Raw genomic sequence first — 117,685 nt, 5'->3', positions numbered from 1 at the left:
TAGATGAGATACTAGATTATAAATGTCAGCTCGTTATTGTCACTGAAACAAATGTGTCTTAATGGGAGTTCTATGGTACAACCTCAATGAGAATCCACCAACGAAGAGCAGCACCATGAAAGCGATCCTTCCATATAAATCTGGAGTTATACGCAAATCCACCTAAAATTGTGACAAAATGAATGATGTTAAATAGATTGGCATCTGAAGAACAATCAAATATTGAAAAGGCCTTCCATAAGCTACCTTCAACACAGTGCGGGTGATTGGACTAACAGTAGCTTCCAGTTGAATTGAAGGAAAATATGCTAGATGTTGCTTGACCAACTAGCAAGATAGCGCAGAAATGTTAGTGTTTTTCTCCAAAAATATATAATGCATTAGCTTATTGAATTATGATATGTATAGATATACCCTTCCCCCAGGATTGTAACGAATCAGCGCTCCAATGTCTTTTTCCTCCATCTCATACAAGCGGTCTAAGTCGGCCCCTCGCTCTTCAAGTTTTCTCAATGTCTGTTTGATTGAGATGAATTAGACAAAAATATTCCATATTGCAAGTCAAATGTAATTATCAGAAGCTTACATCAAAAGGTATATCCTATCGAATTGCCGAAGAGGATGTTGATGAGGCCACAGTTGACGATCAACTGCCTTGCAGTATTCCAACATAAATAAAGTCATCTCACACCACCCTTTTCGCAAACATGTCTCAAACAGGGCACGCATTATACGTGCTAAACTAGCACTAATATATGAAGCATCAGAGACCAGAGAAAATGCATCAATTGACCCACGAGATATGAACAACTGCAGATCATAAAGTCAGTATATCAGAACTCTACACATCAACCATCTTTTATATATCCTAGGTATAAATAATATTGCAGTGATTGTGAAAGTCAATGACCTGAATGAGAATCGAAATTTTTCCATGTTTGTTAGAAGGTCCTCCCTTTACTTCTAAGGGACAGCAAGAACGTGCAAGAGTCTCAAGTTCATGCTGCTCTTCCTCTCTTACCACAATATTTTCAAATTCAGAAGAATGGGCAACCATATCAATTATCTACAGCAGATAATTTGACATCAGTAAGTAATGGATAAATCTTTAGCAAGGTACCGAACAAAGAACAAGGTGGAACCATTTAAACTTAGAATCAATCATTAAAGGGAAATTTAATAACAACAGAATGATTATAGCAAACCTCGCTTTCATTCATGTGCCGCTTCAACATCTCGTTGTACGTTTCAACACTAGAGTATTGAATATAGAAGTGACTTGCAACCCGTCCAAGCTCAGTACAGTAGAAGTTTCCACTTTTTTCATCGAACCTCATCATTTTAGCTTTGTCCAGTGAACGTGCAGCCTCAGACACAAGGGCCCGTTGCTTCAATGTTAAAGAAGGATCGGCAATTATCTGTGACGAGTAGCACGATCAGAATGGTTTAAGCACATATTTAATTGTAGCACAAACACAAGGAATATTTTAAGTACAAAATGGTACGAAAACACACTATGAACACAAACAATCTCCAGGATAAAGATCTCCATGTAAACTTTTAGAGCTTACAAATTCAGCACAAAATTTTAGAAAACATGTGAAGAACCAATATCTCTCTGAAAAAGTGGAGAAAAGAACAAAGATCTTCATCAGCCGGAATGCAGATAGCTATGGAGACTACCCATGCAAAGAATAACGTACCTCGTCCCATCCAATGCCATAGGCCAAAGGATTTAACTTCATCCGAATTGACAAATATGTATATCCAAGCCAAGCACAAGCTTCCTTAACATTAGTCACAGTTCCCAAAACCACTTCTGCGTTTAAATTGTCTTTCAAGGAGCTTATGAACTGCAAATAAGAATAACATTGGAACTCGTTGTATGGCCAAAAGAATTGACAGATCAAACTACAAATGGAACTTTCGGGAAGTTTATGTATTAGGATGACAGACCAAAGTTCTTTAGGTTTGTGCCCAATACCTGACTTTCTATGGGAAGCTGACTCGTCAGCAGCCGAAGATAGTAAGCCAGCTTGTCATGGGATGTGATAATAATTCCCTCACCACTCTTGTCAAACTGCGGTCTCCCAGCTCTTCCAAAGATCTAATACATATAATAGTATGACACATTAATAAATATTGCATTGTCATGCCCTTTTCCAAAGAAGAATTTTTCCTTTACCTGCATGACATCAAGCATTCCCAAGTCTTTCCACCCACCAGCCTTGGCATCATACAATTGTGTTCCCTGGAAATTAACCAAACATATTGAGCTATAAGGACAGATTATAGCTATAATGAAAGATTATATAAATTTGTAGAACCACTTGTTGATCTCCAACAATAAGAGAAACTTCTCTTGGCATAGATTAAGAGTAAGTTTGACTATACAAAAACCAGCCATACAACTAAAATATACATAATCAATTTGTCTACACATAAGCATACCTTAATTACGACTGTGTGTGCAGGCAAATTTACACCCCAAGCAAGAGTTGCAGTGCAAACAAGCACCTGAATGCCCAAAACATGTTGGAAGAAAATAAGTATCTATGCAATAAAGAGCAAGCAGACAAAAATATCTCGTACCTTCAAGAGTCCATCGGAAAACAGCCTCTCCGTAAGTGTTCTATCAGATCGTAACATCCCAGCATGATGAATACCGAAACCAGCTTCAAAAAATTGACAAGATCCTTATTTCTGGACTTGATGACATCTTTCTGAGATTCAGTAAGAACAAACCTAAAAAATTAGTAGCAACAATGAATTTCAAAAAGATGATGCATAATGCACTTATTTACCTTTCTTATGTGAAATTGAGGATGAGTCTCATTCGTGAACAAATCGAGCGTTTCATTTTCCCGAGCAAGATCAATCTACGTCAAAAATACTGAAGTTATGTACGTCTAGATCTGGATTTTGAAATCCATTGAGAAATCATACTTTGCAGCGAAATCATCCTCACGTGTTTTCAGGTGTACATAACATTTAAGATTTCAGGAAAAAAGATATGCATGAATTTTGGAAGAGAACGGGTAAAGAGAAGCAGTATATAAATATGTAAAATATCATATACCAATTTCTCAGCTGTTTTTGAAGTGTCTTTTCGGGAATGAACAAAAATCATTGCTTGATGACCTTGTCTAATTGAATCAGCAACCTAACATGAAAGCATTACCATGTAGATAAGTGACTGTCCATATTAACATAAAAATGGACAAGGCTTTATTCAAGATGTATAGACCTTTTTGTAGCATATCTCATTTAACAATGCATTTTTAGCAGCAAAGTTATGCTCGGTGATGCCTATATACTGCTGAGCTAAGGGAACTGGGCGATAGCTCGAATCAAAATAGAAAAGGCCAATGTCTGGGTTCACTCGTAAAAACTGAGCAACCTGAAATCCACCCAACAAAAAAGGTTCAAAAATAAAATATAAAAATTGAGCGACTATAATTTCCCGAGACTAACGAGGAAATATGAAGTAACACAGTGTAGTGCATAAAAACATCGTGACAGATATATATATATATTGTTGGAACAGACCTGTAGGTAGCTAGGTAAAGTGGCTGACAGGCCTACAATTCTTATCATTGTCTGCGTCGACTCTACCTGGTACAGAACAAAAGTCAACCAGATTTTACAGTGATGCCCAAATAGAGGAGAGTATAACTTCAAGAATTGCTTTAACAAAACCAATATTCACGGAAAGATTATTTCTAGCATTTAACTCAACAACGAACAAAATATGATCAAAACAAGACGTTACCTGACGGAGGGTCCGAGCAACTAATGCCTCTATCACTGCACCTCTATCATCATTCAGAAGGTGCACTTCATCGATGATCAAGAGTTTTACTAGCATTGACAATGACATGTCGCTGCTTTTGCGAGTAATGACATCCCATTTTTCTGGTGTTGTCACTATCATCTAATTCACAATCAATAAATCAGGTATATATCAGTTCATGCATGCCTCCGCAAGAAACTTAAGTATATCTTGTAAGCTTATATAAAACCTGAGTTTCTTCAAGTTCGCTCTTGGTGAGTTGCATATCCCCTGTAAGCTCCTTCACAACCATATTTAATGGACCAAGACGACGGCTAAAAGCTGATGTGACCTCTGCCGCTAACGCCTATAAAGAACAAAAAGTAAATAAAAATTCTGACGATAAAACTTATCCACAAGATTATATTAACATGATTCTACCTTCATAGGAGCTACATAAACAATCTTAAACTCGTTTTTGTGCAAGTAGCCATCCCTGAAGTGTTGTTTAATCTGCGAGACAATTAGATAATATATGAGTAAAATATGAAACATTTTAGCATGATTACAATATATCAACTTCTTTTACAGCACAACATACATACATTTAAAAAAAAAATCTATTCACGCTCTTCGTAAATAAAATCTCAAAATGTTTTCAACATGTCTGTGATAAAATCAGGTTGGGAAACAAAAATATTAAACCAAGTAAAAAAGTACTTACCTCATGTAAAACAGAGATCATAGCAATATTTGTTTTTCCAGCTCCTGTTGGAGCACACACCTGCAAGGACATAATATACTTATGCTTGAGAAGGTAACTCGCATTGTCGCTCGGTGCGGACACAAAATTTACATATGACTCACCAATATATTCTCATTGGTGTTGTAAACTGTCTGAAATATTCGAGACTGAATACGGTTCAAAGTTTTGTACCCATGAAAAGCAGCTTGAGCGACGTCATCCAACTCCTTTATCTCAATCTGGCAACATGCAAGAATTTAAAGTTAGAATGCACGCAATCTCACAGAAAAGGCTACAATAGGATCTAAACTAGAAAATTTATTAATATGTTTGAAGAACACTTGGATTTAACTTTCTACATGCAAGAACTGTCATCTATCTTCTAGATATGGATGAGACGTACCAGTTTCTCGCCTGGTTTCAATTGTGCGGTAGGGGTAGGCGGGATAAAGACTTCCTCATATCCTTTTAAGTGCTTCCTTACAGTACCTTGGGGAAGAGCAAATGCAAGAGAATTGGCTTCTCCAGACCCGATCAGATCATCAAACCCACTATTCTTTTCACTTGCCTCTAGTAAATAAGAAAAATTGGCCTCCGATATTTCACTCTCTAAACCAAGCTCGGCACTGCGTTTGTTTTTCTTTTCCTCCTTACGCCGAAGTTTCTCAATTTGCTTTGCGGACTCTGTTTGAACAGTAACCTGAAAGGTGGCTGCGGGTTACTGTGGCTATAAAAAAAATTGGCACAGCATTATATGGAAGGCCTCGCTCAAATGGCACTACCTGTGTGCCATATGTAGGCATCCGGGTTTGGGTGTTTGAAGCTGTTTTGTCAGACTTGAGAACCATCTGACCATGATGGATAGCATCAACAATCTCCTTCCGATGCTGAAAAGGGAATCAACAAGTCAGACACCATTCAGATTTCTTAGAAACTAGAAAGCAGAGAATAACTTCACTATATATCGGAGTAACAACCCTCTTAGTCTTTTACTATACCTACGCACAAACCCACACATATCCACGAAATGACTTTATATCAAGCGAGAACATTCAGTAATAATATTAGAACGTGATTCAGTTAAACACCATTAAAGCCGGCTTGCAGTAACATAGACTAAGCTAGTACGTAGCTTTAACTAAGAGCTACAAGATAAAGATTACCACTCAAACGTAACAGCAACTCTCGAGACATGCATTTTATACAGTAGAATCTAAAGCTAATAAGGCAAAAAATGTCCAATCACAAGTTCAGATAAAAGAGAAATATACACGCCAGGCTTACCATAATAAGGTCTTGAACAGTCTCAAATGCGCCATCCCCAACAAGATCCAACAAATCTCCAGCTATCTGCAGAGAAAAAAAGGTTAAAACCCCTTTTACTTCCACTTTGAGTATATGCTGCAGGATGAGGCATAGTAACTCCAAAATATTTCACCACAACACACATACCTCCTCACCAGGCTTATCCGAATCCAGAAACCTACATATAGCCATTGCCAGCTCATCACGGGAAAGTTGTGAATTGCTTTCTCTAACCATCTGTCCGCATGCGTCTCTAAGCCAACTTAAATCAAATTTTCCTGCATTCTGATTCTTTGTCATGTCACTGACATCACTCCAACCTTCAGAAAATGATGCATGAGCGCTATTGCTCTCTTCATTCTCAAACCCTCTTTCGCCAAGTGATTCTTCCACCAGAAAACGACTTGGTAGATTGAAAACAAGGTCCGCACCAAATTCAGCACCATCATCAACCACATCCGCATATACCTCAGACTGATGAGCAGGCTGTATCGAGTAGAGTGCCAGAGCAAAGGAGGCCACGTTCTTTACATTAGCATCCGAGACAGCATGACCAACAACATTTTGCAACTCTAACCTGTTAAATAAAAACAAAAACAAACCAACGTTAAACACCCAAGAAAAAGTACAAAGCTTTGGCCTTTTTCATAAATCAATCTTCCAGGAGTACTTACTTCTTTTCAGCAACGCTCTTATCACTAAAACCACTGTCCTCCTCCTCCTCCACTGGCTTCCCAAACAGACGATACGCTGTAAAAGCAACCTCACGAAACTCCTCTGATTGAACTTCCCGATCTATCAACTCCACTACAGCTCCAATAAACTGCTTGTACGCTTGCCGCACTTCTGGAGAAGCTGTTTACACCAATTCAAATCAACATACACACAAAGCACCACCTCATAGTCTAATCCACTTAGAGCATAATCAATGGGGTTCTTATCGGAATATAAGAAACCATCTAAAAAAACTAAGAACCTGCTCTTAAACCTAAGAACCCTCGTTAATCATGCTCTTATAAAGATAATTAAATATATATATATATATATATATATATATATATATATATATGTATATATATATAAATTAAATCAGAAAATCACCTCCTTCCCATTGATGAACTATCCTCCTAGCAAGGTCAGATTCATCGAGGCGACTCCCAGAGCTGAATTAGCAAACACAACACGATCCAATTCAATTAAAGTATTTACAATAAGACAATTCAAATACTCGTCATCACAATGATCCTAGAGAATCCAGTGAAACCCTAATAAACGAGTGAATTTCAAATCAAGGCGAAATCTCAGGAACTCGGGGAGGAGAAGCTGACCTGCGAGGCTTGTTGAGAGTTTGGAGTATGGTTTTGCGGCGAAGGTAGGCTTGATCGATGTCGAAGGGGTCTCTTAGAGAGCTTGTCAAGCGAGGAAGCTGGACCAACATGATTAAACGCTGTCGTCTGCGTCGTTTAGGCTTCTTCTTCTTCTTCTTCTTATTCGCCTTCTGGTTTAACTCTCCGGGGAAGAAGGCGATCGATCGCTTTCGCTTAAACGACGTCACTTCAATACTTAATGAACAGTTGTACTAGGACCCGTAACACCGACCCGCTAAAATACGGGTTCATTAAAACGATGGCGTCACTTCAATAGGACCCCGTTCATTGACCCGCTAGAATACGGTTTCATTAAAACGACGGCGTCACTTCATAGGACTCGTACACCGACCCGCAAAAATACGGGTTCAGTTAAACGACGGCGTTTGGATTGGTAAAGTTTTTTTTTGTATAGATATTTTACAATTAACATGTGATGGACCAATAATAAATTATTCCTTTTTAATTGGTAGCCATTTAGGTTGGTGAGAATAGTGCTTTTGAGTTTGAATTTTGAACATTTATTGCAAATAGTTAACTAATATTGTCAATATATTAAAATATAGATGGACTGTGTAATAGTGTTTTTGAGTTTGAATTTTTACATTAAATTTTGTAATACAGCATTTTTTATTTTGACATTTGTGTGGAACACCACACAAAATTTGGCTTTTTCATTAAATAATAAACATGGACTGTTTTTTTATTTATTTTTTTACCAGTAAATAATAATAGAATGTCTCTTTAATTTAAATCTCAAAACATACGTACCAAAAAAAAAAATTCTACACGAGCTAAGTTCTTTAATGATGCAAAAAAGCACTCAAAAACTCAAAAGGGTTTTGAGAAGAGACAAAGAGGGTAACACACCACATCACTCTCTACACAAGAAGTAGCCAACACTCTCTCTCTTGTGTTTTCTCCACTTTCTCTTCTCCTTTGCTCTAGAGATCTCTCTATCTCTATCTTCACACTGTGACATTTTCTCTGAACGCATCCATGGCTGCTCTGGTTCTCTCACTTCTCCTACTAGCCATGGCTGGCCATTCTAGTAAGATCTTTCCACTCTTCCTTCAGATTCTTAGCATTAGTCTTGTCTTTATCTCACTGTCCTAGTCTCAACCCTTTTGGCTCTGGTCTGAAAAAGGGTTCTTGTAACAGTCAAGGGTTTTACTGTTCATGAGTTTTCTACTAGATTAAAAGTTACCATTTTTATATTTATTGTTATAAGTATTTCACATTTATTTCTCTTAGCATCTGGCTGTCTCAAAATGGGTTCTTTTTTTTTTGGTGTGAATAATTTAAAGGTAAAAATCAAGATTTGTTTTCTTTTGTTCTTATCTGGTAGAACACTCAGGAACAGAAGCTACTTGAATATGGAGTCTCATGGCATTTTGAATCAGTCACTAAGTGTTACCTCTCTCTTTTTTTTTGGGTCTATGTAGGTGCCGCATGGTGTGTGTGCAAGACAGGTCTGAGTGATGATGTGTTACAGAAGACCATAGACTATGCTTGTGGAAATGGAGCAGACTGTAACCCCACTCACCCAAAAGCACCTTGCTTTAACCCTGACAATGTTAGGTCTCACTGCAACTATGCGGTCAACAGCTTCTTCCAAAAGAAGCGTCAAGCTTCAGGCACTTGTGATTTCAGTGGCACTGCCACTCCAACTAACTCTGATCCAAGTTAGTCTCAAGCACCATCATCATTTTTTTTTTACTGCTCTTTGGTTTCATTCATCTTCTTGTTATACAATGCACATTTGATTGGTTTATGGTTACAGAAAGTTTAAGGCTTTATGTTTTTGTTACAATGTGAATATATGCCAAATGTGTGATAAAGACTAGTTCCTAGTTACAGTTTTGTGGATAATTATCAGTTTATTAACGTATTATGTGTTTATTGATCCTTTTCTTTTACAGGTTATTCAGGATGTACCTTCCCTACTAGTGCAAGGTATGTTTCTGATTCAAATGGCTATATCTAGAATTTGAAAGAAACATTTTATGGGACCAAAACCAAGAATTTAAGCAACTTTTTTTTCTATTATATTAGTGGTAAAGAGAAAAGGTGGATTAAAGCTTGATTTGGGTCCCAAGTTTGCAACTTTTTGATTTTTTTTTCTTTCTTTTGATGTGAAAGGGATAGCATCATTCAAAATCTATTAAGAATAGGAATCATCATAATTAATATTTACTTAAACAGAATAAAATAAATAATAGCATTTTGACTCTAATGTGAACGGTCCATTACAACTTCTTTTTATATGACTCTTTTTACATGAGCCTAAAAGTACTCAATTTCTTTAGTTCTTTAATGAAACTTTTCAAATGCTTTATTGGATTACAGTTTGAACGCATGATCAGTGTTCTTGACTGTTATGAACCCCTCAGTTATTAGAGACGGATACATATTTACCTTAAAGTCATTGAACCAGCTTCCTTCATTAATGCCTCAAAGTGGTTGTTTCTTGTGTGATATTCACTTCAATGTAACTTGTTGCCTTTTTCACCAGCGGCTCTGGAGGCAGCACTACGGGTACAACCAATCCAAAAGGCAACTCAACCAGCACCACACTTCCTGGTGGCAACAGTCCTTACTCAGGAACCTCAACCAATGGAGTTTTTGGAAACAACAGCACAGGAGCAACTGGGACAGGAGTTAACCCGGACTACACTACAGAAAGCAGTGCCTTTGCTCTCAAGAACTCAAGCAAACTGTTCACCTTCCTTGTCTTGATCGCTTCGAGTGGGTTCTGCTCTTTCTTGATGCTCTAAGGATGTTAATGTTCCCTGGTTTTTGTTGGTGCACTTATTGTCGTAAGGACATTGGTCTAGCTTAGGGGTAATCTCTGTCCTGTGTGTTCTGAGTCTTTATGTGCTTGTTGTAAGAAGATTTCAGCTCTTGCTTGTGCTCTTGCCACGTGATGGTTTCTGGTAGACTTAATCGTAGTTTAAAAACTTATATATAAATGATATTTTATCTACTGGTTCTTCTTTTGTTTTACTAGATTGGGACCAGTGATGCAAGGTTTGTTATCACCAAACATACTTCTACGAATCTTCTGTTTCTATTTCAAGAGAACGCATGGCAAGCTAATCTGAACTCTCAAGTCTCTGATACCCCCATATGTGGTACACGACAGACAAAGAGGACAAGCAAAAGATTGTGAAATCCCCTTGTTGCCCTTGAGCTTCTTACCGACAGACGGATGAGCTGGAACCCTCTGTCTCTCTTAGAGTCTTATTGACACTTAAACTCCTTCCTCGGTCCATGAACCTCTTCTCAGACGCTTTGATACCTTGAACTTCCCTTGAGGCATTCAGGAGCTTTCTCACAGCTTGATGTCTTCATAACTTTCACTTTGTTCTTTGACTGATGATCATGTTCAATTGTTAACGATGAAGTGACCATAGCAACGTGCTTAGTAACATAATAACAAAATGCAGAAACGTATACGCACATGTTATAATAATTTAAATAAATTAATATGTCTTTGGTCTTTTAGACTAGGCTGTTAACTTTAATGTTTAGTAAAAAACTTTACTCAACAGATATTTTAACACAGTTGATGAAACGTATTTTTCAATACAACAACTAGACTGTGCCAACGTATTTGAACTTCGCTTCCCTATATAAACACATCAAAGATTCAAGTTTAGGTTCCGAGAGAAGTCACAAGAGGTTCGTCTTCGCTCTTCAGAGAGAAAGAAGAAAACAAAAGTTGTTTCTTGCGCACCAAGAAAACGATCGATACTAATGGAGGACAACGGAAGCGGGTCCGAGACTGGATCAGAAACAACGCTACCTCCTTCTTCGTCTTCTTCTACCGATAAAAGCGTTACCAACTATAAGGTAAAGAAGCTACGCATCTTCACACTACTTACATACGTTTCGATCATCATGATTCTTGAGACCGTTTCTTGATTACTCTTGTTCTTATTTTTGCTAACCTGTAGAAGAATAATACGAAGCCTTGTAAGATATGCGGAAGTAACGAGGATGACGATGATGTAAGGAAGTGTTATAAGCCGCACATGTGGTGGCTATGTGAAGTGTGCCGTACCTTACCTGGCGTAGTCGAAGTTAAGCCGGAAGATTCTAATGAGACAGTACTTCCTAATGATTCTGTTTCATCAAGCAGTAGTCGTGTGGATGCTCGGAACAGTGGTAATGAAACCTCAGCGACTAATCAACCTTCACAATCAGAGGCACATACTACAAGTCCTGAAGGTAACGAGACCAATCTCATTAGCTTATTAAGTGTATATGGTTTAGTTTCTCTGAGTATGAAATCAAGAAACTGATGTGTCTTTTGATTTGTCACAGCTTCTTCTACAGCGTCCATCAACACATCTCCTGAGAAGAAACAAGCAGACTCCAACGCTCCCTCTGATTCGGAATCTTCAAAGTAGATGATTTTCTCAGAGCTTAGTGGTTGTTAGAGACATCTGGATTTTAGGGTTTCTTTTTTAAAAAGGATTGTTTCTTGGGCCGCAAGTTATCTTACATAAGACTTCTTTGATGGTCATTTCAGTTGCGTCAGTATTCTTGAACATTCTCCGTTTCTTCTTCTGTCATCAGAGAGATGTGCTAGATATATAGATTCAGGGTTTGTTTCTTAAAACGTGAGTTTCTTGGGTCGCAAGTTAGAATTTAGTAGATAAGTGAGAATAAAGATTAGACTTCTTTGGTGGTCATTTGCTTCAGTACTCTTGTACATTCTCCTTTACTAGCAACTTTGTTACAAAAATAGTATATGCTTCAACGACAGTTTTATAGATACAATTTCATGAGTTAATGCCTTAATGACAATACCTCCCAGACGTTTAAGACTGATTCTGAAAAATGTGAAACTTTAGATAACTTATATTAATTTAACACAGATTATGAAATGTGAAATTTTAGATAATTTGTATTAACTTGTGAATCACTCTGAAAAAGTTTGATAAATTTATAACTAAACAAGATTAAAATACTCAATTCCATCTTGTCAATTGTGTCCAAGATTGATGTCTTGTTAAATCTTCAAAAATTGATATTTCAAGAACTAACTGATACGGTCTTGTTAAATCTTCAAATTTTGATTTTTGAAGAAATGCAGAAGAAACGATTAGAACAGAGGTCTTGTGTATATCCATTAGATTGTGATGCAATTCTTTTTTCCTTGGATAACAAATTACTCTCAAAAAGTGAGATTGCATATCTTGGATCATAATTTTGAGCCACACTCAGCTTATATTCTGTCTTTTTTTATTACCTATGTGTCTCCTTGCTACTATAATATGTGAACCAATGATCTTGAAGAGAAAGACTACTAATTTAAAGTTGTTTTATTTAAAAGAAAGATGATAGAGTTTCTTTGACGACAAAATACTCACTTCGTTTTTCAATATCATAAGGCCATTATATTATCCAAACTTAGATGATTTAAATCCAAATAGAACAACCAATATCAGATATAGTAATGTAAACTGGTAGATCCAATATTGAAAGAACTCCTTTTTCAAATTTCAAATATTTTTAACACATTATTTTATTGATAATGATTTGAAACATATTACATGCCCACATATTAGATATGACATATGAAATATAATTGAGAAACTATTCGGTTTTTATACTTGAAATTTTACATATACAAACAATTTATATAAAAATTACATAATGTAAATTACAATATTTCTAGAAGTTAAAATGCCAAAATTACAAACAAATAGGGGAAAATAAGATATTTATTATTTATTAAATATTGATTATTAAAATTTATAACTATTTAAAATGATATATATTACAAAAATTCTAAAAGAGAATCTAAATTAATTCAATACTTTTGCATACTTTTACATAAAAAAACATAAGCAAAATATGGGCCTTTTTGAGCAAAATATAAGAATAAAATATGGGATAACAACTTAAGAAAGCAGATGTGAAGACTTGAAATAATGACTAGTTGACAAGGTGAAATTAAAATTAAAGATAAGAACTCAATTATACTATTTTGGTTACAACATTTTAGTATCTATGTCCATGTTAAAAATATATCGACATCTTTTATTTACTTCAAAAAAATATTATATTATCCAAATTTGAGGTGATTTGGAAAACAAAACCGTAACAAAAGAACCAGTATCAGATATATAAACATATATATTGGTGGACCAATAATAAAAGAATTCCATTTTAAATTTTATATATTCTTAGCATTTTATTTTATTGATAGTGATTTTAAACATATTACATCATAGAAGAGATACAACATATGAAAATATAATTGAGAAACTAATAGTTTTTCGAAACTTGAAAAAAAAATTAAAAAAAAAACTAATCGACTTTTGATACGAAAATATTACATATTTATGTAGCCAAAATTTTCTATACAAATTACATAATGTAAATTACAATATTGCTAGATTTGAAAATATTCACCTTTTTGAGGATTAAAAGTTAAAATGCCAAGAATACAAGGAGACAAAATGGGATAATTGTGAATTAATTATAGGCCATACCATATGATGAACTAAGAGAATAGTATCATACTAGGTTAAGACCCGCGCCTTGCGCGGGATGAACATTATATATATAAATTATTTATATATTATATGTTTATAACATATTATGAAATAATAAATATATATATTGAATAATTAAAAAGTCATTATCTACTACTTATATAATTAAATTGGTGCGAACATATAAATAAAATTTATAAATCGAAAAAATATTTTTTCTATTTGATATGATATATAATTAAATTTAAATGATAATAACATATATATGGTATATTTTAATATTAATATTTATTAAATGATGCTTTTTGCTCATATTTTTTTTATCATTTGTATCTGTTATAGCAAAAAATCTAAATTGGTGATATCAAAATTTTCACTGTGGGATTAATTGTTTAAGTAATTTATAATATTTTAAAAAATTAAGTTGTCAATATTTTTTCAAATTTTTTTATCAAAAAACTGTTCAAAGTAAATTTCAAAATTAAGATATTTATGTATTTTTATATGGCATATAGTTTAATTTAAAATGATACATATGTTTATATATCTTTTATTTTTGATACTTATTAAATGAGACTTTCAACTTATATTATTTTTTAATTATTTGCAGCATGTCATAACAAAAGTTTTAAATCGTAGATCACAAAATTTGAATGTGAAACTTTTAACAGTTTTAGTAATTTATACTCGTTTTTAAGAATTCAAAATATAATATATAAATGATTTTTTAAGTTTTTATTATATGGTTAATATGATTGTTTAATTTATTTTAATAGTTTAAAATTAAACAAATATAATTATAATACACACTTATTTTTATCAAATCTTTATTATTCAAAATCATTAATTGTCATATATACTTTAGGCACATTAGGCAATTTTGTAATCTTATTTAAGGAAATAATGAATCACATTAATAATGTATTTATTGTGGTTTAATAAAAAACTTATTATATATTTAGATGGACCAACATATTTCTCTAAGGATTCTAAGAATCATTCTAGTGATGACACGTGGCTACAAAAAAATGTTACAATGCTTCTCAAATAATATATAGGGGATTTAATACATTTCTCTTATACAACTTCTTGTATAAGAATAAAGTTCAATCGATGCACATAAATTTGTTTCTGTAATTTCAGTTTGACTGTGTTTTTTGATTGATAATAATAGTTTAACCCGAATCGGAAAATTTTGTGAATGGTCATAATTAATTGTGTGAATAGAGTCAAAATATTGACTAGATTGTGCTGAAGTGTTTGAACTTTGCTTCCCTATATAAATACAACAAAGGCTCTTCAAAGAGAAATAAGAAAACAAAAGCTGGTTCTTGTTATCTAAAAAACGATCATTTTCTTACCTCTTTCCTCTTAAACCGAAACCTATTCTTTCTTTGATCGATACTAATGGAGTACAACAGAAGTGGTTCGTCTTCTTCTTCTACTACAGAGGAAAGCGTTACCAACTATAAGGTAAAGAAGCTATTAAACCGAGTTATTAGTACACATTGATGAATTAGAAAATGCGTTTCTTGTTTAGTCTTGTTATTGTTTTGTAGGACAAGAAGCCTTGTCAAATATGTGGAAGTAATGCATTTGACGATTTTATTATGACTTGCTTCAAATGCAGAGTCACACGAGAGCATATGTACGTATTAGGATTCATCCTCCTCCTCCACTTAACCAATAACATGGATCTTGATTTATTTGTTGTAATGTTTCAGTTATTGCGCAAAGGTGCTTTTTAAAGCTGTACCTGACGTGTGGCTATGTGAAGAGTGCCGAACCTCACGTGGCGTAATCTTCATTAACCATGACGAAGCCTCAGAGAGTAATCAACAATCTGATTCTTAATCTGAAAAGTAGCTGAGCTGAGTGGTTGTCAGAGACATTTGGATTTAGGGGTCTCTTTTTTTTTTTGTAAGTTTGTTTATTGGTTCGCAAGTGGTCTTACTTGATAAGTGAGATTAGTTGTCTATCTGAGCTTAGCAGGTTGTGAGAGAGGTCTTGATTTAGTGTTTCTTTTTGTTTTTAAATATGCTTGTTGTTTGGGTCGCAAGTGATCTTACTAGAGAAGTGTGAGATTAAACTTCTTTGATGGTCATTTGCTTCGGTACTCTTGACAATTTAGAGATACAATTTCAAGATTTAATGACTATTGACAATATATCTCCCAGACGATTAATACTGATTCTGAAAATATGAAATTTTCGTGTTAGTATTTAAAGGAGAATCGACTCCAGTTCGAAGAGATATAAAGGGAAATCAAAGCGAAGAATAACAAAAGAAACATAGTTTGGAGAATAAAAAAGGTTGGAATATATTAGGGTGCCAAACTCGAATTGAAACTAACTTGAATTAGGGCTCAATAAATTTGAGAGGTTTTGGCTGTGGGTGAGTGAGTTTTTCACAGTTTAATTACATGTTTAATTAAAACTAACGTCATTTTCTGTTAAACATAGTCGACACCGTCTAAATCGATGTGTAAAATATAGAAATTTCAACGGTTTGTATATTTAATGGAAAACAAAAATTAGTTTGTGTATTAAACGGAGATCTAAAATTGTTTGTGTTTAGCAAATAATAATTAGTTCATGTATTTTAAAGGAATTTTCTTTTTATAATTTAAACATAAACACGAGCTAACGTCAATACTTTCGTTAAATATAGTTAGCCGTCTAAAACGATGTGTAAAATCTGCGAATTTCAAAAGTTTATGTATTTAATAGGCAATAAAAATTAGTTCGTGTATTAAACGGGGATCCAAAATAGTTCGTGTATTTTATCAGTAAATGAAAATTAGCCTGTGTATTTTTAAAGAATTTTCCCTAATTTATATTAACTTATGGATAACTCTGAAAAAAGTTAGATAAATTTATAACTAAATAAGATTAAAATACACAATTCCGCCTTGTCAATTGTTTCCAAAATTAATCTTTCAAGAACTAACTGACATGGTCTTGTTAAATCTTCAAAATTTGATTTTTAAAGAAATGCAGAAGAAACGACTAGAACAAAGGTGTCGTGTATATACCATTTGATTGTAATACAAAATTTTCTTTTCCGTGGATCAAAAGTTATTATCAAAAAGTGAGATTTAACTTTTTTGATCATCTTTTTGAGCCACACTCAATGTATATCTCGTTTTCTTTAATTACCTATGTCTCCTTGCTACTACACTCTGTGAAGCAATGATTCTGATGAGAAAGACTACTAATCCAAACTTGTGGTGACTTGAAAAATTAAATCGAAATAGAACAACTAATACCAAATATAGTAACATATATATTGGTACACCCAATATTAAAAGAACTTCATTTCAGATTTTACATATTTTTAACATTTTATTTTATTGATAGTGATTTGCAACATATTACATCATAAAAGAGATATGACATATGAAATATAATTGAGAAACTATTCATCTGTTATACTGAATTTTTTACATATTTATGTAACCAAAATTTTATATACAAATTACATGATGTAAATTATTATATTACTAGATTTGAAAATTTTCACCTTATTTAGGATTAGAAGTTAATTGCCAAAAAAACAAAAAAAAATACAAAATGGGATACTATGTGAATTAAGTATAAGCCATAAAATATGTTCAACTAAGAGAATAGTATCATATTTAATACATTTCTCTTATACAGCTTTTGTATAAAAAGAAAGTTTAATCAATGCGATTAAATTTGTTTATGTAATTTATGTTTGACTTTGTGTGTTCACGATTGATAATAATAGTTTAATTTGAATCCCAAAAATGTGTGAATAATCAAAATTATTGACTAGAAATACAATTAAAGTTGTATAAGAAGAAATTTTAATCGATGCGCTTAAATGTGTTTATGTAATTTCTGTTTGACTGTGTTTTCCGATTGATAATAATTTTTTAATCCGAATCGGGAAAAATATGTGAATAGTCAAAATTATTGACTAGAAGTACAATTAAAGTTAGAAGAAATTTTAATCGATGCTCTTAAATTTGTTTCTGTGATTTCTGTTTGAACTTGTATTTTCCGATTGATAATAATTGTTTAATCCGAATCGAAAAAAAGGTGTGAATAGTCAAAATTATTGACTAGAAGTACAATTAAATTAATATGAATATAGTCAAAACTATTGATTAGATTTGGCCAACGTATATTTGAACTTCTCTTCCCTATATAAATACATCAAAGGCTCTTGAGAGAGAGACAAGAAAACAAAAGCTGTTTCTTGCATCCTAAGAAAACGATCATCTTCTTCTTAAACCGAAACCTATTCTTTCTTTGATCGATACTGATGGTGTACAAAAGAAAAGTAAAGGAGTACAAAAGAAGCGGTTCGTCTTCTTCTTCTTCTAGAGAGGAAAGCGTTACCAACTATGAGGTAAAGAAGCGTTATTGGTACACATTGATATAAAGAAAATGAGTTTATTGATTAGTCTTGTTATTGTTTGTAGGAGAAGGAGCCCTGTGACAGGTGCGGAAGTAATGCAAATGAAGATTGGATGCTGACTTGCTTCAACTGCAAAGTCGCAGGAATGCATATGTACGTATTAGGATTCATGATTCCTCCTCCTCTAACTTGAATCATTAACAAAAGTCTTGATTTTATTTGTTGTAATGTTTCAGTTATTGCGGAAAGGAGCATTTTAAAACTGTACCTGACAAGTGGATATGTGAAAAGTGCCGTACCTCAATTCGTGTACTCTTCATTAAGCGTGGGTTTGCTAAAGGTCCTAATGACACTGGTAACTCGATTCGTCTTAATCGTGCGTATAACACTGGAAGAGCACTGGAAGCGAGCATTCTGGTAATGAAGACTCCGCGATTAAACCAAAAAGAAAAAGACTCAAAGAGTAATCAACAGCCAGACTCAAACACGCCCTCTGATTCAGAGAGAGATGTGTAGCTGAGCTGAGTGGTTGTTGTCAGAGACTTCTGGATTTTATGGTTTCTTTTTTTTTTTTGGATAAAAGTTGTTTCTTGGGTCGCAAGTAATCTAACTAGAGAAGTGAGACACTCTTAAAAATATATTTTACTTGCTACTTTGTTACAAAAAAATATCTGAATTTAATGGTTTCTTTTAAAAAATAAATAAATAAAAGTTTGTTTCTTGGCTCGCAAGTAATCTTACTAGAGAAGTGAGATACTCTTAAAAATGTCTTTTACTTGCTACTTTGTTACAAAAATATTATGCGTAAAGGCAACTTATAAGATGCAACTTAATGAGTCAATGTGTGATGACAATATCTACCAGACGCTTGACACTGGTTCTGAAAATGTGACCATTTAAATAATTTATTTTAACTTTATATAATTCTGAAAAAACGTAATTTAGATAAGTTAATAATTAAAACAAGTTTAAAAATACGCAATTGACGATTCAGGAGGTAACGAATTTAAAGATTCAGAAGAATCATTTAAAAAAAAAAATTATTTAACATGGTTGTTATATGATGAAATCAAGATTTTAAGTTTTAGGGCTCTGTTTCTGTCTTCTGCGTATTATGTTTCTCTATAGAAACCACATCTGCCACTATCGGCACAACGTTTCAGGCGACGCCGGTGAAGACCTTTGGATCAAGAGCAACAAATGAAAAGAAGAAACGTAAACGAAGATCAACCTGAGAGTTCGCTTCTTTCCTCAATGAAAGGGATGCAAGAATCGAGAGTAAGTCACAAGTTTCTTATGATAAACTACAATCTTGTCCTTGCTTGCAGTTGTTAATGTTGGTTTGGTGATTCTTGGATCTGTTTGGTTTACGTTTAAAGTGATTCGAGTATATATGCGTGTGTGTGTGTGTGTTCAAGGCTTGTGATCTTGTGACTGTTGTCTGTTGTCATCTTGATTCTCTTCCTCTTCTTTGTATTGTTTCACGACTCGTAAGGGTTGTTGATTATGAGAGCTCTGCGTTCTATGTATAGGAGACGTGTGAGATATGTGGAAGTGTGGGCATTGCGGGTTTGATGATGGTATGCTTCAAGTGCAGAGATACTCGCGAGCATACGTAAGTAATGTAATCTTTGGTTTAGATTTGTCATCTTTACTTTTTACTCTTGCAAGTCAAGGATCTTCTGATTGCTTCATGGCTGTTCTGTTTTTGTTTTTGTTTTTGTTTTTTTGTGTGTTTCAGTTATTGCGCAAAGGTGTTGTTTGTACCATATGTCCCTCACATTTGGATATGTGAAGCGTGCCGTTCATCATCTCGCATATTGCTCATACCTGGTGTTGCTGAGGATCAAATGGATTCAGAAACCGGTGTTCTTGATCATACCTCAGATCCAAAGATCACTCACAGTTCCAGAGTAGATGATCATGACACTGCCATGTTAAGAACTAATGGTATGGAAGAAGTTGTAGATTGCGGAAAGGCTTTGCAGCCACATACAAGTCCACTAGGTGATGAAACTCATCTCACTCTCTTTCTCTTGCATACTTTTAGTGGCTTACTATTGCTAACTACTTGCCTTTGATTAGCTTATTAATAATCAAAGTGCTTAAAGGAGTGTTAATGAGGTTCCAATTTTGTTTATGCAGCTAAAGTAACTTCCTCGGTACTCAATGACTCATCTCAAGACAACGAGCAGCATCAACCAAAAAAACGCAAGACGTTTCAGTTGATGGGCATACAGATCACTCTCTGATCTCTCTTCTCTTGATCAAATCTTTCACAGGAGTGCCTCACCTAAGTGTAAATCAAGAAACGGTTCAGTTGATAGGTATATAATAAACGCTCAGTACATAGGTCTTGAGTCTCTTGACGTCTTGTGTGTACGTATATTTCATCCATTTGACTGTGATACAACGAAGTTATTTTTTCCTTGGATCACAAGTTACTATCAAAAAGTGAGATTCCACTTCTTTGTTATGATTTTGAGCTACACTCTACTCAACGTATATATTATTATATTCTTGTCTTCTTAAATTACCTCTCTGTGTGTCCTATACTCTGTGAAGCAAAATGACTGATGAGAAAGACTATTTGATTTTAAAGTTGTTTTGTTACAAAGAAAGATGATAGAGGCAGGCTTTCGTGACTACAGATTTTACTCATCAATCGTTGTTACCAAATATAGTAACCTACGTCTGCCTTTGTCAAGGATTGAGGGGACCAGTCGGTGAACCCACTCTTAAATGAACTCCATTTGCAATTTTGATACTCCTTCAGCTTTTTATTTATTTGGCTTAACTAACAAAACTAAAAACTACATTTGAGTTTTAGAGTTGTGCACATCGATTGAAAATTTTTTTTTTTTAAAAAAAATATTTTTTCTAAACAAAAACATCATTAACTATTTAAGTAATCCCATTTCAATTACAAAAAAATAAACTAAATAATTTAAAGAGCCATTAGCACTACAAGTTTATTAATTTTACTAAAAACTAAAAATGTCATCTTATTTAAAAAAATACTTTAAAACGTCAATGGATGAAGTATTTATCTAATAGAATATTTATACACGTTACATAAATGTTCATATGTAAATTACAATATTGATATTTTTGTTTTTTTCATCCATTTTGAGTAAAAGTTAAAATGCCACAATTACAAACAAATGAGATAAAATAGGATGATTCGCGAATCAAGTATAAGCCATAAAATATGTTGAACTAATATAGTACTACCATATTTAATAGTTTTCTCTTATATAATAGTCGAGCCAGAAACATAGAAAGACAATTAAATTGTACTGAATAGTCAAAATTTACAAGCCATAGAATATGTTGAACTAAAATAGTAATACCATATTTGATAGTTTTCTCTTATATAACTACGAAAAATTAATTGACGCGCTTATGTAAAAATTTATTTCAGTAATTTGGTTTGAATAATGTATTTTCTGACTGATAATAATAGTCGAACCCAAAAACATATAAAGACAATTAAATTGTACTGAATGGTCAAAATTTACAAGCCATAGAATATGTTGAACTAAAATAGTAATACCATATTTGATAGTTTTCTCTTATATAACTCCGAAAAACTTAATTGATGCGCTTGTGTAAATATTTATTTCAGTAATTTGGTTTGAATAATGTATTTTCCGACTGATAATAATAGTCGAACCCAAAAACATATAAAGACAATTAAATTGTACTGAATGGTCAAAATCTACAAGCCATAGAATATGTTGAACTAAAAAAGTAATACCATATTTGATAGTTTTCTCATTATATAACTCCAAAAAGCTTAATTGAGGCGTTCATGTAAAAATTTATTTCAGTAATTTGGTTTGAATAATGTATTTTCCGACTGATAATAATAGTCGAACCGAAAAACATAGAAAGACAATTAAATTATACTAGATGGTCAAAATTTACAAGCCATAGAATATGCTGAACCAAGATAGTAATACCATATTTGATAGCTTTCTCTTATATAACTCTGAAAAAATTAATTGACGCGTTCATGTAAAAATTTATTTCAGTAATTTGGTTTGAATATTATATTTTCCGAACGATAATAATAGTCGAGCCCAAAAACATAGAATGACAATTAAATTGTACTGAATGGTCAAAATTTACAAGCCATATAATACGTTGAACTAAAATAGTAATACCATATTTGATAGTTTTCTTTTATATAACTACGAAAAATTAATTGACGCGCTCATGTAAAAATTTATTTCAGTAATTTGGTTTGAATAATGTATTTTCCGACTGATAATAATAGTTGAGCTCAAAAACATATAAAGACAATTAAATTGTACTGAATGGTCAAAATTTACAAGCCATAGAATATGTTGAACTAAAATAGTAATACCATATTTGATAGTTTTCTCTTATATAACTACGAAAAATTAATTGGCGCACTCATGTAAAATTTTATTTCAGTAATTTAGTTTGAATTATATATTTTCCGACTCATATTTATAGTCAAACCCAAAAATATAGAAAGACAATTAAACTGTACTAAATGGTCAAAATTTACAAACAAATGAGATAAAATATGATAATTTGTGAATTAAATATAAATCATAAAATATGTTGAACTAAAAGAGTAATACCATATATAATATTTTTCTCATATATATAACTCCGAAGAAAGTTTAATTGATGGGCTCATGTAAAAATTTACTTCCGTAGTTTTGGTTTGAATTATGTATTTTTGACTGATAATAATAATCGAACCAGAAAACATAGAAAGAAAATTAAATCGTACGTCAAAATTTAAAAACAAATGAGATAAATAGGATAATTTGTGAATTAAGTATAATCCATAAAATATGTTGATCTAAAATAGTAATACCATATTTAATAGTTTTGTCTTATATAACTTCGAAAAAATTAAGTTGACGCGCTCATATAAAAATTTATTTCCATAATTTTGGTTTGAATTATGTATTTTCTGACTGATAATAATAGTTGAACCCAAAACATAGAAAGACAATTAAACTGTGATGAATGGTCAAAATTTAAAAATAAATGGGACAAAATATAAAAATTTGTAAATTAAGTATAAACCATAAAATATGTTGAACTAAAAGAGTAATACACTATTTAATAGTTTTCTCTTATATAACTCAGAAAAAGCTTATTCGATGCGTTATGTAAGAATTTGTTTCCATAATTTTTGTTTGTTTCTGTGTTTTCCGATCGATAATAATAGCATAACCCGAAAAACATAGAAAGACAGTTAAAATTGTAGGAATAGTCAAAATTTATTGACATAGAAAAAAAAAACTTGATTCTCATTCTTCATAAGATACAATTCCTTAAATATCACCTCATGTATAGATTTGCAATTATCAAAAGTTTATGGGCATTTTTCTTCAGTTAAAGACAAAAAGTAACAAAATTGCCCGAAAGTAAAAACTACTGAACAACTTGGTGACGAGTAAAAGATGAACTTTTAATAATACTTGATACAATACGAGGGGTAGTTGTGTATTTAAATGAAAGCTAAGGACTATTAATGAAATTTATTCTTTCTTTAAAATAATAATATTGTCGTCTTCTTTGTTTCCCACTTTCCCCCTCTCTCTCACTAACATTACCTCCCCACACCACACCAGTCCACTTTCTCTCTCTCTCTCTCTACAATCTCTCTTTTCTCATTTCAACGTTAAACACTCTCTCCCTTCGCTTCTGAGTTTCACGGTACGAATCTGAACCGTTTTTGTATATAAAGTCTCAGTCTTTGCCATCGTTTTACTCTGCTTTTCGTAGTGGTTTTCCTCTGAGCTTTGTTTAGTTTTGTTTAATCACTTTCTTCTTTCTCTTCATGTTCCGTACAACGCAAGCAACCACAAGTTAAAGTTTTTTTTTTTTTTCTGAAACAAAGAGAAATTGGCTGATTCTGTTACTCCTCTGTATCTGCACTTCTCGTCACTCGTAAACTGACAATGTGGGTTTCGTTTAGGGTTTTGTAGGGTTTGTTCTGAATCCAAATCAGGTCGAGAAGTGAAGATAAGGAAGAAAGGCGTCGACTTGGTGAGACCCTCTTTGTTGTTATTACATTGCCTTGTTCGTTATGTGGAAGAAAGAACCAAAACTCAAGCCTTTCAAAACTAGGGTTTTTGGTTTCTTGTCTTCTCTGATTCGTTCTGTGGATAGATTCTATAACTTGGGTTTTGGTGGAAAGGTTAGATTTTGTGAACATGGGTTCAATAAAATAGTCTTGGCCTAACTTTTGTCTGGAAAGGTTAGACCCTCTTTAGAGCTTAGTTTGGTACGTAGCAGCTCTCTCTTATTGAATTAGATTCTAGGGTTTTGGTTGAAAGTTTTGATTTTGTGACATGGGTTTCATAGATAGTGTTGGTTTATAGAAGGTTTCTGAATCAGATGATGCTTTATCTCCCTTGAGAGTTGAGTTTCAATACGATTATAACTCTCTAGATTCTTTTGGTTTTGACTAGTGTTTGGTTGGGGTTTCGTTTTTCTCTTTGTGGCAGGTTGCTAGTTTAACTTTGGTTGTTCTTGTGTTGGGGTTTGGTTTTAACTAGTTTTTTGGTGCTTTTGATGGTTTCTTGTCTTCTCTGATTCGCCCTGTGCATAGATTCTATACTTGTTTTTGGTGGAAAGGTTTAGTGTTGGCCTAACTTTTGTCTCTGCCGTTTTAAACCCCTTTAGAGCTGAGTTCCGTAGTAGCAGGACGATTATAACTCTCTCTTATTGAATTAGATTCTAGGGTTTTGGTTTCTTTGTTTTGGTACATTGGTTTTGGTGGAAAAGGTTAGATTTTGTTACATGGGTTTCATAGATAGTATTGGCTTATAGAAGGTTTCTGAATCAGATGATGTTTTAGCTCCTTTAGAGTTGAGTTTCAATACGATTATAACTCTCTAGATTCTTTTGGTTTTGACTAGTTTTTGGTTTTTTTTTTTTGTGGCAGGTTGCTAGTTTTGTAAGCAATGAGTCCTGGTCAAGGCAAGCTGCCTTCAGATTCGATCAAAGTGGTCCCTGGAAGGAGTAAATTGCGGGTTGAATCTTCAAACCCGGTTGCTAGAGGGAATCCAGTACCTAGACCTTCAAAGGTGAAGTGTATCGCTCCAGAGGAAGTTATAAAACTACATTCTGGTGTCAGTAAAGTGCCTCTTCCTCCAGCTTCTGTGTCATCAAGACCTTATAAGCCTGCTCGTCGAGCTTTTGAATCACAAAGACCTAAGCCTACTCGTGCAGCTTTTGAATCACAAAGACGTGAGCCTGTTCGTCCATCTTTTGAATCATCAAGACCACCTAAGCCTTTTCCTGCAATTTTTGAATCACAAAGACCTAAGCCTGCTCTTGCTACTTTTGAAGCACCGAGACATGTCCCGGATCGTCCAATTTTTAAACCACCAAGACCTGTCCCACCTCGTCCCACTTATGAACCACCAAGACCTGTCCCTGCCCGTCCTGCACCAGGTTTGAGAAAAGAAATTGTGTGTGGTCTTCGAGCTGCTTCGAGTATGAATCCAACAACAGTGAGACAGAGAACCAATCCAACAAGTCTCTCTCAACCTAGGACGGTTGAGCTTCCTCCTAGTCCACGTGCTTTGCAGACTCGTTCAAGAGTGAAGCTTCCTCCTAGTCCACGTGCTTTTCAGATTCCTTCAAGAGTTCGACAACAAGATACTACTGATGCAACAATACATACAATACAAGGTGATACTTTTGTGCTTCTTCTCTTTTTTGAAAGCCAAACTTGTTTTCACTGGATGACAAAAAAAAATTGTGGGTTTTCTTGTTTTTTTTTTCTAGAGACAGTTGTGGAAGCTGGTGATAAAGCTAAAGATCATGGTCCCAAGGAGACAAGTCGATCAACATCTAAAGAAAGGATCTCAGAGCTACTTCTATACCGACCAGCTTTGCTCCCTACTTGGAAGTGAGTTACAAACTGTCTTTTGAACTACACATGTGTTTTGTTAGAATTGTCAGTGCAAGCCTTACCATTAACCATATGCTACATTGTTGAAAGTGAAGATATATAGGTGTAGAAGCTTGAACAAGATCTTAATAGGATCTATTATACCTTCACAAGTCACTAGCTTTGCTGTTATATTGATCAACTTGTTTCTTTCAACCAGGGGACGCATGGTGGATTCCACCACGCTTTTTCCTGAGTTTGACTGCCAGTTTTGGGCTAATCCACCATCCAACATCAGCAGGAAAGCACTGAGACTCTCAATGGCGATGCCTATATTTCTCGAGGTGGAGCTGGTTCCTACAGGCCGTATTCTGAATAATGTGTTGTTTGGTAGAATCCCAAAGCTATCAGATGTGGAATTATACTTTTTCTTAGATGAGAAGGAAACAGTAAGGTACTACTAAAAAAAAACATTTTCTACAATGGATAAGCTTCTTCTTCTTCTTGTTTTATACAACTCATTCTTACTTAGGTCTAAAGGGGAACGTGCTCATCTATTTGAGACCATGGCGTCTCGCAAGGCTATGATCAAAGCTAGTGTAAACGGCACAGAGTTGTTGATATTCTCCTCAACACTACTGGACAAGACCTCCCAGTGTATGTATTGTCTATTTTTGTACATAATCTTTCATTGGCCTCAAGAATAATAAACATATGTTTTTGTGTGTTTGCAGTTTTCATCAAGAAGCAGCATAAAACAGAAAACTATCTTTGGGGTTTCTTCCTCCATAACAAAAACTCACAAGCACATGTTCCAGGAACTTCTCATCACCTTGATGATGGCAATGTTGTTGACATGGACATAGACCCTGAAGACCAGAAGACTCTAGGGCTAACTCTCCAGCCAATTGCAGTATCACAAAGCACTTCCTCAAGTTTACCTCCTGGTTTTAGGATGATATGGACACCAACCTCCTCAAGGCCTTGTTGATCTTCAGGAGAAAGACCGTATTGGAGAGCTAGATAAACAAACATCTTCAGGTTTGAAGTATAGTCACGGTGAAGCAGCTAGCTAGCTTAGATAGAGAGGTACATATCTCGGTTTAGCAATTTGACCATTTAAGAGAAATTTTGACAGATCTTTTTGAGTGTTTGTTGGAACCACAGACTCTTCTTTTGTGAAGACAATATTAAAATGTTTGTAACCAAACTTTAAACAGAGATCTTAAAGAACATCATTGACTTTGCAGTTTGATATCACCAATTTTTTTAAAATTAATTTCTTAGGGTTCAATTGATCCGGTTCAACCGGCTAATTGGTTTTGGTAAAAGGTGACGTGTCAGACTGTTATTGGTTAACAAGCTAGGTTTCTCACTTTCCCTCCAAACAAAAAAAGAAAAACAAATTGAAAAATAAGTTTTAAGACATAAAGAAGCTTCAGACATGAGTAGACCCTTCAGCTTCTTCTCCCTCCGGTCTTGTCTTCTTTAAGACTCTGCAAAATACGACCATGGCCGGCGAATCAAGAAAGAGAAAGGTTGGTCTTTTATACGACGAGAGGATGTGCAAACACGACACACCTGACGGTGATGACCATCCCGAGTGTCCTAATCGCATCAAAGCTATCTGGGAGATGCTTCAGCGCACTGGTCTCGCTCAAAGGTTCCTACTTTTCTCTTCCTTCTCGTGCTGCTTTGCTGTTAGTTGTTTTGCTTATAAGAAAGTTTTTGCCTTTCTTCCTTGTAGATGTGTGGTTCTTGGTGGTAGCAAAGCGGAAGATAAGCATCTTCAACTGGTTCACACAAAGGAACATGTTAATTTAGTTAAGAGTTTAAGCACAAAGAAGAAAGATTCTCGGAGAAACAAGATTGCTTCGAAGTTGGATTCAATATATCTTAATGGAGGCTCATCAGAAGCGGCGTATCTTGCAGCTGGATCTGTTGTGGAGGTAATAGTAATACTAGATGCATATAAATGACTTGGAGGATAGTTAACACTTAACAGTATCTCCTTGCAACTTAACAGGTGGCAGAGAAAGTTGCAGAAGGAGAATTAGATTGTGGCTTTGCTATTGTTAGACCACCAGGGCACCATGCTGAGGCAGATGAAGCCATGGGGTTCTGTCTATTCAACAATGTTGCAGTTGCGGCTAGTTATTTACTAAACCAAAGAGTAAGCACTTGTATTGACTCTTGTAATGTTATTATTTCCTTTTAACATAGTTTTAAAGTTCTTTTGTATGGTGAGTGTGTTGCCAAGCTCTTTTTGCTTTTCTTGAATGCAGCCAGATCTAGGTGTCAAGAAAATTCTGATTGTTGATTGGGATGTTCATCACGGAAACGGTACACAGAAGATGTTCTGGAAAGATCCTCGTGTACTAGTGTTCTCTGTTCATAGGTATGTGTGTTTGTGGCCGTGTGTTTCAGCGCTGCTTGTAGCCAAATTTATACCTATTTTTCATGTGATGTTTATGCTTGGAACCTGACTGGAAATGCATTTGGGACTAGGCATGATGGTGGAAGCTTCTATCCAACGGGAGATGATGGAGATTATGACAAGGTTGGGGAAGGAGCAGGGGAAGGGTTTAACATAAACGTTCCATGGGAGCAAGGAAGAAGATGTGGAGATGAAGATTATATTGCTGTATGGGACCATATCTTGATTCCTGTGACCAAAGAGTTTAATCCTGATCTTATTTTTCTTTCAGCTGGATTTGATGCAGGTTATTTTTGAAGTATTGCATGAATATGTCATCTTAAGAGTTGTTTGTCTGTTTAACCTTTTAAACCTCCTCCTCTTAAAACAGCTATTGGTGATCCGCGTGGGGGTTGTTTTGTTACACCATATGGATATTCAGTTATGTTGAAGAAGGTTTGCGTTGTGTTTAGTGTACTGATTGGTTTGGCTTGGTTCTTTAGCCCTGAGCTTCTTCAATATGTTATCTCTCAGCTGATGGAGTTTGCACAAGGAAAGATTGTGATGGCATTAGAGGGAGGGTACAATCTTGGGTCAGTTGCAAAGTCTTCACTGGCGTGTGTCCAAGTTTTGCTTGAAGAGAAACAAATTCAAGATTCCTTTGAAGAATACCCATATGAGTCTACATGTCGTGTCATAGAAGCGGTATATCATCTTATTACTAGTTGGCACTAGTTTGACAAAGACTCATATGCTTCTTTGTGCGTTTTAGGTACGCAAGAGGCTATGCGCATACTGGCCTTCACTTGCAGATGAGTTACCGTGGGAGGCAAAAACTCCTAGTAGTCCAGTTAAGCACCTTTCTCTTTTTGTCCATTTTCTTCATTGTCTCCTTAACTTTGCTTCTGCACAAACTTCTTTATTCAAGACAAGCAGTAGTACTGTAGTAGTAGCGACGACGGAGAAGAAGTTCTAGAGAGCACTTTTATTCAGGAGGTAAGCTGCTTCCCTCTCTCAACTTCTTATCCTCAGAGTCTGATGTGAGTTTGTTTGTCCGCTGAGGCTAAGCTCACAATTCTCTCCATCCGTTATAAAAAGCAAGCCGAGAGCTTGCGTGCTTCCTTGGAGGTGGCCTTGGAAGAAAAGGCGGCGCTACAGACCAAGGTGGTTGAACTGCAAGGCGAGAAGTTGCGCCTTCAAGACAAATATGCAGCGGAGGCAAAGGAGGCCGCTGAGCAACTGACGCAAGTTTCCAGCGAACTGAGAGAGGCCAAGATCGACCTTGACTTTCAGCGTGAGCTTTTCAAGAAGGCTGGCGAGGAGAAGAAGTTGCTGGAGGGACGGGTCCTTAAGCTTGAAGCTGAACTGCAGCAGGAGGCTAGCGATAAGTTGCGTCTTCGAATCTCACGAGACAGATATGCAGCGGAGGTGAAGGAGGCCGCTGAGCATCTGGCCAAAGTTCGCAGCGAGCTGAGAGATGTCCAAATTGATCTTAACTTGCACCGCAAGCTTCCCAAGAAGGCCAAGAAAGTCATGTAGTCAAAGTTAGCGTGGAGTTTCATTGCCCTTTTTGTAAATCCAAACTATGGTTACTTCTTTTTGGAGGTTTAGTGTCTCAACTACAAGTCCACACTAAACCATTGTGGTTGTAGTAAAATATGTTTATCTCAGACTGTCATTGACTGAGACTTAAGATTGTTAGGTTTCTCTCACTTTTCCCTCCAGAGAAGATAAAAAAAATCAGATTTAGAAGATGAGCTTGAGATGTAAACAGATTGGAGAGAGAACAAAAAAGGATCTCCTGTTGTGTTGAAAGCTCAGAAGATGCTATTATTACTCATGGAAGAAGTAGAACTAAATCTATAAGATTAGGCCTCATTAGAGTCTGTTGTATACCTTAGGAAACAATCTCAATCTACAAAATTATTTTCAAGATTAGCAAAACAGATTGTTTCTAGATAAAGTGTTTCATTTATGAAAAAAAGCTATAGAATCCCTAAGACTGCCATCAAATAAATATGAATAAGACAAGTCTTGACAAACATTATTTGGTAGTTGCTTCAAGCTCTTTTGGCAACATCAGTGTCATCTGCAAACATGAAAGAAGCCGCTTGACCGACCAATCAGAGGTTTTGAAATAGATAGGAGGTAATTTACCTTTGGTAGAATTTTTAGAATCTTATTCATGTCCTCCTCAAAATTGTCTTCCAGAATCCTATCAGCTTCATCAATCACAAGGCACTGCAATTTAAAGGAGCATATGTAAAGATACATATCCATTAGAACCATATACTGCACAAAGTCAAGTGATCACATTTCAACTAATAGTACGACTACAAGCCAGGCTAAACATCAAATTATAAGCCACACATAATGTAGTATTCATTCTCTAGCTCTCTGACAAAGGCGGCAAGATGAATACAGCATAATCTGATGTATACAGTTCATCTATGGCTCTTTTACTTGTATTATACAGTTCATCTCTGACCTTTCAGTATCAGGACCAATCAGTGCTGGGATTTTTAACTTACCAAATCAGTGCTGGGATTTTTAACTTACCAAACCGAACCGAAAAGTTCAGTTTTCGGTTAGTTCAAAAGTTTGAATCTGTTTGGTAAAAAAAAAATCAGTTTTTCGGTTCGGTAATCGGTTACTTCGGTTTTCTATAAAAAAAAATCAAACAGTACAATTTTAACCAAAATTCTTAGTCGAAATAACTAAAATTTCAAACCGAAATAACCAAAATTAACCAAAATTTTCCGAATTCAATTCAATTTAAACCGAAAATTTAACCGAACTAATCACAAAACAATTTTTTTTAAGCTGAACCATTTTTTTTTTCAGTTTACTTCGGTGATTTTGACCGATCAGAACTAACCGAATTTCGAACTAACCAACCAGAACTAACCAAAGAAACCGAACCCGCAGGACCAATCAATCATATGGCCTTTTAAAAATAGTTATGGAGCCCAAAGTGTAAGATAGTAGGCCCATTATAGGCCCAATAAGGCTATCATAACACAAAACCCTTCGTCAGAAACAAACTCTCCTCTCTCGTTACAGTCACCGTCTCTCGGCCAACATTCGCGCGATATTTGAAGGTACAGAGAGAGAGAGAGGTAAAGGAAGCGACTTTCTTGGTGGGTAATTGCAAAAACAAAAAATGGAGGAAGAGAGCGAAGTGGTGAAGACGTTCGCAGAGCTCGGCGTTCGCGAGGAGCTCGTGAAAGCTTGCGAGAGGTTAGGATGGAACAACCCTTCAAAGATTCAAGCCGAAGCTCTTCCTTATGCTCTCGAAGGTAATAAAGTCTTTTTTTTTAATTTACATTTCAAAAAAAAAAAGCTTAAAACTTTATGTGTGTTGATGCAGGGAAGGATGTGATTGGACTTGCGCAAACCGGTTCAGGCAAAACCGGAGCCTTTGCTTTGCCTATATTGCAAGCGCTTCTTGAGTATGTTAATAACGCTGAGCCTAAGAAAGGGCGTAGACCTGATCCTGCTTTCTTCGCTTGTGTTTTGTCTCCAACTCGGTATGTTTTTTTTTTAATTTATTTCTTAAGTCATGGTCAGACAAGACCTGTTTCATGTATGTGTGCGTGTTGTCTCGAATCTTTGCAAATTAACTGACTTTGGTAGTTATTGAGTGTTGTTAGTATGTTATGTCTTCATTAATTGTGTTTCGTCTATTAGTATTATCGTTTTATTGTAGTCTCTTAACTGGGATTCTTAGCTTCTGGGGTTAGCTTCTTAGCTTTTCTTTATTTCTCTTAAAAATGAGATATAAGAGTCGTCTTTTAGCCTAAAAGTGTAAAAAAAAAAAAAATCAAATCATGAGTTAAGAACTCCGGCTAAAAGACTGGGGTTTAATGATGCCCGGCTAAGTATCACTTGATGTTTCTTTTTGTCATTCTTATTGGATTTGGTTGTTTCTGTTCCAGAGAGCTAGCAATCCAGATTGCTGAGCAGTTTGAAGCTCTAGGATCTGATATAAGTCTTAGGTGTGCTGTGGTAAGCTCATGGTTTTAACCATGTTTTACTTGTCTTGATGCTACAATTGGATTTTAAAATCTATTTTTTTTTGGCCAGCTTGTTGGAGGTATAGACAGGATGCAACAAACTATAGCTCTTGGGAAACGGCCTCATGTTATTGTATGTTTTAGTTTGTGAATTTATTTTAATGTTTCTTCTCCACTTTGAGTCTCTTATGTTTTGAGTGTCTGCACTTGATAGGTTGCAACACCTGGTCGTCTTTGGGATCATATGTCTGACACTAAAGGCTTTTCTCTGAAGACGTTGAAGTATCTGGTATTATACTTTGTTGTTCCTTTTAGTTTTGGTTCAATTTTATATTTACTTGACGTTATATTATTCTATCCAGGTTCTTGATGAAGCAGATAGACTGTTGAATGAAGATTTTGAGAAGTCTCTGAACCAGATTTTGGAAGAGATCCCTCGTGACCGTAAAACATATCTATTTTCAGCAACTATGACTAAAAAGGTAGGAACCTTGCTTCACAATGTTGTGGTTCTGATCTATCTAAGTGCATCTATTAACGTCTTGTTTTTGGCCGTGTAGGTTCGGAAACTTCAAAGAGCATGCTTAAGGAATCCTGTCAAGGTACAGAATCACTAAATCAACATCAAGTATTGTTCAAAGTACTTATGACAGTTTGTTATGTTTATTGCTTACCTTCAGATAGAAGCTGCCTCCAAATACTCCACAGTTGATACTCTTAAACAGCAGTATCGGTTTGTTGCTGCTAAATACAAGGTTGGTAGATAGATGGATATATATAGTACAACACACACACATAACATAAGAGAGTTTGATCTTCTTTGAATATTAATAAGCTTTCTGATGATTATTAACAGGATTGCTACCTTGTGTACATTCTCACTGAAATGCCTGACTCAACATCAATGATATTCACCAGAACTTGTGATGGTACTCGTTTCATGGCCTTGATGCTTCGGAGCCTTGGTTTCAGAGCCATTCCCATCAGTGGTCAAATGACTCAGGTTAATGGCTAAATCTTCTAAAGACATCTTGACACAGGTTTAACTTAATTCTCATTATTTTTTTAAAATATTATTCACAGTCAAAGAGACTAGGAGCATTGAATAAGTTCAAAGCAGGGGAATGCAACATCTTGGTTTGCACTGATGTGGCTAGTAGAGGGCTTGATATCCCATCTGTTGATATGGTTATCAACTATGACATCCCCACAAATTCAAAGGTTCTTGTTTCTCATGGCTGAATCAATGAATATTAAGAACACACATTCATCTTCCAATCTTTGTGTCATAGGATTACATTCATAGAGTGGGAAGAACCGCTCGTGCTGGACGTTCTGGTGTTGGGATATCACTTGTAAACCAGTATGAGCTGGAATGGTACTTACAAATTGAAAAACTCATAGGTAAGTTAAGAATCTGAGAGATACATTTTATATTTGTTTTCTCATGGGATAAAGATATTTGACTATGTTTCTGTATTCAGGCAAGAAACTACCAGAGTATCCAGCTGAGGAAGATGAAGTGTTGTCATTGTTGGAGAGAGTTTCAGAAGCTAAAAAACTATCTGCAATGGTATTTTTTTTACTTTTGCATAGTTCTACAATGTAAAAGTTTATGTATTGTTTTGCTTATTTGTGGCAATCTTTGTTGTAGAATATGAAAGAGTCAGGAGGTAGGAACAAGAGAAGAGGAGAAGATGATGAAGAGAGTGAGAGGTTCTTGGGAGGTGGTAACAAAGGAGGCAACAAGGGAGATAAGAAGTCTTCAAAGAAGTTCAAACGATAAACATGCCATCTTTGTATTGTTTTGTGATAAACTCACCAAAGTTTTGATACTAGTAATTTGTATTTTTTGTTTTGCTCTTCTTTTAAAGACTCAACTTATATGCTATTAAAAGTTTAGAAGCTCTGGTCTCTGTACTTAGTGGTGCATCTGCTGCATTTTGTTTTCTTCTATTTACAGAAACCCGGTTAACTGTTACTCTGAAATCACTTTAAACTAAACAAAACATTGCATCAAGAACACAACTATGTAGTGGATTTCTTATGAAAATGAATGTTTATGAAGAAAATTCTCACTTCTTAAGAGAAGAATCAAAAATATAGAAAAGCCAAAACGGTGCTAATATCAACTAAACTCAAGTAGTAAGGCAAAGAAAAATAGACTTAAAACTACTCTCTTATGGAGGCACTACTAAATGCAAAGTCAAGATGAAGCACCACCGCGAGGCCCGCCACGTCCTCCTCCTCCACCTCCTCTTCCACTGCCTCCTCCGTTTTGAGGAACTCTTTGGTAACCTTCTCCTCCACTCCGTGTGTTTGAGCTCTTTGGTCTACCAGAAAACTCACCTCTACCATAACCTCCTCTTCCTCCTCCACCACCACGTCCTCCTTTGAAACTTTCGTTTCTGAAACCTCCTCTTCCTCCAAAGTACCTTCCCCTACCACCACCTCCACTGTTGCCTGTTACAATACATTGAAACAATCTTTCCTTATACACAAAACTCTTTACTAAACCACAAGCTTCTTCTTGATGATGTCTCTCATGCTTTTGTTACCTCTGTTTGGTTTCTTCTCCTCTAAAACAACTTGCCGATCACCAATTGTAACCGGCGAGGCCTACGCAAGTACCAACAAAAAGAGTCAGTCAGACTCTCACGTCCAAGAAAGATACAAGAAGATGCTATGGTTTTACCTCAAGTGCACTCTGCTTGCCGCTAGATGTTTCAAACTCCACAAAACCAAAACAGAAACCTTGCTGCTAAAGAATCACAAAACAACGTGTAAAGAAACCACTAAGCAAGTTGTTTTGGAGATGACAATGTAACAAACCTTATTGCTTCTGATTTGAATCCCTTCATGCTTGATACCACCAAAGCTCTTGAACACCTCTTCAAGTTGTGTTGGTGTAGTGTCAAAAGGTAAGTTTCGGACATAAATCGAATGACCATCATCTGTAAATAACAAGCAGACACAAAAAAAAAAAATCAATAACCAAAGTGACTTCATGTGCATACTCAAACAGTAAGATGAAAAGAATGTTCTGACCTTCCACATCAACATTGCTACTGTTTGGAACATTCTCTACACCTGAAGCCTCGGTTACTGCAGGAGGAGTAGCAGTTGGTCTCTGATTAGTACTAACCGGAGCTGGTCTTGGCTTGTTCCGAGCAACAACACGTGCTGGTGCTGGACTGCTATTCATCAGTTTGAGCTGTTGAAATCACACAAAGCCTTGTAACGTTTACTGTAAAAAAACAAAAAAAATTCTAAAAATCGGTCTAGACGTTTGAAAAATCGGTTTAGGCTCCCGCCTAATCAATAATCCTTTATAAATCACCTAATTACCGCCTAACAATTTTTTGAATATTACTAAAAAAACATATATGAAGCAGTTAAGACTCACAATAGAAGCATATGAATGCTTAGGAGGATCTCCTTGAGGCACTGATGGAACTTCGCTGTGACTTAATTGAGGTGGAGGCTGAATAGGCTCAGCGTCAACAACAACTCCTTCATCTTTCTCACAAGGATCATACACCTCCGCCACATTGTCAACATCTTCCTCAACAGAAGCAACTGGCTCAGGCTCCACCTCAGCCTCATGACTAACAACAACACGTTCTGACAAGAAGTAAGGAGATATTAATATCTTAACCAAAGCTAAGAAATGGCTATGCAGATTATTCGGGCATAGACATTAACAAATTATTAATTTATTTTATAAATATTGTATATGGTATTTTAGTTTTGTGAGTGTAACTATAAAATTATTTCGACGAATTATAAAACTAGATATACAACAAATTTGTGGATTTGTACTAATTTTATTGCTTAATGTAACATATTTAGACGAATTTAAATCAATTTAAACCAATTTTAACTGAATTTAACCGATTTAAAACGTTTTTAACTAATTTGAATTTTATAAAATTCATAAAAATCGTTTCGGTTAGGATCGGTCCTAACCGAAAATACAAGTGCTATATGGTAGGAGACACAGGCCGTGGATGTTTCATCGTACCTGGCTCCACAGGTGCCTGAACATCCCTGGTGGTTCCACTGTGTGCTGTCACATCTTTCTCCTCAAGGAATCTAAACACATCGTTCAAGACAAAGTAACCCTTGTCTTGTGGAGCCAAGAAAAAAGTCTGACTAAACCTCTTCCTCACGTTATCACTCCCGGTTAAGCATCCAGTCACCAAGACAATAACGCCTCTCTCATAAGACTCCTGAGCATCAGCAGTTTCTATCTCGGCCGTGTAGTCTTCATACTTCAACGACATAATCTTCTCGTTGATCGCCTGAGAACCAACAAGTTAATCTACCAAAGTTGAAGAATTTAATAGAGTTTTAAGAGCCTAAAAATCTCACTTGCATAGTTGTGACAGTGGTTACAGAACCGGTAACATCTGGTCTGGTTAACAAGCTAGAATCTTGATAGAACCGGTGAACTAAACCGGGAGATTGGTGGAGGATGTGATAGTACTGCTCCACAAAGGCACGTCCAACAACCTCAGCACCAGGGGAAGTGCTAGCTTCCTGATGTGCCATCTATATATAGACACAGTAACAGTATTATTATTATTATTATCAAAAGTTAACAAAAATGTGTATAATGTATAGTGTATCATTTGATCCTAATAGAAAGTCAACGATCTAAATAGAAAGTCTTGAGATTTTTAAATGAATAGAGAAGAAAAGTAAATGGAAGAATGAGTCAAGATCAAGAGAGATTAAGGTTTTGACCAAATCTACAAAGATTAACAATGGAAGAGATCGAAAGAGGAAGTGTAGTGTTGTACTTACCGTGATCTGAGAGATGGAGAGAGAGAGAGAGATCTGTTGCAGAAGCTACGAAACAGAGGAAGGATCGAGCGAGACAGCGACAGAGAAAGAGTGAGCGTGTGAGAAGGAACAAAACTTAGTACGGAGTTTTTAGTTCAGCTTCAGTTAACTTCGGTTCGGTTCGGCCCATTGGGCTTGTCTGTAATCTCTTTTATAGTTATATTCTTTTTTCAAAAGTCCATTATGGGCCTTGGGTTAAGTTTCTAGTGTTCTTGCAATGAGTTTTTCCATGGATATATAATATTTTGTCTATGTGTGTGACTTTCACCGGAGATTTCAGCTTAGGTGATTTGTGCCCACAAGCTTAGCCTATCATTGGATCAGGTTTTGTGATGCCAATTACCTAGTTTAGTTTACTTGATGAACTAGCTTATAATCAACATTGTCGTCTCAAATTGTTTATAGACCTTCTTTCAAAAAAATATTAATGATTTATTTAAAGATGATGATATAGTTTTAGAAGCTAGTAATTATATGTCTAACTTCTTTTTTGAAATTATGTCTTAAATTTATAAATATAATTAAATGTTCATTTTATCTTCTTTGGAGTGATTAATATTTTTTAGCATACAATTTGTTTCCGTGAGAAATGAAAGCTTGTGTTTAATTTTTTTTTTCCAATAGGTTGCTGAATTATCTTCTCAGGTCAATCAAGAAACATACAGTGATGACAATCACTTTTCTTCTGTTTTTTTTTTTTTTTGTGAATACCATGACATGAGAGGTACGGACCGAAGTCCATAATCCTTTAGATCCGAAACTACATGTACACAGTAGTTAGAATCGTCTCCAGTTGAGTTAATGACCTCCGATCATCTTTTCTTCTGTTTTTGTCCATAAAAAATTAAAATATTTTATTGTCCATCTAGCTTTCCGAGTGTTTTCATATCATCTGTTTGAAAATAATTGAAATGAATTACTAGATTTTATTCAATTTATCTTTGTTTGCATTAAAAACAATAACTATAACTTATTCAACCAATAAAAATCAGACCACAGAATAATGATGTCTACAAATAACATTTAATTTGTGTATAAAAACTTGAAAACATCACTTAAACTGAAAAATTTACTAAAACAACACTTAAAGATTTAAAGTGAAACGGAAATAGTATAAATAAGATTATTGAAAAGAATCATGTTAATCAAATTTTTCTTACCTTGTGGGTCCTTTACAACCCATATCCATAAAAGCATATCCTTGTCTTGACATGTAACTATAAACCGCGATTTTCATATTACTGTTTATCTCCCCAGTATGAAGATGCATGTATAGAGTGGTTTTGGTAATGTAACAGTAAAGCACAGAGAGAAAACGGATAGTTACACTAGTGTTCTCATGTGCAGCATACTCTGGAGGCACCTTTACTGCATCAATAATACAAAAAGGAAGAGCAGTTATGTATGTATGTCATCATGTCAGCATCAGCATCATCAAGTATATACATATATGTATATATGGGTATGTTATTTAAGTAGTTAACTAACCCAATTAACTTTTTGGTGGTTTTACTCCTTTTGGTCTTGTCTCTTACAAGGACATGTCGTTGTCTGTCTCAGCATGAGCCTTCTGCATTTACTGACGTTCGGACCCGACAACGACGGCTCAGAACCAAAAAAATATTTTCTAATTCGCTACCCTAAAATGTATTTTATTCATATGTAAGGTTATCAGTTATCACTAATTAAGTCATATAATTTAGTGATATATACACATATATCACTAATGGTGTCTAAAGGTAAACATATACTATAAGTTCATTAGTTTCCAACATTGTGGTTCCGAATGGTTATTGGATGATTGAAACACTGTAATTTCTTCTTTCAGCGTCATTCAGTTGGGTTAGTATGGTCAATGAGTTGTGTCAGTAATTTCAAAATGATAAAATAATGAACTGAAATAGTATATTTTAGTCAATCATATCTAGATCATCAACCATAATAAATATAAAAAATTTGTTTGCGCAACAATCATGTTGAAACAAGCTACAAAGATAACTATTAGATCGTTGGCACTAACCAGCCATGACAAAGTTTAATTTCTAGAAAACCAATTAATCTTTAAAAAAAGAACACAAATTCATATTTCTAGATTGGTGGCAATATACGGTTAATTAGTAACATTCTTTGTTCAGCCACCATCATTTTCACATTCTACGCAGTACGCATGGGACAACAATTAATCGACATTTTCTTCTCCGACATCTCCAACAATTGTTTTTTTTCTTACAATTCCTTAATATATATTCAATTTGAATTCAGCGGTAAGATAGAAATTCCAAAAAGGAAAGTATGTTGAAAAAGTACAGGCATGCATGTAAGCATTCTTAAAGGGGCGTAACTGGTAAGTGATAACATATAGAGTGACTTAGGGTTTCTAGTGCCTAGCTAGCTATACTTATCTTGAGAAATTAATTATAGCAAAGGAAAACAACCTGGTTAACTAAAAATGCACATGGAGAACTTATTTGAGCAGGCTGAATTTTTTAAATTTTGCAGAGCTTTGACATGATTCAGCCAAATATAGTACCAAACATGTATATTTATTTATATGCTTGAATACAAAAAAATATGTACGTAAAACGTATATGCATGTTCACAAGATCCTATGCTCGGAAAGTCGGAGCAAATTTTGTTGCAATGAATTTTGATTAAAATTATGAATATACAAAATTATTGATGCAATTCTGGATTTTAAACTATATATGTCAATATATATATAACACAAATAATTTTCATTTGTAACAACCATTGGGTCAATTATAGAAGACTTTGTATAAGATACAAAGAGGAAAGAAAAATGGTGTGATTGTAGGAAAAATCTCACTGGCAAAGACACATAGAAGAGAAAAGTGGGACACAAATCTCTTTGTGAGAATTTAAGCATTAGATGCTTTAAAGAAAAACCTACACTCTTTGGTCCATTCTCTATCTCAAAGAGAGACCCTTACTAGAAATAAAAGCATTCTCAAATCTTAACAATTTGGAATTAACAAAGTCTACATTTCTTCATCACTAAATTCAGTTGGGATTCCAACAAGTTGATTATTTAATAATATAATTCAACAATTTATATCATAAACTTTTCATGTTTTTTTAGAACTTAAACTTTATTTTACCCTTCTTCAGCTTCCTTTTTAAAATAATTTTGTGTTTAGCCGACCTCTTGTTACTATTTATTGCTATTATTCAACCGCATATGTATTTTCTTAAATGTTTTTAAATGTTTAGACATTTGCAATGGTTTTAACCGTTTGCTTTTCTCTTAAATCATAATCATCACTTTAACCATATATCGAAATTGTTGTTATTTACCAATCAAAACAAAAGATTAATATTATATAATATTCACGACAGTGATTACAAACATGGTAAGAAAATTAAATACAATTAGAGTGAACCCACGATGGTTACTGAAAAACAAATACTAAATATTATAGAATTTATGGTAAATTTCCCTATATAAAATTCTTATGTGACTCTGAGTGTTAGACGAAACATGCACATCCCCATCAGAGTATCAATACGCTACACAAATTGCGCCTCTTTTGTCCTTGTGTATAAATTCCTTTCATACCAAAATAAAACCCTAGAGATTGGAATATAATAATAAAAAAATATATCTAAATTCATTTGTCATTTAACTTCATCAATCATTATAATATAAATTCGAGTTACCAAAAAGAAATACTCTGCCTTCTTATCTCTTCTTTCTTCTTCTTCCTTCTCTATCAAACTAGATCTTCAACTAGGAAGTCAAGCTTACCAGTCTTTGATCCATGTAAGAACATGTGACATGGAATTGCTTGAATTTCAAATAAATGTCCAAACTTTCATTTCTTAGATATCAATCACAGCTAATTTGCTTTGTTTCCATGTGATTTTTTCTCCTAAACATTTGAAGAAAGAAAAATTCCATTACTTTACCTCAATTTTATTCCATTATTAGAAGCTATAAGAACTATTTATTTTCTTTTGGCTGATATATTAGTTAACTTTTTTCCTCTTCTCTTGTTTTCAGATCTGTTCTTCACATAAACCAACTAATTGAGTGAATTAATAGAGATGAGAGCAAGATACTGCGAAGAAGATGAGATTCAAGCAAATCAAGAAAGAGATCATAATCATCAATTAAATTTAAACAGCATGTTCCAGCCGCAGAATCAGCCAAGTTCAGTACCAACATCGAGGCAATGGACCTCAGCTTTTAGGAATCCAAGAATCGTACGAGTTTCAAGAACTTTTGGTGGCAAAGACAGACACAGCAAAGTCTGCACAGTCCGTGGCCTTAGAGACCGGAGGATAAGGTTGTCCGTACCAACAGCGATTCAGGTTTACGACCTTCAAGATAGATTAGGGCTGAGTCAGCCAAGCAAAGTCATTGATTGGTTGCTGGAAGCAGCAAAATATGACGTAGACGAGCTCCCTCCTTTACAATTCCCACAAGGGTTTAACCAAATGTATCCAAGTCTCATCTTCGGAGAATCATCATCAACCTCAGCAGCATCAGCATTTCCAGGTATAATATTTTTTTTTTTTTAAGTTTCTGGTATGTAAAATATAATTTCTTGGACCCGAAATCACAAAATGTAATATTATTTTCGTCTCGGTGGTTACAATCATGTGACCTCTAAGTCCTAGGTGATTTTCGAGTTGAACTAACGAGACTTAGTTTACAGGTACCAATTTAGGTTTCTTGGAAAGTTGGGATCTCGGGGGCTCTTCTTCAAGAACAAGAACAAGAATTGCTGATACTACAACAACACCGCGAGAGAGTTTTGATCTAGATAAAGGGAAATGGATCAAACAAGATGAGAATAGTAATCATCAAGATCATGGTTTCGACACTAGCCATCAAAATTTCTCTCTGACCAATCCTTACAACAACAGCAATGCTTCCTCTTACTACAACCTCGGACATCTTCAAAACTCGCTAGACCAATCCGGTAATAACGTTACTGTCGCAATACCTAATGTTCCTTATAATAATAATCTCAATTTGCCTCCTCCTCCGACAATGAGCTCTCTATTTCCGATGTATCCTTCGTTCCTCGGAGCTTCTCATCATGTCGTTGATGGAGCTGGGAATCTACAGCTCTTTAGCTCCAATGCTAATCGCAACAACAGATGATGATGGGTAACTCAACTTTGATTAGACCGTTTCATCATTAGGTGAGCTTTAATCATAATATACGGATCGTCATAGTATTGACAATGATCCAGACTCGTGAAACATTCATAAGATGTACTATACATACATATGTTATATGCATACGTATTCTTATATACTATAGTATTAAATATATTTTCTTATTGTTGGATTGTTTTACTTTTATATAAATTCCCCTTGAATGTATCTCAATTCGTACAAGTTTTCTTTATGTTTCACTCTGTCTCATTCAACAAACATGAGAAGCAACAATAGTACTAGTATACATCTTCCAAATTAGGCATGACAATGTTTTTTTTTTGATAAGTGGCATGACAATGTTACTAAAACATGAGTGCATAATATAACTATTGGAATGTAGTTAGCACATACAAAATTTGCTATTTAGGTAAGAAATTTCTGAACATATTGCTACAAATCGTGCGCTATAATGCTAAATATTCATGTAATGGCATTATTTAGGAAACTATGCTGTGCACAATTCAAATGGAAGAAACTGATGGGGTCGTTGCTTGTCATGTATCAGGAAAAAACACCAATAATTTTCCAATAATTGTATGTCCACCATCATTCAGTTTATTTACAACTACGTATATTTGTACCGGCAGACTACGAATGTATCAATAAACTATGGACATGCATATTCTACTAATAGATACAAAATTATAAGTATAGATAGGTTACTGTTCACAATGTTTAGGCGTACGGCAATATATAATGCATGCCAAGCCCTAGCCTCGTGTGTAAATATGCGTCAAAGCGTTATTTCACTGAATAATCTATGATATATAATATTGACACATATGATATGAGTCGAACCTCCTTATAGCGTCATAATACCACCAATCAGACAAATAAACAACTACTATGTAAAGGAAAAGGAGAAGTAGATGATGGTGAGTATTGGGATTGGAGGAGTCAGAGAAGGAAAGTGAAAGAAGAGAAGCAGTTAAGACAGCAACTGAGTTGCAGTCAAGCACTGATCCCTATCTTCCAATTTTAGTTCTATCTCTCTCTCTCTAAGTTGTAGGGCCATTAATCCCCAGTGGTAAATTATTGGTTTTGAAAACATAACTTATTTTCTTTTTGGGTGGTCCTTTTGGATCTTTTTTTATAAATCATGTGTTTAGATATATATGGCCACACACTTGTCAAGAGAATTCAAAGATCTGCCATTAATTATATTTTTATTTCTTCTTCTTTCATCCAAGATTCTGAATCACATATCGGTTGAAAAACTCAAAAACTAGCCGTCTAATACTTAAAGGGTATTACTGCGCTTGTTCTTAGAGATTAGTAATTCATCAACCTACATGTATATCTCAAGATTTCATGTATACGTTGCTCAAGAGAATATATACGTTTTAAAAAAAAATTGTGGTAAGATATAATTTATCTATGTTCAAAAAAAGATATGATTTATCTTAAATGGGGTATTTAATATATGGTCCATATGATTATAGACTTCATTTTCATCACCAGCATGCTTCAAAATTAAGAGAGGGAGGAAAAAAACAGGTCCACTTTATTTCATTTTCACATAATTCACTCGGTTAGGCATGCACTTCCTTTTGTTTACTCCTTTTTCTTTTCAATTCTTTTCTTGCAGAGGCTATTATCTATGGTACTTTTGTTTCCTATTTTACGTAGGCCACGAAAAAGCATATCTGATATATCTTTCCAAAGAAACCTCATAGATTTTATACCATTTTATTTTTAATTAGTATAAAGGAATATAAAAACTCGATATGGAGATCCATCCGAACCTCCTCACACTTTGAATGGCATGAATATTTTCTTACACTTTTTCTAACTAGAACTCATTAATTGGAGTTGTGTGATTTTCATAGTCTACAAGTTTATGTTGTAGTTTAATTAATGTAGAGGCAGTCTACTAATAACATCAGCTTGCCATTGGCTATAAACGTTAAATAATTTATGCATCATCTCTTAAGTTTGGTTTATAATTTTTTTACTAATAAACATAAAAAATAGATCATTGTAAACCAAAAAAAAATGATCTCTTTGTAGGAGATGCAAGTATATATATAAGTTCCAAATTAAGCCTATCCAACAAATCCACTAAACAATATAAATTATGGGATCCCACAAAACTTTGGAAGATAATTTGGGCCGGATGCATCATTCTCTTCTTAGTTGTCTACCAAGTACCAACGCGCGAAGATCACAATCACAATCAGGAAAAGGCACCCAAGATGGTCTCTACTCTCTACTCTACAACTGAAATATCTAACAGCTTATCATATCAGTCTTGTGAAAGATCTCACCTGCAAGAAGAAACTCACAAGAAAGATGAAAAGATACAGAGCATGCATTTAACAGTAATGAAGCAAACTTGACTACTTAACTACTCTTCTAAAAATCGTACTCTTTTTTTTTATAACATCAATCATACTCTTCTTTTTTTTGTTAACTAATAGAAGCTTAAGCTAGCTTTCAAATCAAAACGAATTCATATTTACATAAATATTCAAAAAAAAATAGTTGAACTGGGCCCAATGGGCTTACGAGGAACAAATGCAAAATAACGGGCCTTTAGTTTCTAGTCCACACGTGTGATAGTCACGTGCGCAAAGAAACTTTGAATTTGAAACTTGAGCCGAAACAACGATATCATTTTAATGTCCTCTCCCACTCTCTCTCTCTCTCTCTCAAATTTGAATTCTCTCTTCTCCCCACAGCTCTCCGTTCCTCGATTGGGGTTTTCTGGATTGGATCCGTAACAAGGGGCTTTTCTGGGGTTTCCGCTCCGTTAGTCGGAGGAGATGGAGGCCACGGAGTGCGTCAGGGTCGCCGTCAACGTCCGTCCGTTAATCACGCCGGAGCTTCTCAACGGATGCACCGATTGCATCACAGTCTCTCCCAACGAGCCACAGGTACACTTTAATCGCAATGTGTGATTCGATTATAAACATTTGGGGGGGGGGGGGGGGTTTAGAGAAAAATTAGGGTTTGTGTGTTATGAGTTAAAAGGGTTTTTCAATTTGTGGATTGAAACAGGTGCATATAGGGTCACACACCTTCACGTATGATTTCGTCTTTGGCAGTGGTGGCTACCCTTCTCTGGAGATTTATGATCACTGTGTTGCTCCACTTGTGGATGCTTTATTCAATGGATACAATGCTACCGTTCTTGCTTACGGCCAGGTTAGGATTTTGAGCTTTTAAAGGTTTGATTTTTCGAGCTATATGATTTTCTTTAGGTTTGATTTGAGTTTTAAAAGGTTTGATTTTTAGAGCTACATGATGTTCTTTAGGTTTGATTTGAGTTTTAAAAGGTTTGGGTTTTAGAGCTATATGATGTTCTTTAGGTTTGATTTGAGTTTTAGAGCTATATGACGTTTTTGGATTTGACTTGAGTTCAAAAGGTTTGAGTTTTAGAGCTACATGATATTCTTTAGGTTATATTTGATTTTTAGAGCTACATGATGTTCTTTGGGTTATATTTGAGTTTTAGAGCTACATGACGATTTAAGGTTTGATTTCAGTTTTAAAAGATTTGAGTTTTAGAGCTACATGACGTTTTTGGATTTGATCTGAATTTTAGAAGGTTTGATTTTTAGAGCTACATGATGTTCTTTAGGTTTGATCTGAATTTTAAAAGGTTTGATTTTTAGAGCTACATGATGTTTTTAGGTTTGATTTGAGTTTTAAAAAGTTTGAGTTTTAGAGATACATTGTTTGATTTGAGTTTTAAAAGGCTTGAGTATCTACATGTTGTTTTAAAGTAACATTTGAGTTTTTAAAGGTTTGATTTTAAGAGCTACATGATGTTCTTTGGGTTAGATTTGAGTTTTAAAGGTTTGAGTTTTAGAGCTACATGATGCTCTTTAGGTTTGTTTCATCGGTTTGATTGTGTTTTTGTTTGTTGTTATTGAAAGACTGGTTCAGGTAAAACGTATACCATGGGTACTAATTACGGTGGAGATGGAACTAATGGTGGTATTATACCACGAGTGATGGAAGATATATTTACAAAAGCGGAAGCAACCAAAGACTCAACCGAACTTCTCATACGTGTGTCTTTTATTGAGGTAAGCACATCTGTTGAGCTTGTTGTTATTTGTATATGCTTTGATTCTTATACTTGCATCTTTTAAAGCGCAGATTTTTAAGGAAGACGTTTTTGATCTGCTTGACTCGAACTCACCACCCCTCCTAAGAAACGATGGTGGGGTTCATGCCAAGAACGTTGCCCTCTCTAGAGCTCCCATTCAGATAAGAGAGACTGCAAGTGGAGGAATCACGTTAGCTGGCGTTACCGAGGCAGAAGTGAAGACAAAGGAGGAGATGGGTTCGTATCTAGCGAAAGGCTCTCTTTGCCGTGCTACTGCCTGCACAAACATGAACAGCCAATCAAGGTGAGTCTATGATGTGAATTGGTTAACCTTCATACTTGCTTAACAGTGTGCTGGATCCTTTCCTAGAATTATGATTGCTTTTGAATAAAGATGAAATCTCAGTATTAGATCAGAGTATTAAGAAAGTCTAATTTCTAAGAATGTATATGGCTATATGCTAACGTGGTGTTTCTCTCTTGCTTTGTAGTCGGTCCCATGCAATCTTCACGATCACTCTTGAACAGAAGAAAGTTTCCAGTTCTTTAGGAACGACTGAAGTTGGTGGCGAAGTTATACTATGTGCAAAACTTCATTTGGTTGATCTAGCTGGATCAGAGCGTGCAAAAAGAACAGGAGCCGATGGAATGCGCTTGAAAGAAGGTTGTCTGATATCACATCTGTCTTTGATGTTCCATATTGTTCTCTTTGGTTTAGTAAAAAGAGAAGAATGTTTAAACTGAAAGGTCTTTTCTCTATGTTTGAACAGGCATTCACATCAACAAAGGTTTATTGGCGCTAGGAAATGTAATCAGTGCATTAGGAGATGAGAGAAAGAGAAAGGAGGGAGGTCATGTTCCTTACCGTGACAGCAAGCTAACACGTTTGCTTCAGGTAATTTTTTTTTCTGTTGTTCTAAACCTTGTTCGTTGAATTATAACTACTTGTGTGTTTAACCTACAATTGTCTGTAATTAGGATTCTCTTGGTGGCAATAGCAAAACGGTGATGATCGGTATGGTTGTACATGTATTAGTTTTTTTAAACAATGAGTTTTGTATTCAGACATTAACTCTAATCTAACATTTTATTATCCAGCATGTGTGAGTCCAGCTGATACAAATGCTGAGGAGACCCTAAATACTTTGAAATATGCAAACCGTGCACGTAACATACAAAACAAAGCAGTGGTATGAATATTACAGTTCTTGCTTGTATGTATACACGTTTGATGTTTCTATTCCATTTTAATTTTGTAGGACCTTACTAAATTTTCATTTCTCGCTATGTTTAGATCAATCGAGACCCAGGAGCCGCACAGATGCAGAAAATGCGGAGTCAAATCGAGCAGCTGCAGACAGAACTCTTGTTCTATCGAGGTGACAGTGGTGCTTTTGATGAGCTCCAGGTATCAATCTGAACTAAGACAAACATATACAATTAATGCTTGTGACATAGTTTTAATAAACTTTTATAAATGTTAGATGCTCAAGCATAAAGTAACGCTGCTTGAGGCAAGCAACCGTGAGCTACAAAATGAGCTTAAAGAACGGAGAGTTACCTGTGAGCATTTATCAAAGCGTGCTTATGATGCTCAGGTTTTCTTCTATTATCATTGTGTTTGATTTGATCAACTCTTATGGGATCTAGCACTGAACACTTTGTTCTCATTCATGTAGGTTGAAAAGGACAAGCTTATATTGACAATTGAATCTGTACGCAGTGGTAAATCCTTGGATGAGATTGAAACAAGCCAATATGAGGTGTGGTCTCCTTAATTCCTTACTTTAAGTCTGTGACCAAAGATCTTTTTTGCTGAAGTTTTAAATCTTCCAGGATGCTGGTTTGATCAACAACTATGTTTCAAAAATTCAAGAGTTGGAAGGAGAGCTGTTACACGTCAAAAACTTGAATCCCACTAATTGCCAGTATAGTGATTCTATTGATCCCTTTGACGATGGGCCCCGCTCAAGTAACGTTTTGTTCCCCTCATCTAACGAGTTGGCGGATTGTGAAGACTCAGTGATCGATGTCATAGGTCAGTACTTGAGATGCTAATTCTTAGACTTTAAACACAAATTTTCTGATTAGTTGGACAACTTTTCCTGGTTTAATTAGATGATATGATTTGCGTATAAGTATACTGTTTGAGCAGATTTTCCATGTATGCAGATGAAAGCGAGTTTCAAGAAAAGGAACTTGAACATTGCTCAGTTCAAGAAAAATTGGACATGGAGCTTAAAGAATTGGATAAGAGGCTTCAAGAAAAGGAGGTACTATTTTCATTTTTTTGATTGCTCTCATCTTTTGCCTAAATATTGCATGCATATAAACTTCAAATTGTATTCATGAAGGCTGAAATGAAGAGTCATTCGAATGCTGGTACGTCTGTTCTCAAAAAACATTACGAGAAAAAGGTTCACGAGCTTGAACAGGAAAAAAGAGCGTTGCAGGTTAGTGTCACAGTGTCTTTGGTTTATATTTTAATTTGATGGAATTTTATGAACTTAATTTGATGAAATTTACATTGGCAGAGAGAAATTGAAGGTTTGAGACAGAACCTTGCTAGTATACCATCTGCCCCAGGGGATGGTGGTGCCCAGAAACTGAAGGAGTCGTATCTTCAGAAACTGAACATGCTTGAAACTCAGGTAACGCCTCTTTTTTTTTTCAGCTATACTCGTAATCTACATATGATTTTTCATGATGCATTGTTTCTTTAGGTTTCTGAGTTGAAAAAGAAACAAGATGGACAAGCTCAACTGTTAAGGCAAAAGCAAAAAAGTGACGACGCAGCAAGAAAACTGCAAGATGATATACACAGAATTAAGTCTCAGAAGGTGTTTTGTTTTTCCCGTGATCTCGATTTATGCGCATATATTCAGTTGTATAACTTATCTGCTTTGATTGTACTTTTCAGGTGCAACTGCAGCAAAAAATTAAGCAAGAATCAGAACAATTCAGGGCTTGGAAGGCTTCAAGAGAGAAGGAAGTCATGCAGGTATATTTGAAACTTGTGGCTAATTAAGAACCTTATTGATGACTTGAGGCCGTCTGTCTTGCTCCTTTAGTGAACAAGTGTCATGTCTCTATCATTAGTCACTTTTATTTGAAAAAGACGACTTATAGAAAGTGCTCCACTAGCGAATAAGTTAGACAAGTGGCATGTTCTCAGTCACTATTGAAATATAACATGTGCTTGTAGAAAGTCTCGGAGTAGTTTGGAAGAAATTTGGACTTAGTTATTCAGAAACCTCTGCCCACTCATTATACTGTATTTAAAATTTTAACCAGCTCAAAAAAGAGGAAAGGAGAAATAAGTATGAGATGCACAAACTCGTCGCTTTGAATCACAAACAGAAGCTGGTGAGCACCTTTTGTATACACTTCTAGACCAATGGTCTCAATCTTTTCTATCATCATGGCTGCTCCAAACTTGTGGTTGTAACAGGTTTTACAAAGAAAGACAGAAGAAGCATCTCAGGCGACAAAAAGACTTAAAGAGCTTTTAGAAACTCGAAAGGCGTCTTCACGCGAGACATTAAGTGAGTATCAGTATGATAACTTCTTTCTTTGTTGGTATAAATGACTAACTGAGTATCCTACTATATATGCAGGTGGTGCAGGTGTTAATGGTCCAGGAACTCAGGTAACACCCACCAAATAAAACAATACCGATGCTTTGTTTTTTCCAGTTACTGACTAGATCTGGAGAGTTTGGTGATTGGTGTTTGCTTTGAAGGCAACTTTCTAATGATTTATTTGCAGGCACTGATGCAAGCAATCGAGCATGAGATTGAAGTCACTGTTCGGGTTCACGAAGTGCGTTCTGAATACGAAAGGCAAACGGAGGAGTACGTGATTTATTGTTGTGTGTTTGTGTCTATGGCCTGATTCTATGAACACTTCCTACTAATATTTCTCAAATTAATCCTGTCAGGAGAGCAAGAATGGCGAAGGAAGTTGCAATGCTAAGAGAAGAAAACGAGTTGCTCAAGAATGCCAAGATAAGGTGAGTGATCTTGTGCATAAACCAGTACCAATTCATAATTTTTTGAAAAATACTAAACAGTTAGTCTTCTGTAACCAAAGCAGCGTTCATGGCGATACCATGTCTCCCGGTGCTAGAAACTCGAGGATTTTCGCTCTGGAGAATATGCTTGCGACCTCTTCAAGCACTCTCGTCTCCATGGCATCGCAATTATCCGAAGCAGAGGAACGCGAGCGTGTGTTTGGTGGAAGAGGAAGGTGGAACCAAGTCCGAACATTAGGTGACGCCAAGAATATCATGAACTATCTGTTCAATTTGGCATCAAGTGCAAGGTAAAATCTCACTTGATGACTGAAGCTTGTATTTTTGGCTTAATATCAGAATATGATTCCTTACTCATTCTATATTCTTCTTTCTGTCCATTGTTTGATTTAAAAGGTGTTTAGCTCGAGATAAAGATGTGGCCTGCAGAGACAAGGACGTGGACTGCAGAGATAAAGACATCCTTATCAGAGACCTGAAAGAAAAAATAGTAAAGTTTAGTAGTTTTGTTAGACACTTGGAGTTCCAAAAAGAAGAACTCCTGGAACAGGTGAAGGCACAGGTTAGTAGGAAACATCTTCTACTATTGTTGATGTCTTATCCTTTTTAGCTATCGATTTGAATTGGTTGCTCTGTTACACAGGCCTCTGCATTGGAGAAATGGGCTGCACAGGAGAGTCTAGACAGGGAGCACGAGTTGAAAAATCCTGAAGTTAGAAACTCGGTTCTGGTTAATGAGGACATGGACACATGCTCGGATTCTGAAGAGTCCGAGCATGAACGGGATGATCCTGATTTTGACGACGAGTGGAAACCTGAGCAGGAATCAGAGCGTGATTCCGAACAAGAATCAGTGATCAAGCAGAACAGGAGACGGTACTCCAAACTGGGAAGAGGGAGCTCTAGCGTGATGCTGAGACGTTCATTTGAAGAGAAGTTGGACACTGATGAGGAAGTGAAACCCATGACACCGTTTGGTGTTTGTTGCACTTGTACGAGGAAGTCCTCTTGCAAGACGATGAAGTGTCAGTGCCTAGCTGTAAACGGGTATTGTGGTCCATCATGTGGATGCTCTTCTCTCAAGTGCTCCAACAGAAACGCAGGCGGAGAGCAGAACATCTTCACCTCGGAAGAGGACAAAGAACACCAACAACAAGCTCTTGCTTCACGTGGAGCTTTGCTGCTTCGAACCGCTCTTGCTGACAAGTCAGTGGATGAGACTAATGGTAACGAAGGAGCCAAAGGAAGAAGAAAACCTCTGTCAGACATAGGAAATACAACGGTAAGTTCCTATATTTGATACTGTATCCATCTGTGTGATGAGATATGTATCCTAAATTGATCAAATTTCGTTTTCAGGGTAAGTCCAATGTGCCAAAGCCAAACCAAAGAAAGACACTGAAGAAGCCTGTCCTTCAGATTGTTGTGGACCCACCACCACCAACCTCATCTCAGGAGGAAGCTCATCCGGTGGTTTTGGATGAAGCAAACGGTATGAAACTGAAGCTACCGAGGGCGATGACGTCAGTGTCTTCTAACGGCAGCAACTTGCTGAGGGAAAGAAACGCGGACCAAAGTGTAGTAGGAGAATCAGTCAGTAATAGTGATAGGGCAAGTGGAAGTATAACTTCAGATGAAAAGGAGAACCACACTAGCCGGATCTAACTAGGAAACAAGAGACGTTGCTTGAGGAACAAGGGAATGTTGTTATCTTTATTTTAGGTATTTTGCTTAAGACCCACATACATCATTTTCTCTCCGCCTACTACACCATAAAACACTGTCAATAGGTTATGTTCCCTCTTTAAGCTGTCGTCTTCCCTAATATCTTCTGGTATTAAACTAATTTCTGATGAAACATAAACTTGATATGTAATTCAAGAAATTCTTGTATTTGACCTACATACATTTTGGTTCAGAGTTCTGAACAAAAGTAATACAAGAAAACTTATCTTAGATTTTCGTTATTGCAGACGTCATAATTGTCTATGTTTACATATAAATCTATTTTTACAAAATATATAAATCTTTTTAGTTATATAATTATATATAGGTTTTTATATTTTTAGATCTTATCATTTTATTTATCTTTACATAAAAAAATAATTTTTATAAAAAAATTAATAATTCTTAAGTATAAATTATTTTGCCACACCGCACTTAGCCTCTGTTGTCTCACCACCGACTAAGAAAGAAACAGTTTTACCGCCACTGGTGCAATGCACGAGACACTTGTGCCCCATCAGAGTCCATTGGCACGTGAAGCAGAACTACAAAGAGTAGTGGCGAGTGAAGATCACAATCACAAACTTCAACTACCGTTTAAACTACTCGCAGTGGAACATGGTTGCTCAACATCCATACCTAGACAACATCACTCAGATCTTCAGCTTCAACTACAAATCTCTCACTCCTTACGCTGGACTAAGTAAAACTAACTCACACTATGGTTCTATCTCTTCCCTCTCTGTGGTGATCATAAAGATTGATTCTTTTTGTGTTTTTTTTTGTAGATGATACGGCCATGTTATGGGGAGTGAAGTTCTATAGTGACTTTTTATCGGAAGCAGGGCCTCTTGGGAATGTGCAGTCTGAGATTCTGTTCCGTAAGGATCAAGCAACGTTTACGTTTGAGAAAGGATGGGCTTTTCCTCGTAGGATTTACTTTAATGGAGATAATTGTGTCATGCCTCCTCCTGATACTTACCCTTTTTTTCCTAACGGTGGTTTCAGGCAACAGTTCTCTGTCTTCTCCGCTGTGCTCTTACCTGTTCTTCTCTTCTTCTTGTTCTCCACGTAACCTAAGATTACTAGAGTTATGAGGCTCCGGCTGGTTTGTTTTGTATGGTAGAGGTTAATGATTCATTTATTATATAGTTTTTATTTTTCATTGTGTTCTGTGTTTGTAGATTGTCGGGAATACGAAAAAGGTTGTAATCTCTCAGATATACATTTTCAGGCTACTGTTATACTGTACATTTTAATTTATGTTTACTCTGTGATACGCAATGGTTTATATGGACATACATATCATAAACTAACTATGGTGTTCAGACTTCAGACCATACAAAACTGAGAAGAATACTCATTCTAGCAACAAGCAAAAGAAAATGGGTCAGATGTAACTTTGATGGGTCGTTTGTTAATGGGAATGTAAGTTGTGTAGCTCCTCTAAGGTTGTTAGATTGACTAAGATGAAAAAGGTTTCTAAGCTAAAGGAGATAAGTTGCTTAATATTGTGGAGAATGAAATAATGACAATGACATTGACAATGCAACATTGTTGGAGATAAATTTGCACTCAGGTTGCAGTAAAGCGTGCAATAAAAAAAATTCTCTTATATTTTAGGTGACTGAAAGTTTGATGTTGAGGTATTCTAGCAAGGAACCTCAAATATATTTTTAATTTTTTTTTCTATTTTCTATTTTAATCTTAATTAACTTCATTAAATATAAGTAGAAGTAGATTTTTTATAAATAAATAATATATACCTACTAAAATAAAAACCAGAATATTTTTAACTTATATATGGATATTTTAGTTTCACCAAGTGATTAAATCTTTAACTTCTTAAAAGAAAGTGTATCGACTTAGAGAGAAGGTTAAAAATGGTCCATATACATAATATTACTTTATATAATAACTAATTTAACATATTTATATATTTTATGTATGAATAACATGTATACATATATAATAAATTAGAATATTTAAGTAAAATATGATTTTAATAATTAAAATGATACAAAAACTAATATTGGTAAAATTATAGTTCGTAAAATGATAAATAAATAGTGTTTGGAGATAGAAACCTCATAATTTAAAGATTTGAAGACTTGTTGGAGAACCAAAAATAAATGAATTTGAAGGTTTGAAATCTTGTTAGAGATACTCCTAGAGTGATAATGAGAGTAATATAAGCTCATTAATGGAAACTTTATTAGTTGCACACTGTCACACTGGCAAGTTAGTAGCTTTTTAAAGGTGACTGATATTAAGAATCATGAAATAGTATATAAATGAATTTATAACTAATAATTCTATTTACTTTATGATGATTCACTTCTAACTATGCCTCCAAAGTTCACGTCTAAGTGCTCTTCTTACACCATGTTAAAATTTATAAAAAAATTTTATGATTTACATCATTGTTAATAATTCGTTTTTATAGATTTGAAATTCAGATCTCATGGTATATAAGCGTTAATGAACCTTCGGTTAAATGATTGAAATCACGATCAATTAGTAGTCTTTTACACCCTCATGGCATATTCTTGAAAATATTTTCATTTGAAGTGAACTAAATTCAGTCATTTTTTGGGAAAATAACCAAATATTGTTCTTTCTTTTTCAAAAGATAAGTATTGGATTGGGAATCATACTGGGTATCAATGTCACTAAAGACGACACACAAGATAGAAAGAGATGATGGACTCGCAAAATGGGGCTTTGATTAGTTGTGTAGCAGAGAGAATCTCATCCAAAACAAGACAAAGTGAGAAGTTGCTTTAGAAAAGTTTATGTGCGCTGTCGATTCCACATTTGCACCTAAACCCTAAAATTGCCATCCTTCCATAAAAGCAAAGAAAGCAATAAATGTTTTAAAGTATGTAAATCAAATATGGACGTCGATAAACTACTTACACACCACACATGGATATCTAATCGATCTTCTTTGGTTTTTCGTGTGAACAAATCATAGTACTTTTGTCATTTTTCTAACAAATGAGTTGACGTCGATGTAACACACTTAAGATTTATTTGCAGTCACCTGTCGAATGGTTTTAAAACTCCACTAGATTCTTAATACGTGTCAAGTTTTGATGATCCCAGAATTAACTTCGAAAACGGGACGTTGTTTCCCTTGTGGCAAAGCTATATAATAACTGTGGTCGACATAGTTGTTTGAGAAATCCCATCAATAATACTAATTTGCTTTTTTATCAAAAAATAGTAGTGCATTAGATGAAATTCTCAAAATAACAATCATTAAAAAAGAAAAAGTATCTTACTATATGCTCTAAACCAAACCCTAACATACATATAAAAGTTATGAAATTATTATCTGTGAATAAGTCATTGAGATATATTTTATCGTCAGAAGTAGTATAAATTCAGGAATTATTATGACCTTTAAATAAAAACATAAACATTTTTTTTTGAAACATTAAAAAAAAAACATAAACATTTAAAATCAGAATTAGAGAATAATTTAACTTTTTCTCTTTAAGAAGTTTTAGTTAAAGATGTATTATACTAGTAGTCTATCTATATAACGGAAAACTCTAAACACACTATAAATTGGCTTAACGGAAGCACTTCTAAACTGGGAATTAGCAAGACACCGTCGGTCTGTCACATCTCTCTTAGCAGTTGGCTGGGACAGATGCATATTAATAACACTTCGCTTGGATTTCTAGGAAATAGTTTTTTCATTTATGGCATGTATGAAATAAGAGAATACATCTCTTATATCATTTGAAATTGAATCTCTTTAATATGACATCACTCTCCTCTCCTATTATAGAAAAACGAGCTGGTTTACTAAGTATCATGATCATGGTCCTCTAGTAAGAATTTCGTTTCACTGTTCACAAAAAAAAAAAAACAGTTCACATACCATATGCGCACAAAATATCATGTACTGATCGTGGTACACACACACATAAAAGACAAGCGTGATGTTAAAATGGTCCTTAGTTGAGATATGCTCGTACAACAACAAGCTTTAAACGATCAATGTACATTTTCAAATTTCACAAAAGGATGATTCGATATAAACATTAATAATGAAAATTATGGGGTTATGTCCACTATATATTGGCATAAAAGTTTGACAAGACAACGTGGGATATAATATATGCGGTCTTCAGATGTGGACTTAACATAAGGTATGAGAAGAGAAAAAGATCCAAAGTTCTGATCTAAGAGGGCAAACAAGTATCGTACTAAGGAGAGAACCGAACTTATGTTAATAACAATTCAGAGAAATCAAATATGTTTGGGTACTACCCATCCATTTAGATGTTTAAGGCTCATCAACACCCAAATGGGGTCCAACTTTGGTATATACTATATAGTCTATAACACTTTTACATACATTTGATTTGAGCGAGCATTTTGTCTATGCCAAAATATTGCTTACCGAACACCCTTTAATATGATGTACATAAATTTAATTGTTTCTGATCAAACAATAAAAGGAGAAAAAAAAACACGTCCCAAAAAACAGAAAATAATAATAATAATTAAGCTGATTACTTGGATAAGTTATCAATTCTTTCACAATTTGATATTTCATTCAATTATCAATCGTACTCGCTCAAATATCTTTCAGATCAATTTATGGTGTGCATATATATCACGCAGAGGTCAGACATGAAAATTATTAATCATGTGACCGACATGAATGTTGTTTGTTAACTTCTTATCGGAACACGTTCCCTGTTCCGACACCACAAAAAAAAAACAGTTGAACCTTCAGACGAAATTATAGTTCTAATGTTTGATAATAACTCTTGTCGCAGTCTATATGCTAATCCTACAAGGATTAATTAGTGTGACTACAATAATACATTACCAATTGGTCACTTAAGATCGTTAGACGAATCTTATGGGTCTTACTATACTGTCATACCTAATAATTACTTCAACAAAAAAAATCATACCTAATATTTTTTATCTTTTGCAAATGAGTTAGTTAGTCAGCGATATCGTTAGTTAAAGAGGTATACGAAAATGGTAATTAGTATGGGGGCTTTTCTTTTTCTTTTTTTTTTTACATCAAGAGTATCATACGTTTGAGATTCTCTTCTCAAATATAGGCTTACTCTCTCTTTTCGGTCAAAAGAGCATCAATTGAATTATTTCTAGTACTCATAAACGAATCTTATGGGTCTTACTATACTGTTATGCATGTTGGTCCAAAAGCTCTACGCTAGCCTACAGAAAATTTCATTTTAAAAAAATTTAGTTATGCTAAATTTTTGCTGGTGTGGTTCAGCCTAGAATGTTGAACAAATTTAGTAAGCGACAACTGGACTCAACGCAAATTAAAGTATTGATAAAATATAACAAAATGTATGTTTTCTCCATGAAGCCATATACAATATATATAGTAGTTTTGCTGTCGAAACATATAAAGAAGGCATTTTATTTCCTTTAATACTCATTAAGATTTGAGTTCTTGATCTGCTTATTCTTAACCTCAAAAGCAATGTCAATAAAAGACCGTACGGTACGGAAACAACGTAAGCCAAAGGGGAGGCACAAAACAAAACTAACGAACAAGTTATCAATACAGAAGAAAAGAACCTATGAGAACTTGACAATACATCATATGGTATATTTCCCAAACAGCCCTTAACTTTATTGCAAGTTTGGTCTCTTCCACTCTATGTGGCTTTTCTATCTGTTTCCACATATATATCGTCTTTGTATTCACATCAACGTACCGTATTTATACAACATCACTTACGTCACTGTTCACACGCTTACGTCACTGTAGACTCACGCGAAACCCAAGATCCACGCTGAATCAAGTCCACACAGTAAAAAATAAAAAATTATCATTCGACACAGAAGATACCCAGAGAGAGATAAGAAAGAGATACTTTGGTCATTTCAGGGTTATCGTTTCTCTCTCTTGTTCTTGAGGTTTTGAAGAGAAAGAGAGATGGGAAGGGGTAGGGTTCAGCTGAAGAGGATAGAGAATAAGATCAATAGGCAAGTTACTTTCTCAAAGAGAAGGTCTGGTTTGCTCAAGAAAGCTCATGAGATCTCTGTTCTCTGCGATGCTGAGGTTGCTCTCATCGTCTTCTCTTCCAAAGGCAAACTCTTCGAATATTCCACAGACTCTTGGTAATTATTATCTTTTTATTTAACTCATAAACTATATATTGTATTATATATTCACATCGATCATATCCATCTGCTCTCTTGATTTTTAAATTTTAACTAGATTTGTTTTATCATTCAATTCGTACGTCTTGATCTAGATCGTCGTCAGCCTTGAAAACAAATCTAAACCTTGTCCTTGTGTGATGCATATCTACTGTAGATTTGTGAGTTCCCTAAGAAGTGGCTCGAGAAATTAGGGTTTTTTTTTGGGATTTTACGTATGTTTATTTTCCTTGTTTTACTCAGATGAAACTAGCATAAAAGTATGATTGCCTCTTTTGGTGTATGGAAGCACGTGCACACAGGAACGTACGCTTATGTATGCAAATACAATGTATAATACTTAATTAATAACATATATTTGAAAGAATTGATTGAAACAATGAAAAAAAAAAACAATAAAATAAAGCATTTAGAAGGATATGGTATAATCCAATGGACAATATTATGACGTTCAACATGTATGTAAGTTCGTACTGGTGTAAATGCGTTTTGTGTGTTTATATATGTTTGTTTGTACGATCATATACATATATTGCTTAGATAACTGAGTCAAGAGGGAAACTCGAATCTTGACATTCAATATGTACGTATATTTCTATGATGTTTTGTGGACTCACCAGTCACCATAAACCAGGTTTTATATACATTTTTGTGTTATATTCTTACTTTTAGTGATGTTTGTCAGTTTACCAAACCAGGTAACCTTTTAATCAACATTTAATGTTATGTTACACATTACAACATGTGAAATTGTAGTATGTATATTAATCAATTAATAAAGTACACTTTTATTTTTATTTTATTTCTTGAAACCTAGCATGGAAAGGATACTTGAACGCTATGATCGCTATTTGTACTCAGATAAACAACTTGTTGGCCGAGACATTTCACAGAGTGTAAGTTTTAAGATATGGTTTTACTTCTACCTGTTTATTTCACAAGTATCACTATGTTATATATCTTCGTTGTAGTAACTAGTATCTATCGTATACCAATTACTGTTGTAGGAAAATTGGGTTCTAGAACATGCTAAGCTCAAGGCAAGAGTTGAGGTACTTGAGAAGAACAAAAGGTATATTAAAAATACATTTTTAGTACTATAGTGTTTTCTATCTATTGCATATATTCAAATTAAGATTCCGAAGCAATCAGGCTTCTTCTTTTTTTTTAATAAAATCGCAATTAAACGTATTAGTTATATGTAAGAGTACCCGAAGTCAACTACACTTTGGGTTGAACATAAATGTTTACAACTTGCGTCCATAAACACATAACTTAAGGGGAAATGCATCATACAATTCATGGATTTCGTTATTCTCATGACATATATATATAGTAACACGTACCATATTGATTCAAGATGTACTCATCTTCGAGATTTCTTGATAATATACAATAATAGAGGAACTTTCTGTTTGTGTCCTGTATCCTCACAATGTTCATTTTCTGTAAGGGAATTTGATCACAAACTTAGGCGTAATATCACATAGATAGCAATGTACCATAACAACCACAATGCTTATATAATCACAAAAATGAAAATTCGCAGGAATTTTATGGGGGAAGATCTTGATTCATTGAGTTTAAAGGAGCTTCAAAGCTTGGAGCATCAGCTCGATGCTGCTATTAAGAGCATTAGGTCAAGAAAGGTAATATGAGAACGTTAATACATACAGCTACATATGAAGATAAGTTTCAGATCGAAAAGTTGAGTTCGGTTATATGAATTCGAGTGAATTTTATGATGGTGTTATTTTAAAAATTTTATGATGTCTGCAGAACCAAGCTATGTTCGAATCCATATCAGCGCTCCAGAAGAGGGTAAAGTGTCTCAATAAATTATATCATCAGAACAATGAATTTCTGTATATGTAACTTTACTTCTTTTATTTAAAATGTATCAGGATAAGGCCTTGCAAGATCACAATAATACGCTTCTCAAAAAGGTTAGTACAACTTTTTGAATTACATGGTTTTGTTTTGAGTTAAAGTGGAATTGAAAGAGCTGTGAATGAGATAATTGCCTAAGTATTTCACCTCACCAAATTTTATAGTAAAATATTATTTCAACAATATATTATCACATAAGAATATGAATATATATATCTCTGTAATTAAATTAATTTACTATAGAAATGTGTACAAGTTTTATACTACTACAATAGGAATTTTTATCAAAATTTGATATAGATATATAAATGTGGAAAAATGTATTCTATGTATGTAGTATTTACAATACCATATATTTATGGTGATTGTTAATTTGCTTGTTTTAAATATTTATTAATCCTGTAAATAAGTGATTTTAAGGATTTTGCACGCTGACTATGTAACTATTAATGTTTATTCAATTTATCTTCTTTTGCATAAAAAATAGCATTACTACAGGTAACTCAACCAATTAGATATAGAACTGCATAATACAAACAACAAATATCATGGAATTACTGCATAGATACTTGAAGTATATATCATCTATTCTGAAACAAAAAAACCTATAAAACATCAATTATAGAGTGAAACTGATAGAGTAGTTGTTTTCTATAAAAAAATGCTGAAACGTAGCTATATATAGGCGTCAATATAAGTTGTAGAACTATATATATATATATATAGATTGATCGAGTAATTGACCTAGAACATTGATAAAACATGCATATATATATCTATTGCTTTTATTATCTATTGCGTAAATTTTACTAGATGCATATAGTGTATTTGTAAACTCCAGTGGTTATTTTTATATTTGTATAAAATTTATCATAAGAACTATATTTACATAGTAATCATGTAGCATATATTAACAATGACAACACTTCTGATATGATAAGATTAAGGAGAGGGAGAAGAAAACGGGTCATCAAGAAGGCCAATTAAACCATTGCTCCAACAATTCTTCAATTGTTCAGCCCCAGTACTGTTTAACCTCCTCCAGGTCTCCTCTCTTTTCGATGATACTTCAAATTAGATTTGGAGATTGATTAATTGTGTAATATACATATCTAGATGTGAATGATTCAGTTTAATTAATTATTAAATGGGCAGAGATGGCTTTGTGGGGAGAGTTGGGGCAGAGAATGGTGGTGCATCGTCATTGACGCAACCAAACTCTCTTCTTCCGGCTTGGATGTTACCTACGACGAATGAATAGAATTATCTATATATGATAAAATAATTAATGCTTGATATTTTCATAATATATCTCAGCATTTTTATGATCATTAATTATTAATACTGATATATGTTTTAGCTACTCTTTAAAAAATTTATATATATGCAATGATGGACTTACAGTGTCAAGACATATGTACGATGTCACTAGATTCGATGCGTCTTAAGAACGAAGATTGATATATATCTTTGTGATGATCTTTGATGAATGATGATGTATTGATACTCTTTTTTTACTGTGGCACGTGAAATCAATGTATCAGTATTCTATAGTTTGTAAATGTGTTCATTCGCTAGGTTTATGAATGTATAAATTTGTTTATTCAACTTTGCTCAAATTTACTCTTATTGTAATCTGCTCAGTATGGTGCGCTTTAAAGTTGTCAAGACATAGTACCGCGTGGCACAAATGATTATTATGATTTTTGTAGAAATAAAGAAAAGGTTAGTACAAATAGACAGAAGAGATCATTACTAAATTTTTTGGTAAGTTGCAAAACCACATAATACCTTTAAATACATGTTACCAGACGAATGCATCTTTCTTTGAAAAACTCTTATAATACTATTTTTGAAATAACAAAATGTCATTAACATGAGAATTGTAATAGTTTTGGTAGATTTGATGGCAAATACCACCTGTCTTTTGACACCCCTTATTTGAGGATTTAAACATTTATATGAACCATTTACCATATTTATTCTCTTTTATTTGTTGTCTCTTACTCTATTTCTATCCCAATTTTAATTGCCTCGATCATATTTATACACGTTGGTTATTTTTGTTAGTGTTTCTAAGTCATGGCGTTCTCTATTAGGGATATATTTTGGACAGCAAAATGTGTCTTGATGCCCAATATATCCCTAATATTTCTATTCAAGTGACTTTGCTTTAGGATTTTAGCAATGAGGTACTGATTATATAAGCATTGTAATTTATACTCAAAGTAGTACAATTACCAAATCTATATACTTTACAACACAAATTTGTATGACAGAATTTTCTTCTGTACACAAGAAGAGTATGAAGATGAAAGTTGTAAAACTTTATACAACTTTAACAATATATACTCATTTACTTTTTTAATGTATAAACATACTATGATAATCGTAATATAAACACATCTTTTTGTGCACAACACTATAGACTGATCATCTATGCTGGAGAGTTCCACTGTAGAGAACATTAACAGTTCTAATCTTCTGATTGTAAATCATAGATATCGGAATCTTATAAGAGAAATTTATTATGATCTCAGTTAGGTAAAAAATAGTAGTATCATTTAGTTAATTAATGGTAAAACCTCATATTAAAAATTTTAAAATACAATGTTTCCCAATGACTTTTTCGTTTTATCTGGAAATTTACATTTTAAAATAAATTCATTGTGGTACAACTGCTAAAATGTACCTAATTAAAAAGACCAGGACTCTAAATTTCCATTTGAAATATCAGTGATTGTTATTTTTGAGGTAAAATATGTCAATGATTGTACAAGTGGATGCATTAGAATAACAAAAACATTGGATTCAATATACCTAAATAAAGAATAAATAATTGTCAGTCCAAAAGCGAAATTAACCCAAGGAAAGAAAAGTTTAACATTTTAAATTCAGAAATGTCCTACCACAACGAACATAACTACACTTTTATTGCAGACATTAATACACAGAAGATAGAACACGCATTAAGAATTGTGCAGGGGAAGATTCAGTTGACTCTTTAAAACTTACTCCCTTGACTCAAAACCAAAAAGCATTCAATAAGTCTTCTTCAACCATTTTTCTACGTTAATAATAAGGGTTTTTAGTAATTAAACCCATCAACTAAAGATTAATCGTAAAATAAATCCTCAACTAAAAATCCTATGAAATAAACTCTCAACTTTAATTCCGTTAACATATGTTACCCTCCGTTTAAAAACCGTGGGTGACATTTTAAACGGAGGGTGACATACATTAACGGTTTATAAGTTGAGGGTTTATAATGTTGAAAACTTAGTTGAGGGTTTTTTTTAGGATTTAAAAATAGTTGAGGAGTTTTATCACTAAAAGTCATTAAATAGTTTAAAAAATTTATTATCATTTATACATTTTTTATATTGATATAAGTCTTTAAAACTAATTTATAAATTTTAATACATTAATTTATCTATGAAATCAATCTTTCTATTTAGAGTAGAACACATTTTTTTTTCATGATTTCTGTTTTCCGGCTCATGAAATATCAGTGATTGTTATTTTTGAGGTAAAATATGTCAATGATTGTACAAGTGGATGCATTAGAATAACAAAAACATTGGATTCAATATACCCAAATAAAGAATAAATAATTGTCAGTTTCCCGTCCAAAAGCGAAATTAACCCAAGGAAAGAAAAGTTTAACATTTTAAATTCAGAAATGTCCTACCACAACGAACATAACTACACTTTTATTGCAGACATCAATACACAGAAGATAGAACACGCATTAAGAATTGTGCAGGGGAAGATTCAGTTGACTCTTTAAAAATTACTCCCTTGACTCAAAACCAAAAAGCATTCAATAAGTCTTCTTCAACCATTTTTCTACGTTAATAATAAGGGTTTTTAGTAATTAAATCCATGATTAATCGTAAAATAAACCCTCAACTAAAAATCCTATGAAATAAACTCTCAACTTTAATTCCGTTAACATATGTTATCCTCCGTTTAAAAAACCGTGGGTGACATTTTAAACGGAGGGTGACATACGTTAACGGTTTATAAGTTAAGGGTTTATAATGTTGAAAACTTAGTTGAGGAGTTTTTTTTAGGATTTAAAAATAGTTGAGGAGTTTTATCACTAAAAGTCATTAAATGGTTTAAAAATTTATTATCATTTATACATTTTTTATATTAAGCCTTTAAAACTAATTTATAAATTTTAATACATTAATTTATCTATGAAATCAATCTTTCTATTTAGAGTAGAACACATTTTTTTTTCATGATTTCCGTCCTCCGGCTCATACTTTCCCCTATCCCACCCCTCCCCTCCTCCAAAATAATGCATGATTATTTTTATTCTCATTGATTTTTGAACAAATACGTTATATTTTTGTTTTCTTAATCACTAAAATAATATATTTGATATATTATTTTTGATTTATTGTATTACTTTATGTTTGAGTAGAATCACGAAGAATGTTAGATTATTTTATCCTAACAAGTAGCAAAAATTGTAAAAACTTATGAAATCATTGTGAAACTGTATAAATCATATGTAAAAGTATTAAAATATTTATGAAGCTTTATAAATCAGTTATACAGTAATGTTTTAAAATTTATAAATTAGTTTTAAAGGCTTATATCAATATAAAAAAATGTATAAATGATAATAAAGTTTTTAAACCATTTAATGACTTTTAGTGATAAAACCCCTCAACTATTTTTGAATCGTCAAAAAACCGCTCAACTAAGTTTTCAACATTATAAACCCTCAACTTATAAACCGTTAATGTATGTCACCCTCCATCATGGTTTTTAGACGGAGGATAATATATGTTAACGAAATTAAAGTTGAAGGTTTAGTTCACGGAATTTTTAGTTGAGAGTTTTTTTTACTATTGATGTTTAGTTGAGGGGTTTAATTACTAAAAACCCTAATAATAACGAAAAAATCAACTATTCTACTATATATATTATTAATGTAAATCTATATATAAAACACATGTAATCTCAAGATCTGTCCTCAGAAAAATGGGTTTCCTCTCTTGTTCGATACTCTAACTTGTTCTCGTTCTGGAACTACGAGTACTTGTCGTTTTGTCTCAAAACATCATCAACGGATCTGTTCCTGTCGGAGAATCTCTGACGGCTTTAGATCCCAGCAAATCTCCAGTTCATGCCTTAGGGTTCCGCAAGATCCAACCCAACGGTGGTTTCTATAACGGAATGAATGTAGAAGTAAATAGTTTGTGTGTCATTATGTACGGCCAATAGGCTCCTTATATACAAGGTTGAGAGATCCTAATCTCATAAGGAGATAGAGTAAATACATCATTATCTAGACATTAATAGGATTTATCTAAATCTCCTAGTAGTTATCATATTACTCCCCCTCAAGTTGGAAGTGTGAGATGTCGAACACCTAACTTGGACAACAAATCTTCAAAGAGTGGTCGAGGTAGCGCTTTAGTAAGGATGTCTGCCAGTTGATTCTTCGAGGTAACATGTTCTGTAGTGATGAGCTTCTTTTTAACAGCATCGCGCACGTGATGACAGTCGCGCTCAATGTGTTTTGTACGTTCACGAAAGACAGGATTTGCAGCAATATAAATGGCTGACTTGCTATCACAAAATAGGCGCATAGGAGTAGGATTTGGCATACGAAATGATTCAAAGAGCTCCTTTAACCACTTCAATTCCTTGACAGTTTCAGACATAGCACGATATTCAGCTTCTGCGGATGATAAGGAGACATTATCCTGTTTCTTGGCCCGCCATATAACCGGAGAGTCGCCAAGGAAAATGATATAGGCACTGATAGAACGTCGTGTAGCAGGACAAGATGACCAATCCGAATCACAATAAGCACTAATCTGGAGGGAGTCGTTGGCTTTTAAGAAAATACCTTGACCCGGACAGCCTTTTAGGTAACGAACAACTCGGAGAGCTGCCTCCCAATGAGGCAGGAGAGGTTTCTGCATAAATGTAGATAGAATGTGCACGATATAGCCAAGTTCTGGTCGAGTGTTGGTCAAATATATCAGTCGACCAACCAATCTCCGGTACTGCCTTGCATTAGCTAGTGGACCAGTGGCCTCTGCCAGTTTGTGATTGAGCTCCACTGGTACATAGCACGGTTTACATCCCAATAAACCAGTCTCAGCAATAATATCCAGGGCGTACTTTCGTTGAGACAAGTAAAGACCAGAAGCATTGCGAGCAACCTCAATTCCCAAAAAATATTTAAGTTTGCCAAGGTCTTTCATACGAAAGCACCGTTGCAGATAATCTTTGAATTCTTGTAGAGCAGTAGCATCATTGCAGGCTATCACAAAATCATCCACATATACCAGGATGTGAAGAATTACCGATCCTCGTATCTTTGAGAACAGAGAATGGTCAGCATAATCATGAGAGAAGCCAAATTTTTCCAAGTCATCCGATAGTTTAGCATACCAGCACCGTGGAGACTGTCGTAATCCATATAGAGACTTCTTTAGTCGGCAGACTTTAGTTGGATCTGAGCTAGTGAAACCTTGTGGGAGTTTCATATAAATTTCTTCCTCTAGATCCCCATTTAAGAACGCATTACTGACGTCCATCTGATGTACTAACCATCCATTCGCTGCTGCTAATTTAAGTATGATACGGACAGTTGAGAGTTTGGCAACAGGGGCGAATGTTTCAGTAAAATCCTCTCCTTCTGTTTGATGATTTCCAAGAACCACAAGTCGAGCTTTGGGTCGTTCCAGCGTTCCGTCAGCATGATATTTATTAGAATATATCCACATGTTTCCAAGAGCTTTCTTTCCAGGAGGAAGAGTAGCAACCTCCCAAGTATTAGTTTCTTCAAACGCAGTGACCTCCTTACCCATAGCATCGTTCCAAATTTTAAGTTTAACTGCCTCTTTAAAAGACTTTGGAACCTCGTCGTGAACAATAGATGCCATGTATGCTCGATGGGTATCTGAAAACAAATGGTCAGAAACATAGCTAGAGATAGGATACGGAGTGTTACCTGAGACCGTTCGTAGAGGACCATGATCAGGTGAGGAGAGATCGTGAGAAAGTTTATTATTTTCCTGTTGTACAGAGTGTGTAACATAGTCCTTGAGGAGAATAGAAGGAGTCTTGTGGCGCAAGCCACGGCCAAGTATCTCAGGTATGCCTGGTGAGGGAGCATCGGCTTGTTCAGACGAGGTATATGGACGTGGAGAGGATGGTTCAGGTGTATTATTGTGTCTGGAAGGCTCAGTAGTCGTAGAAGGCAGGGTAGGAGTAGTAACAGGGATCGTAGAGGGCACAGGAGGAGAAGTGGGAGTAGCTTCGTTCGTAGTATTAGGAGGAGTAGTCATAGGTGCAGGCACAGCTGGAGGAGATGGCAAACTCCCCCTAGATTCATCAGCAGGTGAAAGCCAATCATCAATTGATGCATCATAGTAGTTGATAGGTGGTCGAACGTAATCATCAGAGTCGACTCCAGGAAATTTTGACTCGGAGAAAATCACGTCTCGACTAGTGAAAAAATCTTGTGTATCCAAGTCATATAGATTCCATGCTTTCTTGCCATATGGGTAACCAACAAAAATACATTTTCTGCTACGATTACCAAACTTGTCCTTATCTCTGGACCGTCGGTGTGCATAACACAAGCATCCAAAAACTCTAAGTCGATCAAAATCTGGTTTCTTGTTAAACAAGAGCTCGTATGGTGTTTTACCATGTAAGACCTGTGATGGCGTGTGATTGATCAAGTGAGCCGCCGTTAGTATGCTCTCGCCCCAGAAAGTAGAAGGTAGGCGTGCTTGGAAGAGACATGCTCGCGCTACATTGAGTATGTGGCGATGTTTCCGTTCGACGCGGCCGTTTTGCTGAGGCGTGTCGACACAGGAGGTTTGATGCTCAATGCCCTGTTTCTTGAAGTAAGACGCAAGACACATAAATTCAGACCCATTATCAGTCCGTATCTTCTGAACTGGTCGATTAAACTGGCGTTGACAAAGGGCAAAGAACTGCTGTAAAAGACCAGATACCTCTGACTTCTCAAGCATTAAATAAATCCATACGGCTCTAGAGTAGTCATCGACGATGGTTAAAAAATATCTTGCTCCACACGAAGATGGAATACGGTAAGGTCCCCAAACATCACAGTGTATCAAAGAGAATGGAGAAGAAGTTTTATTTGAACTATCAGGAAAAACACAACGTGTTTGTTTGGCCCTAAAACAAATCTCACAAGACGTAGCTTGTTCTGAATCAAAAACTAAGTTATCTAAAAACGGTAAGGAAGATAAAACTCGGAAAGATGGATGACCCAGCCGTCGATGCCAGAGTTCTGAGGTAGAAGAATTTTTCAACACAGTTCGGTGGACACTTGCAGCTGTGACTCCAGTAAAATAATAAACTCCCTCACGTTCTTCACCCGTTCCAATCAGGGTCTTCGTAAAACGGTCCTGCAATACACACAAAGTATCAGTAAATATAGCTATGCATCTTGTTTGTTTAAGTAAACACGACACTGAGATCAATGTGCAGTTGAAATCAGGAACAAATAACACATCAGTCAAGTAATAGTCACGACTGAGTTTAATAGTGCCCTTCTTCTGTGCTTTAGAATATCGTCCATCAGGAAATCGGATTGACGATGGTAGTATGTCAACAACATCGATTAGAAGAGACAGGTTTCCTGTCATATGATGCGAAGCACCTGTGTCAATGATCACATCACTAAATATAGGTTTACCAGCTAGTTTCTCAGTAGAGATGCTAAAAGTTTGCTGAGAAGATTGAAGGAGATGAATGATTTGTGAGATCTGGTCGTTGTTGAGATTGTTTAGTGGTGCAGACGTTGCATTGTTGGTCACAGCTCGGGTATGATTAGTACGACCACGACCACGACCTCTGTTTCCAGTATTAGAGAACCGGCCTCCACGTCCTCGTTGGCCAGAAACATTTGCTCCAGTAGTCTTTTGTAGTTCATACCACCACTCAGGATATCCGTGAAGAAGAAAACATTCAGTCTGGTCATGACCTGTTCGAGAACAATGAGTGCAGAGTCTGTTTGGATCACGGCTTCGGGGAGCTACTGCAGTTGATGATGAGTCCTGTTTCGGTGTCTCAGAATGGACAGAGAATCCAATAGCGTCATTCTTAACTTCTGTAGTACGAGCGGAGTTGTTGTGTTGCTCTTCCCGAAATATGCGTGAATAAACATTGTTCATATCAGGTAGAGGATCTTCATCAATAATCTGAGATCGTATAGTTCGAAAACGAGATTCATCGAGTCCAAAGAGGAATTTGTGAACCCGAATCTCTTCTCGTTCTTTTTCAATATCTGGTGCAGCTTCGCAGGTACACGCACGAGTTGTCGCAAGATTGTCAAGCTCTTCCCAAAGTTTGGTAAGCCGACCATAATAGTCTATAACAGATTGGCCATTCTGTTGACATGAACCAATTGCATCGCGTAACTGATGAATCCGAACTCCATTGCGGACAGAGAAGCGACGTTGTAGAGTCTCCCAGAGTTTATGAGCATCCGGAACAAAGGTTACTGTCGAGCGTATTTTAGGATCAATGGAAGTTCGTATCCAACCAACGAGCATAGAGTTCGTTGCAAGCCATCGAGAGAGGTCAGGTTCAGTCGTTGGTTTGAGTATTGAACCATTGAGAAATCCAAGCTTCCGTTTGGCTTGAATTGAGTTAGAAAGTTCAGTGGCCCATTCTGTATAGTTATCACCGCGAAGCAAGACGGAAGTGATGAGAGCTCCAGGGTTATCAGATGGATGAAGGTAGTACGGAGAGGAATTAGAGAGTTCTGTAGTAGTAATCGCCGGAGCTGGCGTAGAAGATAAAGTAGAAGTAGTATCCGCCATATTCCTTTAGAAACACGGCAAGGAAAAAACGTTTTTAGGTCAAAGAATCTTTCTGCTCTGATACCATATAACGGAATGAATGTAGAAGTAAATAGTTTGTGTGTCATTATGTACGGCCAATAGGCTCCTTATATACAAGGTTGAGAGATCCTAATCTCATAAGGAGATAGAGTAAATACATCATTATCTAGACATTAATAGGATTTATCTAAATCTCCTAGTAGTTATCATATTAGTTTCAATCTATCCATATGGTTCTACAAGACTCCCAACACAACCATCGTGTGGCACGCACAAGATGTCAACAGCACTAGTGGCCTTGTCCCTGCTGGTTCCAAGGTTACACTAACCGCAGATCGCGGTTTGGTTCTCGCTGACCCTCGAGGTCAACGGCTCTGGAGTTATTCACTGAATCCGAGTAACGGTTCTGTTTAACAAGTGCGCATGACCGACGCTGGAAACTTCCGCCTGTTAAGCAAAGATTCCAGTAAGGATTTGTGGTCGAGCGTCGATAATCCCACAGACACTCTGTTGCCAATCAGGTGAGTTAAATCACCCCGGATCCCATCTCGTGTTCTCTATATCTTAATAGCTAAAGACCATTTTTAATAAAAGTATATATTATTTATACAAAAAATATTTTATTTGAATGTATTTTTATTTTCATCAAAAAATATTATAAAAATATAATTTTATATAACATTAAGAATAATCTTTAAAAAAATAAAATTTAATAGTATTAAATGTTTTTTTTGTCTTATAAAATCCGTTCAGCGAAAGATCCAGAATCTGAAACTTTTTATACTAAAACTACCAAAATTTTAGGATATTATTTTCTGACATTAAAATGAAGTTTATAAAATTATTGAGACCAGTGATGGTGACTGTGTGCCGAGGTTTGAGATGCAAACTTGTCAACAAGAGAATACCGAAACCAACGTTGGTGTTAATGTTTAGGAGCCTATTCGTTTTGTCTTGAAGGATCCAAGCATATGGGATCGTCTATAAAGGAGTTTTAAAAGTTGTAGGCGATTCTCAAGTTACCGTGGCTGTCAAGAAACTAGACCGAGTGGTTCAAGAAGGCGAGAAAGAGTTTAGAAACGAGGTTATAGCGATAGGTCAGACGTATCACAAGAATCTTGCGAGGCTCATTGGCTTTTTGCAACGAAGGGTAGAGTCGTTTGATCGTCTACGAGTACTTACCGCATGGGACGCTTGCCAGTTTCCTTTTCAAGCGTCCAAGACCTAACTGGAAAGATAGAAGGAGAATCGCTGTGGAGATTTCACGTGGAATCTTGTATCTACATGAAGAATGTTGTGAGCAAATCATACACTGCGACATAAAACCGCAAAACATACTTCTAGATGAGTCTTACAGTCCACGCATCTCGGACTCCGGTCTAGCAAAGCTTCTGAGGATGAACCAAACGAATACTCTCACAAACATCTGTGGAACCATCGCGATGGAGTGGTTCAGGAACAATCCCATTTCATCCAAAGTAGATGTATATTGCTACGGAGTAATGCTTTTAGAAATCGTGTGCTGCAAGAAAGCAGTTGATCTTGAGGATAACGTGATTCTCATCAATTGGGCATATGATTGTTTCCGAAATAGGAGGCTGGGTGATCTTATGGAAGACGACTTAGGTGATGGAGGATATGGAGATGGTAGAGAGATATGCGAAAATAGGGATATGGTGTATACAAGAACCAGGAATGAGACCTAACATATGAACTGTAACGCAGATGCTTGAAGGTGTGGCTCAAGTTCATTATCCTCCAAACCCTTCTCCTTATAGTATATTTTCTTGTGAAGAGTATCTATCTTGTGGTCCGGTGTCACGTGTTTGATTTTTTCCCCTTAAGAGATGTATACTTTTCATGCCACTCAAGTAACATCAATGATAGTTAGAATCCAGGGACTTGGTTGGTTTTCAACGAGTCAGGCTACATGTATGTACTAGTATTGAGAGACAATTTCAACGAGATTCTATGTCAACAAAAAAGATACCGCATTGTCCAAAGACTTATCACCGAGCCGTTCTACTATCATCGCAAGAGGCAGTGGAGCAATAATATTGGATGGTCTCTGGCTTGGTCAGAGCCGGATAATATATGTGCAAAGAGATTTGGACCATATGTTGATGCCAATGAGCTTAGGAATCTAGCTTGTGGGTTTAATACTATCTGCATTTACCAAAGGCCAAAATGTGAATGGGCTGAAAGGTTCTTGTAGGTGGATCCGAATAACAAGTTTGGTACTTCAAGATATCGTGTCCTGTGTCCATCTCTATATTCTAGGATTTAAAGTTCTAATGTTTATTCTCCAAGTACAGTTGTGACTTGTGATGATTACAAGTGAAACTTTTTTTTTTGAAACACAACTGTACAAGTTAAACTATAATTGGTTATATCTGTTTACATATGCGCATCGTCCATACTCCATGGCACATACCACATCAGAAATTTCTAGATTGTTCTCTCCTTTTTTGTAATCGAAAGTTAGATACTTTATTAAAAATTTGATAGTACTGTATACTCTCTTTTTCTCTCGTTATTTATTTTTGTATTTTGCATTTGCATTCATTTTTAATAATTATCATTTTTAGTCAATAGTTGCGGAGGCCAGCAAGTGGGGTATGTTTGTCCACATGCGGCCGGCCCATATAAAGCTGTCTTGTTACTATCCTTACTTTCTAGCCATTTGTGGCAAAGAAAATATGCTACTCATTTGTTCTTGGAATCTTTTTCTAAAAAGTCTGTAATTTGAATTTGTTTTAAAGTTTTTTTTTCGTCTGAGACATAATTTCATTCTTCTCTTAGAATTACAACCTTTCCAGAAATAAGTTAAAATTTAGGAAAATGTTTTCGGTGGGCTTGAGATTCATTGAGAGAGAGGCACCCCAACCAAGTGTTGGAGAAAAAAACAGAGACAAAAACTTCAAAACAAATATATACTGCCATCGAATTTAGGTAGCTTATTAGAATTTCCTAAAACGTGCACTTCAATGTTTTCTAGGTTTGAGTTGCGCAGTTGAGGAAAACTAATAAACCTATTTGTTACAAACAAAAATCAACAAATATTACTACATCAGTATAAGTTATTATCCCATAATGTCGATGTTTTCACATTATTATTTTTCTACAGTAACTATACTTATTCTACGGAAGAAAAGTTGAATCAGAATTGTCTTATAATAATTTGGCCGTTTTATTGGTTAAACTAATACCATTAGAGGAAGATCTACTTAAATTACGTGTAAATATAATATTAATTTCAGCACATGTATGTATGGGTTCTTTGTTAATTTGAAATATCCACCAAGTTCAACGTTAGTCCAACGTTAATTAGACAAGCATACATGACGAGTGTTATGAAGTCTTTTTTAAACTAAAGTTTTAACAGAAAAACTATAGTCTTAACGTCAAAACACGTTTTATTGATGAAATGTAAGTATAAATATCACATGAATGTGGAGTTACCGATATGGTTTACAGAGTCAATATAAGTTTGTAAATATTTGCTGTAAAAAAAAAAAGTAACTATAAATATCACATGGAGACGAGCTGGAGCACAACTTTTTCATGATTTTATTTCATTTTAGGTAGCCGAATAAATTAGGCATTCATATTGATGCTCTTACCACAAAATGTAAGATGAGAACATCGTCACAACAAGCTGGACAGTAGTCTAATTTTGTCAGAGGATGACGATGATATATTATTGGCGCTGTATGTTCATGTGATATACTTCTAGTAGCGAACATCAGTTACATTGTTATAGCAAACCGAAACTTTTGTATATTTAAACCCTTTCGAAATATTAATAAAAACATTTTTATATGTTTAACGCTTTTTTAGAACATTCATTACCGTTAATAATGTTTGAAGGAAATACTTTAGTCTCGTTTTTCATCTATATTGTGTACGTTGGCTCTGATCATCATGTAAATAACACAATCCAACCACTACTTTGTGTGGTTTAGAAATATATACTTCATTTTTAATTAATATACGAAAAAAAAGAACGAGGGGCTTTGTACCTGAGCAAGTGGGGAAGCATGAAAGTTTAATATTTTAATCAGATCATGAATCAAAATAATTGAGATACCAATCGTGTATGTTTTGTAGTTATTGGTACAAATACCTGACTTTATTCCAAATCACCTATATGTATTATTTGAAGCATTATGTAACATTACATCTTGCATTTCATTTAGAATCTTGATTTACTTTTATAGATTTACATATTTCGCTTTTACCCAACTCTCTTATATACGTCCTCCTTTAGTGTGTTATATGATTTGAAAAAGTAAAATTTTATAACATTTGAATGGATTAAATGACAAAATAATCGGGTTTAAACATACACGTACAGGTGAAACCCAGACAAAATAAGGTTTAGAGAAGATACTAGTAGGACATCACCTACACAAGCAAAGAAAACAACACTGAATTTAGTAATATCTCTTTTCCTCATTGAAAGAGAGGTTTAACAAACCAATCCTGGGGACGACCTTGAGCGCAAACGTAATTACACTATACATGTTTTGATATTCAATTAACTGATTAATTAGTCAGATATAAAAATAAAAATAAGAACAAAAAGGTACCTGGATAAGCTAGATGTCGGATTTTAGTCGAATTTAGTTAGCTTAAACGTTACACAGGTATGTTTTCTTGAACAGTAACATACATCTTATTGAGTCTACGTGTAGACCTACGTAGATGTTTATGTCATAGATATTGAAGTTTTCTACATGGGCAGCTTAAGTTATATATAAATCTAAATGCTACTCGTAATCTCGTATAAATGAGTGTAACTTAATGCCATGCCATAGTAATAATATGTATATCTTCAAAGATAATGCGTTCACGTTTATCTGCCTTCAAAAAGTAATCATAATAGACGACCCACGTTATCTTGTCATATTGGATGTGGGATTCACGTTTTCGGGAATATATATTGCAGCCTAGCAGAAGAATTAAAAGAAAGAAAAAAGAACGGAAAAAAGCACTTTCAGTTATTGATCTGAATAAGACAGGTTACTTTACACTAAGTTCAAAGTTAATAATTCTAAAGAGTTTAATGATCGTGATAACTTAATTTTGGAGATTCTGTATGTGTGTGAGTGTTGTTACTTGTTAGCTTGGTGTGGTAATGTACGAAATGGATTAATTTCATAAATTATTAAATAAATTCTCACGTATAGTTTAGTTTTTAGCAAAAAAAGAAAAGAAAAGAAAATGTATATGTAGTTAGGCTAAATATATAATTATTTCAACCGAACGACAACTCAACTCATGTACTTTTTTCTTACTCGCATGAAATAATGTTAAGCAGATCTTTTTAAAGTTTATTTGTTTTAGGAGGATTTTATAAGGACAGAATTTAGGTTCACCCTAGGAAGATTTTTTAAATTCACCTTATCCTTTATAACCAATCAAATTTCCACTTAAATTATTAATTAAAAAATATTAAACTAAACAAAAAATAGCTACAAAAAATAAAAATGCTAATTTTAACGACGCTAACGCTTCCAGCGAATCCCTAAACCCTAAATTTTAAATTCTAAACCCTATACCCTAAATTCTAAACCCAAATCCAAACCCCTAAACCCAAACCCTATACCCAAAACATTTGTATTTTGGTGCACTTTTAGTAGCGAACATACCAATTTAGTTTGTTATAGCCAACCAAAACTTTTCTCGTTTCAAACCCGTTCAGAAAATAATTAAAAAACACCTAACTGGTTGTTTTCGTAGGTTGTTATAGTAGTGATCTATCAAATGAAGATGGGTTTTGCACAAGCTGTTTATATATATACTAGGTTAAGATCCGCGCATTGCGCGGGATGAACATTATATATAAAAATTATTTTATGTATTAAATATTTTTACAAATTATAAAATAATAAATATATATTGAATAATTAAAAGTCAGTAAGTATTAGATATATAATTAAATTGGTGTGAACATATAAATCAATTTTATTAATCCAAAAAATATTTTTTTATATTTGATAGGATATGTAATTAAATTTAAATGATACTAACATACATAGTATATTTTAGTATATTTTTAATATTAATGTCTATTAAATGATGATTTCTACTCATATATTTTTTTGATCATTTGTATCTTGTAAAAAAAAAATTAAATTACTCATAACAAAATTTTTATTGTGGGATTAATAGTTTTAGTAATTTATATTTTTTAAAAATAAGTTGTCAATATTCGTTCAAAGCTTTTATCAAAAAAACTGTTCAAAGTAAATTTTGAAACTAAATTATTTATGTATTTTATATGGTTTATAGTTTAATTTAAAATGATATATATATATATATATATTAAAATAATTAGTTAAATTAGACTTTTTACTTATATAATTTTGTAATCATTTGTATTTCTTCATAACATAAATTTTAAACCATGGATCACAAAATTTGAATGTGAGGTTTTTAACAGTTTTAGTAATTTATAGTCGTTTTTAAAAATTCAAAATATAACATATACAGAAAAATCTAAATTTTTATTATATGGTTATTGTGGTTGTTTAATTTATTTAATAGTTTTAAATTAAACAAATATGATAGAAGATACACTAATTTTTTTTATCAAATCTTTATTATTCAAAATTATTAATTGTCATATATATTTTAGCCACATTAGGTAATTTCGTAAATTTTATTAAAGGAAATAATAAAGTACATTATTGATGAATTTATTGTTAGTTTAATAAAAAGTTTATTATATAATTAGATGGACCAACATATTTCTCTAATGATTCTAAGAATCAATCTAATGATGACATGTGGCTACAAAAAGAAGTTGTAATGCTTCTCAAATAATATATAGGGGATGTCTGTGTTTCAGTTTGTTATTACTGTCTTTGTAATTTCTGCCAAACTTAAAATAGTAACATAATTACCAAAATATTCTCTGTTTAATGCTTATATATTTGGAATATTCATCACCGGTAATTACGTTTGAAGAAATACTTTCATATATTTTTCTCAATGCATGCTTTTTCTTTTTTCTTTTTCTTTTTTTTTTTCTGAAAAAGGCTTTTCTTAATGCTTTCTTTCTTGTCTCAATTTTTTTTTTGAACTGATAAGTGTTAAGCCCGGGTCTATTAAAGACACAAATCTAACTTCTGGGTGGAAAGTGCAATTCATAGATGGATCATTTCCCGGATATTCAAATGGACCGTAAACATGGATCCATATCCGTGTGGTCATATGTCGAACTAATAATTTCGTACTACAGAGAAGTCAATCCCTTGTCCGGACCAACATGATAACTCTCCTTCTAGTAGAAACCATTAGATCACCATGACGTGGTTTCTCGTCTCTATTTTGTACGTCGGCTCTGATCATCATATACATAATCTAACCGCCACTTTGCGTGGTTAAAAAAATAAAATATACAAAATGAAGAAGGGGATTTGTACCTGAGCAAGTGGGGAGGCATGAAAGTATATTATTTAAAATCAGATCATGAATCAAAATAGTTGAGATACCAATCGTGTATGTTTTGTTTTTATTTTCTTCTTTTCAAACATTTGTTTTATTATGAGAATAAACAGAGTATGTTCTGTAACTTGGTACACATATGTGATATCTATCTTATTAAAGTAGAAATAGTTTTAGTATTTGTTTGGAAACATGTATAGTAGTAAAAAAATAAATATAATGTTGTTTGAAAACATAGATAACAAGTAAGTTAAATAAAAAAGTAATAGGCTTATGCTATTAAAAAATTAGAAGTTTATTACATAAAATATTAAAAAGTAATGGACTTATGTTACTTGATATATATACATATTCAAATCAAAAACTGATTTATATAAAAAAATTCATTGAAAATTATACATATATTCAAAAATTGATTTTTACTATCACATTTTCCAATAACCATTATAAAAATGTTTTCAATATATATATAAAAATACAATACAAAGCCCAATTTCAAACACCAATTTAAATTATGTTTTTTTATATTTTACATTGAAATTTAAAAATATAATATATGAAATTATTTATATGATTGTACGTATAAAATTAATATTACCTATTTGATGGTACGTATAAAATACAATTAATTATATAATAACACATATTTTTGTAACCTATGACGACACATATAGGATATATAATAGTGATTAGGGGTGGGCGTTCGGGTTCATTTTCGGGTCTGTTTGGGATTTCGTGTTCGGTTCATATCTTTGAGGATTCAGTTCGGATTTGGATAATTAATTTAAATTATTTAAAAAATTTTAAAATTTATTATATGCTTTAATTTTTAAAAAAAAAAATCTATAAACATTAGAATATATTACATATAAATTTGAATAACATATACCACAATACATAACTTAACATATAAATTGGTTTGGTTTAAATATTTGGATAGAGAATTAATAATTATTAAAGTATTTTTGGAGTTTTGAGTATATGTTAACTATTTTAGATATTTATGTTTGATTATTTGTATATATTTTCAAGTATTTAAATGAACTTAAAAATAGCATATGTATTCTGGATGTTTTTATATATATTAAATCTAAAAATAATTAATATATATAAGTATATAAATCTATCTTGGATACCCAAAATACTTCGGTTCAGATCGGATTAGGTTTCAGTTCTTCAAATACCAAAATTTGGAATAATTCACATATTTAATCAACTTTGGTTTGGATTTGGTACTACTTATTCGGATTGGGATCGGTTCAGTTCTTCGAATTCGAGTATTTTGTCCAACCCTAAATAGTGACATAAAAACAAATAGCATCATATTTTTTTAAAAATACACCCATACGGACGCGCAGAATAAAATCTAGTTATTGTTAAATTGCAAATCATCTATGTATAGTATAATTTGAAGCAATACTAGAAACTTACCTTAAACTTTTGAAGAATTACATCATGTCATTTATTTAGTATCTTGATTTGTATTTATTGATTTATTCATATTTGGATTTTCCATAACTCTCTTATACATCCTTCTTAGTGAGTTATGTGATATAAAAATGTATATTTTAACATTCGAAATGATAAAGTGGCAAAAAAAGGAAGTTATACAAGAAGAAACAAAGGAAAAGCAAGACTCACACTGATTTGTGCCCTTTCTCAAAAAAAAAAGGAAAGAGACGCACACTGATTTTAGTAATATATATTTTTCTTCTTGAAGATGGATAGTTTAACACGCAATGCTAGGAAACAACTGTATTTCGTCGTACATATGAATGCAGAGTTACCACTTTGGTTTACAGAATCAACATGAATCTGTGAATGTTTGCAGTAAAAAAAAAATATTTTCCTTCTTGAGAAAGAGGTTCACCATACTAACCAGGTAGCCAACCGGCCCAAACCTGAGAGTCGAAGTAATTAATAAGTTATTTACTGGAATATAGATATGCTTTGATATTCAATTAACTAATTCCCCAGATATATATATATATATATATATATATATATATATATATATATATATATTCCACTATCCATGCATGCATATTATTTTCTCTAACAGTAACCCACATCTCTTCAAGTTACGTGTATGCATGCAATTACCTAGATGTTCGATTTTGTACGAAGGGTAATGTTTTCTCTTACAGTAAGTAACTATATCTTTTCAAGTCTACATGTAGGCCTAGAAATGTTTGCATGTCATATAGTGCCTGTCCTAGAAAATTGGGGACCAGAAGCAAGTTTTAAAAAAGGGTCTCTCTACTGAGCTTAGAACCTTGGTTGGGCAAAGAGGGTCTGTTACATTCAGATTTAGCCACTAAACCCAAAAATGTTATTAAAAATTTGTTGCCGAAATTATATTTGTATTATTAAGAGCGGAGGCCACTGCTCCTCGGCTTGACCCAGGGGCTGGCTCTGATCATAGATATTAAAGTTTTTTGTATGGACAGCTTAAGTTACATAGATCTAAATGCTCCTCGTATGAACTTTTTTTTTTTTTTGTGTAACATGTATGAACTATAAACGTGTATCTATGTAAAAAATCTACAAAGATTATGCGTTCACGTGAATCTGCCCCCAAAAAGGAGTCATAGTGGACGACCCATGCTATCATTGTCATACTGGAATATCACATACGAATGGGGATATTCTTTTTTTTTCCGAAAGGGGATATTCACGTTTTCGGAATATATATATCGGTCTAGCAAATGAAAAAAAAAATCAGCATTTCAATTATTGATCAGAATAAGACATACTACTTTACAGTAAAATTATGTTTTCGAAAATAAATATATATACATTTATTTTAATGATCATAATGTCCCCAAGTCATGAATATCTTAATTTTGGTGATTATGTATGTGGGTGGAGTGATGTTTTTTTTTTGAACATTAGAAGTTTTAGAGACCGAAATCCGTAATCGCTCAGGTCTAGAATCACAACATGTAGTTTGTGCTTTTTCTTCTTAAATTCGTCCCAGTGATTTATGAGTTGATTTCTGAAATAGATTAACTTTCATAAATTATAATATAAATTATTATGTATAGTTAAGCTAAATAAATAATTATTTCAATAGAACGAGAATTTATGTATTATCCTAGTCGCATGCCGTATTGAAAAGCAGATATTTTTCTATAATAATTAAAAAGCTCATATGACTTTTATGAGGATTTTTTAACGGTCTATAGTTGTTATTTGTTAGTCATTTTTTCTATAGAGAACTATTTTTCATGTTTCTATATAAAATTATAAACAGACTCGTATAGTTTTTTTTTTCAGGAACACGCGTATAGTTATATAAAGTTTATAAAATGACTCGAAAAAGAAACACTTATTTATTATTTATTTTTATTTTTATTACAACACACACTCACTATTCCGCCATGTGACGATATAGCAACACATCAATTAAAGAAACAACCAACGTGTAATTGGTTTTATTTCTGAGTCGTCACTTATCAGACAAAGACGGCACCAATCTTGGAATCTAACGAACCCAATAATAATTCTCCAAGTCCAAGTCATCTTCTACGTTCCAAGAACCAAGAAACTCCATCCCATCAGTTACATTAAACTCCGGCAAGTCTTTGACATCTCCGGCGTCAGCACCGCCGTAGCTTAAAATATCCCTCAACTCTTCCATAATGCAAACATTATCGACATTCATAGACATATCGGAGATCACTTCGTTGCTAAAGAATAGGTCGAGATTGTCGGCAAAGGAACAGTTGTTGGAAAGACCGGGAGATGACGACATATTGTTGGTCAGAAACGATGTGACATCACTTGATCTTGCCGCCGCTTTGTTGAGCAATGTGAAGGTCGAACTTTCAGTCGGAGAATCGACCTCAACTGAGTTTTGTGAACCCTCAGCGATGTTTGAGGAGTTTCCAATGATGATTCCGGTTAGTAGGTCCCGGTTTAAATCTCCGGCGTATTTCCTTGCGACGTGGTTAAGAAGTCTTGCGCAACCGGATGAACCGAGTTTATGAACTTTTGGCTCGAAACCGGTTTGATCAGTTGGATTGATCGGTTTGTGAGTGGTTGGATCAAGACCTTTTTGTGTCAAACGCTTCTTGAGATTTGTGTTCCAGTAATTTTTGATCTCGTTGTCAGTTCGTCCCGCCAAGCTTGTTGCTATTGCGGCCCACCTTTCACAATAGTAACATAAGAATTTTTTTTTTTTTTTTTTTGAGAAACGGTTTAAAAACGAAATGTTTATACTTGGAATTGCAGAGACAAATAACAACAGAACACCTTAATAAGATTATGCGAAAACAATAAACTTGGATCTTGTTTTTATAAAGTTTCACTTTACACAAAAATGTTTTTAAATATTTTTTTAATGAGGATTGCAGCTACTTCTCTCATTATAGAGTGTTGCCATGGGGCATCTATAATAAGTTATAACTATATTTTGACCTCCACATCCGATGTGCATGTTTTATTCTTTTTATACTAATTTTTTTAATTTATATAACATTGTTATCTGACAATATTATTTTACATAATTTTTAGGGAAATTAGGCCAAATAGCTAAGAAAAAAAACAAAATTAAAAATCTAACCAAAATCCCCCCATCTCTCCTACTTTTTCTTCCTATCTCTCTGTACTCTCTCTCCCAAAATCTAATTTCTCTTTTTTTTTTGGTTATTGAGCAAAAAAGCCCTAATTTTTATGTATTTTGTAAAACAAAATTATTTTGTAAGCATTATTATGTAACAATATTATTTTACATAATTTTATGTTTCATATAAAAAATTTGGAATTTATATGGAAATTAAATTAAACCGAACCTATATAATAGAGATGAATTTTTTTGGGATATTACTAAAAACAACAAAATTATTATTTTTAAAATAAACTATAATATTTTGTATTTGCAAAAAAATTTGTAGTAAAAATCCTATTTGAAAAATTACTTCAAACACACCAACTTGGATAGCATTTTAAAAAAAACTCAATTAAAGATATCCTAAAATTTTAGTTTAGGGTTTAACGATTATTGTTAGGATTTATTATTTAGGTGGTGAAGTTGAGTTTATAAACTTCTGTAAATAATTCTTATATATTTATAAATATCTTGGTAGGGTTAATTTTGTCTTTAATAATAAATTTAAGATATTTATGAAAATGATAATAATTTGAAGGTAAATTTGAAAATAGAATCAAATATGAAGTAAAATTAAAATTTGTTGGAATTATGTTATATACTGTAACATTAAACCAATTTGATAAATGTGTGTTCTCTTCGTAAAGAATAGTGTTGGAATACTTTTATTTTTTTTACATATATAGGTCATTCATGCTATGATATTAGTATGCATATAGATAATAAAAGTGTGTTCATGTTTAATGCATTTGTTCATGTATATATTTATTTTATATATATATATTGTTCGTCCATTTATGGTTGGAGTAGGAGATGTACAACTTTATATATAGTGATTAATAAACTAATTTGGTATATTTTTTAATATTAGAATGAAATGGTTTTTTAACTCAATGGAATATATAAACGCTAATAATAATTGACTAAAGCTTTATATATAATATTTAAAGAGATTAAATGATCTACGAAAGGGGTGTAAATTAAAATTTAACCATTAATAAGAATATTAGATTTGTTTTAAAAATTATTGACATAAATTGTAACGTTATATGATAGAAACATTTAAAGTTGTGGCCTCTAAGAAATAGTTTAAATTGAAAAATCACACATGTAATAAGTCATGATTTATGTGTTTAATAAATAAGATATTTAAATTTTAAAATTTAAATAGAAATGGATTTTGCTTTCCAACAAAATCTTTGTAAAATGTATTTTTGAAAAGTAATAATTTTAAGTTGTTATTATCATTAAAATATTTTTTATAATTTATAATTTTCGTTTATAAATAAAAAAAATTGAATTTAAGTTTCTGATTATATTTTCTGATAACTAAAATTTAAATAAATTAATTTTCGAAAATAAATATTTATTTTATATTAAATTAAAGATAAAGATATTAAAAGATATTATAATGAAGTTATGTACATTTAATAGATTTTATAAATAATAGTCCAACTTAAAATATTACAAAATGAAGTTGTGACCTCTATTTTAATAGAATAGATATCAACTAAGTTAAAGATGACTATAAAAAAAAGTTAAAGATGATAATTTGCTTATTGTTTTTTCGCTAAATAATTATTTGCTTATTCTTTTTTGCCAACTAGTTATTTACTCATTGATTTTTGAAAGAAAAGTGTTATTTATGTGAAGATATGTACATCAGTACATGTTTGGCTTTCAAGTACATTTTGAAATTCTGATAACTCTTTTGTTGTTGTTGATTCCTGATAATTAGAAAATAGATCCATGTCTTGTACTATATTCTCTCCGTTTCAAAAAGCTACATGTTTTTAAAAAAAAATTGTTTCAAAGAATTACATTTTTATATTCTAATACATATTTTGTCAACTAATAATGAATAATTGTAAACTTCCAAAAATTAATTGTCTTTACTTAATTCTTATTGGTTTAGAATTATGAAAATAGATAATTACAACAAAAAAATTTGCATTTATAGTTGAAATTTAATATGTATTATTAACAAGTGTTAAAACTCTATAATATGCATTATTTAAAAAAAATGGAGGGAGTATTATTTTCAAATAAATCAATATGACAAAAAAACCACCATTAAATTTATTAAATATTACAGATATAATTATAAATTACTAATTATTTATTACTAAGGAAACTTTTCTTACTTGTTACCCATAAGAGCATGAAGCTTGATAATAGTGTCATTTTCTTCAGGTGTAAACTCTCCTCTCTTGATGTCGGGTTTTAGATAATTAGCCCATCTAAGTCTACAGCTCTTACCACATCTCTTCAATCCTATAAACATATTTTACACACTGTTAATAAATATATTTTCCTTTCCTTCCGTTAAGATATTTTAGAAAAAGTTATTCTACAAAGATAATTTTTGTGTGTGTGTTTCTATAAAAGTTGTAAATTGTTTAAACTAGTGTTGGTCAAAATTTATTGATAATTTAAAATTTATTGATTTTCTTGAACTAGTATTTGTTAAAATTTATTGAAAATTAAAAATTACAAAAAATAATATATTTATTATATTGATTTACTAATGTGTTTTTTAATATGTGTGAAAACACTAAAATATTTCTTTGTGAAACAGACCGATTATAAAATTAAGTGAAAAGGAACTCTTAGTTAATTATATTGAATTCCTAATAAATAAACAATAAAGAAAATATAAAAATACCAGCTTTCTCCGGGAGAGTACGCCATCCACTTTCACCGTGTAGTTGAACATAAGCAATAAGCCTTTGATCTTCTTCGGGAGTCCAAGCTCCTTTTCTTATTCCTTCTTCTTTGCAACATGGTGTTCTCACCATCTCTGGTTTTTCTTATTTTATTTTATTTATAAATATAAACCTAATTGAAAGGATTCAATTGCAACCCTAGCTAGAGAACTTTTCAGGGAGGAAACTCTTTAATTCATTGTTTAATTAAGTGAAATTAACATGAAAATAGATTTTTTTCATCAAAAAGAAAGAGACAAGAAAGAAAAGAGATTGAAAAGATGTCTAATTAAGAGAATTGAATAGAGCGTTTGATCAGAACCAAAAGACACTTGAATATTTTGCTCACTGATACACTCTTTATGACAAGGAACACGTGAACGTGTTATCATTATATAACGGATTTCTAAAACAAGAACAATGGTGTTCTTCTGTCGCACAGATTTTTTTTTTTGTTAAAGAGCTCTGTCGCACAGATTATATCATTATATAACGGATTTCTAAAACAAGAACAATGGGTATTCTTGTACTCTGTCGCACAGATTATAGTATTGTAAGAGGTGCTCTTTTATAATAGAATAAGAAGAGAGAGATAAAGAGACACTACTACTATTTATGATTAAAACTTTAATTGCCATTTAAGGAAATAAAATATTATCTTTAGGAGAGTATACACGTTTTTTTATTTTGTTTTACGTAGACCACTCACTGATCAGTCATCGCAATGCCAGATGTAATATTATCAGTCCATAAGTCGAGCATCTGTCAGATCTCGTGGTCACACGGGATTGCAAACTGATGACAGTGTTCTGATTCTACTGTCCGTGTTAGATTGTTTCTTCAGAAACTGATTATTAGGAGATACAATGGTCAAGAAATGTGTGCAACTGTACTATATATTAAATTCATTTACTCATTCTAAAAACATTAATGTAATTTCACTAATATTAAACAATAATATGATGGAAAAAAAAAACTGATTGTTTCTTCCATTGCTATCAATGAAAATCAGATGAAAAAAAAATAATAATATGCTTAAATATAAGACGTTTTAGTCATCGCATATGCGCAATTTAAATAACTAAGTGCGGTCGTCCATTTTAAATCCTAAGTATTCTGAACTTATAAAAGGACTCGGATTATTTTTTTAAGAAGAGTTGCAATCCACGAATAAATTCTCTTTTCAGATATCCAAATTGATAAAAGCAAATGTTCATATATCTGTGAATGTTCAGAAATAATGTGATTTAATTTTGCGCAGTAAATAAAAAAAACTTAAAATATGTTGACATCCTATATTCATCTTCTTATCACTCGACCACAAGGTCTGATACATTTATTTTAAGGGTTACAAAAGGATTTGAATATCATATAGAAGCAATCTTATATAACGGATCATCAAAATATGAAAAAATAATTATCCATAAATTATTGTTATATAACATTTTAAGAAACTAATTATTTTATAACTGCATCAATAATATTCATTTTTATTTATTTAAAACACATTTACCGTAACTCCATATATAACTCATAAGAATCAAACGAAAATGGTGGACCCACTTCTCTCACCTGCATTAATTAACCGACGTGTAAGATGTGAATAATTATATCTTTGTTGTTTCCAAAAGTTGTTATGCCTATTTATATTACCTCAAATATAACCATCTTATATATTATGCATAATGTAATACCCTTTATGATCCATAATATAAACGTTTAATATTTGACCTAACATCAGTTAATATAATACATCAGTTAATATAATACGTTCAAGAATATATAAATATTTAAATGTTTTTAAAATATATTATATTAAATTAGGAACATGACTTATTAATAGAGGTTTAATCCAATTATTATTTTCTCCATATAACCTACTTAAAAATAAATTAAATATTTTATAACTGCATTTTCAATAAAGCAAAATAAACAAATTATACAACACATAATTTGTAATTTCCATCCCAAAATTCTCGGTACCCACACATATATTACCGACAATTTTTTTTTGAAAAAATATATTACTGACACTGACAGTTATATATATATATATATTAACAAATATACTTTTTTTTGGTTTATATCAACGTGAATTGTTTATTACTGACAGTTATATATATATATATATAATAACAAATATCCTTCTTTTTGAATTTATATCAAATGTGAATTGTGAACCTATATAATCTTAGATTAAAATTAACTTTGATATATTTTAAAAAATAATTTTTACACCACAATAACATAATTTCATCTCAGTCCAAGAAGTTATGATTTATTCATCGAGACATTAATTTATTCAAATTCTGAATGTTTTACACAATATGTTTTAACCTATATAATCAATACTATTAAAAGAGAAGGAGTCCTAAAAATCTACTTAAAACAAGTTATAGTTGGACCATTTCATTTAACTAGAATTCCTATTATTTCTCATACTACTAACTTCATTATTCTTCACTAAAGACAAATTAGTCATAAAAAATGATACTAACCTAATTCTCTACATATACATTTACTATATACACATTATTCCATCATAATTATTTTGTGTTATTATTAAATAATGTCCATCCTATATTTGTAATGGTTACTTGTGATTTATTTAATAGTAAATATCTTTGGAGACTATAAACATAATACAATATCCATTGTAAAAAAAAATTGCATCTTTTACAGAAATCAACCATTATTTTATACCAACCATATTAACTAAACTGATCTCATTAACCATGTTATATATATGAACACTTCAGCATTATCATTCACAAACTAAAGGATGTTTGTCACAACTTAATATTCTAAATTGGTTGTATTATTTAATACCAAACCAGTTCTTATACGAATCCATATATATGATTATGGTCTACATAAAACCGGTTCAATCTTTCCATCTGCTATATTTTCAGAAAATGGCTATTTATCTTTGGTTCTGTTAAATATTTAGTCTAACTAATTATAAATCGGTTAGTGATAACTTCTAAAAACTTTGAAAACACATAGATATGTATTAACACTATATCGATACTTTAAAATAAGTTAGCAGTAGAATTGTGTTTTAGAACAAAATTTACTTATTTTAAAACATAATATTATTTTGAAAATAGTTTTGATACTATGTGTTATATTAAACATAGTTATATATATATTTTAAATAAATAATTATATACATAATTTATACTTTTGGTTAACTAAATTATTTATCAACCAAATAAAAATATTCAGGTAATTCAAGTTTTCGGGTTATCCGGTTTATAAATAGAATTTTTATGATATTTGGTTATTTAAAATTGAATGTAATTAATATTTTTAAATATATAATTTTTATTTGAAAATTCAGGTACTCATTTGGTTCTCGGTTTGGTTTCAATTTTTCAGTCATAGATATATGGTTTGCTTTATTATTTATGCAATTCAGTTCAATTTTGGTTTTTCAGTTTAGTACGGATTGGTCTGTGTTTTTGGATAAATGTGCTCAAACTTATACATTATCTTATATAGAAATTTGTTTAAAATATATTTAATTACAAAAACAAACCCGCGCTTTTCAACCGCGGGTCAAAATCTAGTCTTAGATTGAAATGATGTTAAAATAGGTTTTAACGGGTTTTAAATGAACTTTTAATAGAAATAAATATTTATTTAAACTCATTTATTTTAACAAATTGTAAATGGGTTATTCTGTTAAAAATCATTTAATAAATGTGATTTTACTAAAAGTTTGTGAAGACTATATTAACCATTTATATAAATATATTTATCTGAATATATATTAAATTCATAATTTTCGGTGCAGGTTGGGTTTGATATTAGTTTTCAGATATAACATTTTAAGAATCTTTCGAGCATATATGACATGTCTAATAGAACATGAGACTCTGATTTTCTGGTCGATTCCAAATCGATTTTTTTGGGTACGATTATTCTTGGCTAATTATGTTAGATAACTACGAAAAAATATAATATGTCACTAATTTTAGGAATAAAACTAAAAAGTAATTTCTGAGATGCATAAAGCACAAGTGTATAGTTATGCAACTTGACATGCTTAATATAGTTACCAACAATTAAATTAATATTAATGACAAAAAAACAAAAATATAGAAATTAAAAAAAAAATTGAACAAAAAATATACCCGCCCTTTTAAGGGCGGGTCAATATCTAGTTCTTAAATATTGTTTCTACTAGTTTTGGAATATTTTGATTTTTAATATAATATTAGATTTTCTTGAGGTATAGCTAGATTTTAGGAATTCGATAGTTATACATTAATCATGTCATAAATAGTAGGAACAATTTTAGGAAGTAAAGATTATTGTTAGTGATCTAATCGTAAAAATAATAATAAACCATTTTGATCTATTGTGTTAGTACATAAACTATATAAGACTTTTTCATATTCAACGTATGTTTAACTCGAGTACAATGATTTAATTCAATTTGTGATGAATTAGAGTTAGTTTTCTGATAAGTTGTAGTTTAGGTATACATACATTGTTTCTTTGGTAAACTAATTTAATTGACCAAACAATTGAATTGGAGGAGAAAGAACAAACGAAGTATTGGAGGAGTATTAAAAAAACAATCGGCTACTTTAATTGAATAGATAATAAATTATTGAAATGTGTAAAATGTATCAAACTATCGATTTAATTAAGGTATGTGATGGTCAAATTTAAGTAATTAGATTGGATGGATTGGTTTAGCAATTTTATTAGTCTACAGAATTAATGGATTAATGAATGTGTAAAGCTACTGTATTTTGGTGAGTAGCATGCTATCGTAATTACTTAGGAAAATTCAGAGTTAAATACAAAATTTACTTTTCTTTTAATAGTTTAGTTGGAAGATGCAGTAGAATGCTTAGATAAATAAACATATTGCACAAAATATAAAACGGATCTCGTTTCGATGGTATTCTGAGGTGCAGATCAAATGCGACTATTGTTCAACTTTCCAGTTTTGCTGTGAACTTTGTTTTGACGCATTCAAACTTTGCTATAAATTTCGATCTCTTCTTATATTGACGACAGTTAATCTAGTTTAAAGTGTCGATATGAGATCCTTATATATGGATGTTGAATAGCATAAAAATCCACTAGAAATCAGAGAGTTGCAAAATTAAAGATGTACACGAGATAACCCAACATTGAATAAAAATAACTTTCAAATCTTTCTTCTATGTTTTATTTTTTCTGCTGTGTTATAGATTGGAAAAAAACTAAATGGATCAGTAGAATCAAAAAGAAAAGAGCATGAACAATGGAACCCAATCCATAAGGAAGACTCCAGACAACTCTTGCTTTTCATGCTCCCTCTTACAACAATATGAAAGACTACTCATCCATTCAAGACTCGTAGAGTTATAGGTCTTCCTTCTATATCAATTTTCAGACAAATCTCAAGTATATTTCGAAGTTCATAAGATTCTCAATCTATCTCATTCGTAAAAACAATATAATAGAATAAATTGGACTGCATACAAAACAATCTTTTTTATAAAAAGAAGATGGTAGCATGAGTGAAAACCCGATATCCCAAGAAAGGAAGCTATTGAATTCGGTTCATATATAGCATGAGTGGTGCAAAACACTTCTTGTAGTATATATGTGTGTGTGTGTGTGTACATAATATATGTACATTTGTTAAGAAAAAGTGGTGCAGCACAGTTCTTGTATATATGTGTAGAAGAGTGGTGCAAAACAGTTCCTGTATATACATGTACATTTGGAAAATTGGATATCGTTTTTAGGCACCCGCTATCAGATTTTTTTCGGCATTTTCACTCAATCTAAATAAACTTTGATTAAACAATATGATTTCTTTACATATTTCCTAAAAATGAATTGCAGTTTCATGAAAGAGTGACCTTTAAGGACTTCCATGGATGAGAGACACATCTCTCATCTTTCATCGATAGTGTTTGGTGGTCCAGTGAATATGCATGCGGTGCAGGTACTCCACAAATTTCATTTAGTTTTCCACTTTTTTAAAAAGTTAATTTATCTGACCAAAATCAAAATTCAAGTGGGGAGATCATGATCTCCTGCTGGCATAAAATGCCCAACAACAAAAAATGAAACAAAACGTTTTTAACATATTTTTAGTCATGTGGTTGGTATATAAATATTCGAATATACCAAACACGCTTTACAAATAACGAAATTGCAATAAACCCCAGTTTATTTCAGATTCATTTGAAATGACCTTGTAGAATTTGAGGTGTAATTTACTCCAAAGCAAACTAAAACACATCCAATTTTAAGCAAAGCAAATCAAAACCCTGATAAGCTAACGTTATATCATTTAGGTTGTGGTTTTTATTGATGATCGTGTGTTGATGTGCAAGCATTTAACAAATGGTTTTTGAATTATTGATTCTCCACAAAATATCGTCGCTTTGTTGTTTACAAATTATTTGGTTTTGAAAAAAATCAAATATTCAGATCGACAGTACTAAATATATAGAATAAGGAAAAGGGACGATAACTAGAACGACATTGATAACATGCTGGTGATAGATAAGTTCAAGAAAAAAACATGCCGGTGATAGATATAATTGAAGATTCTCTTTCAACGGTTGCGATTTCTCCAAAAAAAGTTTGAAAGCGGAGGCTAAACTTGACCATATCCGTGTTGGTGTACAGAAATAAAGTGACTTAGTTTTGGATAGCATATGTATTGACATGAAACGTGTTAAGGCCCGAACCTTTCTCCTTACCACTTGACCACAAGATTCCAGACAGCAAGATTAAATGCCAATTGAAAAATACATATATGTTTTTTTTTGATTTTTAGATATATGTTTTTAGTTGAAAACATTATATATATATACTGAACCAAGTTGATTATATTTTGATGATTAAAATTGTCAATTTTAAGAGTTTTATATGCTTTTGAAAAAAAAAGAGAAAAATAGACATTATTTGTTTCCTTTAAACATATTGGTTTTAACTAATACATCAAATTTTGTTAACTTTTTGTATGTGAAACTGAAATACTGATTTTTATGTGGCATGGCATGTATTGGCAATACTTATAAACAGGATAAAATTTTGAAAGGTTCTTTTCAAGTTTTATGATACTTTCTAGTAACATGCTATTCATTAACATGACACATAGTTTATACAAAAAAAATTGTATTTAAAACAAAGCTTAATTATGATTTTACCATTCTCTTATATATGATGTCCATAATTATGATACATAGCTTAATAACTATATATATATATATATAACTATATAAAAAATCCACCAAATTTCTCGTCCAAGTTATCTTCCAGTAAGACTTCAAAAGATTTATGGTGTACCCCGTTAACTATCTAAACGCCCATCAATTGTAGGTCAAACTTCACATCTCCTATAAGACCGCAGGGTCCCTTTCGTGTCTTGTACGAGAGTGTGTACTACCTGTTGACCAACAAAAATAATAGTACAGACAAGTAGACAACAGATCCTTATATCACAATAAAAAGGATAGAGAGAAACAAGATACTGTACTTTAGAAGTCCATATTAGGGTTAGATTATTATAACTTGGGTTTGGCCGTCACGATTCACACCTTCTTAATCAGATAAATGCAACATACATTACAGGCCCATGAATATTCCAAGAATCTTTATAGGTCATAATTTTTCATGTAAAAGATAATTTGAATGAGAACTCATTTTCCACCACAAATGGCATCAGTGTCTTTAGCCACCGTTCCATATATGGGCTATGCCATCTTTTTGACGCACGAAAGTTGAATTAAATAAATTTACAGATCTTAAATCAATGAGAAAAAGAAGCAGAAAATGAATTTCTTTCAGAAGTGTTTATTAACTTTGATAGCATTTATTCCCAATTGTTACAAATCGAAAATATTATTTCATTTTATTCCCATAATATGAAATGTACTCATGTGTTACAACATTGCAACCCGCTTCCCTAGTTCATGGCAATCTATTTTTTTTGTCTCCCAAGCCAAAACACACAAATACCAAAACATGGCATGGCTTCCGAATGGACAATACCAAAACTTGTCACAGAGAGTTAAAGATGGAACTTCATGTTTCTTGGCTTCCAAGATTCCTCTAGGTCTTCCTCTATTCTATTATGGGCGATTGCTAAACTCATTTTAATACTTTTGTCTACATTGTTCTACTAGTTATATATATATATACCATACGTAGATGAAGATGGTGTTAGTAACAACGAAAACACGGATCTAGTGTTCAAGAGGACAAAGAGGAAGATAAAGAGTAAGAAAAAGAGGTCAGATAGGAAACTTGGTCTAAGCCCACCAGGGACACGCCATCATCTTCATCTAAGAAGCACGGTGCTGCTCCAATCTATTTATGTCTTAAGCAAATCTTAAAATATGCCTCTTCCTCATAATTGTTATCTTATTTCATAGTAATATAAAACATAGGTTTTCAAAATTAGATTTATGAAGTTAACAATATAAAAATAATAGATTTTTATTTTGAATATTTGACTGCAGTTAATTCATTGATCACTACAAACTGAAAATCTTTGGTTAATTTTTGTTCTAGTTAAAATAATAATGATGAATCCATAGCGATAAAGAATATCAGAAGAGTAAAACAAATCTACTAAAAAAAAAAAATGAACTTGTATATTTTCTGCGTTGTTTAGAATTTTAAAAATATGATTTTACTAAGTTTATTAGTTATTATAAAGTTTACAGGCTTTAAAAATAAAAATAATTTGATAATTTTCTCACTTAACAATTTTGTTGATAAAAATCCTAAAAATACTAAAATTATAAATACTACTCTTAATTTTCTATATAAATTGTGATTAGATACAAGCAATAAAGAATTTAGTATGAAAAATTAATTTAACTTTTTTTTTTGGCGGCTATGAAAATTTAATTAAAAATGCCTTTTCATATTGGATTGCCTTTATCGGTGGTTTGAGTGGCTTATGCTCTAGGCCGTCCTTGAAGAAGCAGAAGCGTTTCTCCAGCACCGGTGTCTCAGAACCGGCGGTTGTGCTGGCCGCAGCCACCAGAACAAGATCAGCACGATAAGAGTACATGCCAAGAAACTGAAGATGTCCCTTGTGATGTTCTTGATCAGGTAATGCCTTTAAGATGTTTTAGTTGCAAACATGTTAATTTTTTTTTTAATTTCATCTGTTGTAGAAGAAGGAGGACGAAGAACTTGATGTTTCTGATAAATCTAGCGGCTCTAAACATTCAGGTCAAGGAAGGGGATAGTTCGCATTTCCCATGTGAGTTTAAACAGCAACAAAAGGGTTAGTTTTGGTCAGTTTTGATTAATTTCTCTTGTTTGGAAACTAGGATTTATAGATTGATAATTTTGCGATTGGTAGTTGAGTTGATGGGGAACTAAGGAGCCCTGTCCAGATGCCTAAATCAGATGACCTATCACCCAAGAATCAAAAGCCGATTGCGTTAGGGTTCCAGTGCTGTAGATTCTGAAAACGTCAACACTTTAGGGTTACTCTGTTTCAGAGTAAAAGAAACACTCTCAACGGACATAATCTACAATGTGGATATAGACAAGAAGTGAAAAGAAGAACCGATTTCTTCATGTCTTAATGGTTTAAAAAAACAAAAAAAAAATATGTTTCTTGATGACTTGAGCTAAAAGTTGAACGTATTTTAGAGCCAAAGATAATAAGGTAACAGCTTCAACTTATACACTTGCTTCTTACTATTTCTCTCATTTCGGTTTCTAAAGTCTTCCTAAGTTTGATTGGACCAACAGGGAAAACAATGAGATTTTCTCAAATCATGATTCGAAATCCTGTTGAATAGAATCAACCAAAGCTTGAGCTTCCAAAATATCAGTCCTCCAAAATCAGAACTAATTATCGAAACAACATTTTAACCCGAATTTGGAAATCTAACTGAAGTCTTGCATCTTTTGCCCCCACGTATCAACCAATCATATGCTAAACGTTATAGGAGATGGAAAAAAAAAAACCACAAGGACAAGAAGTAAGACCTTAAACACAAGTACAAGAAGTAAGACCTCCTACTCTTCTCATCATGAAGTCCTTGGAAGGCGTCTTGGTGTAGTTTTAACGAGCTATCACGGCCTACGAGCTATAATTCCCATCTTACTCCAAAACGCTCTTGTTTCAATAACCAAATGCAATACTGCAATGCCTTAAACCCACGTATAACGGTGGCTCGGTGGTGAAGAAAAAAATGTAATATTATACCACATTTTTCAATAACTAAATGTTAGTATAGTACTAACAATTAAATTAGAATGTATATGTAACACTCCCATCCTCCGGTTATACCGAATTCACACCATCAACTTTATATTTTTTTCTTGATGTTACAATCCCATAATAGAAAAACTGAATCAATCGGCATTGTTTATTTTGATAGATGTGGATGTATTTTTTTTCCCTTAAATTAAACTAAAACTTATCGGATCTATATTTATAATCTCCTCAGCCAAAAGATCATAGCAAGTATGAAGATCGGCTCATTCCACAACGAGAAAGATGTAAATGCAAAATGCAACGCAATATAGTAAGTCAGAAGATAATCAAGAGACCGTGGATATTCAGCAAACACCTTTTGCTATATTAAAAATTAATATAAATTATAATTTATTTAATCAGTTTTATACGACTTGTTAACACACTAACAATCGTTAATGAAAAATTCATAAGCTACCCAGCTTATGTTTCTCTGTCGTCTGCTATTCAGCCTCTGACACAGAACGACACCAAAAACTCCTCTAAAGAATTTTCACCCTTCTTCTATAATAATCATCTTCGAGAATCTTGTCGATTCCTCATTGCCACCTTGTTAAATCGACACCTTGTTATTTTATAGTGATCTCACACGTTCCTAAAATCTTTGTCCAAGAAACCATGGATATGGACAACTTCCATATTAATAAGTATAATTTTTTTTTATGAAATTATAATACTTATTCCCTTTCTCCAAGGCATAAACTTGATCCCCAAGTGTATTCACTTGCCTTATCTCTACAGTATAAACTTGCTCCTCAAGTTTAACCTACTCCAGTTCAGCATTTTGCATCCACGTGGTCCATACCACTCTGCATGCTTCTTGGAACATTGTTTGATGCCACCCTGCGTCAAGGCATAAACCATGTGTTTATCTTTCTTCATCTCAGTATCTTGCATCAACATGGTAACCTATCACTCCACATGCATTATGTAATAATGACTAATGCATCCAGTATTACTGATTTGGTCGCAAATTTCGTCAAGGCAGACCATTGACATCTACAAACTTCGGCTTGCATCTTCAAAAAAGTGTGAAAATGGACAAGAGTTGCGTGGTATGATGGGTCAAATCTTCTGTGTCACGAAGATTTGTGTAGGGTTGGAACATTCACATAGTGATAAAAAATTGTAGTATTAGACTATAATGTCCAAAAAAAACATTCGGGGTTCGAAGATCTTTTAAACAAGTTGATCGATGAAAATTACAATAGACATCATGAAACTATTAACAAAATGATTAGTGAACATGACGGAGTCATACACCAACCACACAGACAATCTCAAACTCTCCCAACCGCCCAACCAAACCTTCCTGTGTGTGATTTGTATGAGATTCTATTAACTTATGCACATGCCTTATTGGACCTACTCTCCCTCAAGTGTTTCCCTACATACCACCTAATATGGACCCCTTATCATCATCACCATTGATTTGCGCTGACACCATTCAGATCACACGGCGTATACATGCGTTTAAGAGTTTTCACTTATCTAATGGCCCACGTTGTGTTTTTAACTTAATCACAGAAGATCCGTACTCTAGATCTTTGGAGTCTTTCTTCTACGAGCAACGAATGGGAGTTGGAGAAAACGACAAGCCGACCATTGATTAAAGTACGTCAGCCATCAACGTTAAGCACGTGAAGTGGGACCTGGTCCTAGCCACGTGGAATGCAAGTAGCGCATGAGATTAGGACACTAACACGTAGGTCCCATGCGCAATCAACCGTAGTTTATTGGCTTTAACCACGCGACGGCACGACTCTCTCGTTCTTCCGTACAATTTTCCCGAAATTTTCTATTCGCCATAGAAGAAAAAAAATATCCAAACCTAAGATTTTTCGAGCAGTTTTTAATTAATAGTTTACTATAAATGAATTAATGTTTAATACTACGAAGGTAATTCATGGAGTTTTCGTATTTCAGTTACATAGTGTAAGCTGTGATGTGGAACATATAGTTAGTTGCTTGCTTTTATTCGACTCTAAAACTCGATATTATGAGTTTTCGAAGATAACATCTCATAAGACATCGAGTTTCCATATTGTTTATTCACGATTTATCACAGGTTAAGGAAGAGCTAACATATCTACTCTATGAAGCTGATCAGTGATCACACTTTAATTAAACAAAAGTATACAAATAATCAAAGAAGCAGAAGACAATGTCTCGTATGACCAATCAACATACAAATTTACTAGACACATCATTAGAGAGAAAAAATCCCAAAAAATTAAAATCTGATCAAATATAAAACGATATGTTAACCGAAGCCAAATTAAAACCATTAATTCCACATAAATTTGCACTCTTAGGGTATTACAACAAACTAAGAAACAAGAGGTAAATTTTATACTTATTAATAATTCACAAAAAGTCATATATTTATATAATTAAATCCCGAATTTAACCCCATAATAAAAAATAACTTCATCAAACTTTACCTTATGTGTATATTTTGTGTTAAGAAGAAGAATATAAGCTGTGAGAATTAAGGAAGATACAGACCATTCTGATCATCTTGGTGGTCAGAAGACGACGTCCATTGACTTTGACTCCAGTATGAATGCTCAACGGTACTCGTTAGATCAAAGAGTGTTTGATCATCTGCTCCGCCACTTCCCCAATCCAACGGTTCAAATCCCATATTAGGATCTACCTGAGCCGTTCGATCCCCAAACTGCTGCTGTACAGTATTACCTGCAAACTTTAGATGATCACCTATACACTGTTGATTTACGGAACTACCCCCGTATTCAAACGGAGTCGTTTCAATCGTTGCCGCCGCGGCAAAACCGTTGGTCTCGGAGAAAACTCCACCGTCCGATGAGCCCTGTCCGAAAAACGTCGACCATACGACACCGTTTCCGTACTGTTTGATACTATTAGGCATATCCGTGCCCATAAACCCCGAGGAAGCAACCTTCACGGCGGCCGCTGTGGTAGTGGAGTTAGAGGCGGTAAGAGAAGAGCTCTCGCTGCTACTTGATTTCTCCTCAACGTCTTGAGTCGTTGGTTTGTCGGCGGAGGACGGAGGCTGATCCTGCTTAGGCTTGGAACGTTTGGCTTTCCGGCAACCGCCTCCGACGGGGACGTTACGGAGGACGCCGCCTTTGGTCCAGTAACGACGGCAGTTCTTGCAAAAGTGTCGAGGCTGAGAGAGATTGTAGTTGTTGTAGTAACAAAACTTTGTGTTAAGAGAATTACAACGAGGACACTTGAGATGATGGTTAAGAATATTGTTCTGATGAGCTCTCATCCTCCGATCGCCACCTCCTCCCCCACCGTAAAATCTCTCTGTGCTTCCTCCTCCTCCGCCTCCGGTCATAGAGTAATCATGAATATCTTGCATTTTCAAGTGAGAGGATAAAAAAATTTCTATAGTCGGTTTATTTCTTTTACTTATTTTCTTGTTTAAGGAGAGATATAGAGAGGAAGTAAGCATGGGAAAGGCTTCTGAAACTCTGACACACCATATCTTTCATATGTCTGAACAGCCAGTTTCTGTTCAAATTTCTATTTTACCCCTCTGATATTTTGTATTTTACAAACTCTTCATGACTGTATTCATAAGTTAGTTTTGAGTCCAAAAAATTGGCCCCATAAAATAACATTTATATTATTAATCTCTTGGACTGATATATTTCGGTTTTGTTTTCTTGTTTGTTCATAAGAGTCGCATCAAGGTCCAATGATTGATAAATTAGTGCTTGTATATCTATTATGGCTCTAGATGGTGACTGCGGTTTGAGCGGTGCGGGACAAGCGGTTCAACTGCTGTACGGTTTTAACAGTTATAAAAATGTATAGATATATAATATATGTAGAGATTTTTGTTACTGTTAACTGCAGGACGGGACGGGACAATGGTCACCATTCGAAGCCTATATTCACATCAAATCTCAAATTTTCAACATAATATTTATGCGGTTTTGGGATATATATATATATTTTCTTGAAATGTTCAGTTGTACAAATTAATTTTCCAACTACGACATATTGTAAGTTGAATAGTTTACTACGCTTTCGTATGATACAAACTACATTGTTTTTCTGTTTGAGAACTATGAGAGCATTTTCAAAAGACACTTTATAACTTCAAGTATAAAATTTTTTGCTCTTCAAAAAAGAATTTCAAAACTTCAAATTTAAAGTTTCATATTTTTATTTGCATTTTGGTCCTTACAATCACACATCACTTTTATGTTCCATAAATGTTTTCTTGTTTATTGTTTTAATCCTTAAAAAAATTATATCTCATAAATATTTTAAATTTTGTTAACAAAATTTAAATTTTACACATAAAATTAAATAAAACTTTAAAATAAGATTTAAAATATTTTAACTAGGAAACAATAATATACAAAAGATACTTAACAAAAATTATTTTTAAAAATTACATGAATACATAACTATTACAAAAATTTAAATATTATAACAACACTAGAAGTTAGGTAAGTTTGATCCAAAATCTTCAAAATTTTCAAATATTGTCCAAATTTTTTTTGTGTAACTGAAGATGGTGGTTGTTGTTGTTGTTTTTGATGTCTTTTTCGTACAATTCTTTCTTGTTCATATCGAATATACTCATGAGTATTAATATCATCGAAAATAAATTAGTCTTTTAGCAATATCTTATGTTTCTCTTTTACTTTTTTGTTCTGATCTGATATATTTACAAGTATCAATATCACCTGATTTCAACAAAGTAAAAATGAAGATAGTCATTTTTACTTCGAAATGCACTAATAGATCATATATACATTACAAAAATCGTTTATGGAATAATATGGTATTTTGTTTGAATTTTAATATTAATTAAGTTATTTTTATTTAAAATTTTATATTTTAATATAATATTTCATTAATTAATATTTTTGTGATATGTTTATATATGTGCTAGTTATTTATAATTTTTTTATGAATTCAAATTAGTTATGACAAATATAAAAGCCATATTATAAAGTACAAATAGTTTTGAAGTTGAGTTTGAAATTTTGCTTTTGGAGAAGAATATCTTTAAACTTCAAATATAGAGTCTTGAAAACTTCAAAATAGAGTTTTTTTTTTGGAGATGCTCTGAATAACAAACTACATTGATTTTTTTAATACTTATATATTTATTCAACCTGAAACTCAGGAATTCAGAACCGATAAAAATTTGATTTAAATAAAATTTCCTAAATAATTCTTTTACATTTCTAGTTTCGTTTACCTTTTAATTCCGGCACATTCCACTAATCAATTTGTCTTTAGAAAACAAATGTTATTCTCAACCTTAGACGGGATCCTTTCCCTAGTAGCAACTACATTGTTACTAGATCTTTTTTTTTTGTTATGGAGAAGATATGACCTGTGAGAGGTTAATACCTTACAACGAACGTAATGAGATAGTACTGTATTGAAGCAAACGATTATAAATAAAGGATCAATTATCTTTCTTGAAATCTTCAGAAACAGTGCAAAACAGTAAAATTTTAATTATATACTCATTTCGTTCTTTAAAGTTACATATTATACAGAAAAAATTTGTTTCGAAAGATTCTTTTTTTACATTTTTAATGTATATTTTATTAACTAATTGTAAACTTCAAAAAACTTAATTGCATTAGTTGAAATTTTTATTGGCTTAAAATTATGAAGAAAAAATAAACACAAAAAATATAAATTTAATGTGTTTTCTTAAAATATGTGAAAAAATCTAGAATATGTAACTTTAAGAAACAGAGGGAGTACTAATTAATGTGTAATCTCAGGTGCAATGTTTCTCTTTATTTTTAAATCGATAAGTGATCTCTTATAATAGGTTAGTAGGTGAATATGAAATGCAATAGGTTGACTGGTGACACAAATTAATTTAATCTATAGTGCGTCTGAGACATAGTCCACGTACGATATATATAGGCTCCGAATGATTGATGACTGCGGTTTGAGCGGTGCGGGACAAACGGTTTAACTGCGGTGCAGTTTTAACAGTTATAAAAATATATAGATATATAATATATGTAAAAATTTTTGTTACTGTTAACTGTGGGGCGGGACGGGACGGGACGGGACGATAATCACCATTCGAAGCCATAGATGATAGATCGCACTCATGCTATTATCATTTCTTATGTGGATACACAATCCCACGTGAGGTTTAAACTTGGAATTAGATCATTACATATGAAATTTATTTTGCGTATAGAACTCAAGCTCTAACTGAAAGTCACTTTTAAAATATTTTTGGTAGAGTAAAAAGTAGTTTTCAACGAGTTACGCTAAAATTAGCCCACTTAAAAAAAATAGTTACTCTGATTTAGAGTAAATGTTTTTGTCTTCTTATATTTATAGAGTAAACTTTTTTCTAGATTAAGAGTATGACTGGTGAATTTTAGAATAACTGAAACTAACTCGATTAGAGTAAATAGAAGGAAAAATGTAGAGTAATAAAAATAAATAAAAATCTAACATAATTTATTTCTCACTTCAAAGGCAGTGAAAGAATAAAGTGAACTGTATACCTTTAATAAAACAGTAACTGGCTTTTAAAGAGATAAAAGTTACTTTCACTTGATTGACAAAATATATTCAGTCAGGCCCTTAAAAGTTTACTCTGAAATTTACTTCTTCTCTTATTTGTTTTAGCTCATTTTCTCCATTTTTATTCTTCTTAGTTGCCCTACTTTTATCAATCACACTCGAAATATAACATCACGAGAAGCTTCTTTTGGAATTTGAAGTCACGGTATAGCTTATGATGAATAGCTTTGCATTGTTTTCAGAGACTTTTGTATTGTGAGTTAAATGGAGACCATCTGTAAAAAGGTTAAAATTCGTTGCTTATACAAGAAGAATAACATATAACTTATACTAGCGTCTAACATTAATTATTTCATTCCAAAATGGTCCGTTACAACTTACAGCCTATGTATGTATATAAATCTTTTAGCACCCCCAATGTCATTTGTCTAAACAACTGTTTTTCAGTCTTTACCGTGTGAATTTTTAGTTTTTTGTACTAACAGTCAAACTCACTACTTAACCAAATCTAGCTATAATTATAACATGTTAACTGGTACAAAATAGATATAAGGTGTTTTTTGGTTGGTTGCATAACAAATCTACACTAATACTAGTGGGCCAAGATTTTTTTCGTATTGGGAATGATCTTGGCGTTTGATAAGGATAAGAACACACGCGGGAGGGTTGAGAACGGGAAGAGTTGATGTCCACATAAATTGGATTGTCGACTTGTCGGCCACCCCGCTTTATCTGCTGATTCAAGAGCTATGTGGCTTGTTCCAGTGGTTCATATTCAGCCACATCACCGTATTCTTCTACCATTACTAAACTATTAGGGCATTAGAATGTAGAGTATGTGTACAAGTCTGGTACTTGCAATCGGCAATCACAACTATTTTTGTTTGTTCTATCTTTTATATCTACCGTCCATAATTTTGAACTTTTAGGTATTTGAGTTAAGCCTAGATAAATATTAATTATTATTTGTAATAAAAAGTTTTTTTATCAAAAGTTTTTTTTATTAGATTTTTCAAAATAAATTCAAGTGTTAATACAAATTAGTAATTTGAAAATCTCATAGTATCAAACCTTTATATTAATTGATAAACTGTATAATTTAATTTATTAATTTGTATCAGATATATCGTTCACATCAAAAATCTATGACTGAGATATGAAATATACATTGGGTTGAAATATATCATGGTTTCACTTTCATACTGTGAACATTTGAACGATGTACGAATATTTCCAGAAATTATGAAATTGACCCGTATTCTAGTGGAAAGAACAATAGGACCACTAAAGCAGAACGAGAACTGCAAGCACGTCTATAGTGACATGTTATCGAGTGGTCATCGCTCATATGTCAAGTATGCTGTTAATTTTGTTATTACTAGCGTTAGCGATGCAAAACGAATATATGAGCAGTATACAGCAATGAACCTTCGATTTTTAGTCTTTGTTTTGTTATTGTTAAAAGACAATGATGAGCAATAACAATGAACTATATATACGTGTGTAACCACAAAAGCGTGGTAGAGTCGACAGAAAGCACCTCAAGTTTGAAACTTACCAAACTCAAATTCATATGTTAGTGTGGTTAGACGATATAAATATCTAATACACATTGTGAATAACTGGATCTGTCTGGCGTCGGTGGACATGTTTTCATGAGATTAGTCGGTTGGACCTCGGCTCGTCGAACACCCGAAATATAAGAAAAACTATATATATGTGTGTATATGCTAAATTATATATTGTTACGACTTGTGAGTTATAAATAACAGCAAGCATAAGTAATAACTAACTAGGTTAAGATCCGCGCCTTGCGCGGGATAAACATTATATATAAAAATTATTTTATATATTATATGTTTATAGCATATTATGAAATAATAAATATATATTGAATAATTAAAATGTCATTATCTACTACTTATATAATTAAATTGGTGCGAACATATAAATAAATTTAATAAATCGAAAAAATATTTTTTCTATTTGATATTATATATAATTAAATTTAAATGATAGTAACATATATATGATATATGTTAATATTAATACTTATTAGATGATGCTTTTTGCTCATATTTTTTTTATCATTTGTATTTGTTATAGCAAAAAGTTTAAATTAGTGATAACAAAATTTTCACTGTGGAAATAATGGTTTAAGTAATTTATAATATTTTAAAAAATTAAGTTGTCAATATTTTTTCAAATTGTTTATCAAAAAAATGTTCAAAGTAAATTTCAAAATTACGATATTTACGTATTTTTATATGGCATATAGTTTAATTTAAAATGATATATATATTTATATATCTTTTATTTTTGATACTTATTAAATGAGACTTTCAACTTATATTATTTTTCAATTATTTGTATCATGTCATAACAAAAGTTTTAAATCATAGATTACAAAATTTGAATGTGAAACTTTTAACAGTTTTAATAATTTATACTCGTTTAAAAAAATATAATATATAAATAATTTTTTTAATTTTTATTATATGGTTACTATGATTGTTTAATTTATTTTAATAGCTTAAAATTAAACAAATATAATTATAATACACACTTATTTTTTATCAAATATTTATTATTCAAAATCATTAATTGGCATATATACTTTAGCCACATTAGGCAATTCCGTAATCTTATTTAATGAAATAATGAATCACATTAATAATGTATTTATTGTGATTTAATAAAAAACTTATTATATATTTAAATGGACCAACCTATTTCTCTAAGGATTCTAAGAATCATTCTAGTAATGACACGTGACTACAAAAAAATGTTACAATGCTTCTCAAATAATATGTAGGGGATTCGTATAGTTATTACCCTAGTCTTTTCAATTAATCGTTATTTTCAGGATGAAAACGGTAATGTTCAAATTAGTTAAAACCATAATTTTTCAAAAGCATTTAAACCTTCGTTATTTTTTTTTTTGCTGAAATGTGTAGTCGAACCAATGAGCATGATTTCAGTATAAATATCTAACGTTATCGTCGTAATATATGGTCAAAATAACAACCTCAAAACAAACGTAGTATACCATATGTCGATATTGTCTCACAAACTCACAAAAGAAAGACATCAAAATGAACAGTCATCTAATATTATTCACATTATGCCATACACTCATCGCAACAAAATGTCATTCATCCTTCGCATGACTGTTAAATAAGTAATAAACTTGATGATATGAAAACATTTAGAGAAAATTTAGAAAATACACTTTTAAATAAGATTATAATGAAAACTACACCATCCTCTTTTTTTTTTGAAAGCTACACGTATTCATAAGTGAAATTACTAAACTGTCCAAATTTAATGTTTATATTATCCATATCTAATTTGATATTTTATTTTAGAACAGAAATACATGTTTAAAAGGAAAATTTAAAAAAATTACTAACACTCATACTTATTTTAATACTTTTAATATAAAATAGAAAATTAGCTCCACTAACTAGTAACCACATTTTTGTTCATAGAATAGAACTTTCAGAAAAATAAAAAATTGTCGATCACTTTACCAAATAAATGATCTCCTATTCTAAGGATTTTTTCTTCTTTTCATGTACGACATACACACATTAAACCATCCAAACAAATTGCTAATCTTTAATCTAACAAAAAAAAACAACAACAATCCTGACCATTATTTTAAAAAGAAAAAGAGTGTATCATCTAGAAACGAAATGATATTCTGTGAACTTTGTTCATATGGAGTACAGAGGAACTCTTATATATAATTTTTACGTATTTTTTATCATTTTGAAAGTGTTTAATTGTCTGTTTTTATGATGTGAGAAAAATGAATTGGTAAAATAAAAAGATTCAATCAATGTTGTTTCTGCCGCGGAAACAGGACAGAGTAACAACTTCAAAAAAATAACAATAAAGATCACAAAAAAATCCTACAAAAAATAATCATAGAGAATCATTGAGAATTATAAACTTATGATAATTTTGATAATAATCAAAATTTTAAATTTAATTACTAGAATTTGTATTTCTAATAATCATTAGGACCAAAATATCTTATTACATACAAGAAAGCGTAGTTTTCAACAAATAAAAAATTGAATGCATTTTTCAAAATTTAATTAGTGAATAGGGTATTTTTCAAAATATCCCAAAAATTTAGCATATTTTTTTTTTATAAAAAGCTTAAAAATTTAGCATCTGCAATTTATTCCAGAAATTTATGTGATATTCAATTAATCAAAAAATACAAAAAATATATCTTTAATTGCGTAAAATCGATTAGAAAAATCAATTGTTTTCTAGTCAAGGGGGGCGCAGACTTACGGTTACGGGGCACGTGCCTCATACTCTTTTTTTTCTTAAACAACTTAAACTAATTTGATTAAAGGATAATTGTTTGTAGTTTTTGAAATGGTCTTGGTTTTTGTTTTTCAAAAACTACTTTATTTTTCAATCAAGATTTTGAAGAAATAGATTCTCTAGAAAATAGGAAAACTAGTTTTTGAAATAACTGTTTAGTTGTAAACAAAAACCAAAATCTGAATTTTACTAATTTTACAGCAGCAGTTAACGTTGGCTTTTATATTTTTTTTATTTTTAGAAATTTAAAATTTTAGTGGCAACTCCTTCGTTCTTATTGCATGGTTATGTATTTCCAATTTATGTTCACAAGCATCATCTACTCACCATTAAAATCTATAAACTTTATTAAATTAAAATAATAAAAATTTCAACGTCCAACAACAAAAGAAAAACAATATTTTTATTTGATATAACATTTTAAAACACAACAATCTTTTATAGTTCACATGCAATAATATAATTTTTTTTTAAATTTTCAGTGATAGCATATTTTAAATCATATGATACAAAATTATAAATTTATAATTGAAAAATCTTATTGGTTAAAGATCAAAAATCTATTGAAAAATATTATATTAAATTAATTGAATCAACTTTCTAAAAGGTAATCAAAATTAAAAAAAAAACACATATTAATTAAGTTATGACTTCTATTTTAATAGAATAGATATTTTAAATTTTATTATTTATTTTTTAATAATAAGTATTTTACTATTTATAATATTTTAAATTTTATTATTTTAAAAAGAAAAAACCTGAAACTAAAAACCAAAATCTAAAACTGCCAATCAAGTTTTTCAAAAAACCAAAATCTACTGCAAAACCAAAAATTAAAAACCAAGAACCAAAATCTAAAATCTAACAAAACAATCATCACCTAAATTTTCGTTAGTTTAGTGAATAAACAAAAAAAGTGCTCCCGATTTATATATTTTTGTTCTGTTTTTGGTATTGTGCCCCCCAACTATAATTGATTATAGGTCTGCCACTGTTTCTAATCATCATGAAATAAGGCTCTGATCAACTAATCAAATCTCCAAACCATCACTAAAAAAACAAAGATAGTGTATTTATATGTAAATCATCTATATTATAACGACAAAATGTCAAACGTTCTATGTGATTTGTATCTAATCAAATAATTTTATTTCTCTAGTCCGGTTTAATGGGATAGGACGACGAACACCATTGGCACACAGGAGATCTTCGCTACTAGCTAGTAATTTCACAATCCATATACACACCTACAAAACAGTTACTGTCTTACCGACATACATACAGAGCTATTTTATTTAAGAATAATAAATTCCTAAATTTGACACTAGCAGTCTAGCGTATATAACATTTATGGGTATTTTGTTAAGCACTGAAAGCTATAAGAAAATCTGTTAAAATGTGTAAAAATGGAAATATCAATAACCTATTTTGAGACACTACACTCCAATACATTTGAAGTGTTTGTTTGTCAATGAATTGAGTGGGAAGGTCATTATCGAGATCTCGATTCTCAAGGTCCAGTCGTTGGTTGAGATTGAAACTCTTCTACAAGCCCATGGGTCCACAACTCGTTCAAGACATCTGTCACGTAATTCATTGGCCCACACGGCCCATCTCCCGTCAACGTCTCACAGCTCTCCTTATTCGTACTTCCATTAATTATACATACCCACACAGATGAGACTGACATCCACTCATACATATACGCATATACTGCCTGCAGTAAAGATTTGTGTGTGCGTGTATGCATCTCTTGGCGAGGAGATAACATTATGGACTGGGTAAAGATTCGTTATAAAGACAGTGGTCATATTTGTACCGCACAGCCACAAGTAATCGTCCAGGATGACCTTATTTCGATTTATTATAGGAAAAAAGTTGTTGATAAGAAAATATATATATATCAGAAGCTATGACAAATGTTGTATTAGGTTTTATCAAAAACCAGTTATGAAGATATGTCTAAATCAAATTATGCAAGAATTAGAAACACTAACCATCATGCATTATATTTATACTGGCTAGTCACAGTATATTATTGTTTTGTAGAGTATTTCACTCCTTGACCCTTGTTACGAAGTTATTATGACTTATGACGATGACAATGACAAGTGAGACAACAACTAACAAGAGCTTAGATATTTTCACGTCATATTACATGGGCCTTAATCATAAGCCTCAAGGCCCACTCTAAATGATATTTACTCCGAATCTTGTTTTGGTCTTTTGAATATTGTTTCACCATGTACAGTTTTGATCTTTTGAATCTTGTTTTTGTCTTTCTCAGCGAATGAATGCGAGGAGAGAACAACAATAGATGGTGAAACCATTCTGTCGAGCAAGTAAGCTTTAGATTGTGTTGTAATTATGGAACAATGCTCCTGTTTTTGTTGGTTTAATTGGCTATATGCCTATAACTTTCAGGTGGCCTTGCACGTGTTTCTATGCAGACCCGTGCCTTGATTAAAAAGATGAAGAAGAGTTTTTTTTTAAAAAAGAAGAAGAAGAGTTGTTGATGTAGGCAAGAAACCATAAGTAACAGTGTTAAGTTGGTATGCTTCATAGACCAAGAATGTGATGTGATTACACAGTTTCTACTGCATTGCTTTTTTTTTTCTACTGCATTGTTGTTATTTATTATATACAGATATGCAAACAATTGCTAGTGTAGTAGTCACATTACATATACGAGTCAATCATAGTATTACTATTACTACTGCCTTTAGCATACCAAGAACATGAAACTTTTCTTTTTACCTACCAAAGAAAGCATTGGTCCGGTTCAATGTCTCTCCTCTGAGATGATTCACAACCCGGTCATTGATGCTGCCATCCACATTTCTCATGGGTATTTGCATTTCCGCCATGAGAATCTGAAAGGAAGAGACTTTCTCCTTCAGCTGTGAGTTCTCTTGTAGTATCTGGTGGTTGCTTTCAAGCAAATGGATGACTTTCTCAGACAAGTTATGATTCAATATCATGAGCTGTTCCACCTGTTGCTGCAGCTCTTCGATTTGCTTCTTTGTCCGCATATCTGACCTCCTTGCAGATTCTCGGTTAGAGACCATTCTTCTCGCCCTTCTTTCGAGACCCTCGTTGTGGTAAATGGTTGGGTTTAAGTGAGAGCGATTGTTGTTGTTGTGAGTTGATGAGTTTGGTGGTAAGGACTGTATCGGGACATGGAAGTTAGCGTTTGGTAGGAATGCTGAGTTGAAATGATCGTCTTGTGGCGACATTCCTTCAAGAATATCGAAACAGTGATGGGAGCGATGGACACTAGACTCCATTTAGGGGATTAGATGTCTAACATTGAAGATGGTTTCTCTTTAATGCAGGAAGCACAAACACCAAAAGAGAGAGAGAAAGAGAGAAAGATAGGAGAGATATGAAGATTAGTAGGCTTAAACTTAAGATGTTGGATGCTATTTAATGAATGACAAATTTATTTCTGTGAAGACACCATTTGAATCTCTCCAGTAACTTATCTTCAGTGATACTTTTTGGAAAAAAAATCACTAATTTCAACATCTTTGTCAATGTTTAACATCTTTTGTGGTTTATTGTTTCTTAGGATAGTTTAGTTTTAATGTCTTCAATCTTTATTTGCCATGAGTTTACCATAAACAAACATGCGTAGTTTTCAGATGGTAACACGTCCACCGTTTGATTCTTGAAATACCATACGTGAAATTGTGAATGCATTTGTTACGCTTATGATGGATGAGTCGTTTTGTCACCCATGCGATCATATATACCGTTAAAAAAGCATCTATAAAATTTTTCCAAGAATATAATATTTAAAATAAATAGCATGGGGAAAAAATAATTGTGAGTGCCAAAAAAACAGCTGAAATATACAACATAATAATATTTTTCAAATAGTTATCGTGAATGTTATTTGTGTTTCAATTTATTTTTCTTTTGTTTCGTTTTTTCCTTACAAAACATTTCAGACTTAGAAACTTTATAAAAGTTGTAATAACGTTTTTGTCGTGAGTAATTATCATTAGGACTTCACGGTGAAATGGGTCGGTGGATGCTAACTTGCACGTACTTAGCTATCGTCACACATAATTTTACTTTTCGAACCTATTCGTCAATTTAGAAAATCATAGGACTGGTATAATGTCTTTATAAGTATACAAAAAGAAAATGCAAAAATGATTCAAGTTGATGTACCATTTGCGTCAAAATTATCCAAAGTGGCCTACCTACTTGAACAAAAAGAATGCGAATGTTGTGAAGCTAATTTCTTTATTCCGTTTTCGTAACTCATTGTAAGATTGGGAAACATATAAGAAGAAAGAATGCCCATAATAAACACAAACTACTATAAAGTCAAAGACACTAATTAATGCATTGTTTCCAGACCGAGATTAAGGGATAAACTTGAATTTCAAAGCTAAATAAAGCGGAAACCAAACACATTAAAACGACATAATGATGCTTAACAGCTTTGAAAGTGTGTATCAAAATGTAATTAGCGTTACGGAGAGGCAATGTCTTGTTTCCAGAAACAGACAATAACTAAGCCTCTTTGTAGCAAGTTTCGTCTGAACCAACTTGAACCCATAACCCATTGAAGTTCTATCAAGCTCATGTCACCCATTTTTAATCGCTAAACTGATTTGAGTGTTTTCAATTTTTCATGTATGTAAATATTTTATTTTTCTTTCTTGGAGGGTAAGATAATTAAAAGTGGGATAAAAAGTTGAAATATTTTCTCAATTCCAAAAATATTTTTTAGAGTGCAAAAACTAAAAGTACGAGAAGCATCACGTGAAGATCCTTGGAAAGTAAAGCCCAATTTTGAATTTTGCATGTTGTTATATATGTTATAAAAAGTCTCATTCTTCACATCCACATGAGGTTTTTAGTATCCCCAAAACGACAGCGTAAAAACCAAGTGCCTCTGGTCGGTTTTAACATTTGTTGGCCGGTGCTGGTTTAAATTCTCTTTTCCGGTACATCTGCAAGTCTAACAACTCCGTCCAAAATTACTTACTAGTTTTTTTTTTTTTTTGGTCAAATTATTACTTACTAGTTATTTCTATAGTTTTCTATTGCATAATAGAGTAAAGTTATATATATCATATATTCATATGTATTCCAATATCCTTATATGTTTGACGACCCTAACCTATTTCCCAATAATCGTACAGCATTTAATGCTCTAAACTTGGTTTGTTGGATCCAAACCAAATCCTCTCTGATGTCTTCGGTTTGGTACAAAAACCAATTTTGTCTGGTTCCAAGTTAATACTACTTCCGAGTCTTTGACTAATATCACGTTGCAATACCACTTTCTAGGATTTCGTGACAGCCTTTTGTTAAACAAAGATTGTGTGTTTCTGTGTACGCATGTGTGATATGTAGTAATGCATATAGCTAGTGTATATAGTATTAGACTAAGTACTAACTTTACAGTCTGTTAGAATTATATACGCAAAAAACTTTTAAAACCTAACTATCGTTATTAAACTACATATGTATAGTTTTAAACTTTTAATCATATGGTTTTTCGTTTTATATTATTCTTCGGTTAGTCAAGATTTCTGTTCATGTGTAGTCACAAACTCAAACTAATACAAGGGTGTAGAAGAAATTATACGTACTACTTGGTATCTTAAAAAGTTAGATTTTATATACTTTAATATACTTTAAAATATATTAGAGAAATTCCATAGATTTATTTATACTTTAAAATATATTTTAATAAATTTGAAAGAAAAAAAATGACCAAAATTTTTTATTAAAGGATAAAACAACATTTATACCGTAGGATCAACTAATCTAGAATTATGTTTTAGAGTTAAGGGGTGATATTTTGAGAATAGAGTTTCAAATTTTGAAAAATAAAAAAAAATCTTAAAATTTTCAAAAACAAATGAACTATTTTGATCATTTTATTTCTTAGATACTATTTCTGTAACAAAAATTTAACAATTATTTTTGAGAGAATTGCCCAATATATTATCATGTCATTATTTTTTGTAAAAAAATATCATGTCATTATTGTTTTACCGTTATATATAATCAAATATTTAAATAATATAAATAAAATTTGAAGATCTTTTTTAAAAAATAATATAAGTAAATACATGTTACTATCACAGTGATAAAAAAATGTTGGCAAAAAGAATGCTATATCACAGTGAAAATTTTAAGAGCATAAATCTAATCTACTAATTTAGAGTCTAATTTTCATCCACTATTGACACGTCATTGTAGTACCACTTAATTAATTTATTAATGTAATAAATTTAATTATTTATATTAAATATTAATAATCAGTAAATTATTAATACTAAATCAGTTTTAACAATAAATTTGAATTTATTTTTAGTTATAAAAAATTCTGTTGAAAAAAATCTAACAAAATTCTAACAAACATTTTAAATATATTTTATAAATATTGCATTAAATAATTTCGTAAATAATGATATAATATTATTATAATAAATTTTAATTAAAATTTTGACGAAAAAACTTATGCTATTTTATAATTTATGATTATAATTTATATTGTATTAAAATAAGTGTTCTATGAACTAAATATGAAAATATATTAAATTGGTAGATTAACCTACTTTTAAAATGCTTTTCTTTAAATAAATATATATAAATTTATCGTTCTTCGATAAAACATCTTAAACTATATTTTTTTTATGCAAAAAACAAAAATTATTAACATCTGTTAAATTTTTATTTGCAACTATATATTATCTTTTTGTTTATTTTGAAACAAAAAACAATATATTATCTAAAATGATTATATACAAAATATAATAGTACATAACTAACATTTAGTTCATGTATTATTTACAAAATATGTTTGTATTGTTTTTTGAAATTTTAATAATTAACTAAAGATATTAATGACAAATAAATTTTAATTATAAAAAAATCAGTTGGGAAAGATATAAAAATATGGATATTACTAATAAATCAATTTTAAATATAATTTGAATTTTATTTTTAGTTATAAAAATATATGTTGAGAAAAATTCTAACAGAATCAATCAAAAAATTAAATATTTTTCTATAAAATAATGAATTAATTTATTTTGTAATTAGAAATATAATATTATTATAATTTATGTTAATTTAAAAGTATATGCTGTTTTATAAATTTTATCATTATAGTTGATATTATATGAAAATGGGCTATATAAATTAAATATGAAAAAATTATATTAAATTGGTAGATTAACCTGTTTTTAGAGTTGCACAAAACCCCATTTTTAGAAAATGCTTTCATTTATATAAATTATCATTCATGGTTAAAACGGGTTCAGTTCATAAACTATATAATATTTTATACGAAATGAAAATTATTAACATATGTTAAATTTTTATATCTACAACTATATATTATCTTTTTAATTATTTTAAAACTCACATAAATACATGATTATATACAAAATATAATACTAAATAAATAACATTTAGTTCATGTATTATATACAAAATATGTTACTAGAAAATATGAAATATTAATAATTAATTAAAGATATTAATGACAAATTAAATTTCATTATAAATTTAATATTTATTTTAATTATAACAAAATCTCATGAAAACAAATATTTTAAAATATCTTACCAAAAATTAAAATATATTTTAATAAAATAATGAATTGATTTAGTAACAAAAAAATTCAAAAGTCATTCCCTATAATCTTTCAAATTAAGAAAATAGTTGTGTAATATTTCTTGACCAAGTAACAAATTGAAAAATAAATATTAAAAACTTAAAATGATAATATTCCAAATTTTGTAAAAGATAAAATCATAGATGCTAAAATATAATTTTTTGAAAAGTAACATGAAAAAACAAATTAGGTTGTAATATAATATTTTGAAATCTTAATTTAATAATTAAAAATAAGAAAACTTCATACCATAACATCCAAAAGTATCCTATATTGATAAAATCTACTAAAATAATATGACAAATACTACTATGTATACATGCTATTTACTAAATTAATGGGGTAGATATTATTTAAGCATAACAATGTATTTGTTTATAAAATTTTGCAAAAACCAAAAATGATAGATGTTCAACTATAGTTTCTTAAACACTATATATATATAACACTATATAAATATATATATATATATATATATATATATAAATTATAGTAACAAATATCCATCTATAGTATAACTAAATAATATTAAAATGTATTGTATACAAACTATAGAAATTTAAAAGTTATATTATAGGAGACTGTGTATTTGATTATTTCAGATTATGAATTTATTGTGCTGAACTAAAAAATATATTAATAAGTAATAAAAATTAATAATAAAGTAAAATATATAAAACAAATCAATGTATAATAATCATTACGAATATTATGCCTAAACAATAAGATTATAGAACTATACAATATTTATAACACTAAATGTAAATCACATATTTAAAAAGTTTATAGGATATCAAAATTCTAGTATAATTTGAAGCACATGAATTCTCAAAACCAAAGCTTTGAACAACATTGGGCTTAGCACTTTCATTTTTCTTTCTTTTTTATTTGGACAATCCCCAAGCAAAATCAACATTCAAAACGGTTAACCGCATTTACCTTCTTGTTTTGTTTATTAGGATTACTATTTATAAACTATCATATTTCAATAATTAAACGAGAGAGAGAGAGTAATTAAAGGTTATTGGAATACTAGCTTTGACCTTGAGCTCTTTTTCTTCTTCTTGGACTTTTTGTCGCTCTGTTATAAAACCTCCCCTCTCTTCCCCCTCATATACACAAGTATCCCCTTTAATATTGTTCACACACAAACATACACACATTAAGCCAACGGAAGGAACAAAAGAAACACGAAATGGTGTCCATGAGGGCTTTTTGCTATCTTCTAATATTTTTCATCTTGCTATTACATGCTAAAGTCTCGCATGCAAAGTTTAATAGAGAAGGTATGTTGTAGATCAGTATATACAATAACAGCTATGTATGTTTCAGCATGTGTTATGATGTTCATTATTTAAATATATCTTTTGAATTTTGTAATTGCGCTCATCAAATTTTCTCTATAAATTTTCTCTATAGTTCCACAAGCGGCAAAGAATGGTGGGCTTGGAGCAAGCACTAGTACTCAGATTACCAGCAAGGTACGTTATATAGCAACAAAATCTCAATCCATGATTTGTGTTTTATGAAGCAATATATATTAAACATCGACGGTTTAACATATTGGTTATAATATATCAATTTGAATAATTTATTGTTATTAGGCTATTGAAAATGTAATGGGAAACCGAAAGGCGTTGAAGCATGGAAATATGAAGGGCGAGGCAAATGAAATGAACAGTTTAGCGATAGAGAGTAAAGAAACGGTAAGGAAAAGAAAGAGCAAGAAGAGGCTCACCAAAACGGTGAGTTTAACGGCCGATTACAGCGACCCTGGTCATCATCCTCCTAGGCACAATTAACAGAACTACGTGTGTGTGTGTGTGTGTTTAACATGAAACATGAGCCTATATTTCCCAATGAGGCTTCAATTTTGGTGCATCACTACTCGGCCTTTGATAGTTTTTTTTTCTTTTACGTTTTACATGTATCTACTACTGATCATGGTAGGCGGCACGCCGACACAAGCTTTTCTCAGGTGGTACTTTTGTTAGCTTTTGTATGTATTCAGAAGAGACGTTTTTGGTTATTAATGTCACTATACACAATTACACATGTTTAGTTATTGGTTGTTAAGAAAAATAATTTTATAATTATCTGAGTTCTTAACTGGAAATCGCAATTTTTCAAGCGGTTAGTTGAAAAATTCAAGTGAATATTACAGTCCCTCTCTCGCCGTCAATGCTTAAACTAGGAGAGAAAAATCATATTGATAATTGAAAATTTTGTTTATGTAAATTATCTCTTACCTGGAAGTTTTGATTAACATTCTCACTTTACTTATACAAACTATTGTTTTTATAAAAATGGCTTTAGATATTAAATTCCGGTAGTTAGATTTAGCTGAAGATACCTGTTTAACCAAACAACATGGGATATACTGTAGTGTATATACATATAAAATAAGTACGTGAACTGATTAAGAACAGAAAAAGCGGACAATTCTATCTTGAATTTAGATTAGTACCGAATCATTTATGAAAATGAAGGTTAATACATATAACAGTTGACCACACATATAACAGAGTAATAAACCTAATTAAAGGTTTCCTTTAGAAGTTTAAAGTAAGAATGATAGTGATATGGATCAAAGTCAGATCTGAATCAAGAACAAGGACTAAAGAATGACCGGGCTATATGAAATGGGCTTCTTGAAGATGTCTAGCCATAGTGGGAATGTGGCCATATAACGAAACGTTCGGGCTTCGGGGAACACACGGTGAAGGAGAGAATTCACTTACTAAGTTATTTTAACACCTTAGAATAATGTTTTATCTCTCTTAAAACTCTCTTTGACACGAACTCCAATGCAAAACGTCTGGCAAGTCCCTGGCCGTGTTTCCGGCCTGAACCCTCTGTCAGTGGCCGCTGGCGATCACCCAGACCCTACGCCTGCCCCTCCCGACCCCCCAGACCCTTCCTCCCCGATCTCTCCTCAGGAATTCCCCCCCCTGAACTCGTCTCCACCAACTACCTCCAAACGCACCTCCCCCTCTTTAACCTTCACTGCTGGTGCTGCTAAAGCTTCAGCTTCTGGTCCTCATCCTTCTGTTCGTCAACCTCCTGGCACAAGAAGAATGAAGCCCACAACTTTTCCATACACTGTTCCAAAATCTGGATCTACTACCACTGTTCCAAAAGTTGGATCTGAAACCACTGTTCCAATATTTGGATCTGTAAACACCGTTCTTCAATCTCACCCTCAGGTTCCTTCTTCTTCTGGACCTGAATCTGTTCCCTCACAATCCCAACTTACCAACAACTTACTACCTGACTCAAACCCCATAATTCTCCCACCAAAAAACTCACCACTTCTTAAATCCAACTTAGCATCATCCTCTCATACCACCACCGTACCTCCCCCTAACAGCCAAACGACCACCCCTCCACAAACCCTACCTATTTCTCCCCCTCTGCTAATCCCAAACACCCAACCCCCTCCCATTCCTCAGACTACCTTGGTTGAAAGACTCTGTGCTTCAGAAGACAAAACCTTGCGCCGACTAGCTCCTGTTACTGTCGCGCCTTCTGGTAGACCTAGAGTCCTAATACCTGATTCAGTCTTTCAAAAAGGAGCGGAAATCCACAAAGACTTTATCATCTGTTACTTCAACGGAAGACCTCCTCCCTTCATTCAGATTCAAAGTGTCTTCAACCACTTGTAGGGGAAAGGAAAGAGGTTAGAAATCCACAATAATCCACTGACAAGATCTGCTATAGTACGAATACAAAGTGAGTACCTCAGACAGAAAATTCTTGAGAAGAACATCTGGTATGTGGGCGACTCCATGTTTCATACTGCTCAGTGGTCTTCCGAGCATTCCAAATCCACGCCCCCACTTCAAGCAATTAGGATTTGGGCTCACCTAACGGGTGTTCCTCTTGACCTGCGTCACAATGAAGGTTTAAGTCTGGTAGCAGGTCTTGTAGGC

General features: G+C 32.8%; 17 protein-coding genes, 1 long non-coding RNA gene and 2 pseudogenes across 23 annotated transcripts; 15 read left to right on the top strand and 5 right to left on the bottom strand.

Annotated features, from left to right (window-relative positions):
• Positions 1–70: 70 nt before the first annotated feature.
• LOC125585139 lies at positions 71–7,412 on the bottom strand (annotated as a pseudogene).
• A 604-nt stretch (positions 7,413–8,016) lies between these two features.
• LOC106445086 (PLASMODESMATA CALLOSE-BINDING PROTEIN 1) lies at positions 8,017–10,175 on the top strand. Its single transcript, XM_013886620.3, has 4 exons — positions 8,017–8,240; positions 8,635–8,874; positions 9,112–9,145; positions 9,705–10,175. The coding sequence occupies exons 1-4, from the start codon at positions 8,189–8,191 to the stop codon at positions 9,964–9,966; spliced, it is 588 nt and encodes a 195-aa protein (XP_013742074.1). The 5' UTR covers positions 8,017–8,188; the 3' UTR covers positions 9,967–10,175.
• A 216-nt stretch (positions 10,176–10,391) lies between these two features.
• Positions 10,392–11,923, top strand: LOC106353880. The gene is made up of 3 exons (XM_013793703.3): positions 10,392–11,044; positions 11,149–11,422; positions 11,519–11,923. Exons 1-3 carry the CDS (start codon positions 10,949–10,951, stop codon positions 11,602–11,604), a joined length of 456 nt encoding a protein of 151 aa, XP_013649157.1. The 5' UTR covers positions 10,392–10,948; the 3' UTR covers positions 11,605–11,923.
• A 6,068-nt stretch (positions 11,924–17,991) lies between these two features.
• LOC111203268 lies at positions 17,992–18,603 on the top strand. Its single transcript, XM_022696834.2, has 3 exons — positions 17,992–18,078; positions 18,152–18,240; positions 18,324–18,603. Exons 1-3 carry the CDS (start codon positions 17,992–17,994, stop codon positions 18,601–18,603), a joined length of 456 nt encoding a protein of 151 aa, XP_022552555.2.
• A 403-nt stretch (positions 18,604–19,006) lies between these two features.
• Positions 19,007–20,567, top strand: LOC111209515. Its single transcript, XM_022709458.2, has 4 exons — positions 19,007–19,365; positions 19,620–19,702; positions 19,829–20,094; positions 20,233–20,567. The coding sequence occupies exons 1-4, from the start codon at positions 19,288–19,290 to the stop codon at positions 20,337–20,339; spliced, it is 534 nt and encodes a 177-aa protein (XP_022565179.1). The 5' UTR covers positions 19,007–19,287; the 3' UTR covers positions 20,340–20,567.
• Positions 20,568–23,679: 3,112 nt separating this feature from the next.
• LOC106353890 (titin) lies at positions 23,680–27,200 on the top strand. The gene is made up of 7 exons (XM_013793713.3): positions 23,680–23,796; positions 24,059–24,129; positions 25,031–25,782; positions 25,879–26,002; positions 26,205–26,438; positions 26,517–26,641; positions 26,719–27,200. Exons 3-7 carry the CDS (start codon positions 25,050–25,052, stop codon positions 26,973–26,975), a joined length of 1,473 nt encoding a protein of 490 aa, XP_013649167.3. The 5' UTR covers positions 23,680–23,796; positions 24,059–24,129; positions 25,031–25,049; the 3' UTR covers positions 26,976–27,200.
• A 248-nt stretch (positions 27,201–27,448) lies between these two features.
• LOC106353896 (histone deacetylase 5) lies at positions 27,449–30,196 on the top strand. Its single transcript, XM_022709454.2, has 9 exons — positions 27,449–27,647; positions 27,732–27,933; positions 28,011–28,157; positions 28,270–28,382; positions 28,493–28,707; positions 28,792–28,856; positions 28,935–29,105; positions 29,173–29,396; positions 29,499–30,196. Exons 1-8 carry the CDS (start codon positions 27,496–27,498, stop codon positions 29,374–29,376), a joined length of 1,269 nt encoding a protein of 422 aa, XP_022565175.1. The 5' UTR covers positions 27,449–27,495; the 3' UTR covers positions 29,377–29,396; positions 29,499–30,196.
• Positions 30,197–31,449: 1,253 nt separating this feature from the next.
• LOC106445174 (DEAD-box ATP-dependent RNA helicase 10) lies at positions 31,450–34,330 on the top strand. Its single transcript, XM_013886722.3, has 13 exons — positions 31,450–31,699; positions 31,771–31,930; positions 32,339–32,408; positions 32,487–32,549; positions 32,631–32,705; positions 32,779–32,898; positions 32,977–33,018; positions 33,097–33,171; positions 33,273–33,419; positions 33,500–33,637; positions 33,709–33,820; positions 33,901–33,989; positions 34,071–34,330. The coding sequence occupies exons 1-13, from the start codon at positions 31,564–31,566 to the stop codon at positions 34,200–34,202; spliced, it is 1,359 nt and encodes a 452-aa protein (XP_013742176.1). The 5' UTR covers positions 31,450–31,563; the 3' UTR covers positions 34,203–34,330.
• A 107-nt stretch (positions 34,331–34,437) lies between these two features.
• On the bottom strand, positions 34,438–37,383 carry LOC106445272 (nuclear transport factor 2). 2 transcript variants are annotated; one of them, XM_013886823.3, is made up of 9 exons: positions 37,226–37,383; positions 36,791–36,970; positions 36,441–36,720; positions 35,823–36,040; positions 35,465–35,630; positions 35,249–35,370; positions 35,112–35,177; positions 34,975–35,035; positions 34,438–34,879 (listed from the first exon to the last, which is right to left on the bottom strand). In XM_013886823.3, exons 2-9 carry the CDS (start codon positions 36,968–36,970, stop codon positions 34,623–34,625), a joined length of 1,350 nt encoding a protein of 449 aa, XP_013742277.2. In that variant the 5' UTR covers positions 37,226–37,383; the 3' UTR covers positions 34,438–34,622. The 2 variants fall into 2 exon arrangements, with proteins under 2 accessions (XP_013742277.2, XP_013742352.2); XM_013886898.3 differs by having other exon boundaries at positions 35,112–35,174; positions 37,226–37,382.
• A 3,508-nt stretch (positions 37,384–40,891) lies between these two features.
• LOC106369973 (transcription factor TCP5-like) lies at positions 40,892–43,082 on the top strand. 2 transcript variants are annotated; one of them, XM_013810069.3, is made up of 4 exons: positions 40,892–41,045; positions 41,286–41,783; positions 41,944–42,436; positions 42,897–43,082. In XM_013810069.3, exons 2-3 carry the CDS (start codon positions 41,330–41,332, stop codon positions 42,393–42,395), a joined length of 906 nt encoding a protein of 301 aa, XP_013665523.1. In that variant the 5' UTR covers positions 40,892–41,045; positions 41,286–41,329; the 3' UTR covers positions 42,396–42,436; positions 42,897–43,082. The 2 variants fall into 2 exon arrangements, with proteins under 2 accessions (XP_013665523.1, XP_013665514.1); XM_013810060.3 differs by lacking the exon at positions 42,897–43,082 and having other exon boundaries at positions 41,944–42,620.
• A 1,990-nt stretch (positions 43,083–45,072) lies between these two features.
• LOC106445412 (kinesin-like protein KIN-4C) lies at positions 45,073–52,501 on the top strand. Of its 4 annotated transcripts, none has more exons than XM_048746777.1 (26): positions 45,073–45,331; positions 45,456–45,602; positions 46,337–46,489; positions 46,563–46,816; positions 47,004–47,176; positions 47,283–47,407; positions 47,491–47,527; positions 47,611–47,702; positions 47,807–47,920; positions 47,997–48,110; positions 48,192–48,275; positions 48,349–48,550; positions 48,685–48,785; positions 48,867–48,965; positions 49,047–49,163; positions 49,236–49,352; positions 49,433–49,513; positions 49,807–49,878; positions 49,964–50,057; positions 50,139–50,161; positions 50,281–50,366; positions 50,453–50,524; positions 50,608–50,835; positions 50,942–51,107; positions 51,189–51,827; positions 51,905–52,501. In XM_048746777.1, exons 1-26 carry the CDS (start codon positions 45,221–45,223, stop codon positions 52,208–52,210), a joined length of 3,807 nt encoding a protein of 1,268 aa, XP_048602734.1. In that variant the 5' UTR covers positions 45,073–45,220; the 3' UTR covers positions 52,211–52,501. The 4 variants fall into 4 exon arrangements, with proteins under 4 accessions (XP_048602734.1, XP_048602731.1, XP_022561930.2 ...); XM_048746774.1 differs by having other exon boundaries at positions 50,605–50,835; XM_022706209.2 differs by having other exon boundaries at positions 50,130–50,161.
• Positions 52,398–53,345, top strand: LOC125585134 (annotated as a pseudogene).
• A 4,657-nt stretch (positions 53,346–58,002) lies between these two features.
• Positions 58,003–61,827, top strand: LOC125581396 (agamous-like MADS-box protein AGL8). The gene is made up of 8 exons (XM_048746758.1): positions 58,003–58,405; positions 59,265–59,343; positions 59,455–59,519; positions 59,997–60,096; positions 60,227–60,268; positions 60,352–60,393; positions 61,279–61,382; positions 61,493–61,827. The coding sequence occupies exons 1-8, from the start codon at positions 58,221–58,223 to the stop codon at positions 61,596–61,598; spliced, it is 723 nt and encodes a 240-aa protein (XP_048602715.1). The 5' UTR covers positions 58,003–58,220; the 3' UTR covers positions 61,599–61,827.
• An 8,796-nt stretch (positions 61,828–70,623) lies between these two features.
• Positions 70,624–71,906, top strand: LOC106353933 (G-type lectin S-receptor-like serine/threonine-protein kinase RLK1). The gene is made up of 3 exons (XM_013793766.1): positions 70,624–70,721; positions 71,161–71,284; positions 71,355–71,906. Exons 1-3 carry the CDS (start codon positions 70,624–70,626, stop codon positions 71,904–71,906), a joined length of 774 nt encoding a protein of 257 aa, XP_013649220.1.
• A 9,061-nt stretch (positions 71,907–80,967) lies between these two features.
• On the bottom strand, positions 80,968–85,509 carry LOC106445590 (transcription factor MYB34-like). The gene is made up of 3 exons (XM_013887205.3): positions 84,933–85,509; positions 84,412–84,541; positions 80,968–81,806 (listed from the first exon to the last, which is right to left on the bottom strand). The coding sequence occupies exons 1-3, from the start codon at positions 85,063–85,065 to the stop codon at positions 81,143–81,145; spliced, it is 927 nt and encodes a 308-aa protein (XP_013742659.1). The 5' UTR covers positions 85,066–85,509; the 3' UTR covers positions 80,968–81,142.
• An 8,269-nt stretch (positions 85,510–93,778) lies between these two features.
• Positions 93,779–94,674, top strand: LOC125581389. The gene is made up of 3 exons (XR_007319026.1): positions 93,779–94,062; positions 94,128–94,240; positions 94,319–94,674. It is a non-coding gene; the product is annotated as an uncharacterized LOC125581389 (long non-coding RNA).
• Positions 94,675–96,340: 1,666 nt separating this feature from the next.
• On the bottom strand, positions 96,341–98,810 carry LOC111207817 (dof zinc finger protein DOF5.4-like). The gene has a single exon (XM_022706201.2). It carries the CDS (start codon positions 98,670–98,672, stop codon positions 97,719–97,721), a length of 954 nt encoding a protein of 317 aa, XP_022561922.1. The 5' UTR covers positions 98,673–98,810; the 3' UTR covers positions 96,341–97,718.
• Positions 98,811–108,633: 9,823 nt separating this feature from the next.
• Positions 108,634–110,635, bottom strand: LOC106425762 (basic leucine zipper 43). Its single transcript, XM_048746739.1, has one exon. It carries the CDS (start codon positions 109,384–109,386, stop codon positions 108,853–108,855), a length of 534 nt encoding a protein of 177 aa, XP_048602696.1. The 5' UTR covers positions 109,387–110,635; the 3' UTR covers positions 108,634–108,852.
• Positions 110,636–114,385: 3,750 nt separating this feature from the next.
• Positions 114,386–115,835, top strand: LOC106425751 (protein GOLVEN 11-like). Its single transcript, XM_013866466.3, has 3 exons — positions 114,386–115,039; positions 115,173–115,234; positions 115,358–115,835. The coding sequence occupies exons 1-3, from the start codon at positions 114,949–114,951 to the stop codon at positions 115,553–115,555; spliced, it is 351 nt and encodes a 116-aa protein (XP_013721920.1). The 5' UTR covers positions 114,386–114,948; the 3' UTR covers positions 115,556–115,835.
• A 725-nt stretch (positions 115,836–116,560) lies between these two features.
• LOC106415349 (mucin-2-like) lies at positions 116,561–117,418 on the top strand. Its single transcript, XM_013856020.1, has one exon. The coding sequence runs from the start codon at positions 116,561–116,563 to the stop codon at positions 117,416–117,418; it is 858 nt and encodes a 285-aa protein (XP_013711474.1).
• The last annotated feature ends 267 nt before the right edge of the window (positions 117,419–117,685 follow it).

Source organism: Brassica napus, chromosome A2, assembly GCF_020379485.1.
Source record: "Brassica napus cultivar Da-Ae chromosome A2, Da-Ae, whole genome shotgun sequence".
Classification (NCBI taxonomy): domain Eukaryota; kingdom Viridiplantae; phylum Streptophyta; class Magnoliopsida; order Brassicales; family Brassicaceae; genus Brassica; species Brassica napus.
The sequence above is the reverse complement of the archived record's forward strand: the minus strand, read 5'-3'. Positions and strand labels throughout refer to the sequence as shown.

Excerpts from the sequence above, each read along its gene's own strand:
- LOC106445086 (XM_013886620.3), top strand. The coding sequence starts at position 8,189 with ATGGCTGCTCTGGTTCTCTCACTTCTCCTACTAGCCATGGCTGGCCAT. Across the intron at positions 8,241-8,634 it reads AGCCATGGCTGGCCATTCTA|GTGCCGCATGGTGTGTGTGC; the intron begins GTAAGATCTTTC and ends GGGTCTATGTAG. Across the intron at positions 8,875-9,111 it reads TCCAACTAACTCTGATCCAA|GTTATTCAGGATGTACCTTC; the intron begins GTTAGTCTCAAG and ends TTTCTTTTACAG.
- LOC106353880 (XM_013793703.3), top strand. The coding sequence starts at position 10,949 with ATGGAGGACAACGGAAGCGGGTCCGAGACTGGATCAGAAACAACGCTA. Across the intron at positions 11,045-11,148 it reads AAAGCGTTACCAACTATAAG|AAGAATAATACGAAGCCTTG; the intron begins GTAAAGAAGCTA and ends GCTAACCTGTAG. Across the intron at positions 11,423-11,518 it reads ACATACTACAAGTCCTGAAG|CTTCTTCTACAGCGTCCATC; the intron begins GTAACGAGACCA and ends GATTTGTCACAG.
- LOC111203268 (XM_022696834.2), top strand. The coding sequence starts at position 17,992 with ATGGTGTACAAAAGAAAAGTAAAGGAGTACAAAAGAAGCGGTTCGTCT. Across the intron at positions 18,079-18,151 it reads AAAGCGTTACCAACTATGAG|GAGAAGGAGCCCTGTGACAG; the intron begins GTAAAGAAGCGT and ends TATTGTTTGTAG. Across the intron at positions 18,241-18,323 it reads AAAGTCGCAGGAATGCATAT|TTATTGCGGAAAGGAGCATT; the intron begins GTACGTATTAGG and ends GTAATGTTTCAG.
- LOC111209515 (XM_022709458.2), top strand. The coding sequence starts at position 19,288 with ATGAAAAGAAGAAACGTAAACGAAGATCAACCTGAGAGTTCGCTTCTT. Across the intron at positions 19,703-19,828 it reads AGAGATACTCGCGAGCATAC|TTATTGCGCAAAGGTGTTGT; the intron begins GTAAGTAATGTA and ends TGTGTGTTTCAG. Across the intron at positions 20,095-20,232 it reads GCCACATACAAGTCCACTAG|CTAAAGTAACTTCCTCGGTA; the intron begins GTGATGAAACTC and ends TTGTTTATGCAG.
- LOC106353890 (XM_013793713.3), top strand. The coding sequence starts at position 25,050 with ATGAGTCCTGGTCAAGGCAAGCTGCCTTCAGATTCGATCAAAGTGGTC. Across the intron at positions 26,003-26,204 it reads GCTTTGCTCCCTACTTGGAA|GGGACGCATGGTGGATTCCA; the intron begins GTGAGTTACAAA and ends TCTTTCAACCAG. Across the intron at positions 26,439-26,516 it reads GATGAGAAGGAAACAGTAAG|GTCTAAAGGGGAACGTGCTC; the intron begins GTACTACTAAAA and ends ATTCTTACTTAG.
- LOC106353896 (XM_022709454.2), top strand. The coding sequence starts at position 27,496 with ATGGCCGGCGAATCAAGAAAGAGAAAGGTTGGTCTTTTATACGACGAG. Across the intron at positions 28,158-28,269 it reads GTTATTTACTAAACCAAAGA|CCAGATCTAGGTGTCAAGAA; the intron begins GTAAGCACTTGT and ends TCTTGAATGCAG. Across the intron at positions 28,857-28,934 it reads ATTCAGTTATGTTGAAGAAG|CTGATGGAGTTTGCACAAGG; the intron begins GTTTGCGTTGTG and ends GTTATCTCTCAG.
- LOC106445174 (XM_013886722.3), top strand. The coding sequence starts at position 31,564 with ATGGAGGAAGAGAGCGAAGTGGTGAAGACGTTCGCAGAGCTCGGCGTT. Across the intron at positions 33,420-33,499 it reads TCAGTGGTCAAATGACTCAG|TCAAAGAGACTAGGAGCATT; the intron begins GTTAATGGCTAA and ends TATTATTCACAG. Across the intron at positions 33,990-34,070 it reads CTAAAAAACTATCTGCAATG|AATATGAAAGAGTCAGGAGG; the intron begins GTATTTTTTTTA and ends TCTTTGTTGTAG.
- LOC106445272 (XM_013886823.3), bottom strand. The coding sequence starts at position 36,970 with ATGGCACATCAGGAAGCTAGCACTTCCCCTGGTGCTGAGGTTGTTGGA. Across the intron at positions 35,631-35,822 it reads AGCATTCATATGCTTCTATT|CTCAAACTGATGAATAGCAG; the intron begins GTGAGTCTTAAC and ends TGATTTCAACAG. Across the intron at positions 34,880-34,974 it reads GGAGAAGAAACCAAACAGAG|GCAACAGTGGAGGTGGTGGT; the intron begins GTAACAAAAGCA and ends GTATTGTAACAG.
- LOC106369973 (XM_013810069.3), top strand. The coding sequence starts at position 41,330 with ATGAGAGCAAGATACTGCGAAGAAGATGAGATTCAAGCAAATCAAGAA. Across the intron at positions 41,784-41,943 it reads AGCAGCATCAGCATTTCCAG|GTACCAATTTAGGTTTCTTG; the intron begins GTATAATATTTT and ends CTTAGTTTACAG.
- LOC106445412 (XM_048746763.1), top strand. The coding sequence starts at position 45,221 with ATGGAGGCCACGGAGTGCGTCAGGGTCGCCGTCAACGTCCGTCCGTTA. Across the intron at positions 45,332-45,455 it reads TCTCTCCCAACGAGCCACAG|GTGCATATAGGGTCACACAC; the intron begins GTACACTTTAAT and ends GGATTGAAACAG. Across the intron at positions 47,177-47,282 it reads TGGAATGCGCTTGAAAGAAG|GCATTCACATCAACAAAGGT; the intron begins GTTGTCTGATAT and ends ATGTTTGAACAG.
- LOC125581396 (XM_048746758.1), top strand. The coding sequence starts at position 58,221 with ATGGGAAGGGGTAGGGTTCAGCTGAAGAGGATAGAGAATAAGATCAAT. Across the intron at positions 58,406-59,264 it reads GAATATTCCACAGACTCTTG|CATGGAAAGGATACTTGAAC; the intron begins GTAATTATTATC and ends CTTGAAACCTAG. Across the intron at positions 60,097-60,226 it reads AGAGCATTAGGTCAAGAAAG|AACCAAGCTATGTTCGAATC; the intron begins GTAATATGAGAA and ends TGATGTCTGCAG.
- LOC106353933 (XM_013793766.1), top strand. The coding sequence starts at position 70,624 with ATGACCGACGCTGGAAACTTCCGCCTGTTAAGCAAAGATTCCAGTAAG. Across the intron at positions 70,722-71,160 it reads GACACTCTGTTGCCAATCAG|GATCCAAGCATATGGGATCG; the intron begins GTGAGTTAAATC and ends TTTGTCTTGAAG. Across the intron at positions 71,285-71,354 it reads AGAAAGAGTTTAGAAACGAG|AGTCGTTTGATCGTCTACGA; the intron begins GTTATAGCGATA and ends AACGAAGGGTAG.
- LOC106445590 (XM_013887205.3), bottom strand. The coding sequence starts at position 85,065 with ATGGTGAGAACACCATGTTGCAAAGAAGAAGGAATAAGAAAAGGAGCT. Across the intron at positions 84,542-84,932 it reads TACTCTCCCGGAGAAAGCTG|GATTGAAGAGATGTGGTAAG; the intron begins GTATTTTTATAT and ends ATATGTTTATAG. Across the intron at positions 81,807-84,411 it reads CATGCTCTTATGGGTAACAA|GTGGGCCGCAATAGCAACAA; the intron begins GTAAGAAAAGTT and ends CTATTGTGAAAG.
- LOC111207817 (XM_022706201.2), bottom strand. The coding sequence starts at position 98,672 with ATGCTTACTTCCTCTCTATATCTCTCCTTAAACAAGAAAATAAGTAAA.
- LOC106425762 (XM_048746739.1), bottom strand. The coding sequence starts at position 109,386 with ATGGAGTCTAGTGTCCATCGCTCCCATCACTGTTTCGATATTCTTGAA.
- LOC106425751 (XM_013866466.3), top strand. The coding sequence starts at position 114,949 with ATGGTGTCCATGAGGGCTTTTTGCTATCTTCTAATATTTTTCATCTTG. Across the intron at positions 115,040-115,172 it reads TGCAAAGTTTAATAGAGAAG|TTCCACAAGCGGCAAAGAAT; the intron begins GTATGTTGTAGA and ends TTTTCTCTATAG. Across the intron at positions 115,235-115,357 it reads GTACTCAGATTACCAGCAAG|GCTATTGAAAATGTAATGGG; the intron begins GTACGTTATATA and ends TATTGTTATTAG.
- LOC106415349 (XM_013856020.1), top strand. The coding sequence starts at position 116,561 with ATGCAAAACGTCTGGCAAGTCCCTGGCCGTGTTTCCGGCCTGAACCCT.